The sequence below is a fragment of the Mytilus edulis genome, chromosome 4 (assembly GCF_963676685.1).
Source record: "Mytilus edulis chromosome 4, xbMytEdul2.2, whole genome shotgun sequence".
In the NCBI taxonomy this organism is placed as follows: domain Eukaryota; kingdom Metazoa; phylum Mollusca; class Bivalvia; order Mytilida; family Mytilidae; genus Mytilus; species Mytilus edulis.
In genome coordinates, this window is record NC_092347.1 from 48,016,859 (window position 1) to 48,136,140 (window position 119,282).

The window sequence follows — 119,282 nt, forward strand, 5'->3', positions numbered from 1 at the left end:
TTAACATACCTTCTGTTCCTATCCTTGGGATGGGACCTAGAGGAAATTTGGACAAAAAGGCATACAAACATATACACAATCTTATCTTAACATACCTGCTGTTCCTATCCTTGGGACGCCACCTAGAGGAAATTTGGACAAAAAGGCATACAAACATATTCACAATCTTATCTTAACATACCTGTCCTTCTGATCCTTCTGATCCTTCGACGCCACCTAGAGGAAATTTGGACAAAAAGACATACAAACATATACACAATCTTATTTTAACATACCTGCTGTTCCTATCCTTGGGACGCCACCTAGAGGAAATTTGGACAAAAAGACATACAAACATATTATACACAATCTTATCTTAACATACCTGCTGTTCCTATTCTTGGGACGCCACCTAGAGGAAATTTGGACAAAAAGGCATACAAACATATACACAATCTTATCTTAACATACCTGCTGTTCCTATCCTTGGGATGTGACCTAGAGGAAATTTGGACAAAAAGACATACAAACATGCACACAATCTTATCTTAACATACCTTCTGTTCCTATCCTTGGGAGGCTACCTAGAGGAAATTTGGACAAAAAGACATACAAACATATACACAATCTTATCTTAACATACCTGCTGTTCCTATCCTTGGGATGCGACCTAGAGGAAATTTGAACAAAAAGGCATACAAACATATACACAATCTTATCTTAACATACCTGCTGTTCCAACCTTGGAATGCCACCTAGAGGAAATTTGGACAAAAAGACAAACAAACATATACACAATCTTATCTTAACATACCTTCTGTTCCTATCCTTGGGGTGCCACCTAGAGGAAATTTTGACAAAAAGACAAACAAACATATACACAATCTTATCTTAACATACCTGCTGTTCCTATCCTTGGGAGGCTACCTAGAGGAAATTTGGACAAAAAGACATACAAAAATATACACAATCTTATCTTAACATACCTGTCCTTCTGATCCTTGGACGTCACCTAGTAGAAATTTGGACAAAAAGGCATACAAACATATACACAATCTTATCTTAACATACCTGCTGTTCCTATCCTTGGGACGCCACCTAGAGGAAATTTGGACAAAAAGACATACAAACATATTATACACAATCTTATCTTAACATACCTGCTGTTCCTATTCTTGGGACACCACCTAGAGGAAATTTGGACAAAAAGGCATACAAACATAAACACAATCTTATCTTAACATACCTGCTGTTCCTATCCTTGGGAGGTCACCTAGAGGAAATTTGGACAAAAAAGCATACAAACATATACACAATCTTATCTTAACATACCTGCTGTTCCAACCTTGGAATGCCACCTAGAGGAAATTTGGACAAAAAGACAAACAAACATATACCGGTACACAATCTTATCTTAACATACCTGCTGTTCCTATCCTTGAGGTGCCACCTAGAGGAAATTTGGACAAAAAGACAAACAAACATATACACAATCTTATCTTAACATACCTTCTGTTCCTATCCTTGGGAGGCTACCTAGAGGAAATTTGGACAAAAAGACATACAAAAATATTCACAATCTTATCTTACCATACCTGTCCTTCTGATCCTTGGACGGCACCTAGAGGAAATTTGGACAAAAAGACATACAAACATATACAAAATCTTATCTTAACATACCTGCTGTTCCTATCCTTGGGACGCCACCTAGAGGAAATTTGGACAAAAAGACATACAAACATATACACAATCTTATCTTAACATACCTGCTGTTCCTATCCTTGGGAAGCCACCTAGAGGAAATAGGACAAAAAGGCATTCAAACATATACACAATCTTATCTTAACATACCTGCTGTTCCTATCCTTGGGATGCCACCTAGAGGAAATTTGGACAAAAAGACATACAAACATATACACAATCTTATCTTAACATACCTGCTGTTCCTATCCTTGGGAAGCCACCTAGAGGAAATAGGACAAAAAGGCATTCAAACATATACACAATCTTATCTTAACATACCTGTCCTTCTGATCCTTGGACGCAACCTAGAGGAAATTTGGACAAAAAGACATACATACATGCACACAATCTTATCTTAACATACCTGCTGTTCCTATCCTTGGGATGCCACCTAGAGGAAATTTGGACAAAAAGACATACAAAAATATACACAATCTTATCTTAACATACCTGCTGTTCCAATCCTTGGGATGCGACCTAGAGGAAATTTGGACAAAAAGGCATACAAACATATACACAATCTTATCTTAACATACCTGCTGTTCTTATCCTTGGGATGCCACCTAGAGGAAATTTGGACAAAAAGACATACAAACATATACACAATCTTATCTTAACATACCTGATGTTCCTATCCTTGGGATGCGACCTAGAGGAAATTTGGACAAAAAGGCATACAAACATATACACAATCTTATCTTAACATACCTTCTGTTCCTATCCTTGGTACGCCACCTAGAGGAAATTTGGACAAAAAGACATACAAAGATATACACAATCTTATCTTAACATACCTGTCCTTCTGATCCTTGGACGCCACCTAGAGGAAATTTGGACAAAAAGACATACATACATGCACACAATCTTATCTTAACATACCTATTGTTCCTATCCTTGGGATGCCACCTAGAGGAAATTTGGACAAAAAGACATACAAACATATACACAATCTTATCTTAACATACCTGCTGTTCCTATTCTTGGGAGGCTACCTAGAGGAAATTTGGACAAAAAGACATACAAACATATACACAATCTTATCTTAACATACCTTCTGTTCCTATCCTTGGGATGCCACCTAGAGGAAATTTGGACAAAAAGACATACAAACATATACACAATCTTATCTTAACATACCTGCTGTTCCTATCCTTGGGATGCGACCTAGAGGAAATAGGACAAAAAGACATACAAACATATACACAATCTTATCTTAACATACCTGCTGTTCCGATCCTTGGACGCCACCTAAAACATAAAATGAAATAGATAACCATACTTCACTTTCAATTCTTTGAAGTTACCTATACTATATTTATTATATAGGCTATAGATAACAAAAAGTTAAAAATCAATTGTTGAGTGAACAATTGAAGGTCATTTCACAAGTAAGGATAATTTTAATATGAAAAAATTAAAATTTGATTATGAATGTTGATTCCAGCTTATTGTACCCTGATTCCAAAAATATATGGTTTCTATACAAAAAAAAATATATAAAAAGGGAGATTTGTTTTGGTTAAAAATGTCACTTCGGGTATTGTTTGAGAGTTTACTTGACACCGATTTCAAAAATATATGGTTCTATATACTTTTACATTGATTTAGTGAAAAAAAAAGCTACTTCCAGTTTAGATAAAAGGTGACTTCCGGTTGTTTTTTCAAGGTTAAATGGATTGCAACCTAATGCAAAAAGTCCAATGACTTTATTATGTATTAATTACACATGAGTTATAAAAAGCAAAGGTCAAATTATCGAACGTAAGAAGGTCAAAAACAAGAGCCTCAAATCAAAAGACCCTATATTTTAATTATATATGATAAATGAGTTATATAACCATATCTGTAATTTCAGATATTACACGGGGGAGAAAACTCTCATTAAGTGACTCTGTGCCCTTTCAACTCAAATTTATGTATTAGGACATGTTGCAACTAATAATTCTTAAAAATGTTTTGTTAACTTGATATCTTATAACACGGATGACCTTGACCTTTGACCTTGACCTCATATTCATTTTTATGGATCAAGGATCTCAAATCAAATGACCCTAGGCCTCTATCACTTATGGTTTCCAGTTACAAATACATTTCACTTATATCAAATACAACAGGGAAATAACTCTCATATGTAATAGAATCTATATAGGGCTTTGGTTAAAATTAAACGAAAACATCCTGAGGATATATTATATTTAAGAGCAAATTGGAAAAAATTACTTTAAAAAATATTGACAATCAGAACTTTACTTGCATTTAGATAATTTTAGTAAGACTAAAAAAATTGGTTTCCAAATTGTCATTGTTAAGAGACTATTTGCTGTTGAAATTAATTTAGAAATTAATGTGAAAGCATGGTTTATGTCAAATACTAAACTCTAGGACAAGTTGTTTATTTACAATTACAATACATTCTTATTATTCTTTATCAAACAAACTCAGACACAGTAACTGCGCTACAAGAGCATCAATTATACAGAGTACATAATAATTACAGATGACAGAACAAGTGAAACTGTGAGCTACTGGTCACTGATGATACCCCCGCTGCAAGGGGATAATTTTAATAGTGTAAAAAAAACCCGCTGCAAGGGGATAATTTTAATAGTGTAAAAATATGTAAGTGTTTGTTAAACAGAAAGTTGCTGAGTGATGAATCTGAAAACATATCACACAGTATAGCTATATTGTATAAATCCTAAACCCAAATTTCAGAAATTCTTGTATTGTAGTTCCTGTGAAAAAAGTGATGAAAAATTTGAACTTGGCTATCAGGTGTAATATAATACATGTGTTCGGTAAACAGGAAGTTGCTAAGTGATGAATCTGAAAACGCATCACACAGTATAGCTGATATATATAAACCCAGAAACCCAGAAACCAAATTTCAGAAATCCTTGTATTGGAGTTCCTGAGAAAAATGTGACCAAAAATATTCATGAGACGAACGGACTGACGAACTGATGGATGGATGGATGGATAGAAAGAGGTTAAACAGTAAACCTAACCCCCTTTTTCAAAGCGGGGGTATAATGAGAAGAAATTATCTTAATATTTATTGAACTATGAGACTTCAAGTTATTAAAACAAATATTTAATAGACATTAAATAACTATAAAGAATTGTATTACTGTATAATATTTCACAAGAGTGCACACGCTGAAATGTCTTGCCTTCTTTATTAATCATTGATATTATGTTGATAGTCCTAAGTATAAAGCTTTATTCAAAACTGTCACATAAACTTAATATTAACCAAGATAACTAAACAAAGACCAATGAACCATGAAAATGAGGTCACGGTCAGATGAACCATGCCAGGCAGACATGTACAGCTAACAATGCTTCCATACAACAAATATAGTTGACCTATTACTTATAGTTTAAAAGAAAAATAGACCAAAACACAAAAACTTAACTATGAGTAATGAACCGTGAAAATGAGGTCGAGGTCAAATAAAACCTGCACGACTGACATATAGATCATTTAATATTTCCATACACCAAATATAGTTGACCTATGGCCTTTAGTATTAGATTAAAAGACCAAAACTCAAAAACTTAACTTTGACCACTGAACCATGAAAATGAGGTCAAGGTCAGATGACATCTGCCCGCTAGACATGTACACCTTACAATCATTCCATACAACAAATATAGTAGATCTATTGCATAAAGTATGAGAAAAACAGACCAAAACACAAAAACTTAACTATAACCACTGAACCATGAAAATGAAGTCAAGGTCAGATGACACCTGCCAGTTGGATATGTACACCTTACAGTCCTTCCATACACCGAATATACTAGCCCTATTGCCTATAGTATCTGAGATATGGACTTGACCACCAAAACTTAACCTTGTTCACTGATCCATGAAATGAGGTCGAGGTCAAGTGAAAACTGTCTGACAGGCATAAGGACCTTGCAAGGTACGCACATACCAAATATAATTATCCTATTACTTATAATAAGAGAGAATTCAACATTACAAAAAATATGAACTTTTTTTTCAAGTGGTCACTGAACCATGAAAATGAGGTCAAGGACATTTGACATGTGACTGATGGAAACTTCGTAACATGAGGCATCTATATACAAAGTATGAAGCATCCAGGTCTTCCACCTTCTAAAATATAAAGCTTTTAAAAAGTGAGCTAACACCGCCGCCGCCGCCGCTGCCGCCGGATCACTCTCCCTATGTCAAGCTATCTGCAACAAAAGTTGCAGGCTCGACAATAAATTATAAAATATATTTTATTCGAATAAAAATTTGAAAAAGAAACTTGGACTAATTTGTAATGATTTTTCAAGCTGTTTCTCCAACAAATTTGAGAACTATTTTTTTTTAATACCTTACAAATCATAACATAGTTTCAATTACAATTATACTGAGTGCCAATGAAAACGCAACACTTTTGTTTTTCAAAAAAATCTTATAATTTTTATTTTATCTATATTAGAACTTTTTATAGTTGGATTAAAATGACTTTTAAGACAATTGACGACAACTTTACGGTTGAGTGATTTTTGGAACAAATGCGAAGCAAGGGTTATTTTGAACGGAAATAAACCGAGTTCACCGCTTTTCAACCTACGCACCATTTTCACGATTTTGTCATTTAAAGCTTGGCTAAAGTCATGAATTTTCCCGCCCTTATTGTAAGGAAACTGCAATAAACATTTGAGTAAATGCCAGGACTTTCTGACAACCAGGGACATGCAGTTTTGGGCATGATCCAATGAAGCCTTTCACTGCATACAACTACGAGAAGACTGAAGTTGTAACCTCTACAATAACCCAAATCATTCACAAATTCAACCAAAATGGATAAGCGACATCCCTGGGTACACAAAGCAATAAACGCTCAGCCAGACCGATACATTTGGTCTTAAACATATTCGATATTGACTCTGATTGGTGAACAAAGGTCACGAGAGTTCAATGGTGGTCATGGTAGATCCTTTGGAGTAATTTCAGTAACGCACCATTTGCGCAGAAATTGTTAAGGAGCACCAAAGTCTTTCCTTAGTGACATCTAAACGGCCGTAAGGCGTAAATATCGAATTCTGTAGACCAAAAATCATTCATTGTGTACCAAAAACCGTCAGTGGTGGTAACATAGACATTTGGCACTCATCTTGGCCAAAAGTCATGTGTTTCGCCCCATTTTGGTCCGATCGAGCAAATTTTGCATCAGATTGGACATGTTTTAGACGATGAAAACCACCACCAATATCATAAAGTCAGCTTGAGTTTGATATGCGAGATAAGTGGAACAACATTCCTTTAGATCACATTAAACGTCCGGGATGATTAGTTCCACGGCGTTGTCGAGATTGTGCTGCACAACGGGGTTGTAACATGTTTTGTTAGGACTGTGAGTTGATGATTCGACATTGGATGTTTCGTTTACCTATATCGTCGGAAAGATGAAAATGAAACATTTTTGTTTCATATCGATCTATTGTTAGAATTGTTAATTTCCAAGAACAATTTATTTTGAAAGATTATCATTTTCTAATATAAATTTTATTTTTGAAAAACCAAGTGTTGCGTTTTCATTGGCACTCAGTATATAATGACCAAATACTTACATCATCTTATCTGGCAACTATAATGAAATTGTCTTCCTTCAGGTCTAGGACTGTATGTTCATCTTGGCTCCATCCGTCTGTAAAACCACATAAAATTATTCTTATATTTATGAGACAACTATCAGTAAATTGAAATTAAAATATACTTAAATCTAAGTAATATAAAGATATCCAAATTGACAATCAGAAACTTTTCTTTAGTTCAGTTAGACTATTAGAGAAAAGGTTTCCAAATTGTCAATGGTTAGATACATGTAATTAATAGCTGACTGCCACAGTGCATGATACACTGGATGCTTTTTAAAGAATAAAGTTCCATAAGTCCTCAATGTTATAAATTTATTAAAAAAAAGAATTAAAGAGGTTATTTTAATAGGTAGAAACAAGTCACCAAAGCTTCATGAAAACTGCTCAAAGCACTTTTGAGTTATTGTCTGAAAAACCGGAAAATCCCCAAATTTTTAAATAAGATCTTACAACACAAAAAACACAAAATTTTAAATTTTATGGCCATAAGACATATATTTAAGAAACTAGGGTAATTTTAAGAGGAATAAGGTGTACTGATCATCGTATAGTGCTTTTTTTTACAGATTTAGTGATCGGAATATTTGTGATTGACTACAGATTTTATGTTAATAGCTCATCACATTTTACATACATCAGGATAATGATATTTTGACAAATCCCTGTAAAATATTTAACAATTTGACCCTAACAGTAGCCAAAAACTATTGTTTGACGCCTAACAGTAAAGGGCTTTACCACACTCATCAAATGCTAACTGCTTGAAAATGCTTATTTTAGCCGTATAATGCCAAAATGGGACATTTTAACAGAATTTCTGTAAACAAAAGATGTTAATCCTTTACTTTTATTGAGTTTGACAAAATGAAACCAGCAAACCATTCAGGAAAGTCTCTTGGTCCTGAGAACACAGTTATTTTGTAGTGCATTTTGTTTTAGACAATGAATTCAAATTTAAAAAATGGCACCAGCTAAATCTCAAAAAGATTTTTACAGTGTACTACTAGTGAGACAAATAATACCAAATTTATAGAAACTTCTAGCAGCTTTAACTCAAAATATGGACAATTTTGTGTTAAGGTGGCTCGTGGGTACAAAAATTTCAGCAAAAAATCAAACCTTTATTTTTTCATTACAAATTTTATTTATTACACCATAAGTTATTACTTTATGATATGGTACAAAAATCAACCCAAAAAAACGATTCGGTTTGGCCCCAGATGACTTTTAAAATGTTCACATCATTGAAAAAGCTCCAAATTATCTCCCTTTGGTGCAAATATGCCATTTTTTGGCATTAAATTTGAAATATCTTTTCTAACTCATTGGTGACCTATATTTTTTATTATTGTTTTCAAATAAGCTGTACATTAACTAAATAATTGTAAAATTTAAGCGATTTCTGAAATTAAGTTATTTTTTTTATTTTTATATTACCTCTATTTCTCCTATTAGCTCAACAGAAAAAATGGACATTAACAAAAATGTATGCTTCTTCCATAGGCAGATTGTGAGTTAAATGAACGGTGACCCCATTTTTTTATTTCATTTTTCTTTTAAGTATATGATAAAGTTTATTTATAAAAAAATAAAGCGAAATCCTATTTAAAACTTTTCAAATAAGGAAGACAATGAAATCATACCAATATACAACCCCCCAAAAAGGATTGCACTTGTATAAAAAAAACATATAGAGCTGGTAAAGCATTGAATATGCTTGATACTACATAATACTTTATAGAATTTTTTATTTTTTATTTCTATTGATGTCTATGGCATGTTATTTCAAATCGATTTACACAAAAAAAGCATGCATGCCATCTGGGTCTACTTAATCCGCTAGGCTGCATAGAATAGTAATCAATATTGTAACAAATTCAAAGCAGATTACTGAATTATGAAATTTGAATGTTAAATCTTCTTTCAGGATTGTCTTTTTATAGACTCATTTTCAACAGCCACCAAAATAAACTTGACATTCATTTGTGCAACACTTCTATTTCCATTAAGGTTCATCATAAGGAATTGAAAAATATGGCCGTGTTTACACCTCAAAAATTACTATGAGTACAGACAAACTGGTACATCCAGGAAAGTTTTAAGGCATGGCAGGAACTAGATATATAAAAATTATATGAAGTCTACGTTTCAGAAAATTAAAAACTTACCTGCATTTTGATGTGCATTTTTTTCCAGTCTGCAGAAGATAGAAAAATAAACAAACACCCGACTTTCATTTGATACGGTCCACTCAGTTACACAGTTTAAACCTGTTAAATCACCTTTTGTTTACAGGTGTATATTGTCCATCTATTGTCCATTTAAATCAATACTACTCACAACATTGATTATATGAGGGGAGTTTCTCAATCGTTTTCACTACTTAGTTATTTTTTGCACATTCTGCAGTAACGAAAAAAAATGGATAGCAAAATCTAGAAAAGTTTATAATTTTCTGAAACATAAAATGCATTTAAAATTTATATATCTTGTTCCTGCCATCCCTCAAAACTGTTGCAGGTGTATAGGTTAGTCTGTACTCAGAGTAAAATTTGGGGTGTAAATACGGCCATTTTAGCCAAAAGGTTATGATGAACCTTAATTTGTTAACATGATTGTGTCCCCTTTTGTTGATTCAACGCTAAACTTATGGAAAATTTATAGAAAATCCACAGCCTTTCCCATTGTACCCTCATATTAGGCAATTTGGTACTTGATAGTGAATAATTACATGCATTGCTAGCAATGATTTCCTTAAAACAAGTTAATTAATTTAGTTATTGGTGAAAACAGATATAAATATGGATCAAATCAAGTACACCTTTTAGTTTTAAGGTGCGCTCGACTGAAGTGACTCAACTCAATTTTTTGTTTGAAACTCAAAGGTTGTTTAGAACCTTTTTTAAAATAAACTCTACCACGTCATAGAAAGTCAAGTCATTAATCTACGTTTAAAATTTGATAACAAAAATTTCTGTAGATTTTTTATTAAAAAAAATCCACTTAGCTTAATTGCCACAAAGTCCACTTTTCTATTAAATGCAGTGAAACAGTAAATAATAATGCTTTGCACGAAGTTTCCCCTTGATGTATGTGCAAAATGGCCTATCTCTATTATTCATTATATTTGTTGTTTTGATACTATTGCAGTTTGAAAAGTTCGTACTAAACAGGCTACAGAAGGGGTAATAAACCATCATTAAAGAAAGAATAACACCTACCAAAGCAAGAGACGTTCCGACAGCCACTTCAGTGAAACTAGTAATTCAAAATGAATTCCCTCATGATAAAAGTGTTCACAAATTAGAACAATAGAACTATTCCACCGAATCATAGTGCCCAAAAAAATAGCCGCGAGGTATTTTGTCTAATGAACCATGAAGCCTAAATACAGTATTGTAAAATCTAGCTGTTCAAGTTCAAAACACAAGTTTAACCTTTCTAAAAGCCATTTAAAAAAAAATACGCCAACATCTGATTCATTGTGATTTTTAAGGTGCAAAGACACTTGAAAAATTAAATGAGGATTATTTTGTTTCATTTTGTTTTTTCGTTTGCAGAACAATAGCAATTTGCAGGGGGGTCCAGGTGCGGACATAATGGGCGTACGCCCCCTTTTCAAAATAATAAAATAAAAAAAATATCGGCATAGCAATAATGTACATTTATACTAGCAACATGTATATTTGGTATAGCATTTTGACGTCCCAATCTGGATAGCCTTTGGTAGTATCATATTGTTTTAATATCCATTAGTGAGAAGTGGCGGATCCATAACTTTTCATATAGGGGGCCCGCTGACTGACCTAAAAAGGGGGCGCTGACTGATCTAAAGGGGCGCTTCAGTGATTCCCTAAATAATCAACCAATTTTTTTCCCACGAAAGTTGCTCACCATAGGCAGATCCAGGGGGATCCGGGCCCAATCATCAACCCTTCATTTTGCCATCACTGAGTTCAAGCACCATATTTATACATGTACCATATACATCATTGTAACTCAAATTTATTGAAAGAAGCGTTTTTATGTAACAAAGATATGCATGAAAATACCACTATAACATGGTATTCCTCTGTTAAATTTATTTTACAAAAGCTTGAATTGAAAGAAACATATTGTATTGATTATTCAATTAATAGATTAAAACAACTTATTATGAAAAAGTTAAAGACATTATTTTTAAAAGCATGGTTCAATGATAAAGATAATGTTAATGGAAAGCTAGATACATATTTTTCTCATAAAAGTAATTTCCAAATGGAAAAATATCTTGATATTCAAAGTTTTCAATCAAGACAAATTTTATGTAAATTTCGCATAAGTGCTCATGCACCAATTAAGAGTAGAAAAAGAGCGACATAAGAACAAACCTATAGAAAGGTCACAGAGGACTTGTAATTTTTGTTCTCATAATGATATTGAAGATGAGTTTCATTTTTTAATTAACTGTCCATTGTCAGGGCCGTAACTAGGGTTCGAATTCAGGGGAGGCAGGGGTTTGGGGCCGCCGATTGAGGCCCCATAAAGAGGGGGTTTGGGGGGCGCAGCCCCCCGCCGATTTTTTTTTGCCCTCAGTAAAGTGGCTAAATGACCCGTTTTCCTTCGATTTCCTTACATTAAAAAACATCAGTATTGCTTGAACCTTGAAGCAATTTTAATGCAACAACAAGCTGAGATTGCTGTTCGGGTTGAGCCAAGGCCCCGCCTTGAAGGCCGTACTTCGACCTATAATAATTATAAACATTAAATAAATTGTAAACGCGGATTTTTTTCTCAATATGGCTCAAAATGACCCGTTTTCCTTCGATTTCCTTACTTTAAGAAACATCAGTATTGCTGTGGAAGCACTTTTATGCAAACAATTATTATCTCTATTTAAAGATCAAAGTGGTAAGTTAAAAAAACATTTAAAGCAAGAACATAGAACGCAAGATATATTTTTTTTTATCGAGGACCTTGAATTTCAATATTGTTGAAAGCTGAACAGACATGTATTATATAACTACACACAGGGACTTTCAATACTAGTATTACAAATGTATTATCATATTTTACTTACTAGTATAGAAAGTCCCTGCTACAACGAATAAGAGTGTTTAACTACTTATATAGGCATTGATCATAATGTTCTCGTACGATCGGGAGACGCATCTGGTGCAAGAAAATTGGTACCGTTAATTTTATTAAAAAAGTGACCCAACACCTGATTCAGCCGGTAACGAATTTCCGATGTCATAAAATATTCACAATACAAAGGGAACTTCCTCTGCTTATTTGAGCCCCTAAATAAATGTGAATAGTTAAGTTTTATTCAAAATTATCGACAGCAAAGTTTGAACTTTCATATGTGTTCTCGTACGAATACTTAATAATAAACTGGAAATCCGCTTGTATTATCGCTACACTCAAACTATGAACAAAGTGTAGTAGTCAGTCGAGAACCCGCAGCTTAACTGAATAACAGACGGACGGCCACACGAACAAAAAAATAAAAAAAATACTGAAACGGTTCACTTTCGATCCAAAAATCCGGGAAATGACAGATATATGGCGTATCATGATAAAACTGTTAAAACTGTAAACTTGTGTTGTTTATAATATAAATTCAAGTTCTTCGTGTACATATTGTCAATATTTCATTTTATTACTTAAAAAAAAAGTTTTGGTGTAGAAAATTTAGGGCAGCAACTGCCTCCCCTGCCTCACAGGTAGTTACGGCCCTGGACATGAACTGCAGAAGCATTTTTGACCCCCACACCAGGAATTTATGTAATTCCTTAACTGGTCAAAAGAAGTCATGAGTCTAGCCTCATTAGGAAGTGAGTTCCATACTTGTGCTGCCTCAAATCTAAAAGATCTTTTACCATAACTGGAGGTTCTAGGTCTAGGTACCTCAGCAGTGTTTACATACCTGAAATTATATGAATTGTTTTTTATTACAACTAAATCTTGAATAAATAAAGGACCTTTTTTATTAATTATTTTAAAGGTCTCCAAGGCAATTGAGCGCATTCTACGAGTTTTTAATGATGGAAGGTTCGAAATCTGTAGGAGTGTTTCGTATGAGCTCAGATGGTCTTCATAAATAAATCGAAGCGCTCGTTCTTGTATTTTTTCTATTTTTCTGGTATTTTGTTCCCCACAGAAATGCCAAGTCAAAGGGCAGTAACTGAAATTAGACATAATAAAAGAGTAGTAAATTGTAAGCTTACTCAGTTTGTTTAGATGTTTCCCAATTCTTTTCAAAACATTTAATTGCCTTGCAGCCTTTTTACAAATATTTGAAATGTGTAAATTAAAGTTTAATTTAAAATCAATTGTAACTCCAAGAAGTTTCACCTCATCCTCACATGATATAGAAATACCATTCAAGTCAAACACAATCTTTTTATCATGTGTTTTTTTGCCAAGAGAGATAGCTTGAAATTTCTCTGGGTTGGCCTGCATTTTATTGGAAGAAAACCACTGTATTAAATGACTGCTGTCTTCCTCAAGAGCAGAAATTACATCTTGTAAGGAATTTCCAGACTTTGACAAAGTATTGTCACCAGCATAGTTATATAAAGAACAATTTTTTACAAAAAAGAACAAATCGTTAATAAAAATATTAAATAGGATGGGTCCAAGGATAGAGCCTTGTGGTACCCCTTTAAATATGTCAAGCATACCACTTAAATTTTGGTTTACTTTCACACATTGTTTTCTTTTTGTTAAATAACTATATTACATATCAAGTGAGGATTTGGATAGACCGTAAGCTTTTAGTTTCAGTAGCAGTAAGTCATGGGGTAGACAGTCAAATGCTTTGGACAAGTCCATAAGGATAGCTGCAAGGTATTTATTTTGATCCAAGGCTAATTTCCAATCTTCAATCACTCTTAATAAAGTTGACTGACATCCAAAACCAGATCTAAAAGCTGCCAAAAATGGACTGAAGATTTTATCAAAGTACTGTACTAATTGTACTTCTATGGCATTTTCAAAATTTTTAGAAATAGCCGGTAATACACTTACCGGTCTATAATTTCCTTTTTCTAAAACACTATTCTTTTTGTGAATAGGTGCAACTTGAGCTTCCTTAAGACGGTCAGGGAAGGTCGATGATGATAATGACAAATTAACAATATCAGTAAGGGGTTTTACAATAGCAGGTTTAGCAAAATGCAGTAATTTAGGTGAGATGCCATCTATACCAGTGGCTTTTTTTAACATTAATTTTACGTATACGTTTCTCAACAAAGTCTTGATCAATAGGGGAAAAGGTAAAATTGTTTTGATCAAGATCAGGAATATTATCTTTAATGGCCAAAATACTCGGGTGATCATCATTAACCTTTATTTGACTGCTTCCTATATTCTTTGCAACATTTACAAAATAATCATTAAATATCTCACACACCTCCTCCTGTTTTGTAATTAAAACATTATTTTCAGAGAGGACAGTTTCCTTTTGGTGTACATTTCCCTTATTTGTAAGAAAAGGTTTCACTGTTGGCCAGAAATCTTTCGACTTCGGGCCTCCAGCACACCTCTCTACAAAATATTGGTTAATGGATTTATTTTTTAGTTTTGTAACATAATTGCGTTGCCGCCTATATGTCTCCCAGTTCTTACTACCACTGAATTTTTGAAATTTATTATACAACTTTTTTTTCTTATAAATGGCACTTTTAAGCTCTGCATTCATATATGGTACTTGATTAGGAAAATTTTTCCTTTCCTTAAAAGGTGCGTGTTTGTCAGCTACCTCAATGAAACTTTTGCTAAAATTATCATATGCTGTATTTACATTATCAAATTCAGATATATCAAAATGCTGATTTTCTAAATCATTTAAAAAATTTGAAGCATCAAAATTCTTAAAGCTTCTGCATATCTTCTTTTTTGGTAAAATTTTAGGTAAATCACAATTTAACTGCACAGATATAAAGTTGTGCACATCACTAATTCCAGTGCCAAAATTACATATCTTTTTAAAATCACAGTCATGATTCATTAAAATCAAATCTAAAAGGGTTGCTTTAGCAATTTTTGTAAAACATGTAGCTTTCTTAATAATGTTCTTTAAATTAAAAATATCACAGATTTCTCTTATCATTGCACTCTTATCACAGTTAAGCATGTTATAATTAAAATCACCAATAAAAATATAGTTGTCATATTTTGATATAATTTTGTCTATAGTTTTGGTACAGTCTGTACTGAACTGGTCATCTGACATACTAGGAGGTTTATATATCCCACAGAAGAACCATTTTTTGTAAATTTGTAAATCAGGCCATGCATTAGTATTCTTCCGATTTCTTGTTTGAATTGTTTAACACTAAGTCTTGTCATTAGGGGTGACCCATCTAATAGAGCTGACGATTTGGTGTGAATTTCCTTATTATTGAAGGCTCATGATACAGTGACATATTGTTGTTAACTTCTAGATCATTTTGTTTCTGGTGGAGGGTTGTCTTATTTGCAATCATACAAACTCTTTATTTGTATATCACAGTTTCTCTTAGAATTGCTTATATTTTATACATTTTCGTCTGTTTACAGAAATTATTGAATATAAGACAAGTATGGCAGAGGCTTTATGTCAAATATTCTGATACCAGTATACAACATCGACAACGGTCCTCTTCAAGACACTGAAGTGGAAATTTTATTTTGAATCGGAGGCAACTCAAATTTACTGAGGCTGTCTTGTCTACTCTAAATGCTGTGTACTGAGTGGTGAAACAGCAAACATCAATTTTCAAGCCATTGGTTTGACCAAGCTTGAGATTGTTACAAAAACCTTTGAGACACAAGGCAAGCACATTACCTTAAGGTGGATGGGGTAATTGACACTGGGATGCTCTTTCCCAAATTGCATTTTTCAAAATACTTGCACAACCTTATTTTTGGCCAAATTTCTATGTCCTTTTAGAGTACTCACACAACCTTGTTCTAGACAAAATTTCTATGTCCTTTTAAGAATACTTGCACAACCTTGTTCTAGGCAAAATTTCTATGTCCTTTTAGAATACTTGCACAACCTTGGTCTAGACAAAATTTCTATGTCCTTTTTAGAATACTTGCACAACCTTGTTCTAGGCAAAATTTCTATGTCCTTTTAGAATACTTGCACAACCTTGGTCTAGACAAAATTTCTATGTCCTTTTAGAATACTTGCACAACCTTGGTCTAGATAAAATGTCTAGGACTAAGGGCCCTCTTAGAATACTCTCAGAACCTTTCTTTTGGCAGAATGTCTAGGTCTTGACACCTAGTTTTAAATATTCTTTTCAACCTTTTAAGACCTTGACTTTTGTCTAATGATTATTAATTTCTTTTTTAATTCTACATCTTTAATTATACCCTACTCTTAATTTAATCATATTTATTTATAGTGGATTAGGCAACAAATTTTGCAACTTATATTAATCCCTTTCCACTTTGCAGGTGCCAGTGCTGCCTTGTAGCGGCATAGGCCTACTCTTTTTTGAAATCTATAAGGGTGTCTTTAACGTGCAAGAGATATGGCTCTCTCTTAACACGGATCAGCCATTTATCGTCCCCTTCCGACGGACTACTCTTATACTCTTACGTTACTTGAAAATTAAAGGCAATGTGTTGTGTACAATTTGATCTGTGAACGACATATCCGCTTATTATGACATTGAAATTAAATTATTTGGATATAAAACATTTTCAGACATATCTCCATGAACACTTAATTTGGGAATCTTTGTCAGATTTTTTTTTTTAAGTTCAAAACTGGTATATTATAATTATTTTACATTGTCATTTCAGGGCTTTTTGTAGCTGACTATGGGGTATGTGCTATGTTCATTGTTGAAGGGCATATGATGACCTATAGTTGTTAATTTCTGTGTCATTTTGGTCTCTTATGGACAGTTGTCTCAATTGCAATCATACCACATCCTTTTTTTTAATTTATATTATTAATAAAATTGAGAATGGAAATAGGGAATGTGACTAAGAGACAACAACCGGAAACCAAATAGCAGAAAACATAATACATAATTTGGATTTAAAGTGGTAAAATCACAGCCGTCAAATCATGCATCCTGTCATTGTTTTCATTACAAACAATCATTTTCATAATGCTTATCTCTTCATACTGTTATTTTTGAAGTCACAAAATTTGTAAGAACCCTGCCACTTTCTGAATGTATCTGTCCCAAGACAAGAGCCTGTAATTCAGTGGTTGTAGTTTGTTGCTGTTTAATATTATATCTGTTTTACATTTATAGTGTTTATCAAGCCATAAGTTTTCTTGTTTGAATTGTCATTTTTTGGCGTTTTATAGCTTGGTATGCTATGTGTTTTGGCACTTGCTCCTTGTTGAATGTAATATGGCTACCTATGGTTTCAAGCCATCTACTCTCTTAAAAATTTGTCTCTGGTGGAGAGTTATCTTACCACATCTAATTATTTTTATATTGATAAGGAAATCAAGAGAGAAACATTAAATCTAATATATCAACAAAAAACTTTTATTATTTTAACAACTAACAATCGACAGAATGTCTGACATGAAAATTGACAACATATTCTGCATTAGTTCTTTGAACACTAATGGCAAATGGCTCACTTGGATGAAATGTAAATGCAACAAGTCTTCGTGCAGCAGGCGGAGGGTTTCGACCCACAACACCTGCATGGATCCTAAACTTCAGAAGTCCGGAATCTCTAGCATAAAACCTGAAGTGATAAAATCTAAATTACAAATAATGCCAATAAAATATAAAAGTTTTAAATAATATCCATTTTACAATACAGTAATCAAAATAACAAAAGCAGAAATACAATGGACCATAATCTTGTTTTTATGGTAGATATTTTGTTCGAATTTGAATGCCTAATTTTTTTTTTATGTCTGTTATGCTGTACTTGATTACCCTGGTATATTAAAATTTCTTACATCATTGGTTCTGGATTATTCAAATAAAATTATCATGTTCCCTCTAATCAATCTGTTTTTTGAAAGTGAAACAAAAATCTGTCTACAGATATCAACAAAAGCATGATATGTTACTGTTCTGTGAAGAATAAGTACTATAATGATTGCATTTAGATTATGTGTTTATCTGGTAATTTCTGTGTAAAAATAAATGAATCTCTTTGTATTTCAAACTTGGACTATATTATTATCATTTGCTATTTTCTTCACTTTCAAAAGAGTTGGTATCTATCCATTTTATTTTCATGTTATATAAATTTTAGTTTTAAGAATTTGATTCTTCAGCAGAATACTTTTAATTTTATTGCATATTAAACATATATAATAAGATCATTTGTTTGAATAAGATGTGGTTTTGTTCAGATATTGTAGGAAGTCTATTTATTAGTTATAATATTTATAATGTGAAAGATTTATTTTCTTCAGAACAACAAGTTCTATTCACCTGTTCCCAAATCTCCTTCATACATGTACAATGTAGTAGGAAAATTATTCTCAGTGGCGGATCCAGGGTGGGGGGTTCCGGGGGTTGGAAAAAAAACCCTTTTTTGGTCGATCAATGCATTTGAATGGAGACATGTGGTTCGAACCCCCCCCCCCCCCCCCCCCCTTTTTGTCCTGGGTTAGGAACCCCCCTGGATCTGCCCCTGATTCTATCAATACATTTATTTTTTTAATCTATATAATTTACATTATATGACATGATAAAATTTACAACACTCATCTTATAATCTCTGTAGTCGAATGGTATTCACAAATGAAACATCCAATATACTGAAGAGGCCTCAGTTGCCAAATGGTCTAAATAGTTCTACTACTATAATCACTAGCTAGTCAACACTGAGGTTGTGAGTTAGAAACCAGCTCAAAAGAGTGAACCCGACTCCAATCTTAACTGACTAGAACTTTTAATTTTTCTATCAAAGGTCAGTGGCTTTATCCAGACACCTAGCTTCCGACACCAATAACCAGGGCACAGATTTTTATGACCGCAGTGGCCTAACCCTGAACAGTTGGGGCAAATTTTGTCACAATATTCAAGCTTGATACTGTCTGTATTTGGATTATAATAAAATTTTTGACATAATTTAGGATTTTGACACAAAATAAATTAAATGTGGTCAAAGATCTTACAAATCTATTGCACAATACTGTGCAATTGAAGATTTCTTCTTGAAACTTTTCAAATATCGAAATTTGAAAAATTTTGAAAAAAAATAAATGAATCACTTAAAAAAATTGTAAAAAAAAAGTCCCCACCTACTTATTGACCCCCCCTTTTTGGAGCAATAAACCCAAAACTTAATCCCAGCCTTTCCTTAAAGTAGGGAACCTTGCATTACAATTTTAGAGAGATCCATACACTTACATGTAAGGTGGTACCTAAAACTACAGGGAGATAACTCTGTAAAATCAGCTAAACGTTTAAATTACGTTGTATTGTTTAGGAAATATTAAGATTTCAATAACTAAAATAAGTGTTTGTCAAACTGCTATATGTCCAATGAAATTTTTCTGAGAAAACACTTGGTTCAAGTTTTTTGAAATTCTTATATTTTTGTCAAAGGGTTAAAGTAAATATTTTGACAAGTTTAATGAAAATTAATGAGCTAAATTAATTTTAGTCAAGATGTTGGGTACGACCTTAAACACAAGTTATTGTCTGTTAACTAGAAACATGCTTCTTTTTAGCCCCTAATTCCTACATGTTTTGGGCATTTAACCAAAAACTCAATCCCAGCCTTCCCTTTGTTATATGGAACATGGTGGTACAATTTCAGAGAGATCCATACAATTACACACAAGTTATTGTCTGGAAACTAGAGATATGCTTGTTTTGGTATCCTTTTTGGCCCTTAATTCCTAAACTGTTGGCCCCATAACCCCTAAATGTATCCTAACGTTTTACTTGTGGTTTTAAACATTGTGGTACAATTTCAGAGCAATAGAAATACTTATACACAAGTTATTATCCTGAATATAGAAAAATGCATGTTTTGGACCCCTTTTTCCTAAACAGTTGCTACCATCATCCCCAAATTCAATCCCAACTTTCCTTTTGTGGTACAATTGTATTGAACCTTTTGAAGAAATTTATAAAGATCTATTCACTATAACTAAAGTTATTGTCCAGAAACCAATGTGTCTTCGGACGACGCCACAGAAGACAACAATTACGATATAATACCATTATACAATCCCCTTAAATTTGCTTGCGGTCGTGACAAAATGGGGCACAACACCCAAATAAGTAATACAAGATTAGATCCCCAAAAAATTAAAGACTTTAAATAACCCCAATGAAATTGGTTAAAAAGATCTTATTGAAGATTTCTTGCTATTGTGCAATGCCTATTAGACAACTCAGTGCTTTTTGGTAATATTGTGCTTTTGCACAATACTTAGTTTATCTGTTATAGGTAAAATACCACCATTATTATCTTTGTAAAGGAGTATGTTCGATGAGGTCCAAAAATGGCCCCCTTTTTTAGCGTAAATTTCAAATTCAGATTTATCGACCAATATCACGAAAAATTATAGCTGATACATTGACTAGCTAGGATATAAACCATTTTGTTGAAAAGTTAAGGTTTCTGCGTTTCATTATGATGTCACAAGTTGTACTCAAAATGATTTTTCACGAAAAAATCAATGAAAATGGGTAAATTACCAAAGATAACTGGACAGGAAATGTAGAGCGCATACGTCGACAACAAAGATCTTTTAAAACAATGTTTGTGAAGACATTTCACATGTCTTATTTGAATCTTAAGCTTGTCGAAGCCTGCACTCTATGTTTCCTGTTCCTTTATTTGGTTGAAATCTAGCTGATTTTGTCAAAATTCACCAAAATCCCTTATCTTGACCTTTTTTGGATGTAAAAATCAATGTGTTAGAATTAAACTTTAAAACCAGATGCTCCGCAGGGCGTAGCTTTATACGACCGCAGAGGTTGAACCCTGAACGGTAAGGGCAAGTATGGACACAACATTCAAGCTGGATTCAGCTCTAAATTTGGATTGTGATTAAATAGTTGACACAGCATACAGTGGTTTCTGACACAGAATGAATGTGTTCTTAAAATAACTTAAAATTTTTGTTTTCTCTTAGAGCAATTCACTATGCTGTTGAATATTAATCCTCTCAAAAAAATGTTTGAAGAAATTTTCTTTTTATTTATGAAATTTCAAATGAGAAAAATTGAACCCAATTTTTTTAATCACATCCCCCTTTCCCTTATTCCAAAACTAATCTCAATTAAAATTTCTAATGGAGTTTGCAACACTAACATGACTAACTACTCATTTAAATACATCATAAAATATTAAGATGTAAAAAAAACTGCTTGTTATCACTGAATGGTAAAGATTATTTTAATTTATCAGTTGGTAGTAAAAAGTGAATATACATTGTATATTGTATATAACAAAGATATAAGTTGATTCTGGACAAAGAAAGATAACTCCAATTAAAAAAAATCTTGCTATTGCACAATATTGTGCAATTAGATATTTCTTGCTTACTATTCTGGACAAAGAAAGATAACTCTAATTATTTTTTTTTAGATATTTCACAATATTGTGCAATTAGATATTTCTTGCCATTGTGCAATACTGTGCAATTGAAAAGACTTGCTATTGCACAATACTTAATATAATAATTTTAGATCCTGATTTGGACCAACTTGAAAACTGGGCCCATAATCAAAAATCTAAGTACATGTTTGGATTCAGCATATCAAAGAACCCCAAGATTTCAATTTTTGTTAAAATCAAACTAAGTTTAATTTTGGACCCTTTGGACTTTAATGTAGACCAATTTGAAAACAGGACCAAAAATGAAGAATCTACATACACAGTTAGATTTGGCATATCAAAGAACACCATTTATTAAATTTTTGATGAAATCAAACAAAGTTTAATTTTGGACCCCAATTTGGACCAACTTGAAAACTGGGCCAATAATCAAAAATCTAAGTACATTTTTAGATTCAGCATATCAAAGAACCCAACCGATTCATTTTTTGTCAAAATCAAACTAAGTTTAATTTTGGACCCTTTGGATCTTAATGTAGACCAATTTGAAAACGGGACCAAAAGTTAAGAATCTACATACACAGTTAGATTCAGCTTATCAAAAAACCCCAATTATTCAATTTTGATGAAATCAAACAAAATTTAATTTAGGACCCTTTGGGCCCCTTTATTCTGTTGGAACCAAAACTCCCAAAATCAATACCAACCTTCCTTTTATGGTCATAAACCTTGTATTTAAATTTCATAGATTTCTATTAACTTATACTAAAGTTATGGTGCGAAAACCAAGAAAAATGCTTATTTGGGTCCCTTTTTGGCCCCTAATTCCTAAACTGTTGGGACCTAAACTCCCAAAATCAATACCAACCTTCCTTTTGTGGTCATAAACATTGTCTATAAATTTCATTAATTTCTGTTTCCTTAAACTTAAGTTTTTGTGCAAAAACCAAGAATAATGCTTATTTGGGCCCTTTTTTGGCCCTTAATTCCTAAACTGTTGAAACCAAAACTCCCAAAATCAATCCCAACCTTTCTTTTGTGGTCATAAACCTTGTGTCAAAATTTCATAGATTTCTATTAACTTAAACTAAAGTTATAATGCGAAAACCAAGAAAATGCTTATTTTGGCCCTTTTTGGCCCCTAATTCCTAAAATGTTGGGACCAAAACTCCCAAAATCAATACCAACCTTCCTTTTGTGGTTATAAACCTTGTGTTAAAATTTCATAGATTCTATTCACTTTTACTAAAGTTAGAGTGCGAAAACTAAAAGTATTAGGACGACGACGACGCCAACGTGATAGCAATATACTACGAAAATTTTTTCAAATTTTGCGGTCGTGTAAAAACCAGTTCTGTTTAACTTTCTAACCTGTCTTTAAGGCAATTTAAAACATTTATTGTCTTTTAACTATGAACTTTAAAATTGGGGCCAATTATGGCCCTTACCGAACTCACTCATTTGCATTTTTCGAAAATTGTGTGGAATTTATCTTTGTTTCAAAAAAGAAATACTTTTTTTTATCTTGTCCAGTACAATAGATTTTCTTTTCATTTCATTGCATATAATATAATTGGGGAATGGTTGATGCCCCGCTTGCAAATTATATACATTTAAATAGAGACACAACTGAAGAACGATAAAAGTGACGCTACCCAACTTCAAACTTGATCTTTATTTTTTTTTGTTAGTAGCATTGTGAATAAGTCATAACATTTGATTTAGGCAAACTCAAGTTAGAGAATGGAAACTAATTTTGGGATGTACAGACATACATGTACAGATGGAGGTACAGATGGACAAGGGTTAAACTTAATGCCCCCATCTATTACGGGGTGGGCATAAAAATAAAGGTGCTTCAAATTTTGAAGAACATAAATTTTAACACATGTTATTGTGATGGAACTAGAAAATGCTTGTTTTTAAACCCTTTTTGGTCCTTATGTCATAATGTTTAATGCAATTATCCCATTATTCAATCTTTAAGCCTTCCCTTTGTGGACTTGTATGGTACATTGTAGTACAATTTCTGAGAGATCCATTCTTTTTACTTTATACACACATGTTAGTTACAAGAAACTACAAAAATGCTTGTTTTTGGCCCGTAGTTTCTGTTGGTACCCCCAAAATCAATCCCAACCTTCCTTTTGTGGTAGTGAACCTTCTAAAAAATTTCATAGAGATCCATTCACTTAAACTAAATTTTTGTGCCGAAACCAAATGTGTTTTTGGACACCAATGATGACAACATGATAGCATTATATATTGTAAACGAAAAATATTTGTGGTTGTAAAAAAATAGCGCTGTTGTTCAAATTTTAAACATGCATTTTAAATTCTTTACCACTAACCTTATAGGATGATCACCACAAGCTTTAGGCCGTTCCATCATGGACACCCACTTGTCATCATAGCTGAACAATGCTAAATCTAGATAAGGACTACTACTGTATGACTGAGAACTGATAGGTAACTGTGCTAGCAAACGCCTAACTGCTTCTGTTTGACCTCCAAATTTTGCATTAATAATTGTTTGCTTAAATCTTTGCTGCATTTGTCGTGCATATATATTACTAGATGGAGAACATGTAAATTGTGCCTGTTTGTCAAGTGTGGCATTTCTGAACATATCACAATTACTTTCAAACAGTTCCAGAAGTTGTTCTGATGTGTTTTCAAAGACAGCTGTGATTTCTGTTGTGATCATGTTATAAACAACGAAAAAAGAAGGCTGAGAATTGGGATCTGAAATTCTAAGAGTCACAACATCTTCACTAGCGTATTTTATAAGTAAGTGATTTTCATCCAGAAGTTGCATTTTCCACATCCTAAGTTCATTGAATTGTTCAAAAAATTGATAAAACTTTCGAAGAGCAAAAGGTGTTCCGTCAAAAACTGCTCTTTTATACAGGAATACAAGAAATCTATGTTTTAATGAATTAATACTCTTCTCACTATACGGTCGATGAACCTGACCTTCGTTATGTTGCCGAGGAATCGGAGTCTCACTATATGGACGATGAACCTGACCGTCACTATAAGAACGATAAACTTGACCTGTAGAGTTGTCTAGACCTAAATGATAATACAGTTGATCATCTTCACAACAAAATCTTCCTATACATCTTACATCAGTAAATCTCCCAGATGGATCAACTTGGAAAATATGAATTGTTTGTTGTTGAACAGAGAGTACTGCTAATGTGTCTTTGTACAAATATAAGCCCTGATTGTGTGACAGAAAAATCTTATCACATTTGAAATGTCTTGTGTCACATAAATGTCCTGTTTCAAGTTCTACTAAATGTAGTGAGTAATCTTCAAGAGGTGACTTAGCATTTGGTGTGACAGCTTCATTATTTCTATAAATATCATAGAAATGAGGGTGAGGTTCCTCAGGAATATAAGTAGCCGAACCTACAATAACATACTTTCCGTCATCAGTAAAAAGACTACATTCACGATTTAAATGTTCACCATTTGTTGATACATGTGTTGCATGTTTAAGTTTGAAAAAACATTCAAACAAACAGTTACGGACTTTTCTGTAGGTATTTTTATTGTCAATGAATGTGTGCAAACCTTGTTCTTCACTTTCTCCAATATATTCACCTCTAACCCCTTGTAATAAATGTTCTGCTGAAGAAGATCCCTGAAATGTGTAGATTTCAATTGATGTCTGATCAAAAGAAAATGCAATAAAGCATTTACCATCAGGAGAAAATTTACGTAAAAAACAAGGAGGTTTCTCTATATTTGCAACAGTACAGTTTGGAAATATATTTGTGTATAATTTTCTGGCCACATTGAATTGTGTACCACTCTTTGATACATGGGTTTCTCTCTGAAAAAGTCTATACACAATATTTTGATTCGGTATTTTTCTTGGTTTGAGATCCAATTCATCATTGCAACACTTCTTTGTTTTAAAGCCATTCATTATTTGTCCCCTCAATCATATTCCTGAAATATAAAATAAACACATATAGGTAAAATATATCTTATCCTGATTTCAACGTCTGGTTATTTAGGTTTAAATTTGTCTTTAAGGCAAAAAAATGCGAAATGTGTCTATGGGTACCTCAAATTTGACAACACTGGTTTATTTTGGTTTGAATACTATCTAAATTTTGTCAATGAATAAAATATTGAGTTCAAACAAATTAATGAAGAGTTTAATGTTTATTCTTGATGCAGAAATTTTATATTAATTTTACTTCCATGGTCATGATAACTTCTGATATTTTTCTTCTTATCTTAATGATCTATGTCAAGATATATTACATACATCATATGCATGTACATCTTAAATTGAACTGTCATAGTATATATATGTATTGATATAATAAAAACTCTTCCCATTTTGTGTGTACAGTTTACATCGTTTGACATTCTTTGTAAGAATCTGGAAATCAACAAATATTTTTTTTAAAAGCGCCATTATATATTTTTCAAAAGAAATATTAGTTGGAAGTGCATTTCAATTTTACAGGCAGAGAAAAGAAACAGTTGATAATGATTATTTTTGTGTACAAAATTTCAACTTATCATATGTTTGGGGGTCACAGTTCAATGGGTGCACTTGTGGATTGTGTGGATTAATTTTATTTTTCACAGTAACAGAAAAAATATTGCATTTATTTTTCATATATAGCAGTGCATTGCTTTTAAAGCAGTTCCATAAAGTTTCAATGTGAACTTCTAGAGAGAAAGTGAGAAACATTAAAAAATTGCAAAGGGAGATAATTAGTGATAGCCTTACTGAGCTTTTGAGTTGTTGATCAAATTAATTATTTCTTTTGAGTTGTTGATCAAATTAATTATTTCTTTCCCAAGAAAGTTATTATGTAGGTAGTAAAAATACAATGTCCATATCAACAAATCATACCTATTTTTTCATCATTTATGTATTTAAACATCTGAGAAATAGGATGAAATGTGTTGGATTCAAACTTATTTTTGACAAATTATTAACCTTACCCTAGTCAAATAAACAGCTATTGTCAAAGTACACAATTATAATGACACAGATACAAAGTTTTCAATAAGTAGGCAAAACTTCTCTGGTTTTTTTTTATTCACAATTCTAAATCAACCTCTAAGTGAAAATTATTTCCTTATTTTCACTCCTTGATCGGCTATTTTTTTTAAGTGCATGCTCAGGAGGTGTCCTTCAGCTGGCCCCTAAACAAATATGCATACTAGTTCAGTGATAATGGACGTCATACTAAACTCCGAATTATACACAAGAAACTAAAATTAATCAAAGAGCAGATTGTTCTGAGGGATACAATTGCCATTGCTTTCATTGATACATGTATTAGTATTATTTTCAAAATTAATTCAACTGCACGTGTAAAATACTCGTAAAATGTCATTTACGTAATCTGAATAGTTATTCAACTTTAAAAATAGCCAATCCTCGATACAAGTGTATGAACAATGTACTTATTGTGTTTTATTTTTGTACTATCAATTCCATGTTGACTTTCCACAGCAGTCACTGAGAGTGAGAGAGTATATTTCACTTCATACCTTATCACCTATTTTCATACGTGAATTCTAGGTGGAACCCCATTCCTAACGCTTTAAATATTTAATTTCCTTTGGGTCAGTGGGCATGACTCTTTTCCGTACACATTCCTATGTTAAAATTGCGATCGGTTTTAATACAATATTGATGGACAGAACAAGTTAATTTTTCATGACCTATCATCGTTCGACGAAAGTTACTTACGGAAGGGAGACAACTCGAAGCGATAATATGGAAGACTCCATTTTGGCTGAAGGGGTGTTCTAATAACACCTTTACATTTATGGTCTACATTTATTTTAATTAAAATGATGCATATGATTTAAAATTATGCAACAACAATAACTCTCAATAGCAGACAGACATAGAAAGGATCTCGTGAGTTTCAAATTAATCAATGAAATGGGGAATCCATAGCAACCATTCAATCTGATACCCCTTCAAGTCATGAAAACTATACGCATGCGCATAATTACCTTAACAAACCATAGACTTGTGATTTGTAGCAAGGACGTATATTAAATGTTAATTAAACGACCTCCATTTCTTTATGGAAGTACAATATCAAATATCAGTTTTATAACGGTGACATATAAGAAAACTTCACTTCAGTTCTTATATGACAGAAATAAGATTTATCGATAGGAATTCAGAGAACTCTTGCATGTTATCAACAAAACTGGGGAATTCCCTCCGACGCGTTTCTAAATTTATAAAAACACTAAATATAAATACTGCTTAATTTTGATTTTCCGTGTTGTAAAAACCACACATACAAGTCAAGGGAAATATCGAAACATGAAGATTATGAGAAGAAATTATAGGACAGTTGTTTAAATTCAATCCTTTTGTTTTTTATACCATTTAAAGCAAGACAATCTCAAGAATCTGAGATGTTCCTTGATGTTTAGAATAAAACGGTTGACGTGAGGGCATGGGCCAGAGTCAATGGTAAAAGTCTACAGATTACTTCAAAGCAATTGTATCCCAAAATTCATATCAGACTTACAAAGGCCAGAGGCTCCTGACTTAGGACAGGCGCAAAATTGCGGCCAGGTTAAACATATTTTTTTTAGATTTTGTTGCTTCGCATTACGGTGTGGAGCTATTAGTTTCAGTAGACATACACGTCATCTTGAAATAATTACTAATCACTGATTGGTTACTTTATGATGCGGCTGAGAATCAGCAACAGCCATTGGTTTAAATGAGATAAAGAATTACAGACTTTTCTCATTCAGGATAAGTCATTTAAAGCCTGAAAACTAACTAAGAGTATATCAGTTCCGATCATCTGTCATTAATTCATGTTCATTTTACTATGCATATACATGTATTGCACACTGAAATTCAATATTGAAATAACAATTATCAATACATGTTTATTTGCTTTGTCAATCTGCAATATGCACGATTTGTTTTGGTAAACAATGTTCCTATACAACGTTTTCAAAAAAGCATAATCTGTATTTTATAACTTCTCCTAATCTAGACACCCCTCCAGAGAGGCACACTCATAACGCACACTCTTAAAGTAAATCTAATTTATATCAATCAACTATCTAAAAATACCACATGCACACAAATTACATAAAATTAGGATAGAGCGAAGCAGTCCACAGCTTTTAAGAAAGCTAAAACTTGTATATTAGTACTTTTGTGGGTATTTCCTGTCAGGCAAGTTGCACTCATTGAAATGCTGCTAAATATAACAAAGACTTAGGTTAAAGGATATTTTTTATTTATACTAGATAACAGCAAAAATGTGTAACCCATTGTATGCAGAATAATCTTCTCAAATTATGACAAATGTGTTAATCTGTATACCTAAAACAGATGTTTTAAAGATCCTATTCCATTTGAAGTTTTAGTTTACACCAAAAAAACAGTGGTAAAATCATGCTACTCTTCTTTACTTTCTTTTTTATGACCTGAACAATTACGCTTTTATCTATCATGCCTATATGAAGTTTGAGTTTACATGGTTACTCTGTGAATTATATATTATGCATACATGTATAGCTAGTTCATTCTAAAATCCCTATATTGGTCTTGTATGATTAACAACATGAACAAAATATGTTCATGAAACAAAACTGTATGTTTTTCATGATTTGTTTTGCATAAAAGACTGAATTTATTTGTATATAGTTATTCAGAGAGTATCAGAGGAGATAATTTAACATCCAACATTTTAAGACTTTATGTTCGCTTCAGAATGTAATAAAATATGACAAAAAGAAAATTGTCAGGTGAAATGTGTGAGTATTTAATTTATTATTGAAGAAGTCACATAGATGTATGTTGCCATGGATGAAATGTTTATCTTCTTAACCTTTGAAAGTCATCAGTGACCCAACGAATCGCCAATAGACTAGGAAATGCTGTACAAGTATTATATCATCTTGTGATACTTGACAAGCCAATCAAACTAAAGCAGATTTTCGTTTGACTTTTTAACGTAAAATTTACTCTCTGGGCCAGAATTGAAAAATATATTGGTTTGCCCAAACCATATCCAAAGGTACACACAGTGGGCTAGGTAGGTAGGCATTTTTCTTTTTTTATTTTAAGGCAAAGAGAAATTGAAGTGTTAGATGTTTTTTAGTCTTAATGTCTATCTGATTAAAAAATAATCACAGCAGGACAATAAAAGATTTTGAGTAGGCAGCTATTTTCTGGGTAGGTAAGGTTAGGGCAAGTAAAAATATTCTTTTTTATACCCTGTACACTGCAGTGACTGAGTGTGATACAAGAATTATCTTTTAATGCAAGAAATAGATCTATACATGTATAAACAGACCACAACTATAAGAAAAAATATTATCAGGGAGCTACCTTTTGATTTTTTAGGGGGAGGAGTCTAGGATGAAATTTGAAGAAAAAAAAATAGACAGGACAGGAGTTTTAAGTTCAATTAAAAGTTTAACATAAAAGACATGATGACAATTCATAATTTATAAATGTAAAAAATAGTCAGGACCCAATAGAGTGAAAAATAAAAATGCAGGACCAAGTTACACTTAAATAAAAAAAAAACAGGACAATATTTTTTTTGACTCCGGGTCTGTTCGCGCCCATTCAAGTTCACCCCCTTTCACGTTCTCACCCAATTGTTATTGGTTTTGTGTTTAACAACATTGTAATCAAGTTTTGACAACATTGTTAAACACAAAGTGTATTCCTGTAAGTATATTTGTTGTCATTGTCTCAAAATAAAGTTCATGAGTGACGAGACGATGTTTTTTTCTGTGTTGAATAAATCTTAATCATGCCAGTTTTGGTTAGTGTATTGCTATAACTTTATTTCATTGTTTCAAAATGATTATGAAGTGAGATTCTGACAACCTTTTTTGTTGTGTTGAATAAATTTTAATTATGTTTTGGTTAGTGTATTACTATAACTTTATTTCGTTGCTTCAAAATGAAGTGAGATTCTGACAACTTTTGTTGTTGTGTTGAATAAATTTTAATTATGTTTTGGTTAGTGTATTGCTATAACTTTTGTTTCATTGCTTCAGATCAAAGGATCCAAGCTGTTAAAACAATTATCTTTTGTCTTTTTCATTTAAAAATGTCCAATGTTTTACTTATACCAAGTTATGTCATGTATGTACTTACATCAAAGCAATTTAAAACAGCAATCAAAATTTTCTAATTATTCAACTGGAATTTGATTTAAAATCGGGTGCAAACGTGTAGGGTGCGAACTTGCAAGGTTCGAATGTGTAGGGTGCGGAAGTGTATTGGGCGCAAACGAACCTGATGCCATTTTTTTATCCTACCCTCCCCCCTCCTAAATAAAAATCAAGACCAATGGTGGCTCCATTATTATTTTTTAATTATTATAATTACAAATTCTTAGAGAATACATGGAAGGGTGCTCTTCTGTTTCCTGTTCAATCAAAATAAAGGATTTATTTTGTCATGTTGTTTTATATTTACAGCAAAAATAATTTATGCCATCATGAAATTTTGTTTTTGATATAACTGATCAATGCTTGAATGCTTGTACAAATATGTCATTATAGAATAATCCTTAACTCGTCAGTCTTACATAAAATAAAACCTACACATAAGAAGGGTGCAAAAGATAATAAAACAGCATAGGAATGTCTTCTTTTTGTCAGTTTTGAATAAAAATGCAAGTCTGCTCTGTTGCATATTTTTTTAGAAAGAAAACTCAAGAGGTGTTCCGAAATATTTCTTTACCATATTCTGTCATATATATTTTTTTTAATTTTATGACATATAATACATTTTTTTCTAGTTTTATTTAAGTTAATATTATGTGTTTGTAACTAGAATTAAATATGGTATTTTTTATAAATATTGGAATGAATGAGGTAACGCCATAATTCGCCCTTCGGATATTTCTAGGCTTTTTACATAACTCTATGTAAACTTCCGAGACGATTCGGGTAAATTCTTCAGTCCCACGCTATCGCCATTTTTCCAAGAATCGATCTTTGCTGCAAAGAACACCGCACTAGCTCAAATTAAACAACCATCGATACTGAGGTATGGTATAGTCCTATATTTAAATATAACGTCAGATATTTTGCATTAGAAAATTCAGTATACTGCAAAATAAAGATGATCTTCCTTATAATACATAGTTGACCGATCGCGAGAAGGGCATAATTTGAGGAAACGAAAGTTGAATACATTAATTTTGTACAATTGTCTTACTGATGATGTTACGCTGTCTGGGAGGTCATATATGTAGCACAGGAACAGGATTGGTCATAAAACGGTGCCCTGAGGGACATCAGAGTCAATTGTTTTTTCGTCTGATGATTCGCCTTCCTCGATGGTTCGCATTTTAATCTGGCAGGAAGTTCATAAACCATAATTTTGTGTGTGTTTCCTTTGAAATTGATTCCATATTGATCTAACCTATGGAATAATTTGTTGTGTGGTACTGTATCAAAAGCTTTTGAGAAATCCTAATGGATGCCTACGTCGATTTGATGTCCCTTGTCGTGTACGTACTTGTAGGAAGTCGTTGATGGTAGTTCAGAGTTGGGTTTCACATGAGCATCCTGTCTTTCTGACCTGAAGTTATGGTTCAAGTTGGTTAGGATCTTGTTTTATTCCAGATAATCGCTATTTGTCCGCCATTACTGGATATCACACAAGTTCCAGTAAAATGTTGACGTCATAAAACAAAATATCTGACGCCACAATGGAAAAGTGATTGTTGTTTGCATCAAAAGTTCAAGCGGCCAGGTCAGCCAGGATTAGTGATGAGGTGTATTAGGTTAAGACAGATCTGAGTAGATCATATATATGATTGTCACCTGTTTTGAATATGTCTTTGGAACCAACTACCAGATAAAGTTGTGCATGCAGGTTCTGTAGGGGCATTTAAGACCGCTCTACAAGAACTCCACCCATAATGAAGTCTTCTCCACTGTGTATAAAAGCCTAAATAGGATTCTACACCCCATTTGCCCGATGATTCGGGTAACCTAAATGACTAAAATATAACACCGCTATAATTCGAATAACATTTGTAATAACCGTATAACACTTATATATAAGAACATATCGGTGACTTATAAAAAACAGATTATTTAACAATAATTTAACAGTAAGCAGGTTAGTTCATAAAGATGTTTTTAAATATAGTGTGTACATGCATCCAACATGGCAGCCATTGTGTTTGCCTTGGTCACTATTATTGGATGTACACACTAAATTTATAATGATCTTTATGAACGTACCTGCTTTCTACATATCATTTTAAGTTATAAAATACACTGATAATATAATATTATTACATAATCAATGTTTAAAAGTCACCAATAGGTATGTGCTTATATAAAATTTCAAGTGTTATTCTGTCATTTGAGGTACCGCCACCATTGACAGGAAAACCTTGTCTGACCCACTAAACATGTACAAGCCCCTGTAAATGTAACTGCAAAAGTAACATCAAAACACATTCATTGCAGACAACTGTATTTTGTATAGAGCAGTTAAAAATCATCCAGAATATTGTATCCTACAAAATGACAGGCTGCAAATTGGAACAAACTTGAGATATGCAATACTCAGAATAATGTAACTCCCTAACTGTAACACTAACAATACAGTCACCATGCAAACACTGAACTTAAAGGCCAGTGTGTGTCATGATACTTCAATCACTTTTTCATTGTGGCATCAGTTATTTTTATACGACTGCAAAAAGAAATTGCGGTCATATATTGATATCATTTTGTGGTTGTCTGAAGACAGTTGGGTTTCTGGACAATAAGTATTAGTAAATAGAAATCCACGAAATTTATACACAATGTTCATTACCGCAAAGGAAGGTTGGGATGATTTTCGGGGTATGATCTAAACAGTTTAGGAATTGGGGGCCAAAAAAGGGACCCAAATAAGCATTTTAGTAGTTTCCAGACAATTCCCATGTAACTTGTGTTAAAGTGTATGGATCTTTGTGCAATTATACCACAAGTATCCAAACCACAAAGGGATGGGTAGGATTGATAATAATATTGGGAGGTTATGGCATAAACTATTTAGGAATTGGGGGCAAAAAAGGGGGAAAACAAGGGTGTGATGATTAATGGACTAATGATCACTATTGACAATTTTAAAGCAGTTTAAGGGAGGTAATCCAATCTCATTAAAGCACTATGCTGTGTATTTTTTAGATTACCTCCCTGATATTGCTTGTAGATTGTGAAAATTGTCTATTTGTAACAGCATATTAAATGAATTACTCAAAAGCAAAAATAATAATATTAATTCAAATGTAGTTCTTTGACTACAGTCATTCTGTGTTAAAACCTACATTTTGTATTATGTGTAAAATATTTAATTACAATCCAAATTTAGACCTGTATCAAGTGCTTATATTGTGGTAATTTTTGCCCCAACTGTTCAGGGTTGGACCTCATCCATGGAATCCAGCTGCGCTCAGCGAAGCAATTTATCTATTGTGTAATTAAAAAAAATTAGGAACTTTTGTAATTCCAGTGCAGTGTATTAATTTTGGTTGCCCCATTCTTAAATTGTTGTGGAATACAATATTTTATGTGTCATGACCAGCAGCACTATTTCATATTAAAATATTGGTCAGAATTCTGGTACACTGAAATGATATTTTTATGTTATTAAAGAAAGATTACCAGCTTTATTTTGTGTCCAAGCCCTAGTATTCACATGTAACAGGTAATCATTATAATAAGATTTTTTTTCAGTAAAAAAGAACCATGATTATCATGTTAGTGAGTTTCCAAGTTCATATATTTTCTGCTTGCCAAAGTCTGGGGGAAATTAATCATTCAATTAAATCAGTTGGTTTACAGTATTTTCATCTTGCATACAAAACAATATCCATTTTCCTTGATTAAAACATGTATGTATATTAGGGTTTATGGGATGAGTCCATAGCTCTATCAAGGTTATGATACATTTTTGTACGTATACCTAGTCTAGAAGTCATCATTAAAATTCACAGGTCAAACAAGGTCAAAAGAAGAGGAATCTCTGCAGGAGATGAAAAGATTTGATCCACATGCACATTATTGATTTTTAATAAAAAGTTCCATATCTGATGTTTTATGTTATTTTGTTATGCTCTCAATAAAAGATAATAAACAAATTTTGTTCTGTTTGTTGTACATGTGTACAGACATTTCCTTTATCTGAGATACAAAAATAGACTGATCGCAAATTAAACTGTTTTTGATGACGGGCATTAATTGAAACTGCACATTCAGGATTTGACAGGATCACTAGTCCTGTCACTCCAGGCTGAAAAAAAACCCAGAAGGACTTGTAAACATTGCCTACCACAGATTACAACAGAAGTCCTATACACTCATAAAATTTCTATTTCTAAAAAATAACATACATGTAGAAATCTATGAAAATTAAACACAAGGTTTATGACCACAAAAGTAAGGTTGGGATTGATTTTGGGAGTTGTGGTCCTAACTGTTTAGGAAAAAAGGGGCCCAAATAAGCTTTTTCCTAGTTTCCAGACAATAACTTGTGGAGCAGTGTATGAATTCTCTAAAATTACACCGCATGTACAAGTTTCCATACCACACAGGGATGGTTAGGATTGTCTAAGGGGGGGAAACAAAAGTTTCCTGGGTAATGGACAATTAAAAAAAAGTACAAATTATGTGCAGTGACCGCGCTGTGCATTGCCAATGTTGTAATATGCGATGTTTTTTTTCATCTTGTGACGAAATACAGCTGCAGGCGAAATTTCTGGCGCCAACATTTTCCTATGTAAAATATTTCCTTTCAGACTTTGTCTACGACCCCAAGCAAATCAACTTGTTAGTTATTGATGGATCTTTCTGAAATTGTACCACACGGTTGCATATTACAAAGGGAAGGCTGTGATTGAGTTTTGGGGGTAATTGTCCGTATAGTTCAGGAAATTGGGACCAAAAAGGGGCAAAAACCAAGCAACTTTTCTAGTTTCCAGACTATAATTTGTGTTTATGTGCATGGATCTCTCTAAAAAAAATTGAGGACCAGGGGTTCATATTTTTTCCCCAAATATTTCAAATTTTTGAAAAGTTTCAACAAGAAAGAAGATTTGTAAGATCATTGACCACATTTTTTTGGTGTCAGAAACCTATATTATGTAAAAACAAAATTTCAATACAAATTCAAACAGTATCCAGCTTGAATATTGTGTTCAAACTTGCACCAACTGTTTAGGGTTCAACCACTGCGGTCCTATCATTTCATTTAAACAAATTTTAAAGGGGTGGAGGTGAAAAAAATGTGGGGCGAGGACTATTTTTATTTTTTTTTTCATTTCAGATAATTTAAAAAAAAAAATACTGTTTTATCTTGAGAGATGTGTAAGTACCCTGCCACATCTGTATATTTTAAGCACCCTACTGACAAAGTCAAAAGGGAAATCTAGGATTGCACTAGGTTCGTCTGTGTGTTCATTCATCAGTCTGCCAAATCAATTTTCCATATTTTTATGCTCCCTTCGTAGCCTATAGGGCATTAGTTCTAGCCTTGTATGCCAGCACAATTGTCCCAAAGGTGAATTCCATTCTCAAACTTTAGTTTGTCTCAATTAAATGCTATTAAACTTATACACAATGCTTTTTACATCAAAACACAGATCAAGTTGAACTTTGATTGTGTGACTTTAAATGTTCAATAGTAATGCCCTTCTCGAATGAAAAAAAATCCTGAATTTTTCGTTTGCATAGATCAACAAAATATAGATTAAGTTTGAAATTGGATGGCATTTTTTCTGTTTTTGAGTTATGCCCCTGTATAAACTTAAAAATTACTGCATTTTTTGTTTTTATTCTCTTACTTTAGTTTGCCTCAACCAAATGTTAGGAAACTAATACACAATGCCTATAACCACAAAGTACAGATCAAGTTTGAAATCGGGTGGTGTCACTTTTACTATTCTAAAGCTATGTCCCTTTTTAAACATAAAAAATGATTATTTTTATACACCCGTCAAAATTTTGACGGGACGTATTATGGTATACAAATGTCCGGTGTCCGTCCGTCTGTCCGGCGTAAACATGTCGCACCGTAACTTGAGAACGACTTATCCAAATTTCATGAAACTTAATATGGTTGTTTCTTATGATGGTCAAATGATCTGTATACTTTTTGGTGATGATAAGATTTAAACTTTTTGAGTTACGGCACTTTGTAACTAAAACAGGGGTGTGGTTTTTTTCACATGTCGCACCGTATCTCAAAAACGTTTCTTGATTATTGCTTAAAACTTTACACACTTCTTAGTTATATTAATCTTAATATCTGTATACTTTTTGGTGATGATTCAAAATTTCATTTTTGAGTTTTTGAGTATTTTGTAAAAAAGGGGGAGGTTTTTTTTACATGTCACGCCGTATCTCAAAAACGATTTATGATTATTGCTTAAAACTTTACACACTTCTTTGTTATATTAATCTAAAGATCTGTATACTTTTTGGTGATGATTCAAAATTTCATTTTTGAGTTATTGAGTATTTTGTAAAAAAGGGGGAGGTTTTTTTTACATGTCGTGCCGTATCTCAAAAATGATTTATGATTATTGCTTAAAACTTTACACACTTCTTTGTTATATTAATCTAAAGATCTGTATACTTTTTGGTGATGACTCAAAATTTTATTTTTGAGTTATTGAGTATTTTGTAAAAAAGGGGAGGTTTTTTTTTACATGTTGTGCCGTATCTCAAAACAGTTTATGATTATTGCTTGAAACTGTACACACGTCTTTGTTATACTAATTTAAAGATCTGTATACTTTTTGGTTTGATTCAAAATTTTATTTTAGTGATATTTGTAAAAAAAAAACAGGGTGAGGGGGGTTTCACATGTCCCGCCGTGTCTCAAAAACAATAAATGGTTATTGCTTAAAATTCCTCAGAAACTATTGATGATTATTGCATAAAACTTCCACACAAGATGTCGGGCGTATCATGCGCTCATGGCGCAGCTGTTTATTTTCTGTTCTTTTACTTGACTTTGCTTCAACCAAATGTTTTGAAAACTTATATATATTGCTTATTACCACTAAATACAGATCAAATTTGAAATTGGATGGCATCATCTTAACCGTTCTAGAGGTATGCCCCCTTTAGAAACATTGCTGAATTTTTGTTTCTCTCTCTAATTTTTGTTTGCCTCAACCAAATGTAATCAAACTTATACACAATGCTTTTTACCACAAAATACAGATCAAGTTTGAATTTTGATGGTGTCACTTTTACTGTTCTATAAACACCTGTTTATAAATGACAAAAATGCAGATTTATTTTTATTTCTGTTCCCAGACTTAAGTTATATTAGCCTCAACCAAATGATATGAGACTTATACACGTCACAATAATTATTGCCACTAAACTTAGACCAGGTACAAGTTTGAGTAATGTCACTTTTACCCTTCTTCAATTATGTCCCTTTCTAACTTAAAATGACATGCAAGAAAGGGCATCATTACCCATTTATTTAAGTTATATAGTATTCCCTCAACTTCTCTCTAAAAAAAGAAGAATGAAATGCTTTCTCTTAAATTGAAATGTCTCAGATTAAATTGTTTGATCATTGACTGCATTCCATTAAGATTAGAAGCAATATTCCCAGAGTATACATTGATTTACTGCTTGTTCTAACATGAACATGATAACTTAGACAGAAAATCTGATATTAGTGAGACAATAACCATGATAACTATGAAGGATATTTATATTTCAACAGGTCATGAATTTTTCATCTTCTGTCTTAAATTCCAACAGTGTTTTTTTTTAACCAGTGATCTGTTGATGTGTATAGATTTGTTGTCATGGTTACTTATCTCGTAGATTTATCCAGGTATATTATATGGAATATGATCAGAGAATAATTGCTTCCTCTCTATCTTTATTTTTAAACTTGAACCTGAAGCCTTTAATTATTTACTAATCATCTCCAAGAATCCAGTTTTCATGATAAAGACATTTCTTCATACATGGCAAATAATTTAATAAAATGTATGATTGTATATGTGATCTTTTGTAAACTGCCATTAGCTTGTCAGTGGTTTTCTATTAATTAGAAGAACACATCTATTCAAATCAACTAAATGCACCTGGTGAGGCAGAAAATGACCACTAGATCACCTGTTGTTAGCGCCAGATGTTTAAATCCACCATTCCTATCTGTTCTTTAATTGGTCATTCTTTTGTTAGTAATTTGTGATCTTAGTTCTGATGTATATACATGTATGTAAAAGCAAGTAATAAAAGCAAGTTGATCAATGAAGAAAAAGGAGATGTGTGGTAATAGTCAATGAGACAGCAGCCAGACAATACAATGAAATTATCAATCCTTTTGATTATTTGGTATTCATTTTATGTGCATACCATGCCACAGATTCATGAAATTTAGAAAATTACATGCTTGTAAATTACAAAATTTCATTAACAGTATATACCAAAATCTTTACATTTTAAAATAAAATGATATTTGAAACAGTTGTTAAATTATGCATCAGGTCTTTTGTGTAGGCTGCAATATATAAGTTATGGAAGTGAGATAGTGCCATCCTAGCCATCCTAGAGTCTGTCACTGGGGCATTTGTAATTTCTGTCAAGTGTTGTTCTAAAATGCAGCTAATATATACCACAAGATTCATCATTATCATCTTTAATAACTTTATAAATCTTTTTGTGACAAGCTGATAATGTGCCATGGAACATTAAAATCAGTCATGTAACAATTAATATTTTAGCTAAAAGACTCGTGTTTCTTTGATTAGCCTATGCCTTTATGTCATTAATACCGTGTTGATGAATTATTCATTCATTGGTCTTTGCATATTTCACCTTATAGTGATGTGGTCTTTTGTCATGTCTTAGGTAAAAGATCAATATTTGCCTATTGAGAAGATGTTCTTTTTTAAAATATGAAACTTGTTTTGTAGCCTGGCCTTCTAAGAAGGTTTTGCATTAATGCTGAAGTTTATAGATTTTCCCTATAATTTGTTAATTGTAACCAGGCCAAAACAGATTATTAATATGTTTAAGGTGTATTTTTGTTTCAAAAACAGGGTAGGCAGTAGTATGCAAGTAAATTGGCATACATGTTTTGATAAAAATATGAGTTACACATGATTCCATAGATTACGGGAGAGGGATTTATTTGGGTCAATATGACATAAACTTTCAAAATATACTTGACTATGATGCATGTGATTGTGAATAAATTGTTATGTTGGCCTTGTTTGATGGATTCTCATGTGATGATTTCTTAATTCTCCATTAAGTTTTTGGTGAAATATATCTCATGTTTTGTCTGCTGGCATACTTCAGTTTTTTTTTTTATCTCTTTAAAGTTCTTTACATGTATAATTATGTTAATTACATATGTATCAATATGATATCTTCCTATTTTGTTAATTTTCTTGAGATTTGTTTTATATTTAAATTAACACCTTATTTCTACCAAAATGATTTCTATCTTGCTAAGCCACTTGATAGTTCTTGCATTAACATGTGCATGCTGTAAGTACTTTAAACTCTTGGATAATGAGACATTAATGATATTTAACTTATAATTCCAGAACTAAAAAGACACCTTGGAAACTTCAAGAAAACCCCAAACCAGGTATGTATTTGTAATGTATAATTATAAATGTAGTCCACCACCTAGCTGACAATCAGTCATTCATCTTGCATCTGTGACTGGTGTTCTGTTTGAGGCTGGTGTCAACTAATGTTAAGTTTTTAACTAGTATGTGGAGCAACTTGCAGAAATAAAATAAAATTATATATGCAATTGTATTAGAATTGGCATATTATTTCCATGAAAAGATTTTGGCCCCACCCTCTCAGATAAACTTTTGCAAACATGATCTGTAGTTAGTCATGATAAAACTATATACCAATTCTTTTAGCATGGCTTAAAAAAACCTGATTTATTCAGGTGAATTTTTGAAGTCCAAGGACTGTATCTCTGTACTAAATCATCAGACGGGAACAAAATTTGATCTTGATCAGTAACTTGTCATGATAAAAGTATATCTCGATTTCATATCAATATTAAATCAATTATTCATAACAGATTATGTTGAAATTTTGTTTTTTGTATGAAGATTTTGTGAAGAGTTATAGTCCTTAGATTTGAAAATTCATTTAATGATAAATTTTCCACACTTTTAAATATGCCTGTTTACAGAACATTTTATGGTATACCTCTCTCCGTCTGTCCCTTTCAAATTTTATAAATTTTCGATTTTACATTTAGGAGTTGCATGACTTTTGCATAGTTATGATAGTTAACATGTTAAACAGTTGATAGTTCAGGTTAATTTAATGACCATGATGACAGCAGAATTCTATCATGTTGCACTTTACTTTTGCCTTTTCAAAAATTGGTGAATCTTAGCTTGCTGTTTTGTTCTTCAGGACAAAAAAAAAAACTAATGTAAGCTTCTAAAAATAAAGATTGAAGAGAAAAACTATTGAAAAATATTGTTTAGTAATTGATTTTAGTTTTAGATATAACTTTAAGGACTTGTCTTTGTTTCAACCATAAAAAGTGATATTGCTTTTCATTGTTACATGTAGCTACTTTCTCTCTTGTTTATTGATATAAGAGTGAGAAAAGTAGCCTGCTAAATACCTATTGTGTAACATTTGTTTGGCTTTCTAAAAGCTAATGATTTATTGAGCGTGGCTATGTATTGTTATATTTCCCATGCAAAACATTTATTTCACGTAAGGAAACAGAGCTACCAAATTTCTATTGTGATCTTATTGTTCAAACTACACTATTGAGTTGTGTCAACATAAACCAATATATAATGGTCAATATTGTAATATTTAGTTCACGTAGAATTTAAAGAGAACCGAGAATGCAAACAAATATTTTTATCATGTATTTATGCCTCCTGTTCAAACACTAATAAATAGATAAATCAATCTTTTGTTTATTATTTTTTAAACTATTGATAATACTTTTTTTGGTAAAATGTTTTTATTCATTGATTCTGGTTTCCTTTTGAAAGTTGTACAGAGGTAATAGATTTGACAACCCAAATTTGTAGGAATGAATTGCATGAACAAATATGATCTTTTTGTATCAAGCTTTAATACATAAATTGGAAGAAAATGGAATTTAACCCAGAACATTATTATGTTAAAATACTTACATCATATCTTTAGCCTTCTTACCCTTTATCTTTAGACTGACTTCCCTTTCTAAAATTATGCCCAAAAAAATCTGATTTATCCATCACTTACTTGTACAATTGTTCCTTCAGTTCTTATATATATGTATTGTTATGGGTTTTTGTGCTTCTGACTTTCAAATTTAGAATATCTTTGATTTTTTGTAATTTAGATATTTTCTTTTCTTCCAATCATTTTAATTGGCCTGTGCATAAATTTTTCTATAGATTTGATTATTTGGACACTCTTTGTTCTCATCATTTTGAATATGAAGAATAAAAGCAGCCAGTTTTTAATTAAATAATATTCAATAAAGAAGTTCAGAAATATAAGTAAGCTACAGACAGGAAAAAAGCATTTTTCGTAATGTATATACAAGTTTAATTTAGGTTTACCAAGAGATATTATAGGTTTCTAATATTTGGCCACACTCACCCTGCATTGCCTGTAATATTGCAATAGAAATGTAGGCTATTTAAAAATTTAAAATTTCTGATTTATGTTTATTGTAAATTTATGTTTTATACAGGTATATATTATCTGTTCAAAATAAGGATTCAAGATTTTTATTGTAGATAAGTTCTAAGAAATCAAGTACTGAATAAATATGGCAGATGATGGTAAGTAAAAATTGTTAAGATAATTGTGTGACGCATGTTTATCATAAGGATGAAGTAAATCTCTATTTTAAAATTTTATGTTGCATAATCTTAGTCTAAGTATTTATTGTCAATACAATTTTCATGCATTTGATGGGTGAAAAGAAAATGGGAATTCCCACTTTCAATGATTTGTTTAACAATAATGCAAAACTTGCAGACAAGTTCACTTATTTCATTGCTGTAAGAGCCAAGTGAAAATTGCCAGCAATAGAGCACCAGATATTGAGAGTTGTCAGGTTCTCATTGGCTGTTGCTTGGTAACCAAATCAACAAAAGAATAAATGGAGAAAAAGAATTGATCATTGGCATACGGTAGGAAACACCTACATTAGGCTTTCAGGTGTCGTAACATCCAGGTGTTCTCACCAGCAGATAAATTACCTGTAACACAGCTGAAGTTGTAGGTTTCTAATTAAGGATGCTTAAGTGATTTAACAAAGGTTTGTTTCATATTGTATATTTCACTTTGATATTTATAATCAGTACTGTTTATAGGTAAATCGTTATCATGTTACACCTGTCCAGGTGAAAATTTGTCTCATTCTGGCAAGATGAGATCTAATTGCATTTCTATTTTTTTTAGTTTGGTATTGTATTTTAATAGTGTATGGCTGTCTTTAATTTAAAATAACTGTTGTAGGTGTCTTTCTTTTTTCTTCCATTCAATTGAATTTTCCCATTCATTTTAACTAGTATGGACAAGCTTTATGATGATTTGTATAAATGAGAGCAATTGTTATAAATGAATAATGGATATTTTTCAATTATTGAAATCCTTTTAAAGTGCAGGATTTGATGTGGAACCAACTTGGATAGATCAATAACTCAAATTGAATTCATTTAAAGATAACTATAACTGCTCAAGGGAAAACGTAAAGAATTGATCATTTATGGCTTTATGAATATTTTAATTGGCTACTATGATTGAGCTAATGACTGTGTATTATTTATAATTTTGTTTCTAGCTTTATAGCCTTTTTGTTTCTGTTTCATGGTAGTGATTTTTCCTGGCAAAGTTTTTTTGGTCGATTTCATTCATGATGCGTATCATTTAAAAATTGTTTTAAGAAAGACGAATCAGTATTTTGATAAATTATCCTGATTATGACGTTTATAGAGAAATTTTATTTTCATGTGGTTTCACAAAAAAATTGGTGGTGGTAAAAAGATTTTTGAATTGTTTCATTGAATTTGTTTGTAAAGTTGCAGTTTTTCAATTTGTAGGTTATGACGGAGGAATGAAGCGTGGACATGACGATGACTATGAAGACCATGGCCAGAAAAGAAGAAGAGGAGGTGATGGACCAAGAGTAGAATTAAGATTTTTGCTCGCCAGTAAGGTAAAAATTTATCCACATATTTTTAATACAGGCTGGTAGCATGGATAGGTTTACTTAAAATTAAAAAATAAAAAATACATTATGCTGAAGTATGAGCAGAAAGTAGCAAAATTATTTAAATTATGAAGTTTTAATTTATAATACGTTATTTTTTATGTTTTTTTATAAATAAAAATATGTTTTAAAATAATACTCAAGTTAAGTTCAGAAATTTTCGTCTTAACACATTGGTAAACAGAAAAATGGATAGTGTCTGTATAATTGACACAACACATATGTCACCATATTGTTTAGAATAGATTTATTGATATTTTGATAAAAGAGAGGATATTAATTCATTGTTTAGGGGTTAGACTAACAGATTGTGTAAACTTGTAATTTGTTAATAATCCTCTAGAGGATATTGAGGAATTTGCCTTCTGTGTATTTAACTCTCATTATTTATTGACACCTTATTTTAAAACTCTTAATTTAATCAATTTGTTCAAGAGTTGTCTATACCTTTACCCATTGACACTATAGAAGGTATCTCGCTGCTTTATGTGGATTTGAAGGAATTTTGTAAATCAAATATTGCATTTTGATATTTATGAAAAGACTTAAATTGCAGGTACATGTACATGTGATCAAGGAAACAAAGCAAAAGGCCAAATTTGAAATGGGATTTTTTTTTCAGCTACTTAGTTGTATCAAAACAGGAAATCTGAAAATTGAGTCTCTTTTGTGTAAATGGAGAAAAAACAAAAATGTTAAATGAATTTCTTATAAAGGTGTTATCTCTCAGGTGACAATGAAACTTTAAACTTTTTGCTTTTGCAAATAATGGAAAATTTAAATCCATTTAGTGTATAAAATCTAATATTCCTTGTCAAATTTCATGCAGAACTTATTATGTAGTCAGTGATGAATTATAAATTTAATTGATCGGTATTAAAGGTATTCAGATGAAGTATATGTATTTAAATATTATCAATAACTCATATTTTGCTATAATTTCAGAATGCTGGTGCCATCATTGGAAAAGGTGGGAGTAACATCAAAAGATTAAGATCCGATGTAAGTTTAGATCAAAATATGAACAAAACTTGGTTTGTGGACATTCTATTTATTCTTTTATGACCTTCAGTTAATTTAATTCCCTTTAAGCCGGGAAAGACTGATGGTTTTAGAAGAATTTTCTATTTTAAAAAAAAGTACCAAAAAATAAACACTAAAATACTCCTCTTTTAAGTACTTAATATGCTGAAAACAATCAGTATGAATTTATTACATACAATTTAATATTTAATATGGATTTTGTCAAAATAATAGTTTTTTGTATTCAATACATGCATAGATCTGAAAATTTTGTGAACACCAGCAATAGTTTACATACCTTATACATCACAATGAGATTTCTTGTTCCTGGTCTTTGACTTGGGTCTCATGGTATCCTCCTGGCCACAGGTCTGCCTCCAAGAGAGGTCCAAAGCCATATGGGATCCTTAAACATCAGGTCTTGCCAATCAGGACCCTCGAAGTTTCATTATATCATTGAAATTTATAATATAGTTAATGTTGCATTATGAACTGTACACCAATGACTTGATATTTATAATGTGTATGATTTGTTAATTGTGAATCCTGTTGATTGAAAAAGATTATTCATACTTGTAAGATGATTTCCTCACAGTTTGATTAAAGAAATTAGAATAAATTTATATTAATTTATCACCATGTTCCTTTATAAATACTAATTGTTTATTATATATATTATATATATGCCTTCTTTTATTCCACAGAGTTCTTAGTCCATTTAGAGCCAATGTCAATTCTTTTCGTAATTGTGAAAATTTGTATATTATTGATATTGTTTTTATGTTAAAACCATATTATAAAATATGTATCCGTTTTTCTCCTTTTTCTCCATATCTGGCCTTGCCCAAAATCCTCGTCCTGCCCGAAAATATTCGAATTCATCAATGGCCTTGATTGTCCACATCAACCCTGACCCATGGATTGTTGGTCTGTCCAGTACAAAGCCAGTGTCACAGTTCCCGATAGCACCAGTCCCGAACGGTATGAACCTCCATATATTTTAAGATTTGAAAACTTTGTTTTATTCATAACCCTAGCCATGGGGATATCTCATCCATCATCACTTATCATTTCATTGTATGACCCAGCTAAGATGGTGAATGTGCCAGGTTTTGAAAATTTATCACAAATTTGATGTAGATAAACATCATTGCACTGTAAGTGTGAGGTAGCAGTAGAGATTAAATTGTTCTTGATTGTTTCAAGTGAGACTTCTCATTAATTATATAAGTAAATGTTTTTAATCAGCTAGTTTTAATCTTCTGTAAAGTTTTAAAATCAAAGGTTCTGTGATCATGACTTACTTAATATCAGTATAATATTTACACTAATAATAATAATTTGAAATCAGTTTGAATAAGTTTAATCATATGCAAAAAATAGCTTGCCATTTGTATGTTGAGAAGTTTCACTTGTAAAATGACAATCTGAGACACCTGGATCCACAGTCACCATTCAGTAACGGGTCTCTAGCATTATACTATCTGCACTGAAATCCTGTGGGTGTTATCATTTTCTTCTGTATAACTGCTTCATTAATTTATAGAAACATTTTGTCAGTAGGGTTTTACATGTTGTGTTCAAGTAATAGTGGTTTCTTTCTGCTTCACTAATACACAAAAATGAATAAGAAATGCCATGCTTTCTTGAATGCCAGAATAATATGCTTCATCCTTACTGTCGCTGTGTAAAACAAAAATTTTTTAAAGGTAAAAAAAATCAGTCTTTATGTTAAAGATGCTCATGCTTATATTCAGAATCCTGTGTTTATTGTTTAAAAGACTTTTTGATAAACTGCTTTAAATGCCAATTATTAAGAATAATTTACTATTTTATTTGAAAGAATGAAAGTTTTTGCTTGATTAATTTGACTTTTATTTGACTTGTTTACAATTTGTTCTGATTGTTCCTAATCTTATAATTTGGTGTTGTGACTTTTGACAGAGTGTTAACCATTGGAGCAGAGATTGCTACAGCATTAGAATGTGTGTTAGATATTATTCCTAAACTGGAAGATGTAAGTACTCATATGTAGATTACACAAATGCAACAAGTGTGTTACAATATTTCACCACTGGAGTCAGTTAAATTTTAATATTTAAAGCATGAGGCTTGCCGAGTTATAGTGGTGGAATCTGTTTCTCTAATGATTTTTATCCTTCCTTTTCAAAGATTGAAGAAAGTTGTGTACTTTTTATGTGAGGTCATCAGGCATGGTTGTCTTTTTTCATGACGTCACAATAGGAAAACTCATAAGAAACCAACAATTAAATTTCAACCAATCATTTGCCTAGAACAGATTTTTCACAAGTGAAGACAAATATTTATCAATCCGATCAATAAATGTGAAAATAGCATAAAATTAGAGAAATATAATTTTATTATCTTGGCTACAAGTTATCAGATATAGTTTTGAAAGGAGAGAAAAAAGTATTACAAGTAGGTGTTGGTCCTTGCATGGTATGAATTTACTGATAGTAAATGGAGAAATGATCGAAAATATATTTTTTTTCATATTTACTAAGTCTTTTGCTTGCAATTTAGAATAAAGAGCTGACAAAATGAATTGCTTTTAATTATAAGGGTAGTTCACAACTGTAAATTAATATTATATATTTAAATGTACATGTGTATTTGTAATGTATTTTAACATTTCAGTATAAGAACTACAAAGATGACAATTTTGATTGTGAACTTAGAATGCTGGTGCATCAAAGTCAGGCAGGATGTATTATTGGTAGAGCTGGTTTCAAAATTAAAGAACTACGAGAGGTGTGTACATGACTGAAGGAAACACACTTTTCTCTAGCATAACCTTTTCTGATCAGAATTGGACTGTAAAAATTTATGAATATCAATATGTCTTAAGTGTTCTTATTTTTATACAACCTCAAACATTTTTTTGGGTTTATAATGGTATGATGTTGTCGTCGGAAGATTTGGTTTCCAGACAATAACTTTAGTTTTAGTGCATGGATCTCTATGAAATTTATAAAACGGTTCAATACCACACAAGGAAGGTTTGGAATGATTTTGAGGGTTATGGTACCAACCTTTTAGGAATAATAGGCCAAAAACAAGCATTTTTGAAGTTTTTGGACAATAACTTGTGTGAAAGGGTATGGATCTCTCTGACATCTCTATCATAAAGGGAAGGCTGGGATTTAGTTGGGGGTAACTGTCCCTAACATGCTTAAAAAAGAGGCCTAACACATGCATTTTTATAAGTTACACTTAAGTGTTGTAGTGTATGGATCTCTCTACAATTGTTCTATAAGGTTCCATATTACAAAGGGAAGGCTGGGATAGAGTTTTGGTGTAATTGATCCAAAAGGGGGGGGGGTAAAAAAAGTTTGGGAAGATTTTTTTTCAATTTCAAAATTTTTTGAAAAGTTTCAGAACAAATGTTCAATTGCACAATAGATTTGAAAGATCTTGGACCACATTTGGCTTGTGTCAGAAACCTATATTATGTCAAAAATTCAATCACTATCCCAATTCAAACAGTATCAAGCTTAATATATAGTGTCCAAACTTACCCCAACTGTTCAGGTTTCGACCTCTGCAGTTGTATCAAGCTGCACTCAGTGAAGCATTTTATTGACAAAACAATAGTGGTTTTTTTACATGTATTTTCCCATTCAGTAAAAATAATGCAGAGTGAAAATTTTGTAATCAAATTGCTATTAAAAAAACTGACACAGAAAACGCATATAGGGTTTGTTAAAGTCAATTATAGAAGACGGGAAACTTGCAACAAACACAGATTTTCAGGTCCTGAAGTGGGACACACTAAATGAAAACATGTTTCTACGTGCTCTGCCTTGGTCTTACCTTAAAAACAGGATGTACCAGCACAATTTAAGAACAAACCGAAAAGAAGAAAAAAAAGAACAAACCGAAAGGCAATTGGAAAAGGCATATGACTCTTCAGATTCACTCTAAGCAATAAAAAAAACTTAGAGAGACTTGCATAATCTAAGAATACTCACAGTTAATGAAAGCAATTTCCATGCTGATTTCAACTTATTAATATACCATGTTTTCCGAGACTAAAACCGAACAGATTGACATTTACTTTAATATTTTCATTGTTGCGAAAACATAACATTAAAATGTCATGGATCAAGATTTGATAAGTTTCTGTTTTATTACATTTATTTATTATCATGATATTGCCATTAAACAAATGTATTTATTGGTCTCATTCTTAAATAGAAAACTGGAGCGCAGATTAAAGTATATTCCCAGTGTTGTCCAGAATCAACAGAAAGAGTAGTGGCAATTGGAGGCAAACCAAAAATTGTTGTAGACTGTATAGATACCATCCATGAATTACTGAAATCTGTAAGTATTTGAAATGAATAGCATAGATTGTTGTATAAGGTAGTGCCAAAGCAGACGTAATTGGCATTGAATCTTCAGACATGATAAACTTATATTGAACAGATGGGATAAATTTTAAATTGACAGACCCAATAAAGAAATGCAGATGGCATTATATAATTGGCCTAGACCATTCATTATTGTTTTTTTTTTTATTTCAAAAGTTTTCCTCAATAATGCGATTTTTTTATGTGCCTATTACGGGAAGTGGGTACCCAACACTTGCACTAAAATTAATTATGCTCTTTTAATTTTCATAAAATTTTGTCAAAGTACTCTTTAACAGAAATATCAAAATTTCAAAAAATTTGAACCAACCGTTTTGTCAGAAAAATTACACTGGTTATATAGCAGTTTGACAAACACCAATTTTGATCATTGAGAAGCTTAATATTCCTTTTATAACAACGTAATTAAAACATTTAGCTGACTTTACAGAGTTATCTCCCTGTAGTGTTAGGTACCACCTTAAGGTATACTGTTGACCGTCCATCTACCTTTCCGTCGTCAACATGTGGGGACATTAACTCGAGAATGCTTTCACCAACTTGCAAGATATATTGGTTAGAATTTAGTAAGTTCGGTAAGGGCCATATTTGGCCCCAATTATAAAGTTCATAGTTACAAGACAATAAATGCTTTTAGTTGCCTTAAAGACATGTGAGAAAGTTCAACAGAACTGTTTTTGTCAAAGTTTAATTCTAACACATTGATTTTTACATCCCAAAAAGGTCAAGATAAGGGATTTTTGTGAAATTTGACAAAATCAGCTGTATTTCAACCAAATAAAGGACCAGGAAACATAGAGCGCAGGCGTCGACAAGCTTAGTATTCAAATAAGACATGTGAAATGTCTTCACAAACATTATTTTAAAAATCTTTGTTGTCGACGTATGCGCTCTATGTTTCCTGTCCAATAATCTATGGAAGTTTACCCATTTTCATTGATTTTTTCGTGAAAAATCAATATGAGTACAACTTGTGACGTCATAATGAAACGCAGAAACGTGAAATTTTCAATAAAATGGTTTATATCCATCTAGTCACTGTATTAGCTATAATTTATCATGATATTATTAAACAAATCCGAATTTGAAATTTAAGCTAAAAAAGGGGGCCATTTTAGGACCTTATCGAACATACTCCTTTGGTGCCACTTTTACAGTTTTGCTGTTATAACGTTATATGCAAGCAGGGACATAATCTGTGTCCCATAGACATGTTCTGCATTTTTTTCAAATCTTAGTGTAAAGACGCTAAACCAAATTGAATTGTTTTTTAGGAATCTTTAATTAACAGGGTTTCCCTCAAAATCCCTAGAGAATAACCCAAAATGCAAAAATGCTTCAAGTTTCAGAAAATTATTTTTGGAACTATTGATTGTCTTGTTACTAACAAATCATGGATACTTTCTTGACATAAATTATAATACCTAATCTGACTGATCAGTAAAACTATATTAGAATTAATTAAAAATATATTTTGAAGGCCCCACCAAAAGGACCAAACCAGCCATATGACCCCATGTACTGGGATGAGTTTATGGTCAGTGACTATGGAGGATACACTGCTGCAGAAGGTGGCAGAGGAAAAGGTGGTCCAAGAGGAGCACCTCCTGGCCGCGGAATGGGCGGTCCAATGGGAGGCATGAGAGGTGGGAGGTATGAGAATAAAAGGCAGGTTTGAAATTAGTATAAGTTAAGGTTGATGTTAAAAGACGTAATAAGGTAAGCGATATCAACATTTTGGAATTTGCACAATTTTGATGAAGACATTTGAAAAGTATTTAAAGCATTGCATATCTCATAGCTGTTGTGAGGAAAGAACTGAAGACTGGTCAATATTTTACAATAATTATTTCCAAAAATTCTTAGAGATAATATATAGTTGAAACACAAGGTATTAACCTTTAATTTAAAAAAGATAATTAGAATAGGTTAATAAACATACCAAAAGGCTTGTCTGCAAAAGTGACAAAAAATATATTATTAAATAGAAAAATTAAGTGGTCCAAAATGATCCCATAAATAATCCTTTGTAAGCTTTAGTATTGCAATGTTGTCTGATTTGCAATAAAAGCTGCAGTAATGCTAAATTAGAATATTAATGGTAATTTTCTTTGCAGAGGTGGCGGAATGGGCCGTATGGAGATGGGTGGTCGTGGAGGTGGTGGTGGAATGATGGGAGGTCGTGGTGGCCGTGGCGGTGGAATGGGAGGAGGTGGTATGGGTGGTGGAGGAGGAGGAATGCGAGGTGGTGGAATGGGAGGACCCGGAGGAAGAAGTGGCAACAGAGGTGGCGGAATGAGGTAAGATGTGCTATCATTGTTAAAATGTATGGTGTCAGATATGTTGAAATGGATTTATATACTGTTATTTTGAAATATGTACAGAATGTAAAGATCTACCTGCTGGTTATTTGTAATAAAATGATTCAATGCTTCTTATGTGAAAAAGAGTAGTTTTGACCAGTTTAATGATTTTGAACTGCGTTTTTCTGTAGGAATGATGTAGACAAAATTTAAACCTTGGATATTTCCTAATCAGTTTTTAATTTAAAAAAAAATAATTATGAAAAAATTATCACCTTTAATGCTATAAATCGAACTTTCTGGCTTATGTAACATTACTTTCAACAATGCAACAGAATAAGAATTTGCAATGTGTGTCCTTATGGTGTTTATACTTTTTATGAAATTACTTCAACTTTAAAGATTAAGGATGACAAATGATGTTGTTCCACTGCATGTTGATTTTGATGATGAAATCAACATTTGATTGGTTAAAACTATCACATGTGACTTCAAACAAAACTTCATATTCCCCTCTGAAGATTGGGACCTCGTAGAATGACGTTTCGCGCGGTTAATGTGCATACTGTTTTGAAGATGGTTTTATTGAAATGGCGTTAGATAAGTCATTACCGTGTTTAAATATATTAAAGCGCTAAAATAAAAAGACTATTTATTTACTTTTGATCCATACTGTTTATCAATGTTTATGACGTGTTCAGCTATTTAAACAAGCAGATAAGAAAACAAACGTATAAAAATTAACATATTTTATTCATTAAGTAAAAGAAATATAGGCAGTGGAATAAAACATTCATTTCCCTTAGCTTCGAGAGATATGAAGATTTTTTCACTTGAAAAATCACATTTCCCTTGGGCATAGACCTCGTGAAATATGAATATTCTTGGGTGAACAAATCTTCACATCTTCCTCAGGAGCGGGAAATAAATGTATGCTATTGTAATCATTAGCTATGTTTTATCTTTTTCAGAGGAGGAAACATGGGCGGAAGCCGTGGAGGCATGGGAATGGGAGGAGGTGGAGGAGGAGGAATGGGCCAGATGGGTGGCGGCATGGGAGGTGGAATGGGAATGGGTATGGGTGGTGGTGGTGGCGGCGGCGGCGGAGGAATGGGAGGAGGTAACATGGGCGGAGGAGGAGGAATGGGAGGTGGTGGTGGTAAGTTAATTTATATATATAAACTCCTAAAAGTTTACAAAACAATACCAGTATTAAAAGAAAGGAGTAAAAATGTAGTTATCTTTTAATATTTCGGATAATAGATATCCTTCACCAGTATGATTATGATGTAAAATGAATCTTATTAATCTATTCTGATTTAACTAAAACAATCTTGAAGTGAATAGAATATGATTCATTTAGCATCATAATCATACTGATAAAGGACATCTGTTAACTGAGATATTTTTAGATAATTACTTTTAATCTCTCCATTTTTTGTCACACCTTGATAGAGTCAAAAAGCCAGACATAGGTATGCTGTTTCCAGCTGGGGCGTCAACCATGTATTAGTTTGAGATAGGTCTAGTTTATAGTGAACCACAAGTGGTAGGTCAATCATTTTTAGTATGCAGTTGTATAAGCATTTGCATATCTTATTTCCATGGAGATTATTTGGCCCTGCCTCTCAGTCATGGTCCGTTGACTTTAAAACTTTTGCTAATTTTAGATGTATTAGTTTGTGACTAGGTCAGTGTATGAAGCACTAGTAATGGTTGGTCAATCATATTTGGTATGTCGTTGTTTAAGCATTGGCATATCTCATTTCTATGGGGATTATTTGGCAGTCCTGGTCATTCTTATTTTGTAATTCGAATATTTGCATAATCAAAATCAAAATAAAGGTGAGATAGATCTGTGATAACAGTTAATTGAATATTGGTATTTTGTACATTTTGATTATCATCATTATTTGTCTTACCTTTCTTAAGTTCAAACACAAAACTCTGGTAAGCTATTTATGGCTGCAGTAGGGTCCACGATGTAAAAGTTCAAAATTAGGTTTGTTTAAAAAAAAAACACTAGCAGTAGGTCATATCGTTGGCACAACTTATTTCCATGGAGATTATCTGGTCCCTTCTCCCCAATCATGTTCTTTTGACTTGGAAACTGCTGTATAGTTTACATGTTTATTTTTTTTTATTTGTGAAGTTTAAAGTAAAATAGTAACAAGTCATGGATTTTTGTTGTGTTAGCATTTACAAAATCTCATTCGAGAAGATCAATTAAGGTTGTCAATGAGATAACTATATACCAGTGTTTAAAATGAAATTGACTGAAGGTTTTTATATTAAACATGTTAGAAATTGCCATTTGAATTATAATTTAAAATTACATTAGGGCGAGACCTATAAGTGTCCAATCTTATGTCTTTTAGAGTACAAATAAATTATTTTTTTTATTCAAAAATGAGAAAATGTATTAATGACCTTTTGGTTCAATAGTGATGCAATAGAAGTTATGAGCAACACTCCTTTAAGAAGATAGAAAACAGAGCATTACACCATTGCACCTTATCTTTTAGGAAGGTTTTATTTGAAATAAGATAAGTTTGTTATATAATTTTGAATCTATGAATAGAATTGTTGTTACTTTTCCCAAATGTTAGTAGCTGTTGTCCTAAATTGTACTTAATATTTCAGGATTTGGAGGTGATGGTTTTGGTGACAACTTTGGTGGTGGCTACGATGATGGATATGATGGTGGATACGGTGGTGGTGGTGGCGGCGGCGGTGGTGGCATGAACCAAAACTTCGCTCAGGATAACACAGTAAGAAATGCCACAGCTGTTATGACATTAAACACTGTAAACAAAAATAACATTGTTCATTATCTGCTCTTGTCATTTTAAAATATTTCTGTCCTGTTTCGAATCTTGGTCTAATTTAACAAAACAAAAGTAAAACCACATTGAAATTATCACATAGATTAAAAGTTAATTTTAAAACATATTTGTTTATAATTTCTTCGAAAATTAATCAAGGTACAAGGATATAAAAGAAACTATTCCCAATCATTTGATACCTACCTTATGTTAAATATGAAACAATTTGCATGAAATAAAAAAAATTTGAATTTTGTAGGGTGATATGGGACAAATGTTCGGTGACAATTCACAGCAAGTAACCATCCCAAAAGATGTAAGTAGTTATATATTACTGTTCTATAGTTTTTAAGCAGCAGCACTTTATGCTATTTCTATGTTGATGAAATTATTGACAGCACTGTAGGAAGAATAGCTATAAATTTAGAAAATCTCACAAAAATGTTCATAATGAGAGTATCCACTCTTCATAACATTAAAACTGTCAGACAATTGTTCGTAAGCAAGTAAATGCCACTAAAAGTAATTTACCAATTTTACGTGTTTTTGCCCATTATTTTGAAAATGGTCAACAAATCAAGATATGCAAATAAATCACCATGGCCGAAATTGTTCGTTTTCAAATTCTATACTAGCCTACAATGTTTGAGATAATAAACTCATCATAGATATCAGGATTGTGTTTAAGAAGGTATGTCAGATGTACGTTTCATCTACAAAAGAGTGTCTCCATTCAAATTTTCAAAAAATGAAAATGTAAATTTGATTCATATAAAAAACTAAATGTTTGATGTCAAAAGAAAAGATGCCTTAATTATAATTTTAAGTGACACATGAATTTTAAAAAGGTGTTAGATATTGAGTTGTAGACAAAATGCTATGGGTTTTCTTCCTTATTGTCTGAAGTGTGAACTATTCAGTCACATAGTTAACCATTCAAACATTCACAGCACATTGAGATGATTCATTATACATTCACATTTGGCATATTCCTTGGAAACACTTTATCAATTAAAAGATAAAAGAAATATGCCATCCCTATGTACACTGTGTTCTCGCGAAATATCATCAGTAATTTATCAATCACACATGTAAATGTAAGTCTCGTATATATGTCCTGCCTATATCATAGAGGTCACATGTCTTTGTCCTGTCCTTTCTCAAAACTGTGTTAACAAGTCATTTGCTGATGAAAGAATTATTTAAATGTCATCTAGGAAATCTTTGTGTCACTAAAGTCGAAGCAACTTATATATACTCCTTAAGATTGGTTCTTTGTGTATTGAAGTGTTTTTATTTTGTTTTGTTAATGTCCATTGGTGAGTGAAGTCCTTTCCTTGTGATTTTTACAGTTCTCATATGAATTGTTGCTTAATTGGTCGTCTCAGTTAAGGGAAGGATTATGTACTTGTCATAAGTCAAGTCATCGTATTAAAATTCTACCTTATAAAAAAGACACTGATTTGAATAACGAAAGGCCACAGATTTGAGTGTAATGAGGTCATGGAAAATATATTGGAGGAAAGAAAACCGATTTGATGTTGAACAAAGGCCCACAGATTTGAGTGTCATTTGGTCACGGCACATGGACACTGATTAAAGGATGAACATTGACTTGAATACACATATATTATAAATATTAATAGTAAGGTGAATATAAAAAAGAAGATGTGGTATGATTGCCAATGAGACAACTGTCCACAAGAGAACAAAATGACACAGAAATTAACAACTATAGTTCACTAAAGGCTGTTCCTTTAAAACATGCATGGCTCTCATGGAAGGCACTTCAAAAATGTGGTAACCACCTAAAGTGGCAAATTAAAATTGCTCTTACATTTTCAATATGCGAAAACATAGATGACAACCAGCCATAGTTCAGATTTGGAAGTGCCTTCTCTGAGTCTCATGAATGTTTTATAAAATGCCAGGAGCCTCAAAACATTGAATACTGGTAAGTGAAGTGCTATCTGAGTTTGAATTTATGCCACAGAATTTCACTGTATATAATATGCTACCTGGGTATCCCATTGACATGTGGTGATAGGTTTTCCCATTAAAGTGGTTTGTTTGTTTCTCCTGTCCAGGGGGCCTGCTACATTTAATGGAATAGTCCTTATGGGAATGCTTCTCTGGGTTAAGTTTTGGGCTCTCTATCTTGTAATCTTACCATTAATGTAAAGATTTCCTCCCTATTTCCACAGCTGGCTGGAGCCATAATTGGGAAGGGTGGATCCCGTATCCAAGAAATTCGCAGGCAGTCACAAGCCCAGATTGTGATTGATGAACCCCTGATGGGTAGCAATGATCGTATAATCACCATTACAGGGACTCCAGAACAGATACAAAATGCCCAGTACTTACTACAGATGAGGTGAGTCTTTGCTTCACAGGTATACTAGACTAGCACGGGAATACTTTAAGAGGGATACTAGTCTCTATGTTAGCTCTAGTGATAAGCAAAAGTCAATGTATTTAGTGTTGAAATTGAGGATTGAAATATAGCCAAAAGTGATAAATGATTTGTAATGCTCTTCTTGCCTTAATCTAGTGCTAACATAGTGTCTAGAATTATAGTAAAATTGTTTTTTGTCAAATGAACTGATGTTTAGTTTAGTAGTCAGTTACAACCATATATATATATATATATATATAATTTATACTGTATATTCAGAAATGGTTGCATGATTTTTTTATTTTTGAAGAATTTACAAAAATATGATATTAATTATAGAGATTTCAGGTAAATCTGATTTATGATGTAGATATCAAAAAGCCATTTCTTATTATTGTGATGCACATCCAAACACATTTTTTCGCATTTATAAAATAAAATTATTATAAAAACCTCACAATAATTTTTGAATTTACAGTGTATGAATTATATAATTTTTTTTATGCGTATTGACATTTCTCTTATTTTTCACAAGTTTGATTTTAAGGTGGTACCCAACACTTAAACTAAAATTAATTAGGCTTGTTTAATTTTCATAAAATATGGTAAAAGTAAACCCTTTAACAAAAATATAAAAATTTCAAAAATTTTGAACCAACCATTTTGTCAGAAAAATTACACTGGTTATATAGCAGTTTGACAAACACCAATTTTGATCATTGAGAAGCTTAATATTCCTTTTACAACACAATGTAATTAAAATGTTTAGATGACTTTACAGAGTTGTCTCCCTGTAGTGTTAGGTACCACCTTAATGATTGACAACCAGTTTTAATTTAACCAAATACTGTAGATTCATCGTTGTTGATTGAGGGGGAAACTTTTTTTGTGGTTTTGCCAGGGTGAATCCATGCCAATAGAAAATTTGTTGCAATTTTTTTCATCTACTAGTCTTGAACCTAAATATCAAAAATTGTCACTATGTGACTATATAAAGTTTTGAATTTATGAAAAATTTCACTACTCCCAATCAAAATGTACAAAAACGCTGAAATTTTGTATCCAACTAAGAATAGTGAATCTACAGTAATTGCACTAATACTGACTTACTGATTTAAACTGGTGAGTCTGGAATTGTTCTTGGCAGTTTGTTACCTGCTAAAGTGTACATTTTTGCTGTTGGACATCTGATAGTTGGATAAAATCATCTAATGAATGAATTATATTTTTTGGGTGATCAGGTTTGCAATTGAAACAAGAAATCTCAGAAATGCAATAAATAACAATTATCCTTCTCGCCCAGAATTTAAAAAAAATAAATTCTAGATAAGTTTCTGTCCAAAATAAAAAAAAAAATCCATTTCTGGATAAGTTTTAGTCTAGTCTTCTATAATAGTAAAGAAGACCTTTAAGTTAAATTATAATTTTTTAATCATACGTAACATAAAAACATTTTGTCATTTCTGACCTAAATGTTCTCAGCAGTTAAATGTTAGGCTAAAAAAAGTCACTTTAATATTAACAATATTTTTTGGCAATAACGAGATTTTGCTCAGTGTGATTTAAAGAAACAAAATTTATTTATGTCAGAAAGGAAAAGAGGGCAGGGTATTCTAAGTTTCCTGATTTAGTTTACATATAAGGATAAAGCCATTACCATTAATTATCATTATAAACACTCAAGAAGTATTGACCTTGATGTCCATTGCAAAGGAATTAAATTTGGATGCCAATGGATTTATGGTTGACAAAATAACTTAAAAATATTCAAGTAAATGAATAAAGATGCATGCACTTATAAGACCATTACACAGGTAACATCATTTACAGAGTTTTAAGTCTAATACTAAGGCATGATATTACTAATTTGGTCCAAGTAGTGAAATATTTCTCACAGTATACACATACAAGTCGAGATCATTTATGATTAATATCTTGTAATTGAATTAATTAAACATGCTGTTAGAAGTGAATAAGGTATTAACAACAAAGAGTGTCACAATATATGATTACAGCCCACCTGTTCTCACCTTGTCCACCTGTTGGTCAGCAGCATGGTCAGGTATTGCTGAAGATATTGATTATGTTCCAATGTATATAAGTTAATCCCTGACATTGTCATCAGTTGTAACTAGATAGGACAGGTGATTATCACCAATATAATTCTGCTTGAAGGATCATAATAACAAAGGATTTTGTCAATGAGGATTTTTATATAGATACTTGTTCTAGTTGACCATTTTATAACATGTGAGTAAGGTCTTTCACAATTTTGTTGAAATATGGGGTTTTAACTGAAGAAGTTTTGTTTAAATTATTGTCTCGTCATTCATACTTCTTTTTATGGCATTTATAGATTTTTGAAAAGTCATAATCTGGGATAACTATAAGATCTGCTGTTTTCAATTTTCATTTACTTCCTTGCATGGATTAAAAGGATGATAATTAACATACTGAAGCTTGCTTTTAAATGGTGACGGTTTAATACCAATTCTTATAGAGTTAGTTTTATGCTTGTTATGTATTTGGGTTATGGTGATATATAAATGACTAACCTTGGTGATGGATATGTAACAGAATGCTGGTGACAGCTTTTATCTTTCCTGGTCTGGAAGACTAGTGATTTTGTTGTTTTCTATTATATAACAATAAATCACTATCTCCCATGACTGGGACTGCATCTAACAGCTTGCTACTAACCACTGAGATCTACCTGCATGATTTACATCTGGCATGATAGCTTAATTACAGCATGATAGCTTCAAGATAGTTCCATAGGCTGATGGAGTGGTCTCTGCACGTCTTAAAATCAGAGAGACCACTAGAGATCGTATGCCAAGGCATATAAATAGGCATCTAGAAGGTTTGCATGATAAAGAATTAATAACTGGCTTCTAGATCAACAGTTTGCATGACAAAGACAGGAACTTCAGCTTCACAACTATTGCACATTAATTATGCCAAAAATTGAGAAAATTAGCTTCTAGATAGTCTGCTTGCAAGAGACTTTTTGATTGGTGGTACACAGTTGAAATTGTTATAAAAATTCTAGAAAATTATAAATATTCAAGTAAGATGCGAGTGTTGTTCTTTAGGGGATACATGTATCTGATTTGTTGTTGTTGTATTGTTTTGGGAAGGTAAGTGATATATTAATCATTTTGACAATAGCATCTGGTTGATATTATATTCTTCAAGCATTCCATTTACAATTAAAAGGAATTTTAATGATTGACCTTCTTGCACTTGTTGTTTTAAAATTGAGGCCATATGAAGTTACTGGTAAAGAAAAGAGTTGCAGTGGATAACATGAGTGTTTCATTATATTGTTTATAACACAACAAGATAATATTTTTTTGTTCTTTTTCAGTGTAAAGGAATTCTCGGGACAATACTGAAGAATACTGGTGTTGATTTGTTTAGATGTAGACATTTTGTACAGAATTGTTTTTTATTGTCATAATTCATTATTGTTTTCGTCATCATGTATTGTTATGGACCACAATGAACTAGATCAAATATCGCATCACCATTGACATTTTATAGTATACATGGACATAACACTGGGAGGACTGATGATCTTTATAAAGGAAAAGATTTCATTTCAAATAATGTATTAACATGAAATCATAAATATTTTAATTTTTTTTTACATTTTATCATTGCTGCAGATCATGGACCATTTTAATTAGTCATTGTTGTAAAGCAACACATCATGAATACATTAAAAAGAATAACCCTTAACATTGTTTTGTTTTCTTTAAATTTACACTTATCCTTATCACCGTTGGAGACCACATCAACCAGAGCCTGTCAAATAACATTGTTAACCAAGAACAGGTTTACACTAGCTGACTTACCCCAAAATATAAATGTCTCATTTATGATATGTCTGACCTGTTGCATTCTAAGTAGGGAATGAGATGGCATATTTGTAAATATCAGGGGTGGAAGACCTGTCTGCTTCATATCTTTTCATCCATTGTATACCCTATTATAATACTATTGTAATGTATGGGACCCATTTACAAATAAAAATACAAGATCATTACTAAAAGTACAGAGACTGGCAGCACGTTTTGTATGCAACAGACATCACAACATGGTTAATTGTCCAACTCTAGCTAGATTTATAATGTTCCACAAAATACTTAATGAAAATATTGTCATTCTCATTCTGTCACTAAATGTACTGCTTCATATTACTTCCTGGTCAATATAAAAAAGACGATGTGGTGTGATTGCTAATGAGACAACTCTCCACAAGAGACCAAAATGACACAGAAATTAACAACTATAGGTCACTGTACACCCTTCAACAATGAGCAAAGCCAATACCGCATAGTCGGCTGTAAAACGCCCCGAAATGACAATGTAACCACAATTTAAAAGAAAAAACTAACAAACCTTATTTTAATATTTTAATATATAAAAAAAAATGCAAGATCTAACAAAGCCTCATACAGACAAATATAATGCAATGAAGACTGCTACAAATTTACTTCTTTTGTCAAACCATTTACAGTGTGTAGGTAAAGATAGAATCTTTGGTCATCTTGCTTGTTAGCTGAACTGGGAAGTCATTATTAGGTTAGGTATACTACTCTCCTTTCGTAGTCGTCCTACCGACAGATAGATTGGTCATCTACTCTACTCTTAAGGAGGATAGTTTACCTAACATAATAATGACTTCACGGTTCAGCTAACAAGCAGGCTAACCAAAGATATTTCCTTGACAAACACCCTCAATGAATTCTGCTGTAAGACTCCAGCATATTAGCAACAACAGAAACCTTCAAGGTAGCACTTACTTAATTTGTGCTCCTTGATACTGAATTCATGAAAAGATAACAATTACATCAATCAACAAGTTCATGATTTAAATCTATACTTTGGATAATATCTACCAAATTTGAAAATAGTATACAAAGTATGCACTGGGAGGTGAACATCAATCAGCGTGTTGATGTTTTTCTGAGCCTAAAGAAGAAAAACCAATACAGTAGGTTGATTATACATATGCTGAAGAATCGCATCCATTTTGATATGCAGGACATATGAATAATAGCCACTTGTGTCTGAATGGGGACCTAACAGCTAATAGCATGAATAGCCTGTGTAAGGAGAGTTCAGTGCTCTTTTCAATTTGAAAGGCTGAAGGCTCGAAATGACTTGTTGCAAAGCACCAGCAGTGGCGGATCCAGGGGGGGGGTGCGCACCCCCCCTTTAGTTTTGCCGATCAATGCATTTGTATCGGGACATATGTTTTGCACCCCCCCTTTGCCCTGGGTTAGCACCCCCCCTTTCGAAAATTCCTGCATCCGCCCCTGGCACCAGTATCAGTCATACACTCATTTTGCAATTGATTTTTAACTCGCCACTCTATCTCGATCAACATAAAAAAAGAAGATGTGGTATGATTGCCAATGAGACAACTCTCCACAAGAGACCAAAATAACACAGAAATTAACTATATGTCACCTTTAACAATGAGGAAATCCTTTACTGCATAGTCAGCTATAAAAGACCCCGAAATGACAATGTAAAACAATTCAAACAGAAAAAACTAAGGGCCGCCTAATTTAAGAATAAAAAATGAATGAAAACAAATATGTAACCCATAAAACAATCGACAACCACTGAATTACAGGCTCCTGACTTGGGACAGGCACATACATACAGAATGTGGCAGGGTTAAACATTATAAGGGGATCCCAATACTCCACCTAACCTGAGACAGTGGTGTAACAGTACAACATAAGAACAAACTATCAAAATCAGTTGAAAAAGACTTGACTCATCAGATGGACAAAGATATTCATTATATTTCAGAACAATAAAATTGAGAATGGAAATGGGGAATGTGCCAAAGAGACAACAACCCGACCATAGAAAAAAACAACAGCAGAAGGTCACCAACAAGTCTTCAATGTAGTGAGAAATTCCCTCACCCAGAGGCGTCCTTCAGCTGGCCCCTAAACAAATATATACTAGTTCAGTGATAATGAACGCCATACTAATTTCTAAATTGTACACAAGAAACTAAAATTAAAATAATACAAGACTAACAAAGACCAGAGGCTCCTGACTTGGGACAGGCGCAAAAATGCGGCGGGGTTAAACATGTTTGTGAGATCTCAACCCTCCCCCTATACCTCTAGCCAATGTAGAAAAGTAAACGTATTAGATTTATTAAGTACTTGTCCTGAATAAGCATTACATGTTTGCCACTAATCTAATACAGTTAAAGAACAGCAATCAATCTCTCCTGTTGTCCATGTCATGTGATAAATGACATCATTTCTCTATGTTAATGCCCCACCTACGATAGTAGAGGGGCATTTTGTTTTCTGATCTGTGCGTCCGTTCGTCCGTCTGTCCTGCTTCGGAAGTAAAGTTTTTGGTCAAGGTAGTTTTTATTGAAGTCCAATCAACTTGAAACTTAGTACACATGTGCCCTATGATAGGATCTTTATAATTTTAATGCCAAATTAGAGATTTTACCCCAATATCACGGTCCACTAAACATAGAAAATGATCGTGCAAATTTCATGTTAAAGTTTTTGGTCAAGGTAGTTTTTGATGAAGTGAAAGTCCAATCAACTTGAAACTTAGTATATTTATTTTCTATGATGTGAAATTTCTTAATTTAAATGCTAATTTAGAGTTTTTACTCCAATTTCACGGTCCACTAAACATAGAAAATGATAGTGCGAGTGGGGCATCCGTGTACTGTGGACACATTCTTGTTTAACCAAATAAGACAGAAGATACTGATTGTAAGTATGAGAGGTTTCTGGATATTAAGGCATCACTGGCTTTCAAATTAATATGATAAAAGAGTCTGAGATGTGGTTTGATTGCCTATAAAACGGAGTTTAAAGGGGCACTAGCTTCGAGATATATAAAAATCCAATATATTATTTTTTTGTTCAATCATTAATGAAATGCAAAAAATGAAATTATAATTCGCTTTAAGCAGCCAGTGTGGTTTATTTTTATACGACCAATAACGTTAGTTTAAGTGAATGGATCTCTATGAATTTAATAAGAAGGTTGGGGATGATGGAATTAGGGGTCCAAAACAAGAATTTGTTTACCTTTAGGATATGAAATTGTGTATTAGTATTTCAAATGCTCTGAAATTGTACCATAATGTTTGATATCACAAGTAGAAGGTTTTAATTAATTTTGGGGGTTATGGTGCCAACAGTTTATATATTTAGGGCCAAAAACTAGCATTTTTGTAGTTTCTTGAGTGTAAGTGTATGGGTCTCTCTTATATTGTACCACAAGGTTCCATATCACAAAAGGAAGGCGTGGATTGAGTTTAGGGGTAATTACCTAATTCATGCAGGAATAAGGGACCAAAAACAAGCATTTTTCTAGTTTCAAGGCAATAACTTGTGTTTAAGAATATGGATCTCTCTGAAATCGTACTACAAGGTTCCATACTATAAAGGAACGGCTGTGTTTGAGTGTGAGTGTAATTGCTCCAAGGGGGGGGGGGGGTCCAATTATTTTATTTGACATCATTGAATCCGTATTCATGTGAACTTCAATTTAACCCCTTAGCTTGAGATGGATAACACGTGAATTGTATGTGTAAAGTTATTTAAAGACCCCTTTAAAGGAAAAGAATGTCAACATTAAAAGTGAAACAAAGGTAAATCATGTGATTTGACTAATTCCATCCATACAAAAATCATTCTTATTCAGGCAAAAACGATGATAAACATTTATTTTTCATCTAATATATGAGAGTTTGCTTAATCTATTTATATCTATATTTATGAATACAGGGCTTATACGGTCATCGGATGACTTTAGAGGTCAACTAGATAATTTATTAGATGGCGTTTAGACTGAAATACATACGAAACGAAGCTACATATTTTCATGTGCGTGGCCTGTTAATTGTTTATTTAATACTTTTAATAGTTTGGATTAATGTTTTACATTGTTATAAATCAAATATGAGAATTTGACAGCTAGTGCCCCTGAGGATGTAAGTATTTATAGGCAAGTTTTGCAACATTCATCAACGAGGAAAACCCATACCCTATAGTCAGCTTTTAAAGGCTAGTTTGACCATATTTTTGCGTACTGTTAGAGATGTTATCCAACCCTGCTGCTTTATTAACCTTTAAAGATGACAAAGCAGTAGATATTTCGGTTCCAGAGCTCCTACTATCAAGTTCATTGCAGTAGATATTTCGGTTTCAGAGCTCCTACTATCAAGTTCATTAAAGCACTTTCATTTTTCAAGAATGTTTAGCTTTTCCTCTAAAAATTGCAGTCGCTCTTTAAACTCATCTTTTGGTTCGGTCAACTTTTTAAAATGATTCAACCAATCAAATGGTGCAACCAATGCACTCGTATCATCCTTTTCCTTACCCTGCAGTTTATCAATCAATTACCAGTACTGCTTAGGGTTTTCTCATGCAGTGTTTCTATTTGCTTCAACAATGACTGCTTGTACTCCCTGTATTTGTGTTTCCGTGCCTTCGTATATACGCGCTGTAGTTTTAATATAATAGTGACCTTTAACAGCAGGATCTCTGGGAAATCGAGAATAAATTTTCCCATAACTAAATAGTTTTTTTTCGAAAATATGCAAGACTACTGTTACAGTCAAACCACTTTTGGTGTTTAACACCCTTATACCCGTTTGGGCTTTACGCCTTTTAAGAGAAATATTGGCAGCAGTTATAATAATATCTGTCAATTCTAGAGATGCGTTATCAATTGCATTTTGGGAATCTATGGGCTCTAGTTTAAGGAATTTGTCAAGTCGCTGCTGAATTTATGCAGTAAGAAGGGCAGCTTGAAAAAGAGCTGGTGAATCATCTGACCATATGAAACCTGGTAACATTTCATGAGTTTTAACACTATCACAATCTTTTTTTTAAACAATATTTAGCAGACAATAACCATTCCAACAAACAATGGCAGTCTGATAGTGTTGGTATAAAATTGCATATCCTCATGTACAGAATTTGATTCAGGATACTCTCCGACACTAAAACATAATCAACTGTACTAGCCCCATTAGGTGTATAACATGTTAGCCTACCAAAGGTGTCACCAAGAACTCGACCAAATAGAATCCGTATTTGGTTACTATAATACACAAGTCAAGCAGGTCCCTGCCCCTTGAGTCAAATTTATCATCTTTGCTCCTCCTTTTAAGAATTTGTGTATCGCCGAAATCTGTATCAGAAGCCACTCTTGCATTTAAAGTCCCCACACAATAATATATTACCCTGTTTTTGGTAGGAAGCAATATCTTTTTCTAAACATGTAAGAATATCAAGGTCAAGTCCTTTGGAGTATGATGACCCTACTAGTGGCTTATGCACAACATATATAAAAAGTTCTTTGTCAAATCCAAAGATTCTTTTTTCTAATTTCACCCACTGAAAATTTGGGATAGATGATTTTAGAATTTTCACATGTTGCTTTAGTGAGGGCTTGCGTAGTATTGCAAGTCCTCCAAAAATGCCTTTTAGATGACAATGGAACGACCCTATATTAGTTATATTAGCATCATAGCCCAAGTGGGTTTTAGCAAGGAACACTAGATCTAGATTTTCTATACTAGTATATATATGTTTCAAAAAAAGGAGGTATTGAATCTTGTTGTTTTGTTGTTTTGTCTTTTTTTTTTTTTTAGACCACCCACGTTCCAGAAGCCCATTTTAATGAAAGAAAAATCATCGCTAGTCATTTTATAAAAAAAAAAAAAAAAGAGTGTCTCTAATTCTATCTTATAAATTTTTGAAAAGTGTATGATTGAACAACTTGTTTTAATGATTTTAGATATTAATAAAAGAAATTGAATATATCAGATACTGGCTATCCTAACTCAATATGATCATAATCTTTATACTACAAAATTTAGGGTTTTAGCTACATGTTATTGTGATATGAGAGTAATAATACTGTAGATATTTTCACAACTGATAGAACAATGTTTCATCAAAAACACATATTTATAAAATACAAGTTATATATTGAAAGCGAGACAACTCGAAAATATTTTCAAAAGTCGAACACACCTAAGTGCGATCGATAATTTTACATTGGAATGTGATCTTTTGCTCTAACAACAACCAATCAAATTGAAGTAACTGTCTAGACAAACAAAACTATGTTCTCATTTTGAGACAACCCAAGTCCTAATATTAACAAAATATTTTATGAAAAACAAATATGAAAGCAACCAGGCGCGTAGCTGCCTATACGCTAACACGCAGTTGCGTGCACATCGATTCGGTATGCAAAAAAAAAAGGCAAAATAAAAATTTATAGATTGAATGTTAAAGGAAACACCTATGTTGTCACTTTTTTAATTTATGAAATATCATTAAATAGCGGCATTTGGTTTCAAAATAAAAGTTTCATTGGAGATTATGACAAAATCGGACAGTAACTTGTATCTTTTACTAGATTTGAATTTGTAATTCTAAGACATGTAGTTTTGGAGCACATATTACAGTGCACGGTTCATCAGTTTGGAATGAGATGTACCAATCGGCATTAGAATTATCAGAACTCCTCGATATCGTTGAAAATATGCCGAGGCGATGTGGTCGACAGACTACCAGAGCCAATCACCCTGCAAACACGCCAAAACAGTATTGGAAAGTCTCATTATTTTTTGCGTTCATAGACTATATGATATGATAAGGGAACTGGAGAGTGGAGTCGCGTCTAGTATTATCAGAAAATCGCACTTTTGCGCTGTATCTGCTCCATCGTGTTGTAAGAAATATAACAAACGAAAAAATCTCAACATTATCTGAGACATACGAAACTGACCTGGCATGTGATTTTGACGAATTCAATTGGGAGGTCGCTCGATGCTGAACACGTACGCTGGTTCATAACATCTCGCGAGTGCTACCATGGAGATCTATCAGTGTACTAAGTATGTTGAAAACAAATGTACGATCATCAATGAACGACAGTTACTAGCATTACTGCATATTCATCGGGATTTCAGTGTAAATATTGACAATCAAAGTAATACAGAAGTTTGTTTCTGCCTAGACCCGAAGAGCAGATTTTGGACAATTTTGAGAAATTCTGTATCACAAATATGTGTTGTTCATGTATTACTCTATTCAGAAGATTTATTAATAGTTTTACATTCATAATTTTTTTAAAAGGCCTATCTACATATAGCTCCTCTTTTAACAGTCCTATGACCGAAAACGTTCGGCGGTAGTTGCTTGCACATCGTTTCCTTCTAGCTACGCCCCTGGCAACAACAATCGCTAAACTGCGTATACTTGCTCATACAGAATGTGGCAAGTTTAAATCACGATTTGTATAATCTTACCAAGGATTTGTATATCTATCTTTACAAATCCTTGTTCTTATGTACAAATCCTTGGTCTGACTGTACAAATCTTTGGTTTAACATATTTGTGGGAGCTCTAACCTGTAGAAAAAATATTACTTGTACTAGCAGTCACTGAAAGCAAGTTAAAACCCAATTACTACTATTAGTAATACATAAATCATCTTCCGCCGTAGCCGAGGGGGCAGTTTTATCCTTGTCGTACGTCCCGAAGTTGGTTTCTGTTTTCTAACTTTGTCATAAGAAACGAGTGACTGGTGAAAAATAATGTTAATCCAGTTCTTGAACCCATGCATGCATATATTATAAACTTAAGTCCTCTGCACGATTCTATCATTTTTTACGCATCCATAATCGTCAAAAAATATTTCCTTCCGTCAATAATTACATTAGATGTATGTTTCATGATTGTGACAAGGGAACGTCACCATTTAAAAATGGATAATTAATAATATGAAACAAAAAATTATCTCTTTTCTCAGAAATTTTGGAAAAAAGCTTCCCGTTAAAGTTATAGACATCAATATCAATCAGTATAGGGGTAGCTATGATACAATGTAGATACAAAGTCAATAAAATAAAGGGTGAATAATTAAAGTAACAGTAATATACCGCTGTGAAATGTTAAACAGTTTCAGAAAAACAGCAATAACCGTGAACAAATATATATCCTACTGAATTACTAGCGCGTGTCTGCATGCATGGTTGGAAGTGCCATTATTTTATATTCAGAGACTTTATTCAAGCTTTCCATGTCGCGTTATATAGAAGAGATATAACCCTGAATAAGTATTAAAACATTATAAATTTCAAATAGTATCAACAGGCCATATTAACAAGAAAGTACGATTTGAGAGTACTCGCAGTACTCGCAGCTAAATAAAAGCCAAAAACAATTTATAATAAAAAATCATGCATCTCAGAGACTTAAATCAACTAAAATATATCCCAGAGATTTAGTATTTTAACGTCATGGGCAGTCAAAGAAGACATGACTTGTGCAATTTCAAAAATAAATGTATCGCCAGACAGAAGAATAGTTAGGAGTTAACCTCTTTATAGAAAAAAAAATAACGTGGATGTGTCTTTATTCATCCCGTTTGAAAAGAATACAAACTTAGTTATGTTCTAGACTCGTCGCGCGATTTTGACAACCATCCATTGTACAGCTCTCATTCTCTCCTTGCAGCTTCAATGTGGAATATGTAATTTCGGGATATTTCGATTTTTTCCTCCTCGGTTTGTGCTAGAGTAACAGATTCACGTAACCTTTTACAAGTACTACAGTCACATCAGAATGTATAGTTCTCAATTGTATTAATGCATACTTTTCATGTTGGGACAGTTACCCTTATTTTTGAAGGCTGTATGGTTGCCTATAATTGCTTTGTCATTTGAACATTTGTGGGTAGTTTTCTTATTGGCAATCTTATTACATATTTTAATTTTTATATGTATCCATCCTTCAGAAAAGTTGTTCCAAATGTAATGAATCCCCTCCAGGCTTGCCTTCATCTTCCTTTATCTTCATTGGAACAATTTGGTTTTTTTGGGGGGAGGGTTCCAGACAAGGGGTGGGGGAGGGGTCCTCTTAATTCGCCTTTGATTTCATTGGTTGTAATTTTGGAATTTTATTTTATCATGAATCAGATTTGAACACGACTTGGGGAATGAAGGTAAAGACCGAATGTCAGTTTTAGTCTTATATATGTACTTTAATTTTAGTCTTACATGTATATATGTGTACATATATCACTGATTCAGTGGCGATGGTGAATAGCTATATATAGACACTGACAAGTCTTAACATCTTATAGTTTTGAATGTTTCTTCATCAGTTGACTAAAATTAGGTGGAGGTATGCTTTTATTTCCAACAGAGGGGCACTCATACTCAACCTATATCAATTTGTGCATGAAGCGATTGATAGTTGCCAGACACTGAATGATTATACCACAAATTTGTGAAAGTTTTAACCTATGCATATATACTTTAAATACGATAAAAAAAAATCATGTCTTTTTCAGGACTTCTGATCCAACCATGTAGTATGGCATGTTATTGAGATATGGTTCTGGTTGATGGATGTTCATGAAGGACCATTAGTACAAAGTATATCACTGGATTGAGCTCTCTGTCTACGTGTATTATTAAAGTGCTTTGCTTTGAGCTCGGTTCATTGTTATACAATTCATTCTTTGTGAAATAAAGATTTTACAGACAACTCTCATGTACAAGGATGTCTCAAAGTATTATCATTTCTATGTACAATGTAAGTAACAGGGAGATAAAATCATTTTATTTTTTGTTTGAACCAAACATTATTTGTCCATTGACCAAATTTGTTTTGCTTTCACCAGCTTTGAAGGAGATATTATCAAAGAATTGATAGAAAACAGCACAGAAGCTTACTTTCTAGCTCATCAGGCCCAAGCATTATGCTAGGCATTGTCATTACTAAAAACCAATAAATGTCTTCTAATCTGAGGATCAATTCAACATTTTAAAGTGTTTTACTAATGATACTGACAAGCCACCACAAAGATATATAAATAGAACCATACAAATAGTTAGCAAATACATATATAAAAAAAGATGTGATATGATTGCCAATGAGACACTTTTCCACAACAGACCAAAATGACATAGAAATTAACAATTACAGGTCACCTCACAACCTTCAACAATGAGCAAAGCTAATACAGCATAGTCAGCTATAAAAGGTCTCGAAATGACAATGTAAAACAATTCAAAGGAGAAAAATAACAGGCTTGTTTATGTACAAAAAATAAAGAAAAAAACGAATATGTAACACATAAACAAACGACAACCACTGAATTACAGGCTCCTTATATCATGTTCTCAGATATCATCTCCTAATTTAAAAAAATCACAAAAAATTGAACCTATCATGATTCTATTATGTGTTGCTCTCCTAGCTATAAAATGTATCCAATATCAAAGATGTGGAACATATTCTAGCATAATCATTTGGTAACTAATGCAATTAGTGTCTCTTCCATGCCCGTCTTGAACATAAAAACTAAACTAAATATAAAATAAACAACTTTCCTAGTGCTCAGGTTGGTTGTAATCGTGCAACACAGTTAATAACACATATAGGAAAATCATAGAACTACATTTATCATAAAACACTGTCAAACATCCAAACATACTATCCACACTCATCTGTGTCCACACTTGTGTTTTTATAAAATACTCGCAGAATGTTAATATCATGTGCATGAACAAATCGATTGATTCTTTTATGTGCAGATGTAAATGGATTATTTATCATCCGATAACGAATTTTGCGGATTAAATATACCTCAATTTCCATTATTGTAAAATACAATACACGTAGTTCTTTTCCTTCAGAGCATTGTTAAAAAGACGAAAACATTCCGACAGCTCTTCTTCTCTGACATATTGGATTTCTTTAAGCAAACGCTCTCGTGAAATGAGCTATGCAAAAAATTGTTTAGGCACCATAAAACTTAAATTTTACCCTGAAACCATTGAAAACATGGATAGGTTTATCAAACTTGGTTACCATAAAAAGTTGACAAAAAACTAGTCCATGCTTTTTAAAGTGCTCATATTCTTTCATAAAAAAAGACAAAAGACTAGAAGAAAGGAGCACATAAATTCTCTTTTTTCTAGAATTACAAAATGTACCTTTAAAAACATAGTTTGATAAAATTTATTGTACACTAGCTATATGGTAGAATTTAAGTTATTTTGCTTTTTTTGTCAGATTTTAGAGCATGCATGCAATACCTTTTTAGCTGCTTTAAGTTACGTTGTCCTCTGGTATAAGTTGAGGGTTATTTATACACCACATTTAAAAACACCATTGAAAGTTCATTGGAATCTAAGAATAGTTTGTACTCAAATCCAAGCAAAACTTCTCCTGTGGTAGGTAGAAAGAGTTACAAATTGTGTGTTTTAACTGATGCTGGATATATCCACTTAAGTATCTACATAAAACAGGGAAACCACTAACTGAAAACTTTTTCATCTCACCATGGGAATTACATGCAATTATCTGTTATCAAATATTGAACTGACAATGGTGTTTTTAAATACTTTGTAATAAGTTTTTGTTGTGGCAAGAAGATGAAAATGGATGAAGTTATCTGTTTTGATTACAGATTTTTTTTTCTAATTCGATAATTGGGTCTTGTTTGAAGCTCTTACCATTGCATGTTATCAAGAGTTTATTGAAATTCAGATTAAGAACATTTCAGAAGTGCTTGAGGCTTTTTACCCTGAATTTTTCGGTGTCGTTTGAGTTGAAAGATATGGCATTTCTAGTCACCTAAGCATATACCTGTTAGTCAAAGATGCATGAAGGTTGCTGCCTTTTTCGGTTTCATAGCTTGCATGGCTGTTGTTCTTCTTCACGTCATAGCACTTTGTCTATAAATGCAGTTATGTTTTAGGAGGATGTCCCCCTCAGAATCCCCCATACAGTGGCAGCAGCACCGACCCAACCACCTGCCCCTGTTTAGAGTTCCGTTGGTAGATTCCACTTTGTACCTAATTTATTGTGAAAGTCATGTTTATGGATTAAGAGAATTGAAATTTCCTAGCGAATGATGGCCGTCTTCAAAATCAGTTCATCTGTGATTTCTGTAATTCTTCAAAGTTCAAATAATTTCAGACTGAACATTTTTTTATCAGAGTTTTAGTAGATATGTAGATATTTTGTGTAATTACAAGGGGTTTCTCGTTAATGGTAGGATGTCATCTACTTAAATATAAGTCAACATGTGTAACAAAGAGCTATAATTTTTATACATATGTGATATTTGTAGTAATATTCAATCCATACATATATAGGGGGAGGGAATTATTCATGATCCATTTTCACGTTTATATTTGAATAAGGGACTCTTATATTAAAGTTAGACAGGACAATTCTGTGAAACTGATTTGATTATTTTTTTTATTTCTGGTGTTTTCTGGAAACTTGAAAATCCATTGAAATGTTTCTTTTTTGTTAGTTCTAACGGAAATCAAAGCATTGAATTATGAATTATTCATATTATTTTTAGATTTGAGTCATATCCTTGAGAGAAAAGTAATATGATAAAAATTGCGATCGTTATCTTTTAAGAGTTAACTTTGAACTTGGCATATAAAATACAATGTAGCTATAAAGGTTTTTGAATTTATAGGTGCAAGGACCTTTATATTTTAAAGATGTTTGAAAACAAATTTTCTGAAGTTGTTTAGTGTTTTTTTTTCTTCTTAAATACTAGATGATCATAAAGTTTTAAGTCTGCCTTGCAAGACGTCATAATTATTTGGACTATAATAGTGCCCCTCTAAACTGGACACTACGTATCTCACCTAGAGAAGTATACACATATAAAAAAGGAGACTTTGATGCAATAAAAACTGCACTTAAAAACATGGAGAAGGAATTCTTAGAACTGGAAGCTAATAACCAACCGGTTAAAATAATTTGGACAAAATTCAAAACAAAACTTATAAATCTAATGGAGAAGGATATACCCCAAAAGACAATCAGGGATAACAAGACCAAAAAAACATGGATAGATAATAAAGTTAAAGCCGGATTAAGAAGGAGAAACAAATTATTTAAACGAATGAAGAAAACAAAACAAGCATCTGATATAAGAAGTACAGAGAGAGCAAAAATGGAACAAAAGAAACAGCGTAACTCCTACTGGAACTACATAAATAACATCATAGAAGCGGGAGATGAACACCAGGACCAACCCAGCAAACAGAAGCGATTTTGGAGTTACATTAAATCACTGAAAAAGGACAACACAGGGATCGCCCCTCTAAAAGACAACGGACGATTATTTAGTACCGCAATAGACAAAGCTAACATCTTCAACAGACAATACCAATCAGTCTTTACTAAGGAAAATAGCGACGACATACCACATGCGATATCCACAAATGCCAGAGATTACAGTCACAACAGAAGGCGTTAGAAAGCTATTGAACAGATGCAACCCAAGTAAAGCATGCGGCCCTCATAAAATACCAGCTAGAATCTTAAGGGAATGTGTTGACGAACTAGCAACCCTTTTATGCATTGTATTTAATGCCAGTATTCGATCTGGTACAGTGCCAGAAGATTGGAAACAAGCAAACGTAACAGCAATATTTAAGAAATTTTTGGGAAAAAAAGTTTGTTTCCAGTTTTTGGAGAAAAAATAATTTGTTTTTGATTCTGAAAAAAATAATGGTTTGTTTCACTCTCAGCTGCCCACTATATGTAATGCTATAATTGAAAGAAAAAAATTGTTTTCGACTTGTCGCCTTGTCGCGAAAAAAAAAAATTCCAGAAAAAGACAGAGGAAAGCAGATTGATATGGTTATCCTTGAATTTTCTAAGGCCTTTGATCGTGTCCAACATAAACGGCTGCTAAACAAACTACAGCATTATGGAGTGACAGGATAAACACACAAGTGGATTCAATCGTTCCTAGCCAAACGTACACAACAAGTCATCGTTGAGGGAGAATCTTCAGAGAAAGTTCCTGTGGTCAGCGGAGTCCCCCAAGGGACTGTACCTGGACCGGTACTATTCCTCCTATTCATCAACGACTTACCCGACAACATAACATCCAACACACGATTATTTGCAGACGATTGTATAGTATACAGAACGATAACATCTACTGCTGATACTAATTTTCTACAAGAAGATCTTTACAAACTTGCAGAATGGGAAAAAACCTGGGGCATGGACTTTCACCCACAGAAGTGTAGTGTACAATCTACCACTAGATAACGTTCACCAATAATACACTCATACACGCTTAAGGGACAAGTGCTAGAAAGATAAAAAAAAAAAGAAAAAAAAAAAGTACCAAATACCTTGGAGTCGACATTGAATCAGACCTGTCCTGGAAACAACACATCAATAAAGTAACTAAAAAAGCGAACAGCATGCTAGGATTCCTAAAACGCAACATAAGAACATTCAACAGCGAAACCAAGACAAATGCATATGTTGCAATGGTCAGATCCAACTTAGACTACTGCGCAACAGTATTGAATCCATACCAAAAAGAGCAAGTAAAAAAGATTGAAATGGTTCAGCGTCGGGCAGCCTGTTATGCCACCAACCGCTATAGGAACACCAGTAGTGTGGGCAGCATGTTAGAAAAACTAGACTGGGAATCATTGGAAAACAGAAGAGTTAAATTACAGCTTACATTACTCTACACAGTGGTTAATGATTTTGTGGACATACCATGCGACACGTACTTAACAAGGCAATGTCATCGAGAACAAGATCATTACATACCAAGAAGTTCCGGCAATATTCAACCAAGACTAACGGCTACAAATACAGTTTTTTTTCCAAGAACAGTGACAGTTTGGAACTCACTACCAGCAACTATAGCTGAGGCTCCCTCCTTGGTATCTTTCAAGAGGGAGCTTTCAACACTTTCTATCTAATCTGTACAGTCCCCCATTTGCCAAGTAAGTCAAATGATGGATTGGAGCTGTGCCGGCGGGGATTATTTTCCCTGGTACCGCCACGGAAGCCGGATTGGTTCTGGCAATGTGCACTTTACTATCCATATCCGTATACTGAACCTAGGTTTTTTCAGTATACGGATATGGATAGTAAAGTGCACATTGCCAGAAAACAAAGAAATATCGATGACATCGTCAAATACGTTAATAAAGTAATACAAATAGACAGGAAATACTAAAAAAAATATGAAAAACATTGATTAACAAAATTTTAATCTGCTAACCGAGTCCCTGTGTTGCTTCCAAGGTGAGCGACACAGGATCATGAGAACCTCTAGTACATAAATGGGGCGAGTTGGTGTAGGGCGATTTGCTAATGGGACGAGAGGTCTTTCTTCTCTCCCTTCTACTGTTTACGTTTCAGTGTGTGTTTTCCGGTTGATTTTACAGGTTACCAGAAGAAATGCATCATGAATAATTGGCAATGGATATCTTTCATTGTTCTATTTTTCTAATTGTTTTGATATTAGAATTATTATCTTCATATACAGATGGAAATTATGGTTAGTAATTTTAATTTTTTCCCCCCAATTTACATTTTAATGACTACAACGGTACAACTACAAGCATCAAACACGATCGATGACAAATTATCCAGATTTTAATTAAATATACACCTATCCCAATTGATTGATTAAACAGTTACCAGTTTGATTTATATTTCATATTAGTATAACCAAGGATATATAGTATTCAACCTATAGGGACTCCAAGTTCATTCTTTCACAGCATAAAGTCCAGTGCAAGTGCCCAAATGTAGAAATGTTCAGGTATATCTATTTTTATTACACATTTACATTATTAAAATATGGGATGTTTAACTAGTGTGTACAGATCAACTTTCCGAATTTGTGTAAACTAAAAAAATTATAAGCATTCAATGATAAGGGACAAAAAAAATATGAATTGAATACATCTTATGGCAATGTGTCCACCATTTCTGGACATCACAAACGTTCCCGTAAAATTTTGACATCATAATAGAAAATATCTGAGGCCACAATGGAAAAGTGATTGTTTTATGACATCAAAAGTTCAAGCAGGACAGATTCTCTGGTCAAGCGGGACAGATTTCCAAATAGGGACAAGGTACAAATGTATATTACATTGAGACATTTGTTGGAATGTTTTTTTTAATACATGTACATGTATACGTGTATGTATTTAAAAGTGCCCAGAGATAAAAAAATTTGTGAAATCTGTAAAAGTTGCGAAATCGAAAAATGAACAGCACATGCTGCTACACTGCAGAGGTTACTCCAGTATTAGAGAGACTTTTCTATTAAAAATGTTCAAAATTACAGGAAAAAATCTAACCACATTGTGCGATAAAAATAAAATAAAACTTATATTTAATAATACATCTTATACGGCACTAAAATTATCTTCCTCTTTCGTAACAAATTGTTTAAATGCAAGAAGTATTCTATGGCAATAGATTTTCATAATACCTTTAATCTGTTAATTGTTTATTCACATATATAATTGTTTGTATTTCACTACCATGCCAAAGGGGGGCCCGCTGACTCACCTAAGGGGTGCGTGCTCCAGTCATGCGACAGTGATTCCCTATATAATCAACCAATCCAATTTTTTCCCACGTAAAGGAGGGGACTCCCCCCCCCCCCTAGATCTGCCTATGGAAATATCAATAAAAATTGATACAAACTTATAACTTTACTTCTATTCAACAGAATGTATTGATTCTTGTTATTTAGCTGTCTCTAGAGTATAACAAACAACTCAAAAGATGTTTTCATATCTTTTATCAAGCTACAATCTAAATTTCATAATTCATTAGTTGACCATTTATTGAACTTTTCAACATGTCAAGGTAAAGAATCTCAAATTTAATAAAAATAACTTACAAGGTATATACGTAGATGCTGAACAAATATAATATACAGATATAAACATTACATTTTCTGTTGAAATTAATTAGTTTGAGGTTAAAACTTAGTTCGACTGGACTATTTTCAAATTAGTCCATATTAAGGTTAGAAGGGTTCAAAATTATAAATTTTTGGTGTTTTTTAAATGGTGAATCTGACCATTTTGTTAGATTTTGAATACATTTATTTTGTGTCAGAAACCTATATAAAATATTATGTCATAACTTGATCACAATCCAAATTCAGATGGTATCAAGCTTGAACATGTTGAATATTGTGTCCAAATTTGACCCAACTGTTCAGGGTTTGACTTCTGCGGTCCTATCAGGCTGTGCTCAGCCAAGCATTTAATGTATATCTAATGTTCTAAATGCTAACAAGGTCTGTGCCCGAACAGACTTATAAAATTACTCCAGTGTATAGCGCTTAAAACAGGCTCATAATTTTACTCCAGTGTACATTTAGAGTGCTTTCTTTTAGGTTTTATCATGTTTATGATCATGTTGATCATGTTGATTTATAACAGAAGTGTGTTTAACTTTTTTGATTATATGGTTTTATAATGACTAAGTTTGATGAATATGTTTTAATTTTGCTTACAAAAACTGTGTTTTAAAGTTATTATTAAATGTCTAAGTATATCTTATTTCTGTTACCTGTATTATGACGCAAATGAGAAATATACTATTTTGGCCCAAATAAAATATGGATAGTGTCGCAAATGAAAAAAAAAATTGGTGAAAAATTAAAGCAAAGCACTGCTTCAAGTCTATAGTTAACTTATAATAGTTTATGTGGTTTTAATGAATGCAATTAATTTTCCTTGCTGTTTTTTTTATCATTAAATAATGATAAGTACATATTACATTGATATTAACATGAAGACATTCATGACAAACTTATCATATAAACTGTCCATTGACCATGTGTTGGTTTTTTATTGATATTCTATTTTGGTATTTTTATCTACCGCTTTGAATGACCTATGTATTTATAGGAAAATTCATGACTCTTTAGGTGAATAAAATATTAGAAACTCATGTTTTGAATAGAGACCTACATTAAAAAAGTTATTTGAACTGATAGGTTGATTAATTATCATATATATTGAAGTCAATGTTAATTGAACATTTAATCTTCTTTGTTTACACATGACTGTGACATGTACAGTCATCCATGAATGATTGAATGAAAATTATCCTCAGATCTATACCTATATATTTACAGAGAAATTACCAAAGTATTAGATACAGGCATAGATTACCTTAGCTGGATTTGGCAAAACTTTTAGGAATTTTGGTCCTCAATGCTCTCCAACTTCGTACTTTATTTGGCCTTTTTAATTTTTTTGGATTCGAGTGTCACTGATGAGTCTTTTCAGTTTTGTAGACGAAACGCGCATCTGGCGTATATACAAAATTTATTCCTGGTATCTATGATGAGTTTATATACACTGTGAGGGTGATACAGTTAGCCTAAATGGGTGTCTAGATCTCTAATTTACACCAAGATATTATTGTCAATGCAGAATAATTGTTGTTGTTCATGAGGTTGTTCAAGCGCACACTAAAAGTTGTCATAATATCAGTTGATTTTTAAAGTCTATTCAACAGCTAATCTCAAAGCTTTTTGGAATATAAAATTTTACCATAAGCTTTTCAATCTGAAACAAAATTTAGGCTTCAAGCTAATTGCTGCAATTGTGTGAACACATAAAGGGGTCACTCAATTAAGTGGTTTAGTCATGTTAGTCAGAGGTTAAAAAATTTAGAAGGCAACTTGATAATTCATGTATCAGATATGAAAACTTCATCACATAAAATTTAAAGTCATTTAAAAGGAATGCTTGCTTGTTTTTGCAACAAAGGAAATAAGCTGATATCCATTTCACATTGACAATAATATTTTTTTTCACCTAAAAAAAATAACATTGATAGATCTATATGAGTATCTTTCTAGAGCACTTGAGTTCACCCCTAGTCTGTGGTGGAGTTTGATTTGCTCAGTTTTTTATTGTCTTAGTTGTCTTTAGTACACTTACATGTATTTAGTACACTTACATGTATTTAGTACACTTACATGTATTTATCTTTTAGGTGTTTTTTTCAATTTTTCTTTCACTTATGATTTTTTAAAGATTTTTTGGTATCACATGTATTACCATTTTTTTTTAAATAACTGAACAATAATCCATATAAAATACTACATGTATCATGACTATGTTAGTAATGTCTTATTTTCTAATTTTTGTCAGTTATCCAGATTTTTGTAATAATTTTAGAATTTTTTAGGTAAACCATTTATTCATTCATCTGAGAAATTCAACAATAACAGACAAAGAGTATATGAATTTGTACAACCAGTATTGTATCAAAATGGACAGAGAAGGGAAACTACTCGTGATCAGGTACATTTGTATTTTCTTGTTTTTAACATGTAACCTGACAGCAAAGGTGTAGTAACAAATATGGACAACATCAGGGTTTGCGTTCAATATCCTAGCGGCTACACAGTGCTACATAGATTTATGACTATTGAACGTGAAGCTAGCCTAGTTTCTATATAGATATTGATAGCAGCTACGTAACCGCAATGTAGCTGCTACGATATTGAGCGCAACCCTGTTATATTTTGTCATCCACATCATTGTCCATGTCCCACTTTATGTTAGATCATCAGTATCAACAACACCTTGAAAATAGTTGCACAAACTTCCACAAAACAGATTCTTCAACAAGACATCATGTTTTGCACCTACTTGTTACAATATAGAAAATGAAATTCTGTAATACATGTAAAACTTAGGGATATATTTAATACTAAGAAAAACATTACAACAATGATATAAAGTCAAAGTGTACTTTTGTTTATTTTTTTATTGCTGTTTGATGCTGTCATATTGACCTTTACCTAGTACCTTTTCTATAAGGCTGCAAACATTTTTGGTATGATGTCCATTGTTGTCGTCTGAAGACGCATTTGGTTTCCAAACAATAACTTTAGTTTTAGTGAATGGATCTTTATGAAATTTTACCAGAAGGTTCAATACCACCATAAGGAAGCTTGGGATTGATTTAGTTGTTATGGTACCAACAGTATATGAATTAAGGGCAAAAAAAAGCATTTTTGTAGTTGCAGGATAATATCTTTGTGTGTGTCAGAAGCCTATATTATTGAAAAAATTTGATCTCAATCCAAATTCAGACAGTATCAAGCTTGAATATTGTGTCCAAACATAGATGTAATACCTGGGTATTACATCTATGGCCCAAATTTGTCCCAACTTGTCTGTCCTTTATTTGTAATGAGTCACATGTATAGTGATGAATATTATCTTATATTGTACTATTGAACCTTTGAAAAAAGGGCAATGTTTTTCAGTACATTGAATGTTCAATAATCTTAACCCTTGACAATAGAGCAAAAAGGTGTTTCCCAGCAGGAAGTTATAAGAGTCATGTGGTCAAGCAGCTGTTTCACTGCACTTTTAACCTTTTTAAACGATTGAAATACGACTTTTCCTTTTAAACAAAACAAATTGTATTATAGTTCATGTACATGTATATGTATTTTCTTAAATAAGGCTACCCTTAAAAAAATCCTGGTCTAATAGGTTGGCCATAGATGTATTACATCTATCGTTTGGGTAAGTAGGTGGGGATTTTAAAATTTTGTTTGGCCAACAACACATACAATACATGTTTTAGACAAGAAAACGATGTTAGAGCAGGGCAAAATCTTTAAAAAAAACTAATTAAAATGATTGCTGTCATTAAATATTTTGTATTTTCTGCTATATTATATTACTACATGTACATGTAGGTGGGTAGGTAGACAAAATCAAACAATTTAAATTTTATTTTTGCCTGATGAATTAACACTACATGGTTTTATAATTTTTGACAACTCAACCCACAAGCATGTTGCAGAATTTTATTGCTATATGGATCACAATACATCTATTGTCATAAGGATATAACATTAATGAATATTAAATGAATAAAATTTCCTTCATTTTTTTTTCTAACTGAGGATAAAAGTAGCTCATTTAATAATACATGGTCACTCTGAGCAATTATCAACCCTTTAAATGGTATTTTCTGTTGAGGGTGCAGCATATTTGTCACAGAAGCAAGACAAAGTGGTCCTAAATAACATTGCTGCATTGTTAAGTTTTGAAAGTTATTTTTCATTTTCCCATATTTTGCTAATTTATATATTGAACTAAATTTACATTTAGTCTAAAATTACTTTTTTAATACATAAATAACTTTGTTAAACTGTCATGGAATGAATTGAGTCTTTGAAAATAAGTTCCTACAAGAAAAACAACATTTAAAAAAGAGTTAGAACTTTGTTTCATCTCAATGAGTTTTCTGCAGTTATTAAAACTAGCATATACACATCTGATTTCCATTTTAATTTGAATATTTGCATATAATTTTTAAAACTACATGCAGTTGAGACACATCTGTGTGTCAACAGTGTATTTTATGCCAAACATACATGATAGATAAACAATTTTTAGTTATTTCCTGGCTGATAGTATATATCATTTATATTTAAGTCTTTTTCTTGCATGACTTAAAAGTAACTTCCTTTTGCATGTTGTGACACTTATTATGTCACATGATGTATGAATACAATAAATGGAATCAGTAACATCCTTTTACTAATTGATTGCCAAAAAGTTGTGATATATTCATATATTCAGAAGGATGCCTCCGGGTGCGGGAGTTTCTCGCTACATTGAAGACCCATTGGTGGCCTTCGTCTGTTGTCTGCTCTATGGTCAGGTTGTTGATGCTTTGACACATTCCCCTTATTCATTTTCAATTTTATTGTGCTGTCAAATGAATAGCAGTACATTCTGATTGCTTGGCAATATAAAAATTGTATTATACATTGATCTTAACATGGCAGTCTTTAACTCTTGAAGTGACCATGCTTCCAGGACACTTATACTAATATCTTCTAAATATTAAAACTGTTAAAAAAGGATTGTAAACTATATATTGATGTAACCATCACTGAATATATTTTTGTATGGACATACATTTACTAATTTTTTGTCAGAAATTCATTTTGCTGTTTTATTTTAATCAAAATGTAGTGAATACAGTTATACCTATATATTATGTCATTGTTTGGATTCAACTTTATTTTATTTGGTCTTAACATGGTTTTATCATGTTTATATATCTAAAATTTGTTTTTCAGAATAAGCATATAGAGAAAGCAACAGTTATATTCAATGCCTTCAAAAAGCGTTTTGTGATAGATATTCATTTAAATAGGTAAGGATTATAGAGATTTTTAGTGTCTGAGTTATTTAGTGATAAATTGTAGGTAAATGGATATGTACTAGTTTAATAACATGTATTTATTTGTCCAATCCATATTTACACTGAAGTCATGAGTACAAAGCCTATACAAGTACAAATTTTCAGGTGTTAAATGTATTTTTGGATGTTCATATCTCGTGAAATTTAATGCAACAATAGAAATAATATTGCTCTTAAATTAAAGTGTGTTATGCACTAGGTAACCGTATACCCCCATTTTTTTTTTCTTAAAGTATACAATTTCAAATTGGTTAGGTGTAAAAATGATTATATGTCACTTATTATATTTTTCATATATACATATAGCTTGCGTGATTTGTTTGTTTTAGGTTTTTATTCACAAAGTCTTATATTGAAAAAACCTTTAATGAAAGAAATGAGCCTGTGATAAGAAAACCAACGAATCAAGTAAGTCATATATATAATCATAACTATTCGCTTTGATCTATCAAGTAGGTCATATAATTATAACTAACCCATGAGATCTAGTGATCTGATTAACCCTTGTTCATTAATCAGCTCCAAAATACCATATGCATTTATTATGCCCCATTTATGGGCATTATGTTTTCTGGTCTGATCGTCCGATCGTCCGTCCTGCTTCCGGTTAAAGTTTTTGGTTGAGGTAGTTTTTGATGAAGTTGAAGTCCAATCATTTGAAACTTAGTAAACATGTTTCCCATGATATGATCTTCCTAATTTTAATGCCAGATTAGAGATTTTATTCCATTTTCACGGTGCACGTTAAACACATTCTTATTATGGTTATTGTCCTTGACTCTTAGGACTGTCTTTATTAAACTTAGAATGCTGTACATTTTTTAAAGTTTGACTTTTTGCTGAATAGGAAATAACCTTTTCAATTGATGCTCAGTCACTACAACACCATTACATGCATTATATACAAACCTTTAGATGAAGGAACTATAAAGGTATTTTATTTTATAGAAATCTTCATTTGAAAAATGGCTGGCAGAGTTAATTCTTTATAATTTTAATGTGCGTATTGTTATGCGTTTACTTTTCTACATTGGCTAGAGGTATAGGGGGAGGGTTGAGATCTCACAAACATGTTTAACCCCGCCACATTTTTGCACCTGTCCCAAGTCAGGAGCCTCTGGCCTTTGTTAGTCTTGTATTATTTTAATTTTAGTTTATTGTGTACAATTTGGAAATTAGTATGGCGTTCATTATCACTGAACTAGTATATATTTGTTTAGGGGCCAGTTGAAGGACGCCTCCGGGTGCGGGAATTTCTGGCTACATTGAAGACCTGTTGGTGACCTTCTGCTGTTGTTTTTTTCTATGGTCGGGTTGTTGTCTCTTTGGCACATTCCCCATTTCCATTCTCAATTTAATTTCAAATTATCTAGCTGAAATTACAAATCCAAACGATTTTTAATACTGTGCATGAGAAGAGATTCGGAGAACTTCTACAAAGTGTCATGGTGATCATGCAGTAATCATCACAATAATAGTGGTACATAGGTTCCTGTTAAATTTTACAGTAAATGACATGTAGCAGGGTTGGCAAAGTATTACCCACCTGGGAATTCCCGGGCGGGAAAACCCGGGTTTATCCGGGCTGGGCAATACTCCCAGAAATGGGTATAGTGGGCATTACTGGGCAATATGATTTTTTAAGCTTATTTTAACACAAAATAGTAAAGACTTGTTATAGTTTCATAGTATAACAGCTAAATATATACTTTTTATACAGATAACCATTGAAAGTCATTTCTAGAAAATTCAATTTCATTCTCTTCCCTATTAATTTTATATGTAGGCAGAATACAAGATTTGCGCATTTAAAGATACCAAGTATTGTTTCAATAATTCAAACTTTGAAAAATGCATTTTATTGCAGTGTTTAAGTGAATTGTTAATTTTAATTGTCATACATTCATATTGCTAAATAAACACCCTACAGGGTCATGCCATTAACACTTATAAAATTGAAAGGACTGATTATTGTTACATAAACAAATCTGCTTCTAATCTAAATAATTACTTATTAATTAGTGACAGTACATATACATTATTTAAATGTGATGTTTCTTTAATACATGTAATTGTTAATTCTTAATAGGAGCTATATTCATTTGAAAAAAATGATTTATTTGCTTTCTATTTACAGTTTGCCAATCTAGACATATGCTAAACAAACAAAATAGGGTATAAATATCTTATTAAATGTATTGCATTTGTGTTTATCACTGAATCCTCTTTAAAATTCAGACAAATATTTTATATTACCCAGTATTGCCCAGTATTACCCACTAAAACCCGGATTTTCCCAGTATTTCCCACTGGGCTGGGCAATACTCATAAAACCCGGGTTTTTGCCAACCCTGACATGTAGTAACATAGATCTTTGCAACTATTAGGCCAATCTTTCCTAAACTTGACAAGGATTGTGTTCCAGAAAATCTTTTATTAATTAATTTTATTAATTTATTATGACAGTATGGAACATATGATTGCAACAGTTGATAATTCTGATTGGGTATATTTAAATTTTTGTTATACCCATTTCTGTCAAAGTTTATTATGGTTGTGAATAAATTTTCAGGTTTTGAAACATTGCTACTACCATGGAACAGTTCGTGGTGTACCACATTCCATAGTGTCTTTGAGTTCCTGTAATGGAATAAGGTAAGCATCCATTGTTCGTGGTGTACCACATTTCATAGAGTCTCTGAGTTCCTGTAATGGAATAAGGTAAGCATCCATTATTCCTGTAATATACAAAACTGTTTAGTAGCAACATTAGATCCCTATAACCTATATTAGATTTTTATGTATCCTTGTCAAAATGAATTTTTTTCAACAATATTTTGTTTATTGTTTATTTTGTATTTTTATTATTGCTGAATTATCATTGTGGAATAATATATATTATTTTATTATAGAGGACATATAACAGATAATGAACAGAGTTACTACATAGAGCCAGCAGCAGAAGGAAGGTATCATAAGTTCTATATAGAACCAGATACCAGACCCTCTGTATTTCATTCTGAAGGTTTGTACCCTAATTTGCATATAAATACATGTATATATTTGCATACTGTGCTGGTGTATTTAACTTGTCAGAAATGAAACATCATCCCTGAAAAATATATATGATCCCTTGGTACTGGTGTTTTTTCATGGACAATATCAATATTTATGGAAAAAAGACAACTGATTAATTAAATATGGTATACATGTATCAACTTCACTCATTTAAAGACACACTTTATTTTAATAGTGCTAGAGGTATATTAAAGTTAGTCTTTGTTCAATATATATCGTATTCTAACTACCAAAAAAACAGAAGTCTATCAGAAGTGTGCAGATCTAACTTAAGTTAGCCTCAACCAAATGTTATAACGCTTATACACAATGCTTTTTATCACACAATAAGAGTTGTATTGTGACAATACAGATCAAATTTGAATATTAGAGGTGAATATTAGAGGTCTCACTTTTACTGTTCTTGAGTTTTCTCCCATTACAAGTGGAAACAATTCTGAATTTTTTGTTTCCGTTCTTTAACTAAACTTTGCCTCAACCAAATGTTATGAAACTTATATACTATATCTCAGATTATTTACAAATTTAGGTAGTGTCACTTTTACTGGTCTTCAGTTATGTCCCTTTATAACTTTATATTATACGTGAGTTAGGACATCATTCCCTATATGTTATAGCAGTTATTTATTTATTACTAGATTTATAGATATCTCATTCTAAGGTTATTTGGGGGTAATTTTCGTATAACTTTTACAGTCTACTATAAAATCACCACTTATTTTTTATTTTGTAGATTTCAAATCCAAACATTCCATATACCTTAATAATGCAACAATTAATTCCTTACACAGAAAGGAATTCTTACAAAGGGTATGTATATATTCCAAGGAGTTGTAGTAGATGATTTGTTTAAATCAGAACTTGACAATTATACAGTGAAACCTGTTTAAACCGAACCTCTTTGGGACTCTAGATTTTGTTCGATTTTGGCTGATGTTCGGTTTTATCAGGTTAACCATGCATACAATTTGATATGATAGGGCTGAAGAATATGTTTGGTTTATACAGGTTTTCGGTTTACACAGGATTCGGTTTAGCCAGGTTTCACTGTATATAGTCTTTTTGTATACTTTGTTGACCTTGACTTCATATGAAAAATTAAGAAATTATTTTAACCTTGAGATTGTTACCTAACAGTTAAATGATTATGTTATAAAGTGGATACTTTATTTGCAGCAAATTGTCTGAGATGAAATATGACCTAGTTTTAAAATTGAATAGTCATATCCTAATTTGCCATCATACTTAAATATCTTTAACTGACACTAATTAAGGCAGATAAAAAATTGAAATTGATGGATGAAAAAGATCAGGATTTTGAAATTAACAATACTTTGAAAAGTATAACTTTCATTCTGCTGTTATTAAAATATTTATATTTTTTATTATTAAATATTTCAGTCAAAACGTAGTATACGAGCACCAGCCGATAGCAATAGAAATTCTAAATATGTAGAAATGTACATCGTTAATGATAATTCTGTTGTGAGTATAGTTATATAAAGACTTATGGGTGGGGGGATGTCCTTTTTTTGGCCGATTATATGCATTTGAATGGGGACATTTGGTTGGAACAGTAACAAACAGTGGGAAGCAAGTTCTTATATAAACAGAATTTCTAAAATATAGGAATATAGCATTATGTTTGTATTTACGTCCACGAAAGAAGCTTATATTTCATTTAAAGTTCATATATCTAGAGAAAGTTGAAATATTTAGGCAATTTCTCTGTAAAGAAGATTATTTTCTGTGTAGAAATAGATACAGTTGATGAGTGTTTTTTGTAATAGAGATTGTATTATGCATTTTAGTATAGACAGCATAGGGGTGACAAACAAAAAATATTCCAGAGATCTCAGGAAATAGCCAATTATGTTAGTAAGGTGAGTATCTACTGAAACATAATGAAAATTCCATGTTTAAAATGACGACCATCAGGCCTTGCGGTCATAAAACTTTTGAGTCACTTTTTTGTACTCATACTCGAAAATCAACCAATCAAAATGCTGGATTTCATGTTTTGAGCATGATTTTTGTGCTCCAAGCACTGAGCAAAGTTTTATGACTTCAAGCCCAGATCTAGCTGGAGTTTCTACCTCTGGTTTCATCAGTGATATACTGTGAATTCATTTATTTTCGTGGATACCAATTTTCACTGAAAAAGGAAAAATTACATGTTCGTTAATATTTGATATCCAGGTTTTGCTGAAGTTTTTGGCCTTTTTAATTTTTTTGGATTCAAGCGTCACTGATGAGTCTTTTGAAGATGAAACGCGCGTCTGGCGTATATTAAAAATTTAGTCCTGGTATCTATGATGGGTTTATTTGCATACAAGCTTATACAACATTTATTATTTGGTTGTCATTTGATTTCGTGGTTCACTTGTACTCATGAAATTCACGAAAATTGGTATCGAACGAATGATAATGAAACCACAGTAAAGGATCAGATAAATAGTAAACATGATATGAATTGAAGAAACTTCACAATTTAGTAGACAGCAGAGAAGATAAAAATCTGTAATATATATTCAAAAAAGAAATGTGTCTGCTTCAGATGTGAAAAATGATTTTTGCCAACTTATAAATAGACTGTCAATATGCTAAAATTGTTATATGTTTCGCAGTAATGCATGTTTTGTGACATCAAGTAATTTATTGATATTGAAATTTTAAAAATGTGAGAGAAGAATATCTGAATTTTTCAATGCAAACATTTACTATGTTGAAGACTTGCCTGAAATGATATTGCAATATTTTTCTGAAATTACACTAATAAACATTAATAAAGAATATAATTTACCCCAAAGGTGAATTAACAAAAAAAAAAAAAATACAAACGTGAGGAATGTGCTCTCATTTTAACCACATTTTTTGGACCAAGTGAAGTATGGCAATAAGTAAGGGTTGGGTTACATCAAGGAAGCCATTTTAAAAACAAAACTCCTGGATTTTAGAAAAGTGGTCCATCATTATAGAGCTATGTATTATGTTTAAAATGCCTTTGTAAAAAACAAGAATGTATGGGGAATGTATAGTAAATATTTAAGAGATAACAGAGAAAAATTACAAAATGCAAAGATCTACACAGTGGCAATGAAGAACTGTGTCTTCATTTCAATGTAAAGCAAAAGAAATATTTTACAAATATCGTTTGTATAAGGAGTGAAAGGAAATGAATCTTTAAGATAACTTGTTATAAAATGATTGGTGAGTGTTTTCAGAGTTTAACATGGACAGGAAAACAAAAGGATTGTACATTTGATAGCAAGTAGGAAATAGGAAATCACTTGTTAGATGACATATAAAAAGACATTATCTTTTAAACTAATTAATCTTGTATTTTTTAACCCCTATTGTATTACAAAGAAATACAAGATGAATGGTACTTAAAATACTTATAAATGTCCTATGGGTCCACTTTAAAGTGAAGGGTCTTGAATTGTTACTATATAATGTGCACTATAACTAGATAACTGTTCTTTTAATGAGGACATAACAAATTTTAATGTCACTTAATCTATTTACAAAAAAATGAATATTTAGTAAATTAAAATATGCCAGAGGCAGCATGTCGTTCAAAAAATAAATTCATTCCAAAGATCAACACTAAATATTCTGTATTCTTAAAATGATTAAAAGGTTGTTTGCACTTAGTAAAAGTAGATCAAGGTCTAGTGGGGTCTTTAATATTGTCTCATTCATTAGAACAAATCAAATCAAATCAAATATATTTTATTGCTAATTAAAGCGCCCACAAGGAGCAGAATAATCAACATTAGTTACATACAAATGATTACAAGTAATTCAATATGATTAAGACACAATGTTATAAAAAAATATTTATTAAGACAGGCAGATGAATACAACAAGCACAGTGTTTAATAATATAACTAGGTTAAGTAAAGGGGGGTCACTTGGCATCACTACATCTATATATATCATTAAAGGAAACTTTCCTATGTCAGGATAAATTTTCCAATAATTCTCTGAGTTTCTGGAGTAGGAAAACATCTTCAGAAGACATAAACCAAATAAATTGTGATTAATATCTAAACCACTAAAATTTTTAAATCGTTTTATTAGGGCCCCCCCTTTAGGTGGGTCGCCCTATAGTGATCAGTCTGTCCGTCCGTCCGTAACACTTTAACTTTGTGTCCGCTCCATATCTAGAGAACCATTATGATTTCATAATTTATACTTTACATGTTTATTAACCACCACCAGAGGGAGTGTCATGATGTATGTACAACTTCCTAGGTCAAAGGTCAAGGTAAAAAAACTTTGGTTTCAGTTGACAACCCTGTGTCCTGTGGTGAAGATCGTGTCCGCTCTATATCTTGAGAACCGTTATGATTTCAAAGTTTATACTTGACATCCATTTTAACCAACACCAGACGGTGTGTCATAATGTATGTACAACTTCCTAGGTCAAAGGTCAAGGTCAAAAACTTTGGTTTCAGTTGACAACCCTGTGTCCTGTGGTGAAGATCGTGTCCGCTCCATATCTAGATAACCGTTATGATTTTATACTTAATACTTTATATGTTTATTAACCAACACCAGAGGGTGTGTCATGATGTATGTACAACTTCCTAGGTCAAAGGTCAAGGTCAAAAACTTTGGTTTCAGTTGACAACACCGTGTCCTGTGGTGAAGATCGTGTCCGCTCCATATCTAGATAACCGTTATGATTTCAAAGTTTATACTTGACATCAATTTTAACCACCAACAGAGGGTGTGTCATGATGTATGTACAACTTCCTAGGTCAAAGGTCAAGGTAAAAAAACTTTGGTTTCAGTTGACAACCCTGTGTCCTGTGGTGAAGATCGTGTCCGCTCCATATCTAGATAACCGTTATGATTTCAAAGTTTATACTTGACATCCATTTTAACCACCACCAGAGGGCATGTCATGATGTATGTACAACTTCCTAGGTCAAAGGTCAAGGTTAAAAAACTTTGGTTTCAGTTGACAACCCTGTGTTCTGTGGTGAAGATCGTGTCCGCTCTTTATCTTGAGAACCGTTATGATTTCAAAGTTTATACTTAACATCCATTTTAACCACCACCAGAGGGCATGTCATGATGTATGTACAACTTCCTAGGTCAAAGGTCAAGGTAAAAACACTTTGGTTTCAGTTGACAACCCCATGTCCAATGATAAAGATACAAATTTTTTACCACACATTATTATTAGCGGGGCCCACAGAGATGGCTCCCATCTCAATGATATCTAGTTTCATTTAAAAAGTTAAGGCAAATGTTTGAAAGTTTGTGGCACTAAAGAAGAACAAGTATATGGTTTTTCTAAGTGTATATTAAATTGCAGGTCATTAAAATAATATTTTTTCATTTGGTAACTTTCCTTTTAATGGAATGATAAGCAAATTTAAATTATTAAAGCAGCAACAGAAAGGAGCACTGATTTATTTTGTCACCCTGAAATGTGCTCAAATGGGAAAATTTACCACTCACATATGATTTTAAAGCACAATATAGTGTTGTAATATATATTCTTTGATCATAATTCTTTTCTGTGATAATGATAATCTAGGAGTTATGTGAATCATTAATGTTTAATGAATGGCAATAATCTATTTTGAATTTATTGAACGATAAAATTAGTTTTTGACTCTTCACATTGAATTATCCGCTTCACGGATTATGTGAAATGTGAAGGGTCAAAGATTAATTTTATGGTTCAATAATTTCAAAATAAATTATTGCCATTCATTATAAATAAATTTCTATGAAAAATAAGGCTCAAAGAACTTTTTATATTGTTTATATTAACAATAACAACGTACACACATGTTGGTGTATGAATACACAACGTCAGAGTACTCAGTGGGCATGTTGCCATAAAAATTAACAACATTGAAAATAAAAGTAATACTTTTAACCAATCAGAAGACAGTAAAAACACCAAATTTATTTATAACGCTGTATTGACTTTTGACCTTGTAGACCTGCAGCAGATGGCTCAGGTGAAATGAAATTGAAAAAGTGGTTTAAAATCAAATGTGTATCTCTTATTTTTTTCAGCTTTACCAGCCTTTGAATATTTTCATTGCTTTAGTTGGAGTAGAAATCTGGACAGTTTCTAATAAAATTGTAGTATCAAACTTAGCTAATACTACACTGGATAACTTCCTTAGTTATCGTAGACAGTCCATTAATCCACATCATCCAAACGATAACGCACAGCTCATCACGTAAGATAGAAAATTTTGTTTATGAATTAGGCAGTTATTTTATGTATTTGTTCATTATATTCAGAAATCTTAAAGGGGCATTAACTGTCAAATTTTTTTTCTTTGATTTTACTCAAATTCTCAAATTTGATTGATAACATACTCAAACATATACCAAAACTACAATAAGTCTGAAATAAACATTTTACTATGCATAATCCTAATATATAAAAATTTCGTTTGTATTTTAATATCAAGCTGAAGCCCCGCCTATCTTAATAACCATGCTTGAGCAAACACTGATACAAACAAAGCAAGCAAGCCAAACAAAGATTTGTCTTGCTAGCATTAATGTAAAAGCTGTAAAGACTAAACATGACAAATACATGTGCAACAAATCTCTAGCATATGGGTTGAATTAAAGGGCACATGAAACCAAATGTTATGAAACTTTTACAAATGGTTTATTACCACTTTAACAGTTCTAGAGTTATGACCCTTTAAAAATGAAAAAATACTGATTTTTTCATTATGAAACTTATCTACAATACTTATTACATGTACCGTAAAACTCAGATCAAGTACAAATTTTGGTGGTGTCACTATTACTGTTCTTCAGGGGTAAATTCAGTAAAAAATCTCACATGGACTTTAATGCTTATCTATGTCTTGATTAAAATTTATTCCTGATTTACCTTCAGAAATTTAAATCTTTCATATAGCATTCATGAAAATACATCCCTGATGACATATGTATAGATTATAACATGGCCTTTTCCATATTGGCCCTGGTATCATCCCGAGACTCTCATATCGGCCCCGAGGCTTTAGCCGAGGGCCGATATGGGTCGAGGGATGATACCAGGGCCAATATGGAAAAGACATGTTATAATCTATTTATCACATATCTAAGTTCTGCAGAAAAGAGACACAAAGTTCAATTATTACAATTTAATGAAACATAACGGGTAAAATTTTAAATTTTGTATCACAAAAGTGTCTTAAGGACGCAATGACGTGACGTCATTTGGAATCAGGGCACAATATCAATATCGTCTTTTTTGCCCCGGGCAATTTTGAGGTTATTGCATATGCAAAACCCAACGTATTCGTAACAAATATGTGATAAATTTATTTACTGAATTTACCCTTTCAGTAATATGTCCCTTCATAACTTTATATGATATGCAAGCAGGGGCATCATCTGTGTCTCATGGACACATTCCCCATTTATTTATTAATGATTTAAACAAACAAAAATACTCTTTATTTTCATATCTTGCAGCTTATGCCCCTTTAAGTTAGGTCATTAATTATGATAGAAAATAATAATAATGCAATAATAATGCACAACTCATTATATAACTGAAAATTGTTTCAATGTTTGATTATTAAACATCTTGCCTGCATATAAAAGCAAACTAATTTCTTATTTGGTCAGGTACTTGGCACTGATGAGCTTAAAAGCGGGCACTTAATGAGAAGATCTGTCATACTTTCTATTTGCTAATAATGCTCTGAAGTTCTTAATAAAAAGAAATATTTACTCACTCTTTTTTTGACAACTAATGAACAAAATGACAAAATATATTGTCAGCAGCTTGCCAGTGTATAGTAATATATGAAATGTCAGACACCTGATTCCTGATTTCCAATACTTTGAATTATGACAATGTATGCATCTTCTCTTATTTTACTTTTTATAACAAAATGATTTTACTTTGATATTGAAAATGGCTTGCTATGTATTTCAGGGGAATTTTATTTCAAGATTCAATAGTAGGCAAGGCCATTAAGATGTCAATCTGTACCTTCCAGTATTCTGCTGGTGTTGCAATGGTGAGATACATGAATTGAAGTTTTTACTCCAATATTTAGTATTATTATATTTAGTAGTAAGAATTTTTTTAAATAGAATTTCAAAATTCTGTTGCAGCATATGCAAAACTACATAGTTTCTAGTGATATATACTAAATTCAGAAATTATTGTGAGGTTTTTATGAATGCGAATAATCAGACTGGATAAGTATCGCAATAATTAGAACTCACAATCTGATATTGAATACATATAACTGTATGCAGATTTTCCTGAAATCGCAATAATTATTTTTCGATTTTTTGTGCTTTCTTAAAAAAATGCAATTATAAATGCACACAATAATTTCTGAATTTACAGTTGCCAAAGACACTTTACCGTTATTCTGTTAGATATAACTCACTTTTCTTTTAATTCATATATAAGAGTTGTTTTGATAGTTTGTTTCCTAAATATGTTATAGGTCAGACAGCCATTGGCTCATTTTTACAAGACAATAACGGTCACACTTCTTTAAATGCTTTCATCAAATTTATAACAAAACATAATTCCTCCACTTTTTGTTTTGTTGATAAGATGTTAATAAAAGGATTAAGGTCACACTTATTTGAATACTTTCTTCAAATTTGAAATGACATGTGATCTGTCTGTTTTTTAGGTAAAGATTGCATGAAATGCAATCAAAACCTTATGGGACTGACTTGATATGTAAATCTTCCAAGACTTATCACTACCTTTTTTGATACACAAAATATAGTGCATTGATCATAACATTCTTTACATCCTATCCATGAACATTTCCAAAAATTTATTGATGAAATGAATGCTCAGAAATTCAAGGCACAAAATGATATTACACTTGTCAAGAAAATAACACAACTTTTGCAAGGTGCAGGAATCTAATATCTATTGTAAAGATATAAATGATGTCATTGCTAAAGTCATCTTTAAAACTCGTTGGAGTTATCTTTCTTTGTCTATAATTGCTGTTAAATGAACTACAAACAATGCAATATTTAATTTTACTTCCACCTGTCATTAAATTGAAGCAATCTTTACCCTTAGTGCTTACACATGTTACAAGCAAAGCACTTTGGATTTTTTTTCTTTCTGAATTATCTGTTATTTTAAAATGAAGACAACACATATATTTCTATATGTGATTTATGGGCTGGTTATTATATTATATACATCTATGTATTTAAGGATGCCACCAGTACCACTCAGGTAGCCACAACTGTAGCCCATGAATTGGGACATAACTTTGGTATGGAACATGATAACTATTCAGTATGTCTTTGTCCAGACCAGAAATGTATCATGGCGACTACAGGAGGAGGGTAAGTTTCATATACATTAACCTGAATAGGCTTCTTAGCAATGTTGTCTTGGGTCAGGGAAAGGAGATAAAGTATAAAAGTTACTTGAACATTTACAATTGTTGACAATGTTTCTTTCATCCACATTGTGCTTTAAAAGAACCCATTGGCCAAAAATACTTTATAAATAGTATGGTATATATCCTGGAAAAAAGTTATATCAGAGATTCAAGGTAGTAACATTAACTGATGTGAATGTCTTACTGTGGATTTCGTGGGTAAAGTTTAACTTAGAAGTAAAATTTCAACAAAGCACAAGTTTCTAAAGTTAAAACACTCTTATTCCGACCAAAGACCAAAATCAAATATCCATGATAAATCTGCTATTAACCCTATTATTTTGGAAAGTAGATTAAAAATACAAAATTGATTTGGCACATTTCCATCTTGTTGTCCATCCTTAACAGCTGTGGATAAACTAAATAATTAAAGAGCATATTAATATTATTGGATGGGAAACACAAACTGATCAGATTTTGTGTCCATGCTCTGCTTACAAGGATCCTTCTGTTCTAGTAATGGTCAGCTAATGTAATTCTAGGTTTTATTCAGATTGTGCAAAATACAAAGTTGATCAAAGTGTGGTTGGAACATTTCTAAATACAAAATATATAAGACATACATGATTGATTGATTGTTGGTTGCTTAACGTCCAGTGGCAAATCAAAGATATACATGAGAATGGAACACAATTTTTGAATGAAATATATGGTCTTAGACATGTATTTATATTGTATTTTAAAGAACAAATGTATTCTAAAGCATTCTATGAACAATAATGAAGTCTTCCAGGTTATGCATGTCAAGTTTTCAGCATTATGTTTTTGTCAATTTTACCAAAACAACTGAACTGGAAATAATATTGCAAAAATTGAACTGAACAGTCATTTTATACACAAAACTGTCCTAAAAAAAAAATAACTGCAATCCAAAATACAAAACTGCAAAAATGTCTTCTTTTACAAAATGTCTACTTGAATTATCTACAATCATTTAATTATTGTTATTTGTAGAAGCAAAACACCTACAAAATGGTCCTCATGTTCCCAGACAGTATTAAATGATAACTTTGAGATCGGTTTAGACTACTGTCTTAAAAATATTCCTGAACAGCTGTTTGATGCTCCATATTGTGGGAATGGCTTTGTTGAGGATGGAGAAGAATGTGATTGTGGGTTACCGCAGGTAAGTGATAATACTGGACATATGTATTGATACATGAATGTGGTCATGGGGATAAAATAGTTACGTGGGGGGTGGGGGTGAATATAAATTCAAATCACATAACCAATTCAAGTTCTTTGACTACAGTTATTCTGTGTCAGAAACCTGTTATGTGTCAAATATTTAATTACAATTCAAATTCAGATCCGTATCAATATTGTGTCCATTTTGCCATAACTGTTCAGGGTTGGACCTCTTCGCTCGTATCCAGCTGCAATCGGCAAAGCAATTTTTTAAAAATGAATTGAAAATACTTGAACACGTCAGCAGTATGTTGCTTTTACATGACAGTTCTGTTTTCGAATAAAATGTTAAGTAAAGGTAACTGGTAACAGTTAACAACAAATGGTACACCGTGATTACAGAAAACAGATGTTAAAAAATATACTTATCTGTAGAAAATAACCTCATTTAAGGGATAAATTACCCCAAATAAAAGCTTCTTTGTATTTGAATAAACAAAGAGAAGTGGAATGATAGCCAATGAGAAACAATTGAAGAACCAAAAGAACAAGACATGAATAATTATAGATTACTGCACTGTTTAAACAATGAGTAACACATGTACAGTACATAGTCATCTTTAAGATAAAATTGAGAATGGAAATGGGGAATGTGTCAAAGAGACAACAACCCGACCAAATAAAAAACAACAGCAGAGGGTCACCAACAGGTCTTCAATGTAGCGAGAAAATCCCGCACCCGGAGGCGTCCTTCAGCTGGCCCCTAAACAAATATATACTAGTCCAGTGATAATGAACGCCATACTAATTTAAGAGGCTATTTTAAAAGACTAAATGGGAGAGAATTCATAAGGAAAACCAACAGGCTGATTAATGCTACATCAATAAAAAAAAAACAATCTTGATCATGCACATGAATGTCAATTTTCATGGTAGATTAAGTCGAAAATCATACCTTGTCCGTTCAAACAAAATGTTTTCAAATTCTTGCTGTTTCTTTTGTGCTTTGTATACAGTTTTGAATTAAATTCATCTCGCATATTTCATATGAAAATCCATTTAAGACAGAATTATTTCTATCAAACTTTTCTTAGAACTAATGAACTATAGAACAAAATGACTTTATTTGGTCAGCAAGTTGTGATAATTAAAAAGGGTGAGCTTTTTTGGTATCTGTCAGATCACTTCTGCCTGTTAGATGATAATTTTCAATTTGTTGATTGAACATATAATCAAAATTTTCACTAGTTTTACTGAACAGAATGATAACTTTATATAACGTCAGCAGCTTGGGAGTGTAGAGTGGTTACATATGAGATTTTTTCCCGATCTGTCAGACACTTAGTTTTGACTAAAGATACTTTTAATACTGTAAATTCAGAAATTATTGCGAGGTTTTTAATTATTGCGAAAAATGCGAAAAAAGTTGTAAACACAATAATTTAAACTCGCATTTTGAAATATTTTATATGAATTAAACAGGATTTTTCTCAAATCGTAAAAATTAAAATCGCATTTAAGTCTAAAATTACAAAATCGCAATAATAAATGCATGCAATAATTTCTGAATTTACAGTAATAAGTTGGGGCATGCTTATCAAGACATACATGTGCATTCTTGTTTTATTGTTATATTTTATCTATTGAAAAATGCTTCATTTATCGGAAATATTTTGAAATTATATATTATATGTATTACAGACATGTGACAATAAGTGTTGTAATGCCTCATCCTGTAAGTTGTTAAGTCATGCCAGATGTGCTACAGGCAGATGTTGTGACCTAAATAATTGTCAGGTAAATATTATTGTAGAAACATAAGATATTGTGTGATATGTGACGTAAATAATTGTCAGGTAAATATTATTGTAGAAATATAAGATATTGTGTGATATGTGACGTAAATAATTGTCAGGTAAATATTATTGTAGAAACATAAGATATTGTGTGATATGTGACCTAAATAATTGTCAGGTATATATTATTGTAGAAACATAAGATATTGTGTGATATGTGACCTAAATAATTGTCAGGTAAATATTATTGTAGAAACATAAGATATTGTGTGATATGTGACGTAAATAATTGTCAGGTAAATATTATTGTAGAAATATAAGATATTGTGTGATATGTGACCTGAATAATTGTCAGGTAAATATTATTGTAGAAACATAAGATATTGTGTGATATGTGACCTAAATAATTGTCAGGTAAATATTATTGTAGAAACATAAGATATTGTGTGATATGTGACGTAAATAATTGTCAGGTAAATATTATTGTAGAAACATAAGATATTGTGTGATATGAATATTGTTAATAGTAAACCCCCACTTTAAAGAAGAGGGGGGTATACTGTTTTACCTCTGTCTGTCCATCTGTTAGTCCATCCATCCATCCATGAATACTTTCGTCACATTTTTCTCAGGAACTACTATATAAGGATTTCTGAAATTTGGTTTCAGGGTTTATATAAGTCAGTTATAGTGTGTGATGTGTTTTCAAATTCATCACTCAACAACTTCCTGTTCACCAAAATATTTCGGCCGGGGTATCATAAGTGAGCAGTAGCTCAAAATTTTATTTGTTATGTCTTTGCTCACACTGTTATTATAAAACTGTGATGTAATACTTGGATATTATGTTTTTTTCTTGGTCGAGCTGTATAAAAGGCTTTTTTTTTATTTGGTCGGGTTGTTGTCTCTTTGACACATTCCCCATTTCCATTCTCAATTTTATTTTCTAAAACATGCCCTATTAACATTTTATTCGCAGAAATGTTTAGATATGATTAAAAATTGATCATAACCAACCCATTACAATATGTAAGTTATGCTTCCAGTTCAGGTTTTGGTCTTTCAAATTATCACAACTGAAGCTAATGAAATCTTGCCTTCTAACAGGGACATTTTGGTGTGTTTGAAGCCCTTTTTCTAAGTTAAATACAAAAAAAGAAGGAAAGAATGTATACATAGATATAGGATGATGTGGTGTGAGTGCCAATGAGACAACTCTCCATACAAATAACAATTTATAAAAGTAAACCATTATAGGTCAATGTACGACCTTCAACACGGAGCCTTGGTTCATTACCGAACAATAAGCTATAAAGGTATATACTTGAACAAATGAGGAGAAATAGTTCAAAGATACAATAAACACATTTTTATAATATCTTCCTTATTTTGAGTAGGTCTCACTGAGAAATGTCATGAATTGTCTAAGAAAAATATGTAGGGTAGTGCTAATTGATTAATCAATTGATCCAGTGGCAGTTTTCATGCATACGTAGGATCAGAAACTGTTGACAAGTGTAACAAAAGGAAGTTTCTGCAAGATAGGGATGAGTGGATGAGAGATTTATACTGGAAAACAATTAAAATATTCAGTATAAAATTATCAGATATTTTTAGATGAAAACTTATCTTTTTTACAATTCTGCATTGGTTTCAACCTGAAATTCCAAAAGGTTCATGTGGGTCAAGGGATAATACCAGGGCTGATATGAATCAGGGCAGGGTATAATAACATGCCCTGGGCACAAATATAACTAGGGCAATTCAGCAGTTATGACATATGCTAAATCAAATTTTCTCTTTTCAGATATGTAATAATTATAGATTAACAATGTCTTTGTCCATATCTACCCTGTTATTTTCAAAGCTTTTCGATCTAAAACTACACATTTGTTGTGAGGTTTCTGTTAATAATTTATAAGTAAATTTTGTTTACACATAGCAACACAATTATTTTGTTACAGCCAAAGTCTGCAGCAACTCTTTGTAGATTATCACCAGGTGAATGTGATTTACCAGAATTCTGTGATGGGGAAACAGAATATTGTCCATCAGATGTGCATATCATGAATGGCATGCCATGCAGTGGAGGACAGGTAAATTAATATATTTCTAACTTTATTCTATTCATATATAGTGCTACAGAGAAGCATCTTTTTAACATTCAATCTTGGGTAAAGTGTATGCAGAATATGATAGGAAAAAATCTTGCAGATTGCAGGTATTATTATGTTTGTAGTAATGTTCTAAAATGTCACATCTACATGTAGACATGTCCAGGTATACACGACTAAAAGAATATCAGACTAATGAACTCTAATATATCAATTCCATTTAAATACATGAAAACTATATTTTGTACAAAATTTTGGGTTTTTTTTGTTTAAAAAAAGATTACCAGTTTTGACAGGAAATGTAGTTTTAAGAGATCATGTCTAATTAAGAAATATGTTTTTCATTTTTCTGTATTTTACTGATAACTCGACTTATTTCCTTTTTGCAGTTGACTTTTACTTTATATATTGTTTTGGATTAGATAAAATTTATACATCAATTACTTTGTCAAACCTTCATGGAATGTTATATAGCTTTGACAGAAGTTTCTATGAGATCAAGAAAAAGCATCTGCAACATTTTACTGATAAATAGACTTGTATAAATTTTTAAATTTTATAAATTGTTATTAGGATGGAGAGTTGTTTCATTGGAACTCATACCATATCTTCCTATATCTATTAGTTTTTGGTTTATGTCTGTCTGTCCATCAGTAACGTAACATATTAATCATGTAACTACAATCCGTGCTTCCTGAAAGCAGTAGGTCCAGTAAGACCCCTTTTTTTGGCCCAAAAATATAGCAGTTTTACAAAATTGTTAAAATGTAAACTTTTAGTTATTTATTAGAAAGTAGAATGCTTCTGCTACATAAATATGGGCTGTTGCAATGCATATACAATGCATATATATTTGGTACTAGCATCATTAAGTCATGCCAAATTACTGAAATCTTCACAATTTTAGCATTTTAGTTAAATTTTAGACGGTTTCCGTCTTAAATGACAGTGGCTGCATTTGTGTTCATTCTTAATATTGAAATGTAAGTTGTATTTGATGATAATACATAACATATATAAAGGTTGAGGATGAACACGGATGCAGCCACTTTCATTTTTGACAAAAAAACATCTGAAAAGTGACATTTTTTGGCATATTTGATAGATTTTTGATATTTAAGCTTGGATCGTAGCGTTTTTAATGAGTAAATCAGTTAAAATCTTTCACATAAACTAATTGCATCAACTGAAATAGACACCTAAAAGTGTTTAAAAAGTGTCCAAAATGTTTAGTCAGATGAACCTGAAATTTGAGGCCAAAATCAAACCTTACCAGACCTACTCCTATAGTATCAAGCTTTATGTGTGCATTTTCAGATCCAGTGCTTTTCAACTCCCTGCTAACAGGAAATTTAAACTTACCCATATTATTCATGGTGTGTATGAAATTTTCTAAGAAACTTCACGCAGAATCTAACTTCCTATACCACGGCTAGCTATTATAAGTTATATGGTTTGCTACTGACCCCCCTAAGGGTCCATAGAGCGTTGGTAAACTACATAGGGAGTGATGTGGAAGGACCAATCTATGGAATATATTCACCCTGTATGGTCTGTAGGGGGTCAGAAGGGAACCATATAACAAATTTATCAAACCTGGGACTTTTTCTACTGCGTTGTGTAGAAAAGTAATAATCAAACACATTAAAAAATGACGTCATCATTAACAGTACACATGTCGTCGTAACCCCCTATGAAATTTACTAACCCCCTATGAATCTATAGGGGGTTACCATATATAACAGCGTTAAACCATATGGTTTGTTTTCACATACATCTTTCATCCTTTACCCAATAGTTTTGAGTGGGAGTATCATCAGTGAGCAAAAGCTCACAGTTCAACTTGTTATTTTTTTTTCAGTCATACTGTTACAATGGAAGTTGTACAACACCTACAGGTCAATGTAAACTGTTATGGGGGTCTACAGGAAGAGTATCAGATCCAATCTGTTTTAAAATGCTAAATATCAATGGTAGCAAGTATGGTAACTGTGGTTATAACTGGATCACCAGGAGATACGAAAGATGTGACAAGGAGTATGTATAGTGTCTTTCTATGTTGTGATGTTACACAATTGTTTCAGATAAGGGTGAAGGTTTGGTACTATTAAAACATTTAAACCCACTGCATTTTTTTAACCTGTCCTAAGTCAGGAATCTGATGTTCAGTAGTTGTCATCTGTTGATGTGGTTCATAAGTGTTTCTCGTTTTTTGTTTTTTATATGATTAGATCATTTGATTTCCTGTTGGAATGGTTTTATATTAGTAATATATGGGGCCCTTTATAGATTGCTGTTTGGTGTGAGCCAAGGCTCCGTGTTGAAACCGTACTTTGACCTATAATAGTGACTTGGATTGAAAGTTGTCTCATTGGCACGCATACCACATCTTCTTATATCTTTAGAGTTATTGAACATAGTAGATATTAAACTCTTCACAACCCACTTTGAACTATTGATATGTATGTTTGAAACGAAATTTTAAACTCTTCATTTTTTTTCTTCAATAAATTTTGATATACATGTGCTATAAATAGTTGAGTGTTTAAAGAAAGTACCTAACAATACATGTGTTGATATTTTGGAGTTTTTTGGATAATTAGTATTGATGTAGATTCATTTATTTTTTTAAGGGTACCACTTTTAGTGGAATAAAAATGAAATGTATTTCCCTGGATATTTAATTTCAGTGTTTTTCCAAAGTTTACTTAAAACTCTGAAAAATTTTACCTCTTAGAATATTTGAATTCAGGGTTTACCTATACCCATGAGGTTATATATTGAATATGAAATAAATGAGTCTATATTGTGATATTTTACTGTTTTGACAGGGATGTTGACTGTGGTCTATTACACTGCGTTCATCTAAATGAGAAGTTGATGTTTTGGAGTGAACAGATATCACATGCAACCCCTGCAACCTTTCTTACCAAGGGAGATAAAAAATATGTTTGTCGATCAGCCATCATGGATGTTGGTTTAGATATGCCTGATCCTGGACAAGTTCCAGATGGGTCTAAATGTGGTGATCATAAGGTTTGACTTATAATATCTTAAGCTGGGTTGAAATAATAAAAAGAAGGTTGTATCGTTGATATATATTTGTTTATCTTTAATAAGGGTGGGTTCTTTATTACACTAAATGTTAAGAGCATAGGTTTTGCTTTTGGGAGCCAACATAAGTATTTACTAAAAGAAACTACAATTTTAATTTCTTATGAATTATTATATTTTCAGTTTTATACGACTGCAAAAACTTTGGTCGTATATTGGTATCACGTTGTCGTCGTCTTTGTCGTGTCGTCGTCAGCGTATTCCAAAGACAGAAGGTTTCCCAATAATAACTTTAGTAGTCTATGATTATAGAAATCAATAAAATTTTAGCGCAAGGTTTATAACCACTAAAGGAAGGTTTGGGATTAATTTTGGGGGTTATGGTCCTAACAGTTTAGAAATTATGGGCCAAAAAGTATAAAAAACTAATACCACAAGTTTCCATACCACAAAGGGATGGTTAAGAAGGGGTTTTGGGGGTTATGGCTCAAACCATTTAGCAATTAGGGGCCAAAAAAGGGGAAAAACAAGGTTTTCTTGGTTAATTAATGGACAATTAAGATAATTTTAAAGCAGTGTAAGGGAGTAATCCAAAATTAATCTAAACATAAAAAAAGCTGCAGCAGATCGAAACCAACCTTATGCAAATAAATACTTCATAGCATCTGTTTACTTATTTTGGGTTGAAAAAATTCTATGCACAGCCTGTTACTATTTCAAAATTGAAATAAGATGATAACCATGCAATACAGACCAAAATTTATCTTTCATTTTGTATCTGAATATTCCAAAATCCATCAAACACTTTTACATGTACATGATTACGTGGACTTGCATAAGGTCGGTTTCTATCCATTGCAGCTCAAATGTTGGAATACCTCCCTTACACTGCTTTTATATTATGTATAACGAAATATAGTATTTTCTTGAGGTGGCTAGCTGTTAATTTACTTTAAGAAGTTACTATTTAAGTTATGCTGATGTATTAAGAGGCAAGGGGCAATTCACAACAGCATAGTATATTAGACAAAAGCAAAAAAATGTACATATTACCAATTCTAAGTTCTTTGACTACATTTTTGTTGTGTTCAAAACCTTTTATGTGTCAAATATTTATTATACCCTGTTATCAAATTGGTCCACATAAAGGTCAAAAGGGTCCACAATTAAACTTTGTTTGATTTCATCAATAAATGAATTCTTGGGATTCATTGATGTGCTGAAGTAATCCATGCAATGTATTTAGATTTTGGATATTGAACAATAATAGGTAAATTTAATTATTTTAAGTTCATTAGACCACATTTATTCTGTTTGCAATGACTAAGAATACATTTATCTAATTAAATGTATATTGTGGAGCTAGTAACCAAGGAAACAAATAAACATCATTATACCCCCGCTTTAAAAAAGGGGGGGGTATACTGTTTTACCTCTGTCTGTCCTTCCGTCAGTCAGTCCGTCTGTCCCATGAATATTTTTCGTCACATTACCGTGTGATGCGTTTTCAGATTGATCACTTGACAACTTCCTGTTTACCGAACACTTGTATGATTTTACACATGATAGCCAAGTTGAAAATTTTCGTCACATCACTTGACAACTTCCTGTTTACCGAACACTTGCATATTTTTACACTATTAATATTATCCACTTGCGTCGGGGGTATCATCAGTGAGCAGTAGCTTGCAGTTTCACTTGTGATTTATCAACTGATAATAAGCAAATGGGTTTATTTCAGATTTGTTTGAAGAAGAAATGTGTTCCCTTGAGTTTAGTAAGCACACCAACCTGTCCAAATTGTCATGGTAACGGAGTAAGTATGAAGAAAATTGAAAACAATACGTTTAATAATTTCTTGCGTCCGAAGCACTTTTCTAGATTTACCTTCATCAGGAACACTCAAAGCCAAACATTTGACATCAGAGGATGTATAAATACCGAAACCATTGAAGAGCTATATGTCAAAAATACCTAAAATAAATAAGCCAAATCCATCTAAAATGTAATGAGGACATAAAATACTCATGTGTTTGACCAAAACTCCTGATAATTCATGGAAAATTATATAAACCTCTGACAAATATTAGAACATATTTTTGGGGTAATGTCAGAAATACATGGAGGACTGTTAAAAAGAATAACCCAGAGGAGATTTTAAACATTTTAATTGTAATACCCACCTTTCTTATACTGTACAAGCAATCTAAATTGGATGTTTTCTTTTTCAAGTTCAATGAAGTGAATAAAATTTGAAAAAATGAGAAAATACAAGTTTTCATATTAAAGTATTGACATTATAAAAATCACATATAGCGAGACATATCTTGGTGTCAATAGTTTATTAAAAGTTTCCACTTTTATGCAGCAGATTAACTTGCTGAAATACTTGGTTGATGTGTAGTTTTTTAAAGTTATCAATCAATTTTTGTATCATACTGTTTTTTTTGCAGGTTTGTAATACAATGGGACAGTGTCATTGTAATGAGGGCTTTGCTCCACCGTACTGTGATGAGCCAGGCCATGGTGGTAGCATACACAGTGGACCAGTGAAAATACAAAGTAATACCTCACTTTAGCCTTAAATTTCATATCAGGTTTTTGTAGTGATCTATTTGAAATTATGTATCAAACATTATATAATTAACACATAGCTGAGAGGGTGATAGAGCAGATTGTAACCTAGAAAAAACATTGTCAAACGTGGCGAAGCCAAGGTTGACAATGTTTTTTTTAGAGGGGCACCAATCTGCTCTATCACACTCTCAGCTATTGGTTATTTAATATATTATACTGAATGTCCTACCATTTTAGTCTTTTACAGATTAATTTGATTTTTAATGTAATTTCTATGACGTCATGTACATAACAAAGTTACGGGTATCAGGAAAAAAAAGTTATGCAAGATATTTTATTGTTTATTTTTACAGTCAAATAATAAAATCTGAGCCAAAACGTAGAACTTAAGTATTGTCTTTAATCACTTGATGTACTTTCAATTCATTGTCCTTTAAACTATTGATTTTGATTGGTCTAGAGGAGAGGGTAAGATTAAAAAAAATTGTCACCCTCTCAGCCATGTGATAGAGTAAATTAACACCTTGTATCAGCCAATCAAAATATGGCATTTTTACATGAAGTATTATAAAATTAAATTGTCACATTGTTAGTTACACAAGCTTTGGTAATATATACATGGTGAAAGAGGCTAAGATAGAAAATTTTAAAATGAATTTTATAACGAAAATCCTATTTTAACAGAGAAACATGTTTAACTCCTTGCAGGGGTTCAAATTAGCGGTGGTCCGAGGTCCACGACCTTCCACTTTTGCAATCAGACTTTCCACAAGGTTACTAGCTACGCCAAATGGACCTTCTACTTTGAGCAAAATAAAAAATAATTTTGCAAACCTTTTTACCAAAGTCTCCAAATAAACGATCTCAAAACTTATTTTCGTGTTTATTTTTCACGACAGCGATGTTCATTTTGTTCAAGTGCTAGCTTTATACAGAAAATTGCTGACAAGTAATGTGTAATTTGAGTAAAATCTTATCTGACTGACAAAAAAACATTGAAAAACAATGGATGCCGTGAAGACAATTACAATATTGGGTCCGATTCCAGAAGCGGATAAGGGTAATTCCGAGTTTTGGCGATCAACTACATAAAAAAAAAAAATTCCAGGCAGGTGACAAAATACATCTATGGTTATGAAATATAAACACAAGAATTGAAAACCAAAAGATATATGGAAAAGAAAGAAAAATGGACACATTCATGATTGTTGTTATTAATTTTTTCATTTAAGGGGTCTGATGTGCTTGAACAAAATGATATATGGAGAACACAATTTCACTCATGTTAACAGAGTTTGTATTTATTTTCAGAGGTGAACAGTTTGATGATTGGATTACTGGTGTTTTTCCTGGTTATTTGTCCTTTGGTGATAATTGCTGTAGCTGTCATCAACAGAAAGAAGTTATATTATTGTTGGAATAAACAAGTTACTGTTTTGTTATACAGGTAATTTTTTAGGTTACAAATGTTATTTCATACTGGTAACAAATTTCATGTTATATAGATAACAATTACTGTAATTATGTAAATTCAGAAATTATTGCAAGTGTTTTATTAGTCACAGACTAATATGTAGTGGACTTTAGATTTGCACTCTGTCTGTCTGTCTGTCCATCAATCGGTCAAACAAATCAGTTTTCCAGACTTTTTCCTTCATGCTTGAAGAAATTGATTTGATATTTGGTGTATTGTTTTATCATGGCAAGTAACAGGCCTACTATTAAACTTTTAATGAAATAATTATAAAATTACTAGATTTCTGTTCTAAGGGAAATAACTCATTTTTAAAAAAAAATTGTAAAAGACATTCTATTAAGATAAATGACATTTTGGATTTTTTTTTTTCCTTTTCTTTAGGAAATTGTTTGAAGAATTTAATGGTAGGTTTGTTAATTATTTCATGTAATTTACACCATGACAAGTTACAATTTCTTTCCCTTACAATGAAATTTTAACCGCAAGGGGACCATGTATTGCCATACAATACTCACAGAATGCTTGTTAACACTCCTTTTGTCTGTCTGTATGTCTGTCCATCAGTCAGACAGGCAAATCAGTTTTCTTTACTTTTTTTCTTCGTGCTTAAAGATATTGATTATAGTATTTGCTGTATTGTTTTATTATGACAAGTTACTGATAACTTTTAAGTTTTGTTCTGGTGTGATGATTTTGTGCAGAGTTTTGGTCCTTATGACATAGAAAATTCACATATATAATCAGTTTTCAACACTCTTTTTTGTCATTCTTGAAGACAATAAGCTGGAATATAGTTTTATCATGACAGGTTACAGTTCAAGTTTGAATTTTGTTCAGGTCTAATAATTTTGTGTAGAGTTATGGTCCTTGGAATTAGAAAATTCACTCAAAGATCAGTTTTCCGCACTTTTTTTCGTCATGCTTGAAGATATGGACTTGATATTAGTTAAATAGTTTACACCATGACAAGTTTGAAATATCACATTAGAATTTTGTTCCCATCCATTTAGTTTTGAGTGGTAGGGAACTATGTGTTACAATGCAATAATCACAGAATGCTTGTTTTCAAAGGGATTTACATGATAAACTGAATAAATGGAATAGTTATAGCCATTCAATTATTCAAATGTATATAAAGTGATGTTTCAACTTTATAAAAAAATATGTTTTTCATGATATATAATATTGAGAATAGAAATGGGGTATGTGTCAAAGTGACAACAACCCGACCATAGAGCAGACAACAGCCGGAGGCCACCAATGGGTCCTTAATGTAGCGAGAAACTCCTGCACCCGGAGGCGTCCTTCAGCTGGCCCCTAAACAAATATGTATACTATCTCAGTGATAATGGACGTCCTACTAAACTCTGAATAATACACAAAAAACTAAAATTAATAATTCATTACAGCCATTAGATCACCGATGATTACATATGGTGTAAATTGATAAGATGATGTATATGTATAAATACTTAGTAAATATTGTCTTTTTTAATAGGGTTCCAAAGTTTAATAGAAAGCCCAAAGGTCCAAAGAAGAATTTATCAGATGGTACTTCTTGTGAACCAGTGGAGACTACTACACGATTTAGAAATGGTGGTGGGGTAGATATTTCCGGACCTTTACTTACTGAAAAAACTCAGGACAGACCAGTACAAAAGAAGAAGCCATTTATAGAATTTACAGCCATGAAGCCATCTTCTAAACCAAAACCTCCACCAAGAGTTAAAAGTGAGGCACTGTTGTCTGATTCTGAACCAGATGTGCATAGGAAACTTCCAAGTGCTCCTGATCTTCTTAAACATGATCCAATAGTCAAGAAAGATTCTTTCAATAAGGAAATTTCTAAACCAGTTTTGATAAGTACAACTGACAGACGGTCAAAAGCCTTTGTGAGAGAATCTAGTAATGAAAAGTTGAAAGATGCAAACAAAAATAACCTCTCCCCACCTGTGCCTCCTCATGCCGCGTTAAAACCTTCACATTCAGATCCTCCATTGAGGCCACCACCAAGACCAACATCCATGCCACCACCATCTGACAATGATAAAAAGGAAAAAAAGAGTCTAAGAAAGTCAATTGTAGATGCAGCACAAAAATCTCCACAAAGACCACCTCCACCAAGAAGTAATTTTAATACTACATCCTTTAATTTAGGTAATGAACAATTTGATCCAAATAAAAGAAAAAAAGAAAAAGATAAACCAGAAACTTCTGGGCCTCCAGCAATCACAAAATTTAAACCAGAAAAGAAAAATTCTACCAATGCTGCAAAAACTTTCATAGAACTTAAGAAAACAGACAATGCAGCTGAGGCTAAAAAGCCCTTAAAAGTGCCATCAGAGTTAAAAGATAAATTAAGTAGACCTGTATTAAAGCCTAGGGATAAACCAAGTTCATCAAAAACTGGCGATAAACCCAGTTCATCAAAAGCTGGGGATAAAAAGAATTCATCATCATCTGGGCATAAATTAATTTCATCTAGAGATCAGTCAAAGTCTGAGGAAGGCACTGATAAGCCCAGTGTAGCAGCAATGAAAGCTATGTTTGATCAAAATGACAGTCCAAAGATGTCTGGTCAAGGAGCAGGAAACAGGCCACGCACTGGTCCCAAGCCTGGTTCTAAAGTCAGAAGTGTAAATGTGTGAATATATGCTAAAATCAATTGTATTTAGCCTTCATGTTTTATTAAATTATCAAACATTTTTTTGGGAAAAATCAACTTTTAACATATCATACATAACATTGCTTCAACTAATTTAAAGAATGAAAGTCTTTTTCTACTGGGCAAATACCAAATTGAGAAAGAGGAAAATTGGAAAATGATTTAGTAATTAGAAAAACTGTTGACTACACATGTCCAGAATTTAAGGACCAAAAATGAAAGCTATAAATCAAATGTTTTCCAATGTTGTTTAAGGTCCATAATTATAGAAAATTGGCCCCATTTTTACTCATTTTTTTCTCTTTAGAAGCCCAATTTCTATGTTATAGTGTCACTGAGGAAGGTTATTACAGTAATAGGCATTTTATACATGGAAAAAACCCAAAACACTTCACTTTGAATAAATATTCAATATTCTTGAGACATTTTTTAAAATAGCTGTTATAGATTTACTTTGTCAAATTTAACATTTTTTTTCCTCTGTTATTGTTTTATGTTAACCCTAGAGATGACTGTTATACCTAGTATCTGTTTGTAATAAGCATGAAAGAAGAAGGTGTTTTAAATTTAACTTTTTCTGAAAATGTGCATTTACTACATGTTTATTTCTGTATGCATGTGTTGAGACAGCAAGCAACATTTGAGAACATGAATACTGTTATATGTTTGAAATGTTCGTCAATTATTAAAAGATTTGAAATGTATCAAACATTAAATTTTCAATTGATTTATATTTGAGGAATCTCAGGTATCACTTAAGCTTTTAAAATATTTCATTTTTTTAAGTTTTTTTTCTTCATGAAAAGAAGAAACACATTCATTGGATGGAAGTTCTTGCCATATTACCTTTGAAATAGTAGGAATTATAGTTAATCATCACATATGTTTCCAAACACTAAGTCCAATATTTGTGATATTTTTTTACATTGATTTTGAAAGAAGATTTAATTTGATCATATTTTAAGTTGCTTAATTTATTGTTTTAAAAGGAATCTCTATTGGTGCAATATCTGAAGCTTATTTTATTTTATTTTATTTAAACATATTATATTAATTTTAATTGAAATGTATTATTTTGTCATTGCAATTTTAGTTTTGATTAATATCAACCATACCATGTTACTATGTAATAATCACTTTTCAATAATAATTATTCTGTATGTTATTTATTTCTACTAAAACAGATTATTATATTAACACATTCATGTAGTACTCTAATGAAAATTGAAAGCTCATTCACCATAAAATACCCCCAACTTATATCGTTTTCTATTTTTTTTCTATGTTGTGTATGTTTTTTCTGAAGATATCTCAAAGACTATTTAACTGCAAAAAAAAACAACTATATAGAATAATGTATGAACACTGATTTTTAGTCTTCCCAATGAAAAAAATCAAAGACTACAAATAATTATAAGTATAATTTTTGTACTTCAATACCACTAGATGTTTTGTAAGCAGCTAGCAATCAGGTTTCCTATAATTTAACAGATTTGTTTCTCTAAAATTATACATTACTATTGTATAGATCAACTGTCAGAATTTAGTCAACTCTTGGTGATAACTTCTCTTTTATCTTTTATTCCAATTTCTATTTTTTCCTTAATATAATGTGGATACGTACAAAGAGAGACAACTCTTATCTTCTAAATTTTCCATGTACAACCTTTACATTATCAAACCAAAAATCTATCTATCTATATTGTGTTTTTGAAAGGAGGTACTGTCATGTGAATAGCAAAAACATTGAATTGAGGCTGTAATGTTTTTTTCTACTACAGATTTCATGATCATAATGTATGTTTAAATGAACATTGATTTTATGTTATCAAATTTGTGAATATTGTTAGATATTTTGATTGTTTTATTCTTGCCAAAGGAAAGGAGAATGCTTTAGGACTGTTTTAGTAGTGTTCATTTGAATTTGCCTTTTCAGAAACTAAAGGACTATGGGTAATCTCATTGTTCGTACACCAAAATGAAAATAACGTTACGTCATTGGTTGAATTTCAATTATTAAGAACGTTTTTAACCAATCACAACGTTTTGGTGTACACTTTTCAATATAATACCTAGAATGCATTAGATTCTAAAACGGCGAATTAGGAATAACACCTGATGTCATGTGGAGCAAAGTGTGCCATGTAATTTCTTTTATTTTTCAAAGTTCATTTTAATTAAACCATATTGAAAGTCTGTCTCGAGAAGTATCACATTGTTATTCCATTATTTTTGCATCATCAGTAATTTATTTGTAGCAGTTCAATTAAAACTCCCATACATAATCACAATTGTTAATTAGCCCAATTTTTATGGGTCACATCAAGAAATATTTACTGTTTAGACAATTTTTATCACTTTCCAGCTGCAGGTCATCAAATAAAACATTATTTCATTGCATGATCTTTTTCCAACCTTTTCTATTAATAGTTAATAGTTTGACTTTTCCAATGTAAAGTTCAAAATTTGGGGCAAATAAAAGCAAACTTTGACTTCATAATATGTCAACTCTCCAGATATGAGGGGGGATAGGATATTTATTGGGACTCCGGGATCAAGTGTTTTCAAGCTCAGGATTTGGGGATTGACCCTTTCTGGATCTGGGAATTCTTTTTTTGAATTTAGAGATGTCAGGATTTAAATTATTTTTTTTTGTATTTGTTTTTAGGAGAAAATTTCTTCCAGAATTTCACTCCTAGGTATATCACTGAAGCCGGATATTTCCCTTGCAAGGCAGTTTAACTGTTTTTGCAGTTCAGCTAAATGATGAGTCAAGAGTTTTTAATCTCTGCTGATTTTAAGCTAGTATTTGTTTTATATAAATTTAAAAGTATTTAATGGCCTTCCAACATATTTGTATTAAAACAAACTTGTACATTAGAATTATACATAGTTTTCTATTTACTGTTCAACGTTCTTCTGAACTTCAGGGAACCAGTATTTTTACCATTATGAAAAGTACCTGTTATCAATTAATTTTTTTAATTAGATTCAGGTTTTCTGGAGTGAAATTTTAGAGTGGCCTATTTCTCCAATTTTGACATTTTTTAAAAATAAAAGTAGTTGGTCAATAATATAGAGTTCTCACACTTTTTAAATTTATTATATGTGAAGTTTGAAAGAAAGTACAAATTTCTTTCTCATGATAAAATTGAACTGCAAACTCTGATAACTTACCAGTAATCTCATCTATACCTATACATGTGTAAAATTTCAGAGTAAAATGGATCAATAAATAACTCAATGAGCAAATATCAACAAGATTGATAAAACAATAACTAACATTTTATTTAAGTGAAACAATATTAATTTTTGGTATTTTTTACTCCATCAATTTTCACTTTTCTTTAAAGCTTATTAAGTAACAACAAAACATTATATGTGTTAAGGTATTAGATAAATGATAAAAAAAAATCAATTTTAGCATAACAGAATCCCATTATATTCTTAATTTAAGTTTTACTTATTTGTTCTATGGACTTGTATCTTAAAAAAGTAAAGCATCATGCAGTGTTGACACAGAGTATTTTTCCATGTTTCTAATATATTGATTTTCACGATGGAGATTTTAATGCTGATAATAAAACTATTAATTTCCTGTTTTTTTTAAAACAATAATACTAGAAACAGTTTTATCTCCAAAATCCCAGTTTATTGTGTATGGACATTTTTCTTGTAGAGAATGTTTAACTAAATTCAATTTTATTGTTTAATATGTATATTTTTATTTTGACAATGAAATTATTTGTGTTTGAATAGATAAAAAGAAAATTTTGATTATGTAAAGAGAATGATAGATTATAAATAGGCAACATAATTATCCATGTTATTCTTTTGAATTATTGTGCTTCTACATTGTTTACTATGCATTTTTTGCTTCCAAACACATCCTGGTGAATATGTTAAATTTATCAGTTGTATGCATATATCAAATCTTCATATTTATTAAAATAAAACATATTTGATCATCTTCTTGCAGTGTCTATTAGTAAGTTCAGCAGCATAAATTCCTTTAGGGTACAGAATAAAGTTGTTATTTTTGAGAGTCAAAATATCATCTAAATATCTATAAAAGAGGGACGAAAGATACCAGAGGGACAGTCAAACTCATAAATCGAAAATAAACTGACAATGCCATGGCTAAAAATGAAAAAGACAAACATACAAACAATATGACACGTTACACAACATAGAAAACTAAAGAATAAGCAACACGAACCCCACCAAAAACTAGGGGTGATATCAGGTGCTCTGGAAGGGTAGGCAGGTCCTGCTCAACATGCGACATCCGCCATGTTGCTCATGTTATAACAAATCTGGTAAATAGTCTAATTTGTATAAATGTTATTATATTTTTGTGTCAGATGTTGTTTTGATGGATATTTTCTGATATTAGTCATACATTGTTACTCATTACAATACAGAATAAACAGCTGCGCCATGAGCGCATGATACGCCCGACGTCTTATGTGGAAGTCTTATGCAATAATCATAAATAGTTTATGAGAAAGTTTTAAGCAATAACCATATATTGTTTTAGAGACACGGCGGGACATGTGAAACCCCCCACCCTGTTTTTTTTTACAAAAACTAAATATTACCAAAATAAAATTTTGAATCAAAACCAAAAAATATACAGATCTTTAGATTAATATATCAAAGAATCGTGTAAAGTTTTAAGCAATAATCGTAACTTATTTTTGAGATACGGCGCGACATGTAAAAAACCCTCCCCTGTTTTACAAAATATTCAATAACTCAAAAATAAAATTCTGAATAATCACCAAAAAGTATACAGATCTTTAGATTAATAGAACAAAGAAGTGTGTAAAGTTTTAAGCAATAATCATAAATCGTTTTTGAGATATGGCACCAGATGTAAAAAAAACCCTCCCCCCTTTTTTAAAAAGTACTAATAACTAAAAAATGAAATTTTGAATCATCACCAAAAAGTATACAGATATTGAGATTAATATAAAAAAGACATGTGTAAAGTTTTAAGCAATAATCATAAATAGTTTTTGAGATATGGCGCGACATGTAAAAAAACCCTCCCCCTTTTTTACAAAATACTCAATTACTCAAAAATGAAATTTTGAATCATCACCAAAAAGTATACAGATATTGAGATTAATATAACTAAGAAGTGTTTAAAGTTTTAAGTCATAATCAAGAATCGTTTTTGAGATACAGTGCGACATGTGAAAAAAACACACCCCTGTTTTAGTCATAAAGTGCTGTAACTCAAAAAGTTTAAATCTCATTTTCACCAAAAAGTATGCAGATCATTTGACCATCATAAGAAACAACTATATAAAGTTTCATGAAATTTGGATAAGTCGTTCTCAAGTTACGGTGCGACATGTTTACGCCGGACAGACGGACAGACGGACGGACAGACAGACGGACGGACACCGGACATTTGTATACCATAATACGTCCCGTCAAATTTTGACGGGCGTATAAAAAGGTCTGCAATAAGTAGTGCACAGTTATTCCCCATTGGAATTCAGATAACTTGATATTCAAAATCTCAACAGTGAACAAAAATGTTATCTAGTATATATTCAAGTGCAGTTACCATATCAAAGCTATGTTTTTGTAAGCCTTATGTTATGAAGTTTCTGTCTGTCATTTCCCCATTATTTTTTAACTCATTTTCACAGTTACAAGACTACTTGCAAATTTAGTTTTTTTTGTAATGTTATTTTATCTTTTATGAGTAGTAGGATAAGTACATTTGGTGTGTGTGTGGTACTCATGTTTGTCAAACAGTTTACACTTTACTTCGACCTATTTCAGAGATCAGTGAACATGGTTACGTTTTCATGGTCAAGTTCATCTCTGAGATACAATTTATGTTTATAGGCAATAGATGGTGTATGGAATGGTTGTAAGGCAAACATTTTAAACTGGCAGAAGTCATTTGACCTTGACCTTATTTTCATGGTTAAGTGATTAAAGTTAAGTTTTTGTGTTTTGGTCATTTTTCTAACACACAACATGTTAACTTTATTTGGTCAATGTAATGATTGTAAGGTGCATATGTCTATCTGGCAGGTTTCATCTGACTTTGACCTCATCTTCATGGTACACTGGTTTTTTTTTATCAGGTTTAATCGATGTAATACTTGTAGTAAAATTTTAAATGTAGGGGTCCCAACATAAAATCAATGGCCAGTAAAGAAGTCAAGACACTTCAGCGTATGCACTTTTGTTTTTTTAAATCACTTCTTCAGTAAATGAGGGTCAGTTTTCCTACCGAATGTCAGTGTTTCATCCGGGCACTCCGACTTCCTCTACCAGTATAAAGTGACAGCCATGAGATAGCACAAATAGTGTTGAATGTGGTGATAAACATCAATCAGAGACATATATATTTCTCTGACCACTGTTACAGTTGCCAATATCTCTGTGTATATATGTCTGCATCAATAAACTAATCAATTAACAAATCCGTAAATTATATTCCCAGTGGCGGACCCAGGGGGATTTTTTTTTGGACGATCAATGCATTTGAATGGGGACATATAGTTGGGACACCCCCATCCCCCCTTTTGTCCTGGGTTTGGAACCCCCTTTTTAAAATGGCTGAATCCGCACCTTGTTCCCAGTTTTGGTGTAATTTCAAAGTTCTTTTATATATATACTCTCTAGTATCTTAGGTGTCATATTTGGGAAATTTGTGGCAGTCATTTTTCAGATCTGCTTAAGTTGAAAAATACAAAACACGAATGTTTATATTTTAAACACACACAAGCAATTTTAAATACGATTGTCTCCAGAATATAAACGATAGTATCTGCTGCTAAGTATGTATAATGAGATAAATATATGATATGTCTTCTTCTTTTTGGGATACGATTGCTTTCAAGCAATCTGTGGACTTGTACCAGTGGCTCAGGACAATGCCCTCACGTCAACCGTTTTATTCTAAACATTAAGGAAGATGTCAGATTCTTATGATTGTCTTGCTTTAAAAGGTAAAAACAAACAAAGGGGTTGAACTTAAACAACTTTCCTATAATGTTCTTTTCATAATCTTCATGTTTGATATTTCCCTTTACTTATATGCGTGTTTTTAACAACACGGAAAATCAGAATTAAGCAGTATTTATATTTAGTGGTTTTTTTTTATAAATTTAGAAACACGTCAGAGGGAAGTCCCCAGTTTTGATAAAATTGCGAGAGTTCTCTGAATTCCGATGAATCTATTTATGTCATATGAGAACTGAAGTTGAGTTTTTCTTATATGTCACCGTTATGAAACTGATATTTGATATTGTACTTCCATAAAGAAATAGAGAACCATCAAGGTCGTTTAATCAAAATTTAATATATGTTCTTGCTCCAAGGTTTGTTTAGGTAATGATGCGCATGCGTATAGTTTTCTGGACTTCAAGGGGTATTAGCTATATATAGATTTAATGGTTGCTCGGGATTCCCCACTCAATTGAATAATTTAAAACTCATGGGATCCTTTCTTTGTATGTCTGCTATTGAGGGTTATTATTGTTGCATAATTTTAAATCATATGCATCATTTAGATTAAAATAAATGTATTCCACATCGTTAAGATCGTTAAGGTATAACTACACACCCTTCAGGCGAAATGGAGTCTGCCATATTATCGTTTCGAGTTGTCTCCCTTCCGGAAGTAACTTCCGTCAAAGAATTAATGTAAATACACTTCGAGAAAAATTAACTCGTTCTGTCGATAAACATTGTATTATATTAAAAACGATCGCAATTTAAACCGAGGAATATGTACGGAAAGGAGTCATGATAACTGACCCAAAGGAAATTAAACATTTGAAGAGTTAGGAATGGGGTTCCTCTTAGAATTAACGTAGGAAAAGAGGTGATAGTTAAGATACGAAGTGAAATACCTTCTCTCACTCTGAGTCTCAATGACTGCTGTGGAAAGTAAACTTGGAATTTATAGTATAAAAATAAAATACAATAGGCCTAAGCACATTGTTCATACACTTTTATCCGGGATTGGCTATTTTCTAACTATTCATATTACGTAAATTACAGTTTACATGTGCAGTTGAATTAGTTTTGAAAGTAATAATATCTTGCTACATGTATACATGTATCAATAAAAACAATGGCAATCGTATCCCTCAGAGCATTCTGCTCTTGATTCTTTTCTTGTGTTGAGTAGAAAAATGGACAGAAATAGTCTAGTAGCAGTGTATACCGTTTCAACTCAAGTTTGTGTTGAGCCTGCGAATTTTGTTTTGTTGCAGAAAGTTCGACATAGGGATAGTGATCCGGCGGCTGCGGCGTTAGCTGACTTCTCCTAAAAGCTTTATATTTTAGAAGGTTTAAGAACTGAATGCTTCATACTTTGTATATGGATGCCTCAGAAGCTAAACTTAGTTGTGTTTCATCAGAATCCAGTGACTTTCCCCCCGAATTCTAAATATAACAGGAACGACGAAAACCCCTGTTATAGACAGTGACACAAAAAAAATCGAATAAATCTAAATACCAACACAATGGACCTCTATTTTAAGGTCCCTTAGATTATGTAGTGCTTACCGTTTTAACCTATTTATACATTCATATACTTGGTTTAAAGCGTTCCTGATGAAGGTCAATCTAGAATGCAACTTGGACGCATAAAATCTGTTATTTCCATCTAGATTTTAGTAATCGAAAAGTAAATGAATTTTCTGAACATGTCCATATCATAACATATCATAACATATCATAACATATATTTCATAATTTGTTAG

General features: G+C 32.1%; 4 protein-coding genes and 1 long non-coding RNA gene across 42 annotated transcripts in view; 3 read left to right on the forward strand and 2 right to left on the reverse strand.

Annotated features, from left to right (window-relative positions):
* The window catches only part of LOC139519874 (uncharacterized), a 20,805-nt gene extending 10,096 nt beyond the window's left edge, over positions 1-10,709 (reverse strand). For 3 of the 31 annotated variants that reach the window (XR_011663731.1, XR_011663724.1, XR_011663720.1), the window contains exons 1-3: positions 10,569-10,708; positions 7,321-7,397; positions 1-2,970 (exon numbers count right to left, since the gene is read on the reverse strand). The exon at positions 1-2,970 is cut by the window's left edge and continues 563 nt beyond it. This is a non-coding gene — a long non-coding RNA (uncharacterized lncRNA). Of the gene's footprint in view, positions 2,971-7,320; positions 7,398-9,515; positions 9,771-10,568 lie in introns of those variants that run through there. The other 28 variants (XR_011663706.1, XR_011663710.1, XR_011663702.1 and 25 more) reach the window with 26 other exon arrangements.
* A 7,115-nt stretch (positions 10,710-17,824) lies between these two features.
* Positions 17,825-31,570, reverse strand: LOC139519847 (DET1 homolog). 2 transcript variants are annotated; one of them, XM_071312123.1, is made up of 3 exons: positions 31,450-31,570; positions 24,195-25,806; positions 17,825-18,048 (listed from the first exon to the last, which is right to left on the reverse strand). In XM_071312123.1, exons 2-3 carry the CDS (start codon positions 25,781-25,783, stop codon positions 17,856-17,858), a joined length of 1,782 nt encoding a protein of 593 aa, XP_071168224.1. In that variant the 5' UTR covers positions 25,784-25,806; positions 31,450-31,570; the 3' UTR covers positions 17,825-17,855. The 2 variants fall into 2 exon arrangements, with proteins under 2 accessions (XP_071168224.1, XP_071168225.1); XM_071312124.1 differs by having other exon boundaries at positions 31,434-31,554.
* Positions 31,571-31,759: 189 nt separating this feature from the next.
* Positions 31,760-60,797, forward strand: LOC139519872 (heterogeneous nuclear ribonucleoprotein K-like). Of its 7 annotated transcripts, none has more exons than XM_071312163.1 (16): positions 31,760-31,897; positions 40,449-40,492; positions 42,633-42,677; positions 43,944-44,059; positions 45,059-45,115; positions 46,074-46,117; positions 47,081-47,153; positions 47,795-47,908; positions 49,355-49,483; positions 51,011-51,198; positions 51,648-51,830; positions 52,805-52,992; positions 54,477-54,604; positions 54,918-54,974; positions 56,863-57,051; positions 60,424-60,797. In XM_071312163.1, exons 3-15 carry the CDS (start codon positions 42,665-42,667, stop codon positions 57,034-57,036), a joined length of 1,464 nt encoding a protein of 487 aa, XP_071168264.1. In that variant the 5' UTR covers positions 31,760-31,897; positions 40,449-40,492; positions 42,633-42,664; the 3' UTR covers positions 57,037-57,051; positions 60,424-60,797. The 7 variants fall into 7 exon arrangements, with proteins under 7 accessions (XP_071168264.1, XP_071168262.1, XP_071168267.1 ...); XM_071312161.1 differs by having other exon boundaries at positions 56,863-57,032; XM_071312166.1 differs by having other exon boundaries at positions 56,987-57,051.
* Positions 60,798-75,360: 14,563 nt separating this feature from the next.
* On the forward strand, positions 75,361-75,876 carry LOC139521418 (uncharacterized). The gene has a single exon (XM_071314894.1). It carries the CDS (start codon positions 75,361-75,363, stop codon positions 75,874-75,876), a length of 516 nt encoding a protein of 171 aa, XP_071170995.1.
* A 396-nt stretch (positions 75,877-76,272) lies between these two features.
* LOC139519849 (zinc metalloproteinase-disintegrin-like BmMP) lies at positions 76,273-114,507 on the forward strand. Its single transcript, XM_071312127.1, has 21 exons — positions 76,273-76,460; positions 80,141-80,256; positions 83,070-83,146; positions 83,524-83,602; positions 85,767-85,849; positions 86,107-86,219; positions 87,006-87,082; positions 87,674-87,757; positions 88,084-88,155; positions 92,321-92,490; positions 94,224-94,308; positions 95,493-95,626; positions 96,679-96,850; positions 98,554-98,649; positions 100,613-100,744; positions 102,624-102,799; positions 103,594-103,798; positions 105,558-105,632; positions 106,270-106,378; positions 107,705-107,840; positions 109,369-114,507. Exons 1-21 carry the CDS (start codon positions 76,382-76,384, stop codon positions 110,516-110,518), a joined length of 3,420 nt encoding a protein of 1,139 aa, XP_071168228.1. The 5' UTR covers positions 76,273-76,381; the 3' UTR covers positions 110,519-114,507.
* The last annotated feature ends 4,775 nt before the right edge of the window (positions 114,508-119,282 follow it).

Excerpts from the sequence above, each read along its gene's own strand:
- LOC139519847 (XM_071312123.1), bottom strand. The coding sequence starts at position 25,783 with ATGAATGGCTTTAAAACAAAGAAGTGTTGCAATGATGAATTGGATCTC. Across the intron at positions 18,049-24,194 it reads TGTGGTGATCATCCTATAAG|GTTTTATGCTAGAGATTCCG; the intron begins GTTAGTGGTAAA and ends TTATCACTTCAG.
- LOC139519872 (XM_071312161.1), top strand. Across the intron at positions 51,831-52,804 it reads AACAGAGGTGGCGGAATGAG|AGGAGGAAACATGGGCGGAA; the intron begins GTAAGATGTGCT and ends TATCTTTTTCAG. Across the intron at positions 52,993-54,476 it reads AGGAATGGGAGGTGGTGGTG|GATTTGGAGGTGATGGTTTT; the intron begins GTAAGTTAATTT and ends TTAATATTTCAG.
- LOC139519849 (XM_071312127.1), top strand. The coding sequence starts at position 76,382 with ATGGATATCTTTCATTGTTCTATTTTTCTAATTGTTTTGATATTAGAA. Across the intron at positions 85,850-86,106 it reads AGTTCCTGTAATGGAATAAG|AGGACATATAACAGATAATG; the intron begins GTAAGCATCCAT and ends ATTTTATTATAG. Across the intron at positions 107,841-109,368 it reads GTTACTGTTTTGTTATACAG|GGTTCCAAAGTTTAATAGAA; the intron begins GTAATTTTTTAG and ends CTTTTTTAATAG.
- LOC139521418 (XM_071314894.1), top strand. The coding sequence starts at position 75,361 with ATGCTAGGATTCCTAAAACGCAACATAAGAACATTCAACAGCGAAACC.